The following is a 114,713-nucleotide window of genomic DNA, read 5'->3' on the forward strand; positions in this document are numbered from 1 at the left end:
TCCCAAATGTATTTTTTTAAGAATATGGAACCTCCACAGAGGAACCAAATGTCTTCTTTTTAAGAATGTAGATTATCATCAGGGCTTCCAACTGTATTTTTTTAAAGAATGTGAAACCTTTTCGGAAGTCTCAATTGTCTTTTTAAAGAAGATGAAACCTTCTCGGTGGTCCCAACTGTTCATTTTTTTTTAAGAAATGAGACCCTCTTGGGCGTTTCAACTGTCTTTTTTTTTAAGAATGTGCAAGCTTCTCGGGGACCCCACCTGTTTTTTTTTAAGAATATGCAACTTTTTCGGAGCTCCCAAGTGCCTTTTTTTATAAAAATTATGAAAATGAAACCTTTTCGGGGACCCAAATGTCTTTTTTTTTTTAAGAATATGAAACACTCTTGAACTCCCAACTGTCTTTTTTTTTCTAAGAATATAAAACCTTCCTGAGAACCCAAATGTATTTTTTTAAGAATATGGAACCTCCACAGAGGCCCCAACTGTCTTCTTTTTAAGAATGTGGAACCTCATCAGAGCTTCCAACTGTCTTTTTTTTAAAGAATGTGAAACCTTTGCGGGAGTCTCAATTGTCTTTTTAAAAACGATGAAACCTTCTCGGTGGTTTCAACTGTTCTTTTTTTTTTAAGAAATGAGACCCTCTTGGGCGTTTCAAATGGTTTTTTTAAGAATGTGAAAGCTTCTCGGGGGCCCCACCTGTTTTTTTTTAAGAACATGCAACCTTTTCGGAGTTCCCAAGTGCTTTTTTTTAAGAAAATAAAACCTTCTCGGGGGGCCCAAATGTTTTTTTTAAGAATATGAAACAGTCTTGAACTCCCAACTGTCTTTTTTTTATAAGAATGTGAAACCTTCCTGGGAACTCAAATGTCTTTTTGGAACCTTCTAGGGCGCCCCAACTATTCTTTTTAAGAATGTAAAATATTCTCTGGGGTCCCGAATGTATTTTTTTAAGAATATGGAACCTCCACAGAGGCCCCAACTGTCTTCTTTTTAAGAATTTGGAACCTCATCAGGGTTTACAACTGTCTTTTTTTTAAAGAATGTGAAACCTTTTCGGGAGTAACAATTGTCTTTTTAAAGAATATGAAACCTTCTCGGTGGTCCCAACTGTTCTTTTTTTTTAAGAAATGAGACACTCTTGGGCGTTTCAACTGTCTTTTTTTTTAAGAATGTGCAAGCTTCTCGGGGACCCCACCTGTTTTTTTTTAAGAATATGCAACTTTTTCGGAGCTCCCAAGTGCCTTTTTTTATAAAAATTATGAAAAAGAATATGTAACCTTTTCGGAGTTTCCAAGTGCTTTTTTTTTAAGAAAACGAAACCTCGGGGAACCCAAATGTCTTTTTTTAAGAATATCAAACACCCTTGAACCCCCAACTGTCTTTTTTTTCTAAGAATGTGAAACCTTCCTGGGAACCCAAATGTCTTTTTGAAACCTTCTAGGGTGCCCCAAATATTTTTTTTAAGAATGTAAAATATTCTCTGGGGTCCCAAATGTATTTTTTAAGAATATGGAACCTACACAGAGGCCCCAACTGTCTTCTTTTGAAGAATTTGGAACCTCATCAGGGCTTCCAACAGCCTTTTTTTTTAAAGAATGTGAAACCTTTTCGGGAGTCTCAACTGCCTTTTTAAAGAAAATGAAACCTTCTCGGTAGTCCCAACTGTTCCTTTTTTTAAGAAATGAGTCCCTCTTGAGCGTTTCAACTGTTTTTTTTTAAGAACGTGAAAGCTTCTCGGGGGCCCCACCTGTTTTTTTTTTTTGTAAGAATATGCAACCTTTTCGGAGTTCCCAAGTGCCTTTTTTTTAAGAAAATGAAACCTCGAAAGACCCAAATGTCTTTTTTTTAAGAATATGAAACACTCTTGAACCCCCAACTGTCTTTTTTTTTCTAAGAATGTGAAACCTTCCTGGGAACCCCAATGGCTTTTTGAAACCTTCTAGGGCGCCCCAACTATTTTTTTTTTAAGAATGTAAAATATTCTCTGTGATCCCAAATGTCTTTTTTAAGAATATGAAACCTCCACAGAGGCCACAACTGTTTCCTTTTTAAGAATGTGGAACCTCATCAGGGCTTCCAACTGTCTTTTTTTTTAAAGAATGTAAAACCTTTTCGGGAGTCTCAATTGTCTTTTTAAAGAAAATAAAACCTTCTCAGTGGTCCCAACTGTTCTTTTTTTTTAAGAAATGAGACCCTCTTGGGCGTTTCAACTGTTTTTTTTAAGAATGTGAAAGCTTCTCGGGGGCCCCACCTGTTTTTTTTTTTTTTTTGAAAAATATGCAACCTTTTCGGAGTTCCCAAGTGCCTTTTTTTTAAGAAAATGAAAGCTCGGGGGACCCAAATGTCTTTTTTTAAAAAATATGAAACACTCTTGAACCTCCAACTGTCTTTTTTTTCTAAGAATGTAAAACCTTTCTGGGAACCAAATGGCTGTTTGAAACCTTCTAGGGCGCCCCAACTATTTTTTTTAAGAATGTAAAATATTCTCTGTGGTCCCAAATGTCCTTTTTGAAGAATATGAAACCTCCACAGAGGCATCAACTGTCTTCTTTTTAAGAATGTGGAACCTCATCAGAGCTTCCAACTGTCTTTTTTTTTTAAGAATGTGTAACCTTTTTGGCAGTCTCAATTGTCTTTTTAAAGAAGATGAAACCTTCTCGGTGGTCCCAACTGTTTTTTTTTTAAGAATTGAGACCTTGGGCGATTCAACGGTTTTTTTGTTAAGAATGTGACCGCTGCTCGGGGGCCCCAACTGTCTTTTTTTTAAAGAATGTGAAACCTTCTTTTTTTTTCTTATACTGTAATACTTTCTATATTGTTTTTACTCCAGTGAGGCCATCATAAAAAAGTAAAATTTCCCAAAATCAAATTTTCCAAAGAACCAGGATTTGTTGGACTTGGGAATTTCTGTAGAAGTAGCTTTTCACGAATTTTTTTACTTCGGTCTGTCTGCTGCTTTATTCTTCGTGTAAACTGTCTTTCCATTATTCTCATGGTCTGCCTGTTTTTTCCAAAGATAGCTTTTTTGAGAGGTACATTTTCCTTATTCTTTTATTTCTCATTAGCTCCATGTGTCTTAATCATGGTATTGAACATGAGCTCTTCTTGACAAAAAATCATTCAATAACGTAGGCAATCACCCATGTGTTCTCACTCGTAATGGAATATAAACCCTCGGTCCGGTATTTTTTTGTTGAATTCGCCAACACATGTTATTTTGGTTTTATTTACTCAGACTTCGCTCCACGATATTTGAAATTTCTGGATATTTTTACTTATTATCCAGACTTCAGAGCTTCCCACTTGAGAATGAAAAATAATATTTAATTTACAGCATTTAAACTAATCGTAGACGTTGGAGAAAGAACCTTGAAAATTATCGTCAGTTAAATTAATATCATCCCATGGACTCGAAATGCGAATTTTATTTTATGTTTGTTTTATATTACACTCGTATTAAAGTGTTTTCTTGCATCCGAATTATTTTCTCCCAGTTTGAATCTGAACCTGTGTCCTTGAATTATTATTTTGATGTACTAAATTAAACTTCTACTTCAAGCTAAAAACAAAGTTGTTTACAGAATTTCAGTGCCCCTATTCGTTCTCGTTATATTAAGCCGCGGAATTTTATCTGGGACACCTATATGCACGAATCCTCATCAAGTTAATGACATAATTTGTAAATAATACATATAATAATTATGTGCGTGCAGTAACAGTTGTCTTGAGAAACCACTCAAATTATACATAAAGAAATTTACACATACTGTTAAAGAGTCTCTTTCTGATCTTTTGATTTTTGCAGTGTTCTAAAATTTTCTTAACAGAGTAGATTTTTTTCCGATTACTGTAATCAATACAATTTACCGTAAACTGTTTACTTCTAATAAGAACAAGTTTTAAATTAACTATGTACTGTAAGTGACGCGTATAATTAGTTACTGCGAACAGTTCAAAACACATCACCAAAGGGATAATTTCTGTAAATTTCCAGTGTCAAGTGTTGAAAAGTGCAGACGTTTAATAAGTATCAATATGTCTTTAAAATTCTTTCGATTTTTCTGTTATCTATTTCCACTGCTTTATTTTCTGCTCATAGTAAGTAAGTACGTAAACACTAAAACCCTAAACATAGCTAAAATTTTTAGGTAGGAGGACAAACTGTAGATGACAATTATCTTGACTATGAGTGTCTACAACAAAGCAATTTAACTGTTGAAGAACTAAGAAACCAAACCAAGAAAGACGGTGTTTATGCTAGGGAGATTCTGTGTTTCCTTAAGTGTGTGTTTGAGAAGCAACATTTTATAAGTAAAGACGGATCAGTGGATTTAGAGATGCTAGAAAAAATTAAATGGGAACGAAATGAAGACAGCTTTGAAGAAGATTACTCCTGTATGGAATATATTCCACTTATTACTAACTGCGAAGATGTGATGATTTTATTAAACTGTATGTATAACTTTAATATTACTTTGTAAACACTAAAAATTCTAACAGAAATAAATCTATACTTATATAATAAAGCTGAAGCTTTTGTTTATTTGAACACGCATATCTCAGAAACTACTGGTTCAATTTCAAAAAATCTTTTTGTGTTGGATAGTCCATGTATCATATCTACATATAGGCTATATAACATCACGCTACGATAATTAGGAGCGAAGTAGCAATGAAAAATTCGGAAAAACGGGAAAATTATTCCTCCTTTGACAGCTTCCGTTGCTTACGCTGCTTAAACGGTTAAAGTTACGTGAAAATCATGTATAACGAAATTGTTCCCCTCTAAAAGATCTAAAGAAAAGTCCGCGACAGCATATGTCTATCTTTTAAGGTCGAGTCAGTATAACCTTTTTTATGGTAATGAAATTTGTTCTAAAATAATAATGCATTATGTATAAAATTCTCGCGTCCCAGTGTTTGTAAAGCTCTGGTTTCCTAGGGTAGCGGTACTGTTATGTAGCGGCCGTAATATGACGGTGAACTACGTCACGTAGCGTTGACCAAAAAGACGGTTGTTGTGACGGTGACCACTGATGTAAACTAACAAGACGGTGTCGGTCCGTAATTAATTTAAAAATTATTTCCCTATGTTCTTCGGAGTGTTCTGATTTATAATGATGGATGATCTAGACTTGGCACTATTAATTGTCTTGGAGGATGAAGAGTCATCAGAAGAGGAGTCAAAACGTTCAAAAGAATCTGATATATTCAAAAACCGTGCAACAGAAGGTGCATATGAAATTTTAATCTGTCGTCACCTGCACTGCAACGAAGAAAAATTCAGGCAATATTTTCGCTTAACTCCAGTGTTGTTTGATTACGTTCTAAACTACATCAAAGATGATATTACGTCAAAACCATGCAATAGAAATAAGAAGCCAATATCGCCTGAACAAAAACTAAGTTTATTTATAAGGTAGGTACATTTTTATTTTTTATTAGAGTGGCGTAAATGTATTTGACTCATCAGGGGAAAATGATGCGTTGGAAAAGTAATCACCACAACTACTGGCACTTGCTCTTGATGTCGATGGACTGTGATAAGGACTTATTAGACTCTGCTGCTCCAAATATTTTAACTCTGCATTACCGACCAATGTTCCAATATGCATCCTTAATTGTGCCTGATCATATGGTGGAAGCTTTTTTACAATCTTTGCCATAGAACAAAAAAAAAAGTTCTGTTTCATCTTTCTCTGCAACTGCTGGTGTCGGTTGTCTCTCAGCTATTTTTTTAAGCAACTGCAACCGTTCATCAGAACTTTTTCTCTTCCTACATTTCTGCGGCGTACTAGGCACAGTTTTCCAGCGGTCGCGGTCCTCATCTGCTTCCTGAAGCAGGTCATTTTCGGCACCATCGTTTGCGTAATTTACTTCATTATCCACTGACTCCTGTGTAGCTTGACTTTCTTCGGTGTCCGTATCTTCTGTTGTAACAGAAACAACCTCACGACCAGGGATATTAGTAATTGTGCTAAAATTTATAGTATTAAGTATAATAGTAGTACCTCAAGACTCTACAAACCTTGCTTTTATTACTGAATAGCTGTCTAAAAATGACAGCAAATCAGACCTCTTTTTTGCTGCATCACCACTTGAACCAGTGCCTGGTTTTCCTCTTCGTCTTATGTAGTAGTCCCTTATATAAGCCCACCTTTTGCAGCAGTCGACAGCTATAAGCAGAATTGTTTTTTATTTAACAGCCCAACTTTTTTTTCAGGTATTTAGCAACTGGAGAGTCATTTAGATCATTGGCATTTCAATTTAGAATATGCCATTCATGGATCAGTTTCATTATAAGACAAGTTGCGAACAGCATTATCAATAACTTGTTTAATGTAATTATGCCACCACCAACAATGGAGCATTTGCGAAGAATTTCTAATACTTATATGTCTACTTGGAATTTTCCAAATTGTGTTGGAGCCATAGATGGAAAACACATACGAATAAAGGCACCCAAAAACAGTGGATCCACCTACTTCAATTACAAGGAATATTATTCAACAGTTATGCTAGCGATTGTAGATGCAGAATGCAAATTTGTAGCAGTAGACATAGGTTCTTATGGTAGAGAAGGAGATGCAGGAATTTACTTGAAGAGTACATTTGGAAAAAACATTCTTAATAACACATTTAATATTCCTCCACCACAAACACTGCCGGGAACAGGTGATGTGGTACCACATGTGATTGTTGGCGATGAGGCTTTTGCTTTACATGCAAATTTGATGAAACCTTATCCGAGAAGGCAATCACAAATTGATCCATTGAAAGCTGTATATAACTATCGACTATCTCGAGCAAGGAGAACAACTGAAAATACTTTTGGTATATTATGTGGCTATTTTAGAATTTTTTTCCAGCCGATCGCCACTGCTCCAAAAACTACCGCCAAGTTGATTACTTGTGCCTGCATTTTATATAATATTTTACGAGAATCCAAGGTTCTTGCTCCTAATCAAGTTAATTTTGATGATCCGCTTCCACTACCTGAAGAAAACTTAATTCCTCTGGTAGCAAATAACATTCGGGCACCACATTCACCAATACAAATTCGTGAACTATTCAAAAATTATTTTAATGGAGCAGGCGCTGTCGAGTGGCAGAATAATTATTACAGACAGCATTGAACGTCCGGATTATACTTCATCTAATATTTATGCATTAATATGTAAACAGATATGTTAATAAAAAATATATATCTACGTACCTGTTTTTTGTAATGTCTGACCGATCTCAGCCCAAAGATTCTGTTTCAATTGGGCCTTCCGATAATCTTTGCATTTTACATTGAAAATAATCTCGTGATTTCTGACAAAATCAATCAGAATTTCATCCTGTTCACTGCTCCACGACATCTTGGGAAAAGAAATTTACCACCGCACAAGCACAAAAACGTTGCAACAAGTGTTTGCTGCCGTACTAGCGACCGCCAAAAACATGACGGTGCCGCTTTGTAGTAGAGCGGTGACGTTCACCGTCAGCTAAAAATCCAAGCAGATTTGAATGTATGTGCACGTTTTATGTGACGTCATTCACCGCCACATTACGGCCGCTATATTCCGGCGAACTTCTCCGAAATGGGTTGACCGATTTGTATGAAATTTTTTATGCTTATTCGGTAGGTCTGACAATAAGTTGTAAACTATTTTTTAAACCCCTAAGTGATAAGGGTGGCCCACCCTAAAAAATGTTTGTCTATTTTTTGGACAAAAGTTTTTACTTTTATTTTTTTAAGATTTGGCATCAAAACATACACATAACCCTAAATTTTCACCTTTCTACCACCAACCCCCATTTTTTAATCGTCTATAAAATAAAAATCAATTGCTGTTCCTGTTATTACTCTCGCTAAGACTCAAAAACGGCTTGACCGATTTGAACATTTTTTTATATTACGGGGATGGTTTATAAATAAAAAAATAGGGATAACTTAAAAGAACAGTTAAAAAATAAAAAAATCCTAAAAATTTTGTATGGGAATCGCCACTTCGAATTAAATTCAATAGTTGGCGTTTCTGACGGACCTGTCATCTAACTGACGTGTCATACAAAACTAATTCTTCCCTGCGATTGTGAAAAGTATATTGCATTTCAAATCGTTATTTGTTTTTTCGTAAAAAAAAAACGTCGTTTATTTTAAGAAAAGTCTTGGTTAAAGTGAATTTAATTACACATTGCGAAAGTTTCTTATTTATTTTGATATGCCATTCTTTTTACCTATATTCACTTTGTTGGTTTCGACAAAACCTCAAACTTTACCGTTATTCGAGGATTTAATTTGAAGTTTTCAATATTTTAAAATTCTCAAGACAAAATTTACAGATTTGATTGACTGTGAAAATAATTCTGTGTCGTTTTATGAAGTTCATTAAAATACCGAGAAGACGACAAGCTCACGACTAGGTCCACGAAGTCAGTCAAATGTGCGACGAACTACCTCAGGTGCAAACCGCAATGATTTATTTCATGGGTAATTCGGATATGGAAGTTGATCAGCGTTGTGCTCATAATCAACATAATCAAACATTGAAGCGAGACATTGGGTGGTATGAATAAAACTGAGTAGATACTCATATTCGAAGTACGAAGTACCTACTTCATTATTACCCTTATATACCTGAGCATCTACTCTATGTACTGAGTACCTACTTGGAAACATTGTATCTCCCCGGACACAAACTGAACATCTACGTCTACGCGTTTTGTGAGCATTTAATCTAGAAATGAGCATCGGCGTGGCAAGGAACTGAGCTGTCTGTAAAGCAGCTTAGAAAACCAGTAGGATCGTTGTAAGAGTGAATTTTAACTAAACATGGTGACTTTCATGAACGTGGAACGTCGTCAAAAGGTGCATTCAGTTTGAAAAACACATTAGGAGCAGGAATATCGAAAACTTTTCATGTAATTAACTTTTATTTATGCATAAATTGTGCAGTGCGTTTTTTCTAACACTGGCCATAGAAATTCCCATCTCAAGGTGTGTACCCCATGCTAACTTATATTTTGGTGACTCGATTTTTGCCTTGATGGTTGAACACTGTCACTGTTGTCCTTTTTAGTTGTATCGAGATGCTACTTGAGCATCAACTGTTACTTACTGAAGTATTAGTATCATCTAGAAAAACTAGAAATATTTTGATTTGATATTCGAGTAGATACTTCGTATTTCGAGTATGAGCATCTACTGAGTTTTATTTATATCAACCATTGTCAAAAAATTGATCGAACGTTGTTTCGACAGAATTTCCTTCGCACCAAAAGTATAATGAAACCTATTCAGCATTTTCGAGTTGAGTCTGTTCTTCACACAATTTTGTGATGACCAAATCAACATTTACTATCAACACGTATACCACCTTGGATTGGTGGAGTGTAATACTAAAAATAACTGTATTGTATTCCCAAAATTATCTGCGAAAATCGAGTGAGCCATTCCATCAATTTTTTGGGGGGAATAAATAAATATTCTTAACAATTTACCATGCTTACAATAACTTTAAAACGTCTGCAAGATCTCAAAGTATTCATTTTTGCAACTCTTGAGTTATTTACTAAAATAAATTGACTGATCCATATATTTTTTTGAGTCACTGTAAAAGCAAATCTAAAAAATATGAATGCAATGATAAATTACGAAAATATACTGATGATGTTTTCCACATTTTAGATAGGATTTATTCGGCAAAATCTTGAGATGACGTCTTCAAGTTTTTGGGCTTGATAAACAGATATATTTTGATTGAAAACCTACCATATCAAACAGTAACTTCAAAACGTCTGCAATATTTCAAAATTCAGTTTTGCAATTCTTGATTCAATCAATAAAATAAATTGACTCAGTGATTAATTTTTTTGAGACACCCCCTATAAGCAAAACTAAAAAATAATATGGATGGAATGATAAATCACAAGTATAGTCTCATCCTATTTTGGACATTTTAGATAGGATTCATTTGGCAAAATTTTGGGCTGACGTCATCAATTTTCTGGAGGGGATAAGTAAATATATTTTGAATAAAAATTTATTATCTTATCATATGTTTAAAACATCTGCAAGATTTCAAAGCATTCGATTTTGCAGATTCAAAATTAAATTGTAGGTGAAACGAAGTCCACGGGGTCAGCTAGTGTTTAATAATAATTGAATCATGTTCAGCCAAGTATACATTTAATAAGTGGCCTTACATCATCACATGTTACAATAGGGGGCACAGTTTCCAAACAGTCCAAACTCTTGTCCAAACGTCCACCTGATAATTCAATTATTCGTTTTTTTACTAACTGTGGATATATTGTTCCATCTTTGTCCATATAGTGGTTCTTCAGTAAACGACACTTCAAAAAGCAAAAGACGTCTTTGGAAACTATTCCTTCTGAAAATTGTCGCAGCTTTTCACTGATGTTATTGACATTGATTAACTGCTGGCATGTAATGTCGATTTCGTTGTTTTCGTCAAAAGTAGCTTCAATATCCGAAAACTAAAAAAATGAAGACATACTGGACATAGCTTGTGCCGTAACTCATCATATATTTCGTCATACCATTGCAACATTTTTTGTAGAAAGGAACAACACGGTGTACATTAGAATAAACATTATGATCTGATTCACAAATAATTTGAAAAAGCTAACAGCGTCATGGGTGAGCTCTTTTATTAAATTAACACATATGGGATTCCCAGCACAATTAGAAATAATTATGTTAATAATGTTTTATTAATTATCAGGTTACAACATTGTAAAAGCAAGTTATATCACTGAAAAAAGCACACGAGGGAGAGAGATAGACTCGAATAGAATAAATTATTTATTAAATCTAGAAAAATCTAATCATCTAAGCACTTCACCAACGGTGCCACATCTTTGCACGTGAGAACAGGTGGTATAGATTCCAAGCAATCGAAATTTTTCTCGGATTCTTGACCATTCATTATTTGGTAGATTCGTTTCTTTATTAACTCTGGATAAATCGTCCCGTCCTCCCCCATGTAATTTTTCTTCAACAATCGACATCTCACAAAGCATAAGACTTCCTCTGTAAAAATTCCATTCGCCAGTTCGATTAACTTTTCTTCTATGTTGTCAACGTTAACCTGTTGCTGGCAAGTGACGTCGATGTGGTTTAAGTCATCGAAATTGTCTTCAAGATCGGCGTACTAAAAAAAAACAAGTTTTTTCCAATTACTTCAAGGTTATTTTTGCTTAAACTTAGACCATTTAATTGCGTAAAGTGAAATATATCATATTTTATTAAAACTTACCTTTTCTGACGCCACAGAAGCGTAAGAAACGCAAAGTAGAAGGAACGGTGGATAAAACATTGTCGTTGAATACTTATTGTGGCAAAATTTTTACCATAATGCCGCCACGGTTGGATGAAAATGATTCAAGAAAATAACAGCTGTGGACACTCATCAAATCCACACAAAAAAGGAAGTTGTTCAATGAAATGATATTTAATAACATATAATTGGATAAAAAATAAAAATAAAAAAAAGAAAGTGAACTAATAAATCGTGATGCAGGTGTAGTTTTCTTCAAAAAAAACTTTAGTCATGTAATATCTCTGTAAAAAAAAGGGGTCACTAATTTTAGTACAGTGTGACATATTTAGTAATAATTTTTCACGTCACCTTCTGTTTGTTTACCTTCTACAGTGTTCATGGGTTGTTTACTATTTGTCATGACTTTTTTTTATTGGTTTAGTAACGTAATTTTTGGACTTTTGTCAGTGGCAAACTCGTTCTGTCAATTCTATTATTATTGCTCTCATCTCCTCAGATTATACTTAGACGTTAGCTACGTTCACAGAGTAGGAAAAGTAGTCTAATCCTACTCCGTGGCTATGTACACAGAATTTATTCGTTTAGAAAACTTGTTTTTGTTTCTTTCAAAAATTATAAAATACGTTTTTGCGAAAATTTACTTTTTTGTGATAACCTCTATGGAGTAAAACAACGCAGAAAGCACTCTAGCCACAGTATAAGAGAAAAAATAAGGTTTCACCCTTCTTAAAAAAAAAGACTGTTTCAGACTCTTAAAAAATGACATTTGGGGCCCCGAGAAGGTTTCATCACCCCCTTAAAAAAAAATTGAAAATTATTTCGACAGAAATTCGTTCATCTTAAAATCTAGTCAGACTAATCCCGCTTCTTTAAATTATTATAAAATTTTATTTTGGGATTTTTGTTTTGGTATAACTGATATTCACATTTTCTCAGTACATGTTTAATTTCTACTAGATATGTTAATATGTACTTCGAAAAATTTCGACTATTAACGCTTTCAGATGACAAGCATCAGCGGTTAAAAGGAAATGAAATTTGATTTTGTCTCCTCAACGCACTCATAAATTTGAAGAACATCCATTAGGCAAAATTGTAGGATGACGGACAAATTTTGATTAACGATTTATCTTGCTTCCACTAACCTAAAAGATTAACAGATATTTCAAAGTTAAATTGTAAAATATTGCTACGTTGATCGGTGAATAAAGTCGGCGTGGGTTAAATTCAACAATTTAATTATTAATAACTCGAATTTACACAACTAGCTATTACAGCGATTTTGTACAAAATAATTCCGGCGTAACTTCACTGGACTCTCTTGACTCAACTGGCTGAATAATAATCGTTCCCGAAGGTGGCCTATATTTATTTAAATTGAGAACTATCTTGTGCTTATTATAACAGTCTTTGCATTGCACCCATATAGGATTGTACTGGCAATGGTACGGTGGAAGGCGAATTGGTTAATATCACCTAAACCCTAAATAATGTGACAAATAGTTTTGGCATTTTAAAAATTTTGCGCCACCTCTAAAAGGTCGCCAACCTTTAAGTTTTAGTGATTGCAGGAATGCATCTGTTAGTCATTTTTAGCCATCCGAAATCACTAATATTTACTATTATATTGTTCCCCTTTTTAAAATTAGCTAAAGAGTTCAAATAAACAATTACAGACCAGTATGTATTCACTCATGTATTGCTAAGATCTTGGTTAAGTTGATAAGTTAATTATTTGTCAAAATTTATACATCCTATGATACTAGAGGAACGACATGGGTTTATTGAGAACTAATCAGCAGTGTCAAATGTATTGTTACGAAATAAACCCATACGCTGCCCCGGTACGACGCCTATGGGTTTTCTAGTATGTGGGAAAGCCTGGAAGCGGAAGTCGCGACTGTTCGAGAACGATCGCGTTGCTCTTTAAATGGGAACCACCGACGGGAGCAGTTAGTGTAGTCCGAACAGTGGGAGAAGTAGAGTCTAGTCAAATCCATTCCCGTCGGAATTATTTTGTACATAATACCCGTGCATCGTAACAGTATTTATGTTTGTCAATTTCGTCTTTAAGGCATTTGAGAAGAAGAGTTTAGTGGATGAAATTTAGCAAGGTTTTTAACAGGGTGAACCACAATAGATTAATAATAAAGTTATAAAAAATGGATATTTCAGACCCCCTTCTATATTGGTTTCAATCATCCATCTTAGGGCTTAAAGAAACTGTAAAAAGCAATAGATTCTGTTGTAGCTATTATGGGGTTATATCTAGAGTCCCTCAGGAGTCCCATCTTGGTCCACTATTTTCCTGACTTGTATAATTATATAAATGATATTAAACAGGAAGTTCAGAGATCTAAGTTTTTACTATTTGTTGACAACTATGTTGTCAGATGTTATGGTAAAAAAACGGAGTAAGCCGTTCCCGATTTAATCAATACAATAAATTGACTCATTCATTAATTTTTATGAGTCACCCTGTATAAGAAATTTAAAAACTACTTTTAATGCACCGTTAAATCACAAGTTTAGACTCATCATATTTTGCACAATTTGGATAGGATTTATTCGGCAAAATTTTGAGATGACGTCATCCATTTTTTGGGAGGGGTAAACGAATAATTTTGTTTAACGATTTACCATGATGACCTTAAAATATTTACAAGATTTTAGAGCAATCGGTTTTGCAGTTTCAAAGTTATATGTATTGCAAAATATTGTTGCTCAGTTTTGAATTTTTTCCAAAAATTCTGGATGTCTAGGGCGAAAATTCGACACGGAGTCACACACCACAAGTGCAGGGGTATCTTATTCTACAAAATTATAAAAAAACTTTCTATTATAAATTTTGTAGATGACGTCATCCCATTGGTGGTGGGGATGATTATCCGAATTTTAGTTAGCGTTGAACCATATACATGATTTTCCTAATGTACATACAAAATATGACAACAATCGGTCTAGTAGGTTCGGAGATTATTTGACTAATAAAAATACAGACAGACAGACAGACAGACAGATAGACAGACAGACGGAAACCACAGACTACTTTTTTCGTACTCTAGAGGTCATGGCAAGTTGGGAAAATATGAAAGTGGAAATTCGGCCGATGGACTCGATTACAATACTTCCTTAGCTTACGCTGGGGAAGTAAAAATGTTAACTGAAAACCCAAATAAATAAACAAACAAGAAATACATGATTTTTTTTTCTTTTTTTTTTGTCAGTTGTTTAGCTTGAAGGTGCTTTGAAGTTCCAAAAGACTTTCTAAAGCCTCCTTGTTCTATTGGTTTACATTAGTAAATGTATCTGATTTTTGCAGTAATCTATATTAATAATGCATTATCAAAGACAGCCATGGATTTTTTAAAGTTTATCGTTAACCGTTGCGTTGTCAATTCAAACTTTCCAATTGACAAGACCAAAATTCTGTCAAAGAGAAATCTTCAAAAATCTATTGTTCTCATTGGTCGTGTCATGTCAAGCTTTTTATTTTACTCTCCATCTTTTGACATATGTCAAAAAAAAAATTACGTCAAATTTGGAAAAGTAATGACGTCATCAATGATTTTTTAAATAGGAAGAAATAATTTGGATTGCATTATTTGGTAAAGCTTATTTTTCAGCATAAGAAAATGTAGTTTGATGTAGCGGTTGCATAACAAAAAAATTGATAAAATTAATAATTATTATTAATAAATATTAAATAAACAGAACAATACACATTCACTATCTGATCTGACACGGAATTTTAAATACTCTGGGGAATTATAGGAGTCGTTTCATGACGAATTCGTGCTTTCAAGTCGTCTAAATTATCGGATCTGTTCATGTAAACACGACTTTTTAAATATCTTCATAAAAAAAAATCAAGGGGTATCAGACCCAGAGATCTCAGTGGTCATTCTATTAGTCGACGCCTTCCAATCCAACTTCCATCAAATTGATTATCGAAATTTGCTGATCTGCTGTTAAATTTCTGTGAAAAAAGTAGGCGCCAATGAATCTTCTGTTTATTATTTCCACCCAAACATTAATTTTTTGGGGACGTTGGGTGTGTGACGTTTGAACCCAATGAGGTTGTTGTCGAGCCCAGTAATGACACTATTTAAAACATTCAAGCTTAGTTCAAGCTGAATATAGTCTACTGAAAATCTAATGTTATTGCCCAAATCTGATTTAACCAAACCAAAATAGCTGAACACGTTTTTTAGTCTCAAAATGGTCATCCGAAAATAACAAAGTTAATGAATCCCCGGCTTCAGAGTCGGGCCGAATCGGGCTGGAGACCGGTCTAAATAAAACACACACCTCTTCAGTCAAAGCAATTTTTGGAACATACTTATCACAAATAAGAAATAAACATAAACATACATAAAATAAATCTCCAAGTGCTTAAAACATTTCATTCAAACTTAATTCAGATTGTTGTGGAAACATTCTCGTTCTTTCTGTATGTCTGCACAAGTCTCGATCTTCCCCATGTTTTCAAGACAAGCCATGACATCATCTTTTTTATCGTCAGGTATGTGCGAGAAAACAGGTAAGGCTTTCATATTATCCAAATCTATCGTACCTTCAGCGTCTACATAACCTTGTTTTTCTTGCAAACACTTAGCAAAGCAAAGCAAATTTTCAGGAACTTCATCGCCGGTTGCAGCAAGCTTGAGATCATCAACCTTCATCCCTAACTGTTCCAAACAGTAATCTCTGGCAGCCATAAAATCTTCATCAGCCAAAAGTTCCTCACGAAATGTCTGTAAAAAATAATAAAATAAAATAAATTTGAAAAAGATATTTTTACTTTGAGATCCATAGCGGATGCACAAATTGCACAAAGGAGGAAAACACTTAGTTGCAACATTGTTTGGTTCGAAGTGGTCAGTTCGAGTATGGTTCGAATATGTTGAAGATTTAGCCTTGCTTTGCTTTTATAAGTTTGAAACGCCAACACTTAACGCTAAATTATTACTATTGGTAGAATAACACAGGAATTGGTATAATTATAAAAAACTTGATATGACTATGATTATCTGTAACCATGGAAGCTGAGTACATTCAAGCTGTGACATTATGTGCTAACAAAACGTCGGGATTATCATAACATATTATTTTTTCATCATCAATCAATCAAACTTTTTTTTCATCCTTGGGGAAAGATTTTTTGCAAAATTAGATCATTAGAAGCGAAAATAGAGAAAAGAATTTCAAAATCTTACAAAAAATGTATTACATTTTCACATATTTCAGTTATGCCCAAAAATTGCTTAATAAAACATTGAAAAACAAAATTCTTAAGTTTAAAAAAAATACTTTAGTTAAATAAAATAAAAGTTAAAAAACCGCAACAAATAGATAGGTATTTTTTTTTTAATTGCGCTAAATGAAATCATCCTTTTAGAAACACTAACAATACAAAAATAACTTGAAACTTCTCTCGTCACGGTTTGGGAATGAAAAAATTTAACATAATAACAGGGTACATTTTTGTTGATCATGAGTCAATTATCACAAATTTTTAGATTAAACAACCTTGACTACACTGGTATAAAAATCTTCCATCATTTAGCTTTATACCAAAACATCCACCATGTCACAAAAAGCACATTTATATTTTTGCATCATTGTAGTCCTGTTTAAAGTAAAAACTAGTCCCTCATTAAAAACCATCAACCTTTTTTTGTTAATTTTCAGATATCTGCAAGCAAGAAAGATGCCTTCATGGACGAAAAATTCGCGCCCCTTAGAGAACAGTGTCTGGCGGAAAATTCCATGACGATTGATGATCTTACATCCGGGTGGCACTTAGAAGATATTCCAGAGAAAAATCTGTGTTTCCACAAGTGCTTGATGCAGAAGATGGGATTAATCGATAATGAAGGCGTTATTCAGGAAGATAAAGTTGCCGAAATGGTTGAACTTGCTGATCTTACTGACGAGGAGCGTGAAAAGGCGGTACAGTGTGTCAAAGATATCAAGAAAATTGAAAAATGCGAAGATTCTCATAAAATATTTGCATGTCGTACTAAATCTGGTTGATTTACAATAAAGTTGGTGCAGTATTATTAAGTAATATAATTTCAAGGTACAGTAGGTAACTTCTTTTATCCAGTTCAGTTCTCTTCCATCTTCGCTTAGCACTTCTTCTCTACTTTCCTCCGATTCTCTCAACCCTTCACATCCCTCCAGGTCTATTGTTTCTCCCTCTCTCCAACATATCCTACATTTTCTGTCAGTTTCATCCAACCAAAAATTATTTTCTTTCTCTTCATTTCCACACCTAAATCTCGCCGTCATTCTTTTCTCCTTTTACTCTCTCTCTGTGTGTGTATTTTGGTACTTCATCCTTTACTATTTTTCTATACTCTGCATTGTATCTAGACTCCGATATTATCCTTACCTCTTACACTCAGTTTTTCTTTCATACTCCTTTCCATTTCTCTCATTCTCTCTATTTCTTCACATGCTTATCCCTTTCCTTCATAATACTTGTCTCATTCGTTCCAAACATGTTTTCCCCCTTCCTTTCTTATTTCTTTCCAAAATTGTTGCAATATTTTACAATCTCCTCTCTCACTAAACTTCTCTTCAAATCCAACCGCCCTTTTACCCGCTTTCACTCTCATTTTCTCCCTTTTTGTTTCTTCTCTCACAGTGTACCCCGGCGTATACTTTTTCAATCCCAATCTCCATTTTAAGTATTTTTCTTGCACTCTCTCTATTTCTTCATATTCCCTCCATCCCCAAATCTCAGCTTCGTAATATCCGTTCGCAAAACTCCCGCACTGTCAGAATGACATTCTGTTGGTATGAGAAATAATCCCCTAAAAGATTTTTTAGTTTATATGATTACCGCCTTGAATTTCAAATTTTCAAAATTAATGAATGAAAAATCAAATGTTAATTAACTATTTTATCTTTTTGATTTGCTGAAGTGTTCAATGTGTTTAAAGAACTTGTCAGTAATTCAAACAAATTGTAGCACCAGAAGCGTAGAAATGGACAGTAAGATCAAAAATATATATTATTCAAAAAAAGCTTTCGTTGTCGTTTCTGTGTCATACTCTTTCTTTACTTGAATTGATAAAAATCTTCAGTTAATGTGCTTTTGACATTTTTATTTGACAAGTTATTTTTAGTTACTAATTTGTCACTAGATTGCAATTTTGCAACATATTGTACAGGTTTTTCGTATCTCACGACTGAGTACACTCAGGTCATTTTTTCCAAATCTGACACTGACAGTGCGGGAGTTTTGCGAACGGATATTACATAAATACATTTTTGATCAAACTATCAAACATCATCATTCTTCTCTTATAATCATGTCCAAATTTTCTCTCTCCTATTGCCCATACTATTCCTATCACCTTGTTCGCTTTTCGCACCATTTCTTGAATTTCTCTATTCTTTAATGTATATCCTAAGTACTGGAATTTTTTCACCTGTTCAATCTTCTTTCCTCTCCATGCCCACTCTTCCTTCTCCTTTCTTACTCTCTTCCCAAACACCACCATTTTTGTTTTTTCCACATTCACTTCCAATTCCTTTTTTTGTACGTACTTCTCAAAACCTTTAATCATTGTTTTCATTTCTTCTCTTTTCTTTGCCGACTACCACCCCTCCAGGCTGTGCTTTTCTGAACATTTCATCTATATCTCCTAGATAAGCTGCAAACAATACAGGGCTGAGTGGGCATCCCTGTCTCACTCCTCTATTTCTATAAAAACTCTCACTCTCACCTTACTCACTGTTTCTTCATGTATTTCTTCCATTTTCGTTACCAGGTACGCATCTACTCCCTTTCTCTTCAAATACTCCCACATTTTCTCTCTATTCACGCTATCAAACGCTGTTTTGAAATCTATGAACAATGCGTACATTCGTCCACCTTCTTTCCTTATTTCTTTTCCCACTAAATACCGCAGGATATACACATTGTCCATAGTACCTCTTCCTTTCCTAAACCCTGCCTGACCATGTGGTAACATACCTCTTGCTTCCATCTCATTGCGTATATCTCGTACGCCGTATTGAGCAAGGTGATCTCTCGGTAGTTTTCACATCACTTTTTTGCCCTTTTTTAAATAATGGGATTATTATACCTTCTCTCCACTGCTGAGGAAACCCTTTTCCCTTCCAAACCTCATCTACCACTTCCCATATCCTTTATTTCACCCCTTCTGTCCCGAACATCCACGCTTCGTTCTGGATTCCATCCCCTCCTGGTGCCTTTCCTCTTTTCAGTTTTTCAATCTGTCTTCCCATTTCATTTTCTGTTATTTCCGAACCTCTCCAGATTTCTTGCGTCGTTGTGATTCCTTTATTTATTTTGCAGCATTTTTCCTCACAAGCTTCCAATAATTCCATAAAGTGTCTTTTCCATTCATGTATTTTGATTTTCCTACTGACTTCAGTCTTCCTTCTCCGTTCCTTGTTTATATATCTCCATACTTCTTCTTCTGTTTTCAGGGACTTTATTGTCTTCTCTTCTTCTTCTCGTTTTTCTCTTTTTCTTTCTTCACATTTTCTCTTATAGTTCTCTCTTGCTTTTAAAGACTCCTCTTTCCTTCCCCTGTTATTCTGTCATTTTCTTAATTTTTCCCTTGCTTTTCTTTTCTTCCGTTTCTTCTCTCTTGTTTTTCGTACTCTTGCTCTTTTCCTTTAATTTTTATTTCTAATGCCATGTGGTCTAATTCTACCCTTTCCCCCACTTTAAAACTCTCTATTTCTTCCCACGCCTCTTCGTTGATAATCCCATTTCTTCTATTAACTTCCACAATATTTTCCCTTCTTTGTTATTTGCTTTGTCTTTTGATCCTCTGGATTCTGGATTCTGGATTCTGGATTCTTAATTTATGGGGGCTGACCGTGGCCAGCCGGCACTTAGGCCTCGCCTTTGGGCCCATTGTACCTTCCCCAAGTCCATATCAGGGTGTTTTCCCGCTCCTCTACTCGTCAAGCCACCCAACTGCTTGAATGTACTTGAGTAATGCAGAGGGTGGAAACTCCCTGATATTTGCCATACTAGGCCAGATGTCCCCTAGTATGGATTCCCTGTAGGAGGCTAGGGCTGGACACTCACGAAGAATGTGCTCAGCTGTTTCCTCTTCTTCATTGCATCCACGACAGATTGGGTCTGTTACCACCCCTATCGTATATAGATGTTTGTTAAACTGGTAATGTCCCGTAAGGAATCCTACCAGTTTACGCAGTTTGTCCCTTGAAAGTGAGAGATAAAATTTCGTCAACTTACGGTCTGGTGTCGCCATACAAGCTCTACTATGCCGACAGCTGCTCAACTTCACCCATATCTGCTCATGGCGTCTCTGGGTATATTGCTTTACGAGTTCGTTCGAGAGGGCGACCGAAGGCGTGATTGCCGGTTCGGGTCCCCAGAAGGGCATGCGCGCGGCTCGCTTCGCCATCTCATCTGCCCTCTCGTTTCCTTCGTTGCCACTGTGTCCTTTGATCCAACAAAGTTCCACACTATTCCTCTGCGTTACATACTTTAGCGTTTGTCTGCACTCCCAAACCAGCCCGGATCGAACCATACAGCTGTCCAGGGCTAGTAGTGCAGACTTGCTGTCAGTAAGTATGCGTATTGATTTGTTGCCGATTTCACGTTCAGCAATGATTCTAGCTCCCAGCATTATTCCCATCAGTTCTGTTTGTAAGACAGACGTGTGGGTGCCGAGAGGTACACTAATTTGTGCGTTCAGTTGTTCGGAGTAGATGCCGGCTCCTGAACCACTATCTGTTTTGGCACCATCGACATAGATATCTATGTCGGCTCGTCCTTCTGAATTATCATTCATTGATATTCTATATGTCTTCTCATATATTAATTTTGTGCCCATTCGGTCACAGCCCATCCTTAACAAGGGTATTCTGTTGAACGCCTCCGTTAAGATCCGAGTGTGCTTCGTTGTGCGGCCTTGTTTGTTCCATACTCCCAGAGAGTGAAGTCTTAGAGACGTCGTCATTGCCGCTTCCTCTATGTAAAGGTTAAGAGGTGCTAAGCAAAGAAGAGTCTCCAGAGCCGCTGTGGGAGTGGTCCTCATTGCTCCTGTAACACTGAGACACGCCATTCTCTGAACGTGTTCAAGTTGCAGGGCTGTTGTTTTTTGTCTGGCTCTGGGCCACCAAACTAAAGCTCCATAGCACAGCATCGGTCTGACTATTGCCGTGTAGATCCAGAGGGCGATCTTGGGATTTAAACCCCACGACCTTCCCACCACCCTACGACATTGCCAAAGAGCCGAGCGTGCCTTTTCTACTTTATCATCTACATGCTTCTTCCAATTCAGTCGCCAGTCCAATGCAACTCCCAGGTATTTGACTTCGTCCGAAAGTTGAAGCGTTGTGTTAAATATTTTTGGCATCTGTAGTGTGCCAATTTTCCTTTTCCTGGTGAACAGGATTAGTTTCGTCTTTTCTCCATTAACGGAGAGGGTATGTCTGCTGCACCATTCCTCGACTATTTTTACTGCAGCTTGCATTATCTCACATAATGTATCTGCGTTTTTTCCTGTTAGCAGAATGACTAGATCGTCCGCGTATCCAATTGTGTGGTAGCCAAGATCATTGAGGCGTCGTATCAGGCTGTCAACGACAGTATCCCACAGTACAGGAGAGAGAACTCCTCCCTGAGGACATCCCCTGTCTACAACAGCCTCGATCTCAGTGCCACCTACATTAATCATTACTTCCCTGTTCCTCAGCATACCGGCCACCCACCTACTCAGGGTGGGGTCCACGTCGTGCTCTCGTAGGGCTAGCTCTATGCTTTTGAAAGTCGTTTTATCAAACGCTCCTTCAATATCCAAAAACATTCCTAAGGTGAAGAGTTTGTTCTCCATCGCCCACTCTATACGGTTTACAACTGTGTGTAGGGCCGTATCGGTGGATCTTCCTTGGATGTAGGCATGTTGGTTCGGATGTAGAGGTTGCTTGCTCAAAGCAGTCTCCCGAATCTCTTTTTCGCTTAGTCTTTCTAGCGTTTTCAGCAAGAATGATGTTAAGCTAATTGGTCTGTAGGATTTAGCCAAGGTGTAATCTTGTCGTCCTGGCTTAGGTATAAAGATAACCTTTACTTTTCGCCATGCATTCGGTATGTAGCTGAAAGCCAGACACGCCCGAAGCATTGGCAACAAAATAGGGCGTAGTCTGCTCATTCCCCTCTGCAGGAGGGCGGGATAAATACCGTCAACTCCTGGAGATTTGTATGGGGAAAAGCTGTCCACTGCCCACTCCAGTCTTGCCTCCGTGACTACCTTTGCAGCCAGCGCCCAGTCCTTCGGGGAAGGTTGAGTACCGACTACATCCCTTTTGGAATGGGAGGTAGTCCGTGTGCTGCCTGGAAACATGGTCTGCAGCAAAAGTTCTGCGGACTCTTCTAAGGTGGCTGTAAAGGTGCCATCTTCTTTCTTTAGGAAACCTAGTTGATGTGTGTGGTCCTTCGAGAGAACTCTCTTCAGCCTTGCGGCCGAAGCAGTCGACGTTATGTCGCTGCAGAAGGATCTCCACGTTTCCCGTTTCCTCTTTCTTAATTCTTTCTTAAACTCTTTCCGGTGCTCTTTATAGGCTTCCCAGTCTTCAGTTTTCTTAGTGTTTTTTGCTCTATTGAAAAGTTTTCTTAGCCCCGATTGAAGTAGGCTGAGCCTTCGGTTCCACCATGGTGTACCTTTGCCCAGACCTTCCTTCTTTAGGGGGCAACTTTTCTCATACGCTGACATTAGAGAGTCGTTGATAATGGTCAAGGTTTTCTCTATGTCTTCTGTCGAACTGTATTCTGTTGGTATAGACTGCACGGAGGTCCCCAGTCTGTCGTCCAGTTCTTCGTTGTATGAAGCCCAGTTCGTCAGCCTAGGGTTCCTGTACGTCTTTATCTCCATGTCTATACATTTTGATGTATACATGATCCATCTATGGTCTGACACTGACGCCTCTTTAGAGACGTGCCATCCCATTATATATTGTGAGATATCCCATGTAGCCAGTGTAATATCTATTACTGACTGACTACGTGATGTTACGAAAGTTGGTTCGCAGCCTCGGTTGAGAATCTCTAGATTTGTTGATAAAAGATATTCAGCTAGTGTTCTTCCTCTATCATTAGTGTCTTTGCTCCCCCACAACAGACAGTGGGCATTCGCATCGGCACCGATGATGAGGTTTATATTTCCGGTATCACAGTGTTCCACCAAGTTCGCCATTTCCCATGTTGGACATGGTTCCTGTGCTCCCTGTGGTAAGTACACGGATGCTATTACCAGTTGCTCTTCGCCTCTTCCTATGTTACACTTAACATTTACCGCAGTCACATCCCTGGAGCTGACCGGAGGTAGGAGGACGGCTTTAATTTTCCTCGGAATGTAGACGCATGTCCTTGGAGATTCTATTGTGGTACCTGAAACAACAGCGCCATTTAAATTGCTCAACCCTGCGATCCTGGATTTTACAATCCATGGTTCTTGGATTATTGCTATAGTGTTCTGCATCTTGTCTAGACGACGACACAAAACAGTCGTCGCCATGCGACAATGCTGCAGGTTAATCTGAATGAAATTTATCTGCTGCAGCGCCATCTCTGCAACCAAAAAATCCCATAATTGTCCTAGGAGACACGAGGCATATGTCTCAGGCGGGCCCGCCCCCACTGGTAGAGGCTTCACCCCCTGGGGTTTCTACCTCTTCCATAGGGGTCCGCCCTTCCTGAGCCGACGCCTCGTTCTCCTTGAGTTTCAGGTTGAAAGAGGACAGCATATAGTTAATTCTGCCCTCCCTCTCCCTGATTATCTTGGCCTCTTCCATCCCAAGACCAAACACAAAGAGGTTGCCCGGAGAGGCAGCCTCGGGTTTGGCCTCGCGATGGAAAAGAAGCCATTTTTTGACGTGGGCCCATTGGTTCTGACCCTCCAGGCGGCGAAGTACGACTCCTGCATCCACCGGTGGTCCCGGTATCCACAGGGTCGCCCTCACCAGCCTTGGTAGCTCAGCCAAGGGGACCACGCTAAGTTGTGCGCCCTCCCACAAGGGTGTTAGGGAGCGCACTGTTTGTTGTAGCCATTTCAGGGACAACTCGTCTTCACAGGTTATCCTTAGGATTTCCCCTATGTACTTCATGCCCCTGAAAGTGGCTGCTTGTCTACCCGATGCCAAGCACTGGTCAAGTTGCCTGTCCAGCGCTCCCATCAGGCCCTTTTGTACTATCTCCACCTGGTCAGCAGTCAGCTTACCAAGTGGATGCTGCACATCAATCACAGCTACACGGAGATGACTTGCAGCCGCCTCCCTGTAGCTCTGTTCTCTAGAGGTAGTCTCCTGCCTCCTCATCCTCTTTTGCTTTTCAGCTGCCGGAGGTGTGGAGGTTGAAGACCTCACTCTTTTCTTTGACCCTGAGGTCTTTTTCCCCACGGGTTGTTTAGGGTTGGCTATCGTAGCCTGCCCTTTACCCTTGGGGTTTATCCCGGAGGAGGATGGACCCGGTTTCGGCGGGTCGGTATTCGCCGCCTCCGCCTGCAAACGAGCCTTCCTCCGCCTTTTTACCTCAGCCCCGCAGATTCGCTTCCTCCTAGGAGGCTGCGACCCCACATTGGCTGGGTTTCCTGTTTGAGGTGCACCCGAAGGCACTTCCTCAGTGGTTTTTTTGTTGTTATTCTCCATAGATCTGGATTTTAATTTCGTCCTTCTGCTTCCCCACCCACCACGGAGTCCAACAAGGGGACGTCGAACTTCGACGTCAGGGCTAGCAGAAGGATATAGCCCCCAGGGAAGCTCATCCTGCAGTACGCAGCCTCAACTAGTGAGGTTACTCCTGCTCAGACTACACTTCCCCCAAGGACTCACCCTGTCGGCGGTCTGACCCGACGACACAGCCGATTGATCTGAGATGGGTTAGTCTCGACCTCCCGTTTTGGTGGAAATCCAGGCCAAAGAGGCGTGTTGCCCAGCCTTGGTGACACACTGCACCAAGGGGGGCTCAACCTCCAGGATTCCTTCATCCCACCTTACGGGTCTCCACGCACGGCACAAACACGCGGGAGCTTGTCCGCGGGGCTGTTTTGACGACCCCACGCCAGGGGTTTAATCCCGGGGGGGCACGTTTATTTCCAGCCCTCCTCTACTGAACCGCCTTCACGGCCGTCTAAGCCGACAACCACCAAGGCATGTCCAGGCAAGACGAGCCTCAGCCCTAACCTACATATCTGGAGAAGAGAAAATCCAGGTCGGACTTCCACCACCCCCAGGAGTGTTTAGTTCCGAGGGGCATATCCGCCCTCCCCAGACCCCCCTCCCCAGACAATGCCGGTCTCCCCCTATCCGCAACCCTGGGGACGCGCCTGATAGGTAGCTCAACCCACAGGTCTTTTGATCCTCTTTTCTCTCCCTTTTCTTTATCTATTATTCTCGTCCCCTTCTCGCCCAGTCTTGCGTTAAAATCCCCTCCTACAAGCATTTTTTCATCTCCTTTTTCTCTTGTTTCCTTTTCTATATTTATCTTGGTTTCCTCCATTTTCTTGCTATAAACGATAATAATTATTTCCCATCGATTGCTATCCAGCTGTATTACTTTCTTCATTAGTCCGTTTTTATTATAACTTTCCTTTTCCAATTCTTGCATTTCGTTTCGAATTCCCATTACCATTCCCCCGCTTGCTCTCCTCTTTTTCTTTTCCTTTGTCGCCCCTTGACACTCCCACGCATATTCTTGTGGTAGTGTTTCTTCAAATTTCTCCGTTTTCTCTTTGTACCCATGTCTCTACTAGCCCCACCACATCAAATTTTTCCACATAGTCCCAGAACTCCTTTACGTTTTTTCGAAACCCTTGTACCTTCACCCTTTTTTCTCCAAATTTTGTACCAGCTTCCCTTTTTCCGATTTTTTTATCTGCATCCTTTATTACTTGTCCTTTTCCTTTGCCGTCTTTCCTTCCATTTTTCCTTCTTTTCTTCCTTTTCTTTTGGTTCTTTACTAAAAATTTTCTACTTTCTTGAGTCTGTCCTCTTCTTCAATCCATTCAAAATTTCTGCCATCTACAGTTAACTTTTTATATCCCATTCTAACCATTTTTCCTTTATTTCTCTCTTTTGTTGCCTATTCTTTTATTTTGATTTGAATTTTTTTTTCCGTTTTCGTCAGATCATCGTTTATGTAAATTGACGACCCTTTTAAGTTCTTCTTGCTTTTCATTACATTTATATTTTCTTCTCCATTTTCGAATTCCACTACATAAACTTTCTCTGCAATTTTGTACGCCCTTTTAACTTTACTCTCTACTTTGGCTTTCTCTTCTAACAATTTTGACACCTTTTCAATTATCTGTTCCTATTTCCAATCCCGTCATCACTACTTTGTTTTTTCTCTTTTCTCTCCCTATTCGATCTAGTTGACTTTCTACTTCACCCACTCTCTTTCCCATTTCCTCCTTAGCTCGCTTCCCTTCTTCATACGCACCCGTCCGTTCGGTTTGTCGGCTCAATTGGGAATCCTAATATTAATATGTATTTGTTGACAACTTGAATTTGAACATTTATTCTCGAATGATTATTATTTTGATTTTGACCGTATTTTATATGTTCCTTGTTGTCTTTACTGCATATGTGTTTAGTTTTTCGTGATGTGGAATTCAAGAAACTTGATGATATCGTCTAAAAATTGTAATTTTTTGTAAAAACTGGGTTTAGTTTAAGATTCAAACACATAGTTTTTATTAAAAATTCTGAACTGGGCACAAAAGTAAGGTTAAATAAATTGCAGTCAAATTATGTATTGTCAAACATAATGATGAATTTCGTAATCATAAAACATCATGAGATCATTGAAAAACCGCGGCCATTTCGGATAACACTGACAGACTTTCTTATAATCCTGACAATCTTCAACATATCCAACTTCGTCAATGCAGCTTTCAAGTTCTTGACGTTTATCATCACTATCTGTAAAGAAGCTAGCTAATTCAGCCACTTGAATGGCACCAGCAGCATCGATTAATCCGTGCCCTAACATCATACACTTATGAAAGCAAGCTAGTTTGTCCGGAGTTCCGTCTGAATATCTAAGTACTTCTAGCTCGTCGAACGTCATCGAGTTTTCTTCCAGGCACTTATCTTCCAGGTAGTAATTTTGCCTGTCTGCAGTGCATATCTAAAGAAGAAATATTAAAAAATGCTTGTGAAATTAGCTGCATACCTGCCTCGACGAGAATAGTAACACAGAAAAATAAAATTACGTTTTTCAGTTTCATGACTTGTGCGTTTTTGAAGTCGTGTTTCAGCTGTTGTTAATTTATATCGAGCTGTCATGGTCAATGTTGTAAAATTTAATCAATCAGTTGTTAATATGGAATGTAATGCATTAATTAAAATATGACATGTTGCATGTATAGTGTTTTTTAACGGATCCGTTCCAGTGAAAAATAAAAAGTAACATAACGACGAAAGCTGAGAGCTCGATCACCTTGATCGGAGCCATCGATCCCGAAACCGTGGATAGGAAGCTGAATGTATTTTTGTCCAGAGCAGTTACGAAAGAATCTAAATGTCAGTCAATAAAACAGGGTTAAATAAATTGAACTGAGATTATTTATTGCCAAATTTACGGATACAATTCGTAACACATTTACAACATTAGTGATGCGACCATTTCGGGAAACACTGATAGACTTTGCTAGAATCCTTACAATCTTTAACACTTTCAACTTCGTTAAGGCAGCTTTCAACTTCTTGACGTTTATCATCACTAATGTTAAATTTTTCAACCATTTCAGACACTTTTTCACTCTGAATAGCACCATCAGCATCGATTAAACCCTGTTCTACCATCATACATTTACGAAAGCAACCATGCTTTTCCGAAGTTTCGTCTGAATGCATTTCTGCTTTTAAATCTTCGAACGTCATCGAGTTTTCTTCCAGGCACTTGTTCATCATCGCTTTTCGATTTTCATCTGGGATGAAACCGTGTCTGTTTGCAGCGCATATCTGAAAGAAGTCAGATTAAAAAGGGTTTGTAAAATTAGGTGTACACTTGCCGCGAAAAGAGTGGTAAAAGAGAAAAATAAAATTACGTTTTTCACTTTCATGTTTAGTGCGTTTTTGAAGTTGTATTTTATCTGTTGCTAATTTATAGGGAGCTGTCACGGTCACCGTTGTGAAATTTAATAAATTAGCTTTTAATACGGAATAATATAATGGCATTCATTAAAATATGACATGTTGCATGTGTATTATTCTATGTGCCGGATTTTAGCTTATAATTTGCCAATTAAATGGTTTGCTAATTCGATGTTACAAATCTAAATCATTTTGATTTGTTTTGGTCGTTGCAAAGTTTCCTCAATTTGTGTGTGCTTAGTCCATTTAAAAGTTAACTTACAGATAATCTCGGGAACTAAAGAACCGATTACTTTGAAACACTACAATAATATATATTATTTCAAAATTATGTACAACGAATTAAAATACATAATATTTATTTATTTAAACACAACACTCAATCTGTCGTAGGTTTGTAGCAGTCCATCAACAACTGCATATCTTTGTTTTCAACAATTTTGGAAAGATTCTTCAAACATGTTCCAATTACGTCAAGTTCGTCTTGCCCTACACCCGAGGTCTTCATATCTTTTAGTATAAAGTCAGTTGATACCGTTCCATCTTCTTCCAAATAACCGAGTGTTGTAAAACGACATTTTTGATAACATAGTATGTCATCTGTAGCAGTATCATTTATGGGATCATGATTCTGTATAGCTTCTGTAGTTGTTCCACATGTTTCCACGCATTCAGCGTCAATATCGATCCCTGAACAAGCCTTGAAAGATTCAGTTAAATAAAAAATAATGTTTTTAAGTCAACTGAATACCTTGATTGCCAGAATAGAAAATACAGCGTAATACCACAGAAAACCCAACATTTTTATTTTTTTGAAAATCTACTAGTTATCAACTAGATCTCACAGAGTCGAACCAGGAACTGCAACTTTGAACGAATAAACAGCCTTTTTATTCTGATCCTAACAATACTAATCGTATTTCCGTTCGTCACATTATTACATTTCGGGAGATTATTTATTTCACTGATTGTGTAATATATATTAGGATAACAATTTTAAGTGTGTTTACTGCAAAGATGCCAAACACTGTAAAAAGTAATCCATATCCTGGCAAGCAGCTATCTGCGGAGAGTCTTTTACGCAATCTTTAAACATTGAGTACTTCTCTTCAGGCAGATCTTTGTCAAATTCAGTCAGATTTTCTTCAACAATGTTTCCTTTTTCGTCTAAGATTTCAAGAGTTTCTGAAACACACTTCATTAAACAAAGAAGTTCAAGAGTTGGAGCGTCTTTGAAGCTGAATGGTTCCTCTTGGTCGAGTTGATAACCGGATTCTTCGACACATTTTTGAAACCTGTCGTCTTCTACTTTAATGGGTCCGTTCCACTGAAAAATAAAAAGTAGGGTTAAGGTGGAGAAAAGCAAACAAAATATACGTCGAAGCATGATGCTGCTGCCACTGTGGTTAAGAATACGAGTATTGTGGTCATGGTGGTCCACCTTTGAGGGAATATTGAATTGCTAATAAATACCTATGTCTATATATGTGGAACGTGTCTCAATTTCATAATTATGTATTTCTGTATCATAATCAATTATAAATAACAAGGCATGGTTATTGAAAATTATGTACATATGTATATAAAAAAATATAGTGAATCCCCGTAGTTAGTTACACGGTTTTTTATTGCTTAAAATTAAAATGCATTCAGTTGAGCTTGACTTTATAATTTGTGTCATTTGTAATGCATGCATTTGCAAAAACTTGTGTGGTTGAAGGATAAATTTAATTATGTATTAAATAGTTACTATTCGAGTATGTCTACAAGTAGATCGTCATTTAATTTAATCGAGTTGTCAGACGTATCATTATGCTAACTCAAACGTTGTAGGTAGGTACGACTTGATAAAAATCATTCACAAAAATCACGAATAAAATTGCTCCGAGGGCCAACCCCTGAGGTACTGCTTTGTCAACAGTTTTTATTTTAGATAAGGTGCTTTTAAAGTGAACTTGTCGTTGCACCAAAGGTTTTCAGTCACTTTGTGTGTGCTTTTTTATATGTTACTGATAAATTGCTATTTAACATATCAATGCAAATTGCAGAATTTCAAAATTGGGGAAACCAGCCTATGATGGCATACCTTCAAATTTTTTGGACCATTTGAATTTCGCGGTCAAATCACCTGTTCAAGATGCTGTCCTTACTGCTACATGAATGTCTACAAAGCAGTGTGAGTGTAGGACTGTTTCTTGAAAGGCAGAAAAATAAATGAAATATTGTTGACTCTCGAATAAGTTTTACACATTAATCAAGTTGAAATCATGTTCTTAATATGCTTAACTCAGGGGCACCAATTTAATTCATGTTTTCTATACATGTGACACATGTAATACAGGTGCCAGTTTAGGGTTATGTTGTAAATGAAAAAATACCGAAATTGATTTTAATAAAACCTCGAATTTCCCTATGATGGCATCCCAAAGCTTTTCCTTTGATGGCATAGTATGCCATCATAGGTATAAGGTTTTGACCACGGTTGTAGAATAGATAGGTTGATACACTAGCATACATTTGCATATCCCTGGTCAGCGACGCCAATTGCCGATCGCGTCGCCTGGTTTTTGACGTTTTAGGGACACAGAACTCTATAGGCATCTGTCTATAACCGATGTAATTAATAAAAGAAATCGTACTTATCGACTCCGATCAAATGTCATTTACAAATTTTGCATTGTTCATAAAGCAATGTAAACGAAAATCCCCAAAATAACTAGAATGATTTCCGCTCGACAAGGTAGAGGCGCTAGCTGTATGTGTCCTTTCCATGGATATAGGGATCGAAAAGAAGCGTCGCCATCCCAAGCCATTAGTGTACAAACCTATCTATTCTACAACCGTGGTTTTGACACTCATAAAAACTGAGAAGTCTTTTTTTATGACAGAGGAATGTCACTTGCAGCCTCAAGTACAATATCCAGTAAGGCTAAGAGGCAATTATGGGAGGAAAAAAACATGGCAGAGGCTTTGCGAAATGTTCGGGAAAAAAAGATGGGATGGCAATTAGCGTTCAAAATCTTGTCCCTGCTACCACACTGCGCAGAAGATTTAAAAACAATTGTAACAGTACCAAAGGAGATTTGGGTGGGTAGAAGACCAGTATTTAGTCGAGAGATGGAAGATCAATTTGCTCAACATATAAAGGATATGGAAGCTAAATTCTTCAGTTTAACATTAAAAGATTTAAAGAAGTTAATTTTCGAATTTGCATCTTAAAATAATATAAAAAACCCTTTTAACAAAGAAAAAGAAACAGCTGGTGATAAATGGATTCAGGGATTTTTAAAACGAAATCTACAGATATCTCTCAGAAGGCCTGAAAACAGCTCAGCTGCTCGGGCACAAGTCTTCAATAAAAATAATATCGCTTTATATTTTAAATCCCTGAACGAGGTTATGGAAAAAAATAACTTTCCACCAGAAAATAATTACAACATTGACGAATCTGGTCTCAGTGTAGTACAAAAACGACCACAAAAAATTCTATCTACTAAAGGATGAAAGCAAGTTGGAGCGCTGTCTAGTGCTGAACGAGAACAGCATTTATCTGTCGTATGCTGTATGAATACCATGGGCACGTTTGTGCCACCAGCCTTTATATTTCCAAGAAAAAAAATGAAAAATGAGCTGATGGACAACGCTCCAATGGGCAGCAAAGCCTATTGTCAACTAAACGGTTGGATGTGTTCAGAGATTTTTGTACAGTGGTTGGAACATTTTGTACATTACACTAAAGCTTCGAATGAAAACAAGGTTTTACTCTTATTGGACGGCCACAGCAGCCACAAAAGCCTAGAAGTGCTACAATACGCGAAAGATAATAATATTAATAATAATAATAATAATAATATTTATTGATTCCAACAGGATACACCCACTTATCGGAATCAAGTAAACACAGGAGTTACATTGTACTAAGTACATAAAAGAATTAGAAGAATTAAATACCATAACAGTGATTGTAATAATGATAACAACTACTTAAATTATACCTTAAATTAATTAACTAAATGACTTAAATTAATAACTGATAATATATAATGCATTTACTACGACTACATCTGGATGCTGTATTTGAATGAGCTGAATACACGCAAATCGTTTAAAATTCTACACTACTACAAGTCTTTCATACAAGAACAAACATAATTTATAGGATCAAAAAATATATCACAACTGCTAGCAATACCATTGAAAAGAGAGCACATTAAGGCAACAGGAGATCTAGCTAGTGCGTTGGTACGAGAAGCAGAAATGTAAAATAACACATGTTGGCGAACTGCAGAAGAACGAGGCACTAAAAAAATTATTTTGCCAAGAAGTAAAGGGCAGTCTAATTTATTATTGTGTAGGTTGTACAAAAATCTTATTGTTAAAATATTGCGATGTGTATAAAGAGATAAAATATTAAGCCTATCTAGCAGAGTAGAGTGATTGAAACCCTGAGGAGGATATACAGCATCTTGTTTAAAAGCCAACCATTTAAGAAATTTTCTTTGAACGTCCTCTAGACTACTACGATGAACTGCGTAGACCAGATAACAGCTCCATATTCCAGCCTCGAACGCACTAGGGAACAAAAAAGTAATTTCAAAGTGATTTCGTTATCAAAGTCACTGCAGTTTCGGTAAATAAATCCATAAGTTTTATATGCCTTAGTGATAATCTCAGTAATATGTTTTACAAAAGTTAATCTACTATCAAATACAATACCCAAATCCTTAAAGCTGTCTACGCGTTCTAAAACAGATCCATTTATGTTTTAATCAAAGTAAGTAGTCTGATTTCTTCGTGTGTATGAAACAACTTTGCATTTTGCGATGTTCAGTTTCAAGCGATTCTCCGTACACCATGTACATGCAAGATTTAGACACATTTGTAAAACAACACTATCTTGTATACTATTTATCATAGTGAAAAACTTAAAGTCATCCGCAAACATTAATTTCTGACAAGTAATATTATTAACTAGATCATTAATAAAAAGTAAGAATAGCAGAGGCCCCAAATTTGATCCTTGTGGTACACCGGACGTTGGAACAAAAGGCTTAGAAGTGAAATTTCTATACTTGACACAAAATTGTCTCTGACGCAAATAGGAACAGAAAAGTTTAATTAAGGATTGAGAGAAGCCAAAGTGATTTAATTTTTCAATCAATATAAAATGATCTATTTGATCAAAAGCCTTTGTAAAATCGGTATATATCACATCGCATTGCCCTTTATTATCTATGACTTCTGATACATACTGAGAAAAAATGGCCAAATTCGTAATCGTCGATCTTTTCTGAGTAAAGCCATGTTGATGTATAGAAATTGACTGCTTAGTTTGATTATAAATATCAGAATATAAAGTTGTTTCAAATACTTTGGCGAAATTGCAGAGTAGAGAAATACCTCTGTAATTGGTAACATCACTTGGATTTCCTTTTTTTAGGATCGGACATATATACGCATGTTTCCATAAAGAAGGGAAAACTGAGTGTTTAAGTATAAGATTAAATAATACACTTAACGGATGCGCTAGCGACCATGCAGTCTTTAAGTATGAAAGAAGGAACGCCATCAATTCCCATTGTGAGGGAGTCTTTTGATCGTTTCAGAATTTCCAACACCTCCTGTGATGAGATCGGAGAAGCGATAATTTGTGTAGAAGAACTAAGTTTAGGGGGTGGTTGTGTGTGGTCCCTAGGAATAGAACGAATAAAGACACTGTTGAAATATTCGCCAAAAGCATTAACGATGTCTGAGGGGGTAGAGAGTTCGGTACCGTCATACACCATGAGACCAGGAATTCTGGTAGTCCCTTTTTTGGATTGAATAAAAGCCCAAAACTTTTTCGGGTCTGCAGAAATAGACTTCTCAGTGTTTGATATGTACCTTTTGTACGCTTCCTCTATAAGATATTTAGATCTTGACCGATGAAGCTTAAACAACTCCTCATACTGGATCGTCCTGTATTTTTTGTAATTTTTGTAGGCTAAAGTTTTTTGTTGAACGCAACGTATTATTTCGCTCGTGAACCACGGAGGATAGTATTCTCTATGCTTAGATGAAGAGTATTTTGGTATAGCTAAATTAAACACTTCATAAAGCTTGTTATAAAAATGAAGACAAGCTTTTTCAACGTCGTCTATATTCTGTAGAGGAGTCCAATCGATGGACGAAAGACTTTCATAAAGTAAAGGGTAGTTGGCTCGTTTAAAATTATATCCATTGTTACAATTCATCATGTGAAATGAGGGTGTGCCTTGAGTGAAGATATTAGAACAATTAATGCAGACAGCCGGATGGTGTGGATCATCCTTGACTAAATAATATTTGGCTCTATCGACAACACAATAAAAGTTAGAAAAAATTAGATCTAGACAACGACCATTGGAATTTTCAATATGATTGTATTGTTGCAATGAATGTAATTCTTTAAAAAAATTTAATATTGAACAGAATTTATCGTTTGAATTGGAGGAGAAGCCCGGAGCATTGAAATCGCCTTTAATCAACGTTTGGTGATTTTCCATTAGTATTTCAAGAGACGTAAAAGCATCGAAGAATAATTCATAGTTCTGGGAAGAAGTGTGAGGTGGAATATATAAGACGAAAACTTGTAATTTACGGTTGTTATGACTAGTAATTTTGACACCAACAATATCTATGCAAGGAACAACATCATTGATGCTCGATAGATCCAATTCAGTGGCAGTGATAGAGCTCCTCACAGCAAGAAGCACCCCACCACCTCTTGTTACCCCTAGAGATTCTAAGGCGCGGTCTTTTCGATAAATAGTAAATATATCTGTGGATAATTCACTGTTCAGGATATCACTGGTTAACCATGATTCGCTTATAGCTACAAGATCAAATTCACACTGTGTAATTGTATTGTAAAAGTTAGCAACTTTAGACCGCAAACCCCTTACATTTTGGTAAAAGATGTTTGCAAGTGGGTGTTGGCGTTAGTTTAAAGACTTGACTATTTTTGGAATGCCATTGACATGTCGAATTCTTAAGTTGGTTTCACCATTGTTCAACCTAATACCTAATCATGTCGTTTTTGTCTTGCTTATAATAGTCAATTTGTCGTGGGGGTTTGTCAAAAGAAATCGATACCTTTTTGTGCTCAGGTGAATTCCGTAAAGTCTTGGCATTCTTTATAAAACTTAGAACTTCCAGGTCATTACGTAGAATGATTTTTATAGGTCTGGCCTTAGTATCGGATCGTCGACCCAATCGTTGAATTTTAATATTATCGTCATCAAAACTGGGGTTAATACATTTTAAAATATCCTTTACTGACGATTCATCACGCTCAGACGAATGAACTTGGTCGAGCTCGACTTGTTGTTCGTCAATACCGAACATAATCAAATTTTGCTTCCTATTTTGACGCTCCATTACTTCCGTAACACGGTCTAGGACAATTCGGCGCGGCCGACTTGGCGCGGCCGATTTGGCGCGAGACATTTTGGAGCAGGGACACTTTGGCGCAAGCCATCTTGGCGCGAGCCATCTTGGCGCGAATGAACTTGCACCAAGAAAAATAGATATAAATATACAAAAATTGCACCCGTTGTTAGCATAACCTAATTTTTATAGTCTCCAACGCGGGGAGGGGTAATGTCGACTTTTTAATGGACACACGGGCGCTTCGCGCCCTGCACCCCATTATAAACATACTCCTAAACGTGGAACTTCTTGCTCCGTGGATCATTTAGTTATTGGAATTTGTGCGAATGAAAATGTGTATTTGGTTCCCTACACTTAGCATAAATAACAGGGTGCCAACCAAAGTACGAACAATAAATATTTTTTATATTATATACCGGCGTACTCGCGCCAAGATGGCTCGCGCCAAGATGGCTTGCGCCAAAGTGTCCCTGCGCCAAGTTGGCTTTGCGCCAAAATGGCTCGCGCCAAGTCGGCCGCGCCAAGTTGGGCGCGCCAAGTCGGCCGCGCCAAATAGTCCCATTCCGTCCGTAACAATATCTTCAAAGCGATCTGACTGTTTGTTGTTGATAGATACTTGTAAATCGTTCAATTTAGCTTCAAAATCAGCTCTTAAGTTGGTGATAGAAGTGGCGATCTCATTTTGAAGCGCGGCAATTGTAGATTTTAGATCTTTAAATTGTGATATATTGTTGTTACAATTGCTGCAGACAACTTTGACAGCTTTGGATTTTGATCTTGTCCATTTCACGTCGTTTTCGGATAAACCGATACATTTTAAGCGTAGTGGTTTCTGACATGCATCGCATGGTAAGGATGATGAGTTAGATACATCTAAGCTACAATTAGGACAAATAAGCATAATGATAAGCAAGACAGGGACACAGAGCTTCACACCCAGGGGCCTATCAGGGTGATTAACTATAAACGTACAGGAAGACCACTGTTCAGGTGACAAAGATGTGTGGGTGTGGAAAAAGATTAGCAAAAACAGCAAAAACCCTGTCAGCTGATTTTTACAATTCAATTGCAATTGCAATGTAAATTAATGTTTTATACGACAAGACAATAATACGTTTATGAAACTTTACCATATGTAGAATGATGAGACACGCTCTCAGATGTGCCAAATTCAATAATTAACATCGATTATACTCGCAGTTAAAATCACAAAATACGCACAACGAAACACTCGCTACATTCAGCTCGAATAATATATATAATGGTGTCATACTATTCAGTTTTCCCGCACATTGTACCCAGCGGCTACAGCCCCTGGATGTAGTTTTTTTTTCACCTCTCCAAACTTATTACGGGCAAGAAATTCAAACTTGGCTTAAACAACATCCTGGTAGAATCGTCACACATTTCCAAGTAGCTGGTCTTTTCAATAAAGCGTATTTGAAGGCTGCTACACCCGCAAATGCAGTACACCCGTTTGCCAAAACAGGAATATATCCCTTCGATGACAACATCTTTCCTGACTGGATGTTCCAACCCTCTTCCACAACCGATAGACCGTTAACCGAACATGACCAATGCCAAAATGGTCAAAAACAACCACAACAAGGAGGCGTAGACGTTGAACTGCCTAAATTAGGCTCTGGAACACCAGAAGCTACTGACGTTGAACCTTCAACATCAGGATTTGCCAAAGCTAAGTCCACGACAGAAAGATTTCCGTCAACAAGGAAACGAAGATATTATAGTATTCAGGAACTATCTCCACTGCCGCAAGCTTCACTTGGAGCTTCAAGGAAAAGATTAAGAAAATTGATGAATTAAAAAATGAAGTAGAAGAAAAAACAACAAAGGAGAGGGAAAATTTATCAAGAAAAGCAAAAAGGAAAATTTTGGTTGAAGAAGAAACGGATTATGTCAGTGATAATAAAAAAGTTCAAGACATTGATGACGATGAAGCCGATGTTGTATGTTTATATTGCAATGATATATTCTCTAGGTCGAAAACAAGAGAAATGTGGATTTCATGTCAGAGTTGTGGTTCCTGGTGCCACAGTGAGTGCGCGGGTGTTGAAAAAAGAATCAAGCAATTCATCTGCGAACTTTGTGAATAACTTTTTTTGTTAAGTTTTGCCTTAATGTTTCGGTATTTGATGATTTCTATTTAGTTTATTCGTTTGTTGATTCGTTTTGATACAAATTGTAGTCCTTTATCTTAAATCTATTTTATTACTTTCATAATAACCCGTCAATTCTTAATAAAAATTAACATTACTTAAAAAAAAACTCTAAAAATTCGGGTGTGCCATCATAAGACGAGTACTGCCTATGATGGCACACTTCATGGTTTTTGGTTCTAATTTTTTTTCAAAATAAATATTGAATATGTATATTGAAAATTTGATGAATTAATATCAATTTAAATATAACTCTAAATAATCAACACTACTGTCATCATTTCCACTATCACTATCATCTGAGACGGAATTAATTTTTATCGTACTTTCGTTTACATTCCGACCATCAAGGTCAACTTCAACAGATCCGCCCTCCTAATAACCCAGTCAGAATTGCCGGCAACTTTCGAAGCTCGTCTCCGAATGGCTTGCTTAGACAGCAAAGTCAGGTAAACCGAATTAATCGTCCAAAAAATTCGAAACCCCGGCCAAAAAGGCATCTTTCTTCTCCATTATAATCAAAGATGTCGACCTCGACATCGGAGAATGCGACATCCTCCGAACAAACCCACTCGCTCATTCGGGATGTATCCACCATCGACGGCATCGTCCTCTTCGGCCGTCTCCACAAGTGCGAACCTTCCAATGCACTCCCACCAACCCCTGTCCAATGTTTGAAAGTGAGAAACCCGTTTGCTCCCGTTGCACCGAGATCTATCCCCTCAACAAATGCCCCAAAGAAGAGCCCTTCCCACAATCATCATTGACCCACCGATCGGTTCGCTGACCCCGTCGACATAACCGACCTCTTCCCCCTGAACAGACCCAAAGCCCAACAAGCCATTCAGGACGCTTCCCTTCGACTTATTCACTTCACCTTTTACTCCTAATGGGTAGTACCACCAACGTGCATGTTTTCCCCACCCTGCTGCACGCTGGGCCCCCCGCCCAGCGAACGCGTAACCCACAGTTAAAAACACAATTCAACCGCTTAAACGCCCAAATCAGACGCGACATCAATCAATTCCGGGAAGAACAGTGGTCGAACACTTGCGCAAAATTAGACTACCGAAACGGAAAACAGTTTTGGTACAAATTTAAACTACTCACCGGACAAGAAACACAAACCACCAACCACTTAATACAAAACGAGACCTTTGTATCCACCCCCGAAGACAAGAGCAACGCCTTCGCTCAAACTGTCCAAGAAATTCACGAAATTCCACTAGACCAAAATTTCCACGAACAAGCCCCAGGGCCAGACCAAATCAAGGCGATACTCCTAAAAAACTTCCGTCAACAGCCACCCAAGCTCTGACCAACAACTACAATTCTTGTCTAAATGCTTCATATTTCCCAAGTTCATGAATGCAAACCTCCACAATTATGATTCCCAAACCCGGAAAAGATCCCCACAACCCATTTTCTTATCGCCCGATTTCTCTATTAAATATCACTGGAAAAATTTTCGAAAAAATCCTCACCAACCGCCTAAAAGACTTCCTAGAAACAGCAGCAATTCGGATTTCACTAGCAGCCCTCCACATTAAACCCCATTCTAGAGCTCCATACCGATTCTACCCGATTCGCCAACCTCAAAGAGTGCACGATCGCCGTCTTTCTAGACATTGAGCGTGCATTTGACAAGGTCTGATATGATGGTTTAATCCAGGGTTTCTCAAAATAGGATACGCGAACCTCAAGGGGTTTGCCAGTGATCGTAGGAGGATTCGCAACAAAATTCAAACAATGACGGCTGACTGGTTGGCTCGCACATGTGACTAGGGATGGGCGACACAGTCTTATCGGTAGTGATAATCGATAATCCGTTTATGTGTCAATAAACCATGACATATCGGAAAGTATCAAAACTTGACTTGGTAAAAATATCGTTAAAATCGGAAAGTAGTGATAATACCAATATTTAAAAACATTTTAAAACAATATATTCAAAAATGAAATACGAAATTCCGGTGACGGACAGTGACGGTCCGGAATTTCGCTGATACGCGTGGGGGCGGCGTACCTCGGTGCCAAGCCTTCGGCCGACTAGTGCTGCTGAAAAAGAAACACGTCTGGAGGATACCTTTAGGCTACCAGTAGTGGCGCCTTCAGTCGGGAGCGGCGGTGCTCGGGCGCCAACTCCCTCTCCGGGGAGGGAGCGCCGGGATTGATCTAGAGCCGGAGACACGGAGCTCCAGCTAGTCTGGCTAAGATAATCCCATGGCTAAGATAATCTTGAATATCTACAAAAGAAACTTTAGAAAATAAAAAAAAAGAATAAAACGTCCGGCACGGTCGTTCCCTCCTGGACGGGCTCCTCTTTCCACAATACAAAACAATTAGAGATTTGGGCATAACCTTTTCCGATAACTGCTCGCTGATTCCTGATTTCGAAAATACCCTCAAAAAAATCCGTCACCGCTCCAACCTTCTCACACTCCTAAATAGAGCCATACACAAAATAATAGCAGACTCGGCCCCAGATACCCATCCTTGCATGTTTACCAGCGCATAAACGCAATCCCCATTCCAGATCGTCTAAAAACACTGCAGCAAAATTACGTCAAACGCATATAACACCATTGCTATAAAGAACCTACACACTTCGTACAAATACCCAGCCGCGAACAACCGACTCTTACACCACCTGGCGCGAGTTCCCGAAAACAAGTTCGAACACGCACCCACGCCCCCTTGGACCTATACTGCCCCGCAAAATTTTAAAATTTTACTTTGCACATGGCGTTTCAAAAATTTAAAAACAATTCAAAGAACTATTTATCACAAAAACTAAGAATACTTAAAAGGAAAGACAAAACACATGTGTTGCCCATACGCCAATCTCGTTGCGAGGACGCTGATGTCACCGCCCCTGAGACCACCCCTGGACCTCCACCCCCACGACATCACCGACACGACCCACCTGGACCCGGACGACAATTGTAAAATACATGTTCCCCCAGAAAAAATCACAATTTTGAACATAGCTCAAGTTTGTTGTCGTGAAAAGCAGACTACGTATATTAAGAAAAAATGATCACCCGCCCTCTCTCAATTGTGTTGTTTTTTTTTTATTCGTCGTGAACCTGAGGGCGGAGCTTAATTGCAAATTCCTTATTTTTCTACAAGAAATTATCCTATTAAACATGTTCCTAACTAATTCGTGTTGTTTAAAGAAAACTACAGTCTCATATATAATGAATTTTTCATCCGTTGTCAGACGGAGGGGCGGAGCATAATTGCAAAATACATGTTATCCTACAAAAATTTACAATTTTGAACATGGTTTAAGTTTCTTGCTGTGAAAAAAAGAATACGTACCAGTATATTAAGAAGAAAAGGGCAAAATATTAGCCCCACCCACCCGCCCTATCTTTATTGTGATGATTTTTTTTATTCCTTGTGAGCCTGAGGGCGGAGCTTAACTGCAAAATCGTTATTTTTCTACAAGAAATTATCCTATGAAACATGTTCTTAAGTAGTTCGTGTTGTCTAAAGAAAACTATGTGTATTGAGTAAAAAAGAAAGCCAAAGATTAAGCCACACCTATACTCGCTCCAAACTCATTAATTTGTGGTGAATTTTTCATTGGTTGTAAGACCGGTAGGCGGAGCACAATTGTAAAATACATGTTCCCCTAGAAAAAATCACAACTTTGAACATAGCTCAAGTTTGTTATCGTGAAAAAAAAACTACGTATATTAAGAAAAAATGATCAAAGTATAAGCCCCGCCCACCCGCCCTCTCTCAATTGTGTTGATTTTTTGTATTCGTCGTGAGCCTGAGGGCGGAGCTTAATTGCAAATTCCTTATTTTTCTACAAGAAATTATCCTATTAAACATGTTCCTAAGTAATTCATGTTGTTTAAAGAAAACTACAGTCTCATATATGGTGAATTTTTCATTCGTTGTCAGACGGAGGGGCGGAGCATAATTGTAAAATACATATTTTCCCACAAAAATTTTGAACATGGTTTAAGTTTCTTGTTGTGAAAAAAAGAATACGTGCCAGTATATTAAGAAGAAAAGGGCAAAATATTAGCCGAACCCCCCCCGACAATTTCTCTTTCAGCCTCCTCCAGTCCTACAGGACCAGGACCAACAACCGTCAACCAAGTACAAGGACCAAGATGAAGACCTGAAGTAGCCATAACTAGAATGAAATGTATATTTATTTAAGCTCAAACTGCACAAATTTATTAATGCATTAGTAATAAGGTAGTTAATAAATCTACGTATTATAACTATTATAATTAAGTTCAGAGCTGAAAAGGCGTTAAGCTCAGCAGCATTGTCATCTTGAATGGAAAATCAGAAAAAACATATTATAATAAATGTAAATAATAATATTTTTCAAGAGAATAACCAGTTAATCAATAAAATAGCTAGTTAATAGAGTAAAAGAATCCACGGACATAGTTAGTAAATGTGTAGTTTAAGTCCAAATATGTATTATCTAAGTTATAAGTGTTGCAGGAAATGATATTTAAATATTAAATTTCTCTGCATTGCGTTGAACGGGCATGTAAATCGGCGTGGGTAAAACTCCACAATTTATTTCGCAATAACTCAAATTTACACGACTAACTATTACAGCGATCGCATTTATTAAATGATTGCCAAATACCGCTAATTTACACACACGAAAATGCGCTAATTTATTATTTTTTTAATCGTAAAATTACAAACTATTTCTGAACCCTTAAAACAAACACATGCGTGTAATTTGTTTGTCATTCAATACCCAACACCTCCCGGATTATTATCAAATGACCTCACTCAAACATATCAAACAATTTATTTCCGCCCACAATATTATTTTTTTAAATTTCCTCCAACCTTCACCAGTGACACAACACCTTTGTTTCCCTAAATAAATTCTCTCAAACAACATGTTTTTAAAAGTGCTGCTAATTTACCTCTTGTTTCTGTACACCATGACATTTAGTGCTGTTTTGACGGTATGTGAATTAGATAAAGTTACAATAACACCGAGTTTACATTTTTTTAGCCACAAGAAATTTTAGACATTGTTAAACTATGTGCGAAAAGAAATAACGTAACCGAAGCAGAATACGACAAACCCGAACTGTTTTTGCTCAGAACTCCCACTGAGAATCAAATGTGTATGGTCAAATGTGTTATGGAACTTATGGAAATGATGGATTTTGATGGAAACTTGCAGAAGGGGGTCATCAGGCATTACTTAAGTCCGTTTAATAGAAGAATACAAGAAGAGATTATAGTATGCGCTGAAAAAATTACCCGTGTTAGTGTTTGCAGTGACTTGGAAGTGTATCGAAAATGTCTGGAACCACATTTTTTCAACGATTAGAGATGGTGACAATAAATATCAAAACAAAGTTTTTGCTTTGTAAAAAGTTACTTTTCTTGTGCCTAAAATAGTTTATTATTATTACTATTATTAACTGTGGCGACTACTTGATTGACCAGTTATGACAGAAATTATTTAGGCGACAAATGATTTTTCGAGATAATTTCAAGTATAATTAAAAAAAATTAAACCACTTCCTGTATTCAATTTCATCGCCAATAAAACATAATCACTTTGGCATCAACATTATTGCCAACGTTGTTGTTCTGTGGCTGTTGTTGTCTGCAACCAATTTCAGCACTAGTGAAATTTTGAACGTGACTTTTAAAATTGGGTCTTTGTTGTAGCTTAACTTTGTTGTCATTTCAGTCGATGGAAATAGTTAAAATAATTAAAGACTGTGCAAAAGATACCAACACGTCTGAAGCAGAATATACCAACCCGGGGATATTTTTTTCAGAACCGTCAGAAAATGTTCTCTGTATGGGAAAATGTATAGTCGAAAAATTGGAAGTTATTACGTCAGAAGGGGTTGTGGTGGAAGAGAAATTGATTGATTATGCTAGTAATTTTCCTGAAGATATACGAAACACAATTTTCAAGTGTGAAGAAGAACTTAAGGCAGTTGACAGTTGTGGTGTTGTGGAAAAATACAGAAAATGTGTTCTTCCAGCAGTTGTGAAATTTTACAAATAATAGTAAATAAACACAGTAAAAATTCCTTATTAGTAGGTAGCAATCAGTTTCCCTGTATCCTAAGAATTGTCTTCGAAATTATAACAAGGACACGTATGTCAAATCTGACACGTGTCCTTTTCTTTCCCCCATTCGGGATAAAAAAATAACAAAATAAATTAGCATTTCTTTACTAAATTTAATAAGCGCCCAATTTTCACAAACAAAAACCCAAAAAGAATTAATTCGCTCCTCTAAGTTTCTCCACTGCAGGCTGAATGCACTTCCTATACTCCTCCATAGTTTGGCAAGAGGTTATGGTCTCAAGGTCCTCCCCACACTTTATCGTCGTACTCTGCATTTCCTCGGGCCAATCACTGATAATCTCAGCTAATTTTTCTTTAACTATTTTTCCATCTGAATCCACAATTTCGAATTTTTCCAGAACGCATTTTGCCATACAAAGAACATTTTCAGGTTGTGTCGAAGTTAAAATATCTGGACTATTATATTCTGAGGGAGCAGTGTTGGTTTCTTCTGCACATTTTTGAATTAAGGTTGAAGCTTTTTGCAGCTGTGAAATAAATCTGTATATTTGTGGAATGATAACATAGGTACTAATGAACTTACGTCAACATCAGCAGAAACGATGATGGCCAAAAGGGCACTTAACAGTAGCGAAGTTTTGATGGACATGTTGTGAATGTACACAATTTCTTGACTTCTCGAATTTATACACAGATACTCGTGCATTATACTGAAGGTAAAAGGATGTGTAAAAAAAAACATGGAAGTTTGGTTACGCTTTGTTACTGTTGAAATTAAATGCCAAATTAGTAACAGTGAGAAGTGCGTCAGCATGGGATTCATTATACGTCAAGTCAAAATTATCGTATTATTTAGTTATTTTTTTTCAAATTTTTTATATAAAGTAGGATCTAACGTACAATTTTGCAATATTGATTATCATAATTTGTAGAGCAAGTAGTTATTGTATCAATTATGTTTAATTTTTTAACATAATTTTTTGCATGTTAAACCAAAATTGTCCTAATCAAAATTTCCCCAAGTTATTTTATTATTGCACTCTGGACGTTATTGCGTTGTTCCTTGATTTTTATTTTAATCATTCATTAACATTTACAATGCAAGGATTAGACAAATTTTGGTTCGATCCAAATGGTATTTACTAAAAAATATATAAAATTTGACAACAATCGGCCCAGTAGTTTCGAAGAATATCTGTGTAATAAAAAGCGATGCAGACAACAAACGACAGACAGACAGATAGACGAACAGCAGCCCATTTTATCTATCTACAAAATATTCCTAAAGTCACAGATTTTTCATATTTTAAGGACCATAACGTCGAGAAAACATGAAATAGTCGTTCGCCAATCAAGAGAAAAATTTGATTAATAATGCGGATATTGTTTCCAGTGGCTATACTTTAAACCTAAGATTTAGATGTTACAGTTCCCACCAAAAATTTGATGACGTCATTTCAAATCGTATTTAGATAAGCAAAATATTACGATTTAGTTTTCTTAATGTGTTCGCTTTTAGAGGAGTAAATTAGGCAGTTTATTTTATGTAAACCAATGAAAAGTGCTGGAAGCTATGAAAATAATAATTTAAATGTTTTGCCAATATTTTATTTTTTTAAAACTAGCATATAACAAAATATATTCTATGTACAACTTGGTTGCAACTTGGTCAAACAAAAATTAACTAAATTATGGATGATACATCTTCTTCACTTTTTCCACAGCAGGTTGTATACATTTCCGGTACTCTTCCACGTCACCACAACTGCCAACTTTCTTAATTTTCTCATTACATTCTACCACAGCAGTCTGCAAATCCTCGGGAAAATCTTCTATAATTTCAGACACTTTTTCCTCAATTATTGTCCCATCGGAATCAAGGATTTCCAGTTTTTCAGCTAAACATTTTGCCATGCAAAGAACATTTTCAGGTGGCGGAGAAAACAGTAGTTCGGCATTGTTGTATTCAGATTCAGGAGTATTAGTTTCTTGGGCACATTCTTGGACTAATTTAGTGACATCTAGTGCCTGCAGTAAACAATTTAAACAATAAAAAATGCATATTAATTAATAAACTTACTCTGAAGACTTCGGAGCTAGTGACCACAGCTGAAAAGGCCCCACAGAGTACTAAAGTTGCAGCAAACATGTTTTGAATGAGTGAAGTTTCTCGGTTTTTCGAATTTATATAGAGAGATGAATGATACGGTATGATGTTACTGAAGGTAAAAGGATGTTTATAAAAACCATGGAAAAATGGTTATGCTTTATTGTTGCTCAAATCAAATGGTGAATTAGTAACAATGGGAACCGCGTCCGCAAATATTTTTTTAAAGTAAATGTTTATTATTATTATTATTTCTAACACTTAATAAGTTTAAGATGAATCTATTATGCACTGCGTAACATGATGCTAAAATACTTGGCTGAAAATGGAGAGCCGCTTTTGATTAATTTAAACAACACTTTGAAGTGCGTTTTACCGCGGGCTCTTTCATCAAGCGTACGATAAAATAGGGATTCTTGAACAGATTTTGAGTGGTTCTGTGTAACAGCGAGTTCAAAAGCGTTGTACCCGTCTGAATTTCGAAGACAAACGTTTGCTCCATAAAAGAGCAGCATGACAATGTATTCGTAATCGTTACTAGAACGACCTCTTTCTATTACTTTCTGCAATACTGTGTGTCCGTTTTTGTCGACGATATTGACACTCATTCCTTTATCCAGCAACAGTCTTGTCATATTTATCCAATTTTTTTCTACAGACCAGTGTAGAAAATTTCGTCCTCCGATGTACCTTCCATGTAAGAAGACACCTTTTTTGATAATTTCACAAGCGTAATAATCGTTTTCATTGTCGTTGTTGTGAGTGAGAATGTAGACCAGGACCTTTTCCAAATCCATCATGTCTTGAAAATTTAACAAATAGAGGAACATCTCTTTTCTGAAAGCAGAATAATAACGATGAGCCACTACTTAAAAAAGTTTAATGCACTGACCTATTTCTTTGCAAGATATGTTGTATAATGTCAAAACCATGTTTTTGAGCTCGGAGCCATTTATTTGGCGATTTTTCAATGAGGTTCTTGAATTTGTTAAAATCGTTCAGTCTAATGGCACAAAATATGTCCAAAAACTGAAAATATATTATTATTTTATTGTTATCAGAGAACTTGATTATACATACCGAGATTGGTTTGTTGTTGTCGGTCATAGCGTTAATGTTTACTTCACAAAGGCAGTTCTAAAAATAACTGTTGTTTTCTTACGTTGCACTGAACGATATCTTGTTATCGGGTGGCTCGTAACAGAAATCTGGAAGTTTGTGCAATTTATAATATCTATATTTGTAGTTGTATAGGTTATTGACTTTTTCGGTTTCGAGTTTTTCTGTTACTTTTCTGTTCTACTATTTTTCAGTGTCCAATCAATGAATAGCATAAATTGCGGTCGACTCATCTTTGGAAAAAATTTAGTATGTCAGTGATTAAACAACACTGATAAATGTAACAACCTGTTGTTTACATTCTTCTAAACTTGTGATAAAGGCGAAAACAAATTTTTTGTACCCTCAACAGTTCTGGACGAAGCTTTGGACGCAGTTATCAATAAAGTGGTGCCCGCAAAATCCAAGCATTCATATGAAAAAGAGTATACGAATTTTTGGAAATGGAGGAAGCGAAAGCTTGCAAAAGGAGTAGACGAAAAAATAATTTTGGCTTAAAAAAAAACAAAATTATTAATTTAACTAGTGATCATTATTTTATCAAAGAACCATTCACTATTGACACATGACGTATAAATTAGCAAAAAAAAAGAAAACAAATATTTGCGTTGACTAGAGGTGTCCCCTATGTAGAGGTGTCCGTTAAGGAAATAGTAGTAACTAGTTTTAAACCTGGATGTAGAAGTTTGCTTTTCAGTACACACTGACAAATCGATGACAATATTTTCAAAGCTAACTACAGTTTTAAGTAAATTTGATCCATTGTTTGTAAATTCACAGATCAGGTTAGGTTTTAATCGTTAACTAGTTCTAACACAATTTCACATCAGGAATTTGTTTAGATAAACACTCACAGGAGTTTAAGTTTTAATGAGAATTCACTTAGTCAGGTTTGATTTTGTTTGTCAAATTTTAAATAAGTTTTTGGATGCATACTTTTAAGTGTTACATTATAACACTTCTTAATTCTTCACACAAGATTGCCATTAGTTTATTTACGGCAGTTGAATTAACCCACCGTTGTCCCACTGTGGAAAAAGACGGTAGAAAAGTGCAGCAGAGTTCAAAATATCATATCGGGGGGGATTAAAGATAATTAATTTCGTGTAAATTTGTTAGTTTTGCAATTTTTCACCTCATACAATTTTTCTCTATCTCACAATTTTAACTTCAGTAATTTTCTTTATTGTATAATTTAAATTGAAGGTAAATTTTCATGCTCTGCAGGTTCTAACCTCACGTAATATTTTTGTCTACACAAGTTTTATTTCACACCAGATCTTTTGTTTTTATAACTCTTGGCGAGTTTTTTAATGTAAATATTTTGTTGATGAATGTTTCTTTCCATCATATAAATTATCTGATGCCCAAAGATTGTATGGCGAATTTAAATGTTGTTTATTGCTCTTTTGAAACTTTAACACTTGTTCAGTTGTCGTTAATATTAGAGTTATAAGAATTGAACATGGAATTGAGGTTAAATAACGCAGAAACACGTGGTGGAAGTGGAGTGCGCGGTTCTTAGTCGAACTGGAGGGATTTATCGCGCCATCTGTACAAAAGACGCAGGTCGAAATGACGTAACGCTGTCGGCTTCTACCCCATAGCCGCGACCCAACTGCGAGTTTGCGACCGTAACGGCCTACTCGTACGGTTTGTCCGTACCAGAGAATTGCTTTACGGCGTGGGGGAGAACAGCCACGACCGGGAGTCCCAAACTCCGCTCCTATGAGTATTTTGTTGTGCTCTAGAATGAAATTGACACAGTTCGATCGGCACACTCTTATAGCGCTCTGGAACCGCTGCGGCTGCATAATTTGTTTATTAAAATTTTGTGCTCTTGTTGACTACCATAATATAAATTTGCTGCCACACGCCTGTAACAACTTGTGTATTTGCATCCAGTTACTTTATTTCAGATTTTGCTTTGTTTTCGACTCTAAGCATTCGGAAACAATTTGATTTATAAGCCATGATCCGTGATCTGATACACATCCTAACCGGTTTCGACCATAATTTCTGCTGTTTCAACTTTCTAATTCTCAGTTTTTCGAAATTTTAGTTTGGGGACTTTTCAGTTCACTCCTATTTATTTTTCAATTTTTGGATTATACAATTTCTCAATTTTTCAATTTCTCGGTTTTCAGTTTTTCTCTTCAATTTTTCGATTTTTAAATATTTCGATTTTTCAATTTTTTACTTTTATAAAATCTTTATTTGTCGATTTTTCAATTAATTGATTTTTCAGGTTTTTTGATTTTTCAATATTTCTATTTTTTCAGATTTCGATTTTTGAACTTCACTTTTTTAATTTTTCGATTTCTCAATTTTTCAATTTTTTAATTTCTCAGTTTTTGGACATTTCAGTTTTGGGATTTTTCAGTTTACTTATTATTCAATTTTTGGATCTTACGATTTTGCAGGTTTTTGATTTTTCAATTTTTCGATTTCTATAAGGTTTCGAATTTTCGATTTCTCAATTTTTCGATTCTTTAGATTCTTTTTGGATATTTCAGTTTTGGGATTTTTTAGTTTTTCGATTCGTCACTTTTTCTTTCATTTTTCAGTTTTTCAATATTTCGGTTTTGGTATTTTTCAATATTTCTGTTCTTCGACTTTTCCATTTTTGACTTCTGGATTTTTAGATGTGTCGACATTTTACTTTTTCAATTTTTAAATTTTAGATTTCTCAATTTTTTGGTATTTTAATTTTTCAATATTTAAAATTTTAGATTTTTCGATTTCTGGATTTTTCGTTTCAGCTCTTCCATATTTCAATTTTTCAAATGTTTCGATTTCTAAATCTTTCGATTTTTCGACTTCGCGGTTTTAGATTTTCTGCTTTTCAATTGTCGTTTTTTCAATTTTTCGATTTTTAAGTTTTGGATTTTTCAATTTTTCGATATTTTAATTTTTCAAATTTTCGAATTTTTCAAATGTTTTGATTCCTTAATCAATCGATTTTTCGACTTCCCAGCTTTAGAATTTCTGTTTTTCAATTGTCGTTTTTTCAAATTTTCGATTTTTCAATTTTTCAAATTTGACATTTATAAACTGTCAATTTTTCGATTTTCCAATTAATCGATGTTTTGATTTTCCCATTTCTTGACTTTCCAGGGTTTCGATATTCCTGTTCTTCAATTCTTTAATTTTTCGATTTTTTAGGTTTCTGATATTTTATTTTTAAATTTTTTTAAGGTTTCAATTTTTCGACTCCACTTTTTGGATTTTTCTATTGCTCAATTTTCTGACTTTTTAGGTCCTCAGTTTTTGGATATTTCAGTTTTCGGATTTTTCAGGTTTTCCATTTTTCAGTGTTTTTTTCATTTTTCAGTTTTTCGATATTCCAGCTTTGGGATTTTTCAATATTTTGATTCTTGGACTTTTCGATTTTTGGCTTCTCGAGTTTTCGATGTGTCGATTTTTTACTTTTTCGATTTTTCAATTTTTCGATTGCTTAATCTTTCGATTTTCCGGTTTTATATTTTCTATTCTCAATTGTTGTTTTAAATTTTTCGATTTTTCAATGTTTTGATTTCTCGATTTAGTTTTCCATTTTTAGTTTTTCTTTCATTTTTCAGTTTTTCGATAGTTCAGTTTTGGGATTTTTCAATATTTCGATTCTTGGACTTCGATTTTTGACTCCTGGATTTTTCGATGTGTCGATTTTTTACTTTTTCGATTTTTCAATTTTTCAAATTTTAAATTTTAGATTTTTTAATTTTTAAAATTTTAGATTTTTCGATTTCTCGACTTTTCGTTCCAGTTCTTCGATATTTCAATTTTTCAAGTTTTCGTTTTTTTCAAATGTTTCGATTTCTTAATCTTTTGATTTTTCGACTTCCCGGTTTTAAATTTTCTGTTTTTCGATTGTCATTTTGTCAAATTTTCGATTTTTTAATCTTTCAAGTTTGACTTTTATAAACTCCCAATTTTCCCATTTCTTGACCTTCGAGTGTTTCGATTTTCCTGTTCTTCAATTCTTTAATTTTTTTTATTTTTCAGGTTTTTGATTTTTCAATTTTTCGATTTTTTAAGGTTTCTATTTTTCGATTTCACTTTTTGATTTTCCGATTTTTCAGTTTTAGGATTTTTCAATATTTCAATTCTTCGGCTTTTCTATTTTTGACTTCTGGGTTTTTCGATGTGTCAACCTTTTTACTTTTTCGATTTTTCAATTTTTGGATTTTTAAATTTTAGATTTTTCAATGTTTTAAAATTTTAATTTTTCAATATATCTTAATCTTTCTGTTTTTCGACTTCCTGGTTTTAGATGTTCTGTTTTCCAATTTTTCGATTTGTTAATTTTTGATTCCCGATTTATCGAGATTTGATTGTTCAGGTTTTCGATTTATCATTTTTCAATTTTTTATTTTGGCCTATTTTGGTTTCTCAGTTTTTCCAGTTTTCCATTTTTTCGTTTTTTGATTTTTCTGCTTTTCCAATTTTTCAACTTTTGTTTGTCGATTTCTCTATTTTTCGACTTCATCACTTTTCGATTTCTCGTTCTCTGGATCTTTCAATTTCTCAATTTTTCAATTTTTCGAATTTTAAGTTTTTTGATTTCTCAATTTATTGAGATTTAGATATTTCGACATTTTGATTGTCAATTTCCCAATTTATAAATTGTTCAATTTTTAACTTTTCGATTTTTCGATTTTGACCTATTTCGGTTTCTCAATTGTTCCGACTTTTCGACTCCACGATTTTTTGATCTTTTGATTTTTCGATTTCTCAGTGTTTCGATGTTTCGATTTTTTAGTTCTTGGATATTTCGATTTTTTAGTTCTTCGATATTTCGATAACGCCGGTTTATAGAACGCGAGTTAAATATTTAATTGCGTGTTAAATTTTAACATCCAGTTAATTTGAAATGCTGACATCTCATTGGTCAAAACCAGGTACTTCAGCCAATGGGAATGCGAGTTAACTTAACTCACTGTTAAAATTTAACACGACGTCCTATAAACCCTAAACCGGGCCTAAGACGTCTTGCTAGAATAAAACACAAATAAAGAATTCATTCTTAGTTAAACTAAATGTGTACCAAAAATATTCACTTAGTCGTTATAAAAACCGACCAAACAACTATTCCCCGCAGAAATTATACTCTAAACCAACCAAATCGCTTCTGAACGCTTAGAGTCGACATTGGCCTGAGCGCGCTCTGGTCTGTAAATCAAACAAGTTCTCAGGCGACGAGTTGTAGTGAGTCAATTTTTTTTATTGGCATCGACTATTTAAATTTGGCGCTTGCCTTTGGCGGTTGAGGACTACAATGTCAGTAAGGGTGGTTTTGCAAAATCAGCCTGTATGTCGCATTTATATTAATCTATGCTACTACCATATGCAGACCTTACTTATAAAGACTTTGATGGTCAAGTCAAAACAAAATTTTACGCAAGCACCAAGAATGAAAATCAAAATTGAAGCAAACCTCGCAAACAAATTTATTAAACAAAAAATTAAAAGATGCGTTAATAAACTGTAAGGTATTGAAGAGTCTGGCACCACATTTAACTAAATGGCAATTTAAAAGAAAAACATTCCAAAATTTTTGTGTGTAAAATTAAAAGTTTAACATTTTATACACAATCATTTTAGATATCTAACACTACTGTATGTTGTATATTACATACATTTAATACTGGGCACAAATTGATTTCAACTAAAAGTCGTGGCAGTCGCAAGAAATCTGAATTCTATAATACTCTGAAAAAATTATCCAAAATGGCCGCCACAAATATATTCCATCAATAATTATAAATTCGGTTGAAATTCAGACTCCACTAGTCGTAACGATGTCTTAGACGCTATCACGAGCTGGAAGATTAGGAGTTAGAAAATACGTCAGCACATATGGCTATTCTCACAAATAACTTCGTGATCTGTATTTTTCAATGCACTTTCTCGTGTTCTCGCTTCTTACATTTTACGCTTATTTTCGATATTTTAATTCAGGAACTGACAGATGTCACAAAACAAGTAAATTCACCTTCACCTAACCTTGTTTTCCTTTTCCCTTAAAATTCGTAGCCACGTTGCCGCTTATATTAAAGGGAGAAATTGCGACGTTGATGGATTCAAGTCCTCAAAAATCGAGAAACCAGATAAAAAAACACACCCCTCAGGTTGTGAACATTTATTAAATTAACAAAAACGGAACGAAATCTTCTTGACACTTATTTACATTTCAATTTTTCTCGTGAACAATACTTACTATCTGAATTAATTTAGATGATAAATAAATTTAGACACGCAACCAGTACATGGAGCTGCGAATCCTATTGTAATCGGGCAATTGTTCCACAGGTCCTACTGCTGCAACCGCTGGACATCTATCATAAATGTACTTGTAGCACACATCTCTGACGTTCTGGGCAGTTATTGAGTTAATTCTATGACTCAACTCATGAGGAGGCAACCTCCTTCCATAACACAACAACTGCCGTCCGATATCTTCGCAAACCGCGGTAGAAGTGTCCAATTGCAGAAGAGTATTTGCTGTCAAGAGAGCCTTGGCCCGCTCTACTTCGCCTTCCGTCACGCTGGTTGCCAACCTCATCAGTTCTTCCTGGATGTTGTAGACCATATCTTCGATCTTCAGGGGGTCAGAGACGAAGTAAATGCCCCAGAGACCAGTGTCCTACGTAGAATAATAGATACAAGCAATAAACAACTGTTTTAAGAGTTAAGAGTTATGGTATACCTTGTAGCAGGTGTTGAAGCTTTGGTACGAGTGGCAGAGTTCACCCTCCGCACTAGCTCTAGCCAAAGTAGTGGCATTCTGCTTCGCCGAAGCCTGGGACCTATCCCACGCACCCAACAAAGTCGACGCTACCATCAAAGTCAAGGTATCTGGGTCCGTCCATCCCGCACCTTCCACAGCTATCGCGATATGAGCCAACGGAAGCGAGTCATCCCGGACACGAATTTCGGAACCCGTGAACCTGCACGGAGCCAAAATCGGGATCTCATCCGGGTAGGTGTTGTCTTCACAAAAAAAAAAAAAAATAGAATCCCCAACACCCGTAATCACCCTCACTTACTCAGTTTCCCCAAGTGCTGCTGGCACAACTTGACCAACTCGTCGTGGTTGACCCCTCCGGCTCCCGCGACGACGATTCGACAGGCTTTGTAGTGGTTATCGAGGTAGCACCTCAAGTCGTTGGCGTTAATGGAACGAATGTTGGCTGTAGGTCCAAGGATGGTGTTGGCCAACGGTGTGCCTTGGTAGGCGATGGCGTGCAAATGGTCGAAGACGACTTCCTGGAGGTTGGATTCCACTTCTTGCATCTCGCGGAGGATGACGCTGCGTTCGCGTTCGATCTCGGCCTCGCCGAGTTTGGCGTTTTGGACGATGTCGCCCAGGATTTCGATGGCTTTGGGTACGTCTTTGGAGAGGCATTTGGAATAGTAGACTGTTTGCTCCCGGCTGGTGTAGGCGTTGAGTTGGGCGCCCATGTCTTCGATTTCGATCTCGAGTTGGGTTTGGTTTCTTTTGCCTGTCCCCTAAAAACGAAAAATGTTTCTCGTCAACTAATAAATTTCAGGTCAACTAGTAAACTGTTGAACGTATTTATGTTTCTATATAATAAAGACATTCTTTATTACTGACGAGTGTCATATTGCATTAGCCCGAGTCCTATTCAAAATAAATCAATCGTTTAAACGCTAGAAATTCAGGCGGATTCATAAACCACGCGTATAGGAGTGTCATTTCAAAAAATTTAGGTCACCTTATCTACGCAAAATGTTCCTGCACAATTTTTCATCGAATTATTGGCGGAGATGATTAGATAAATTTTGGTTAGCGTTTTATCATTTACACGATGTTCCTAACATACATATAAAATGTAATATATCTAATAAAAATTGGTCGAAAGTTGTTTCGACAGAACTTCCCTCGTACAATCGCACGCAAATGTTTTGAGCCTATGGGCGGATCATTTTTGCCGGTCGTCACCGAAGGAGGCGGTACAAATCGTCCAAGGGCAGAATTTGTAGGTAGGCTCAAACTACAACGAAATTTGTGTTGACCAAATTCTTACTCTGAATTAGTTTTAATTTTATAAATACCCTATCTAAAATGTTCAGAATATGATGAGTCTATACTTGTGATTTACCATTCCATTTATATTTTTTGGATTTGTTTATACAGACAGGGTGACTCAAAAAAAATGACTGAGTAAATTTATTTTATTGAAGTGTACTACATTTCAAAAAACAAAAAAAATGTTCAGTTTATAAACTTCACAAATTTAATCTTCGCTTACTTCAGCGTAGTTAGTGAACTCGTTGTAACCACTGAAATATATAAAGAGTAAATTTTGAAATGGAACGAAAGTCGAAGAATACTTTCAAAGCCACGATCAAAATGTATTTGCTTATCTTCGCCAAAAAATGCATGACGTCATGGCAAAATTTGATATGATGAGTCAGTACCTGTGATTTATCATTGCAGTAATATTTTTTAGATTTACTTCTACAGGCTGTCTCAAAAAAAGATCACTTCTATTTTCGATTTTTCGTTTTTTCGACCAACCGTTTCATCTAATTAGATTTTTCAGTTTCCATTTTTCTATCAACTTTTCGATTTTTTACTTTCCCATTTTGCGATTTTTCAAATTTGCGGTATTTTGAATTTTCGAGTTTTCGGTTTTCCGTTTTTCGATTTGTTGATTTTTCTGCTGGTCAGTTTTTAGAGTTTGCTGCAATTTTTTTGCATTTTTCGATTATATTTTACTTTCCGATTTTTTTGATTTTTGAATTTTCGATTTTACGTTTTTAATTCTTCGATTTCCGATTTTTCAGTTTTCCGGTTTTTTAATTCTTCTATTCTCGATTTTTCGATTTTCCATTAATCATTAAATTTTTCGATTTTTCGGTTTTTTTATTTTTCGACCTTCGATTTTTCAATTTTCGAGTATTCGATTTTCCATGTTCTGATTTTACGATTTTTCGATTTGCGATTTTTCGATTTGCGATTTTTCGATTTTCGTTTTTCCGATTTTGTGGTTTTTCGATTTTCCTGTTTGTTTCAGTTTTTATGGTTCTGCGATTTGTTTTATTTTTCCATTTTTCGATTATTTTGACCTTCGATTTTTCAATTTTCGAGTATTCGATTTTCCATGTTCTGATTTTACGATTTTTCGATTTGCGATTTTTCGATTTGCGATTTTTCGATTTGCGATTTTTCGATTTGCGATTTTTCGATTTTCGTTTTTCCGATTTTGTGGTTTTTCGATTTTCCTGTTTGTTTCAGTTTTTATGGTTCTGCGATTTGTTTTATTTTTCCATTTTTCGATTATTTTACTTTCCGATAGTTTGATTTTTGAATTTTTGGTTTTTTCATTTTTCGATTTGGGATTTTTCAATTTTTCGGTTTTTTAATTTTTCGAGTCTTGATATTTCGATTTTCGATTTTTCAGATTTGTGGATTTGTGTCCGTTTTTTCGATTTTTAGAATATTGATTAATCGAATTTTCGATTTTTGAGCATTTCGATTTTTCCATTTTTAGATAGTTTTCGTTTTTTTTTTAATTTTTCGATTTTTGAATTTTCGTTTTTTTTTTCATTTTTCGATTTCCGATTTTTTAATTTTTCGATTTTTCGGTTTTCCACTTTATGATTTTACGAGTTTTCGATTTTTCTGTTCGTCACTTTTTAGGCTTTGAAATTTGTTTACTTTTCAATTTTTGAATTGTCGACTATTAGAGTTTTCAATATTATGAATTTTCGAATTTTCGGTTTTCCTATTTTTCGATTTTTGAATTTTCCATTTTTCGGTTTTTTGATTTTTCAATTTTCGGTTTTTCAATCTTGCAAATTTCCGATTTTTCAGATTTGTGAATTTCCGGTTTTTCGATCGACCTACGTATTATATTCATTGAATTTTCGATTTTCGGTTTTTCCATTTTTAGATTTTCGGTTTTTCAGTTTTGTATTTTCAGATTTTCTGTTTTTCGCATATCTGATTCATCAAATTTTCGATTTTTCGATATTTGATTTTCGAATTTTCGATTGTTCAGTTTTCCATTCTTCAGCTTTTAGACTTCAATTTTTTTACTTTTCGATTTTCCGAATTTGAGTTTCAATTTTCAGATTCTTGATTTTTCGATTTTCCTTTTTAAATCTTTGAACTTTTCGGTTTTGATTTTTCGAATTTTTGATTTTTAATTTTTCCATTCTTCGGTTTTTAGACTTCAATTTTCTTTCTTTTAAATTTTTCGATATTCTATTTTCCGCTTTTCAGAATTTTCGATTTTCAGTTTTCAGACTTTCGATGATTAGAATTTTGGATTTTTCAGTTTTATGATTTTTCGATTTTTAGAAAATTTGAGTAGTCGAATTTTCGATTTTTCAATTCATCAATTTTTCTATGTTCAATTTTTCAATTTAAATTTTGCGATTTTCAATTTGTCCATTGTCGATTTTTAGAATTTTCGGTTTTCCAATTTTTCCATTCTCAACTAGACTTCAATTTTGTTACTTTCCGATTTTTTGGTTTTCGATTTTCCAATTTTCAGAATTTTCAAGTTTCTTTATTCAGATTTTCCATTTTCCACTTTTTCGATTTTAGATTTTTCGAATTTTTGTTTTTCCAATTTTTTGTTTTTTCGATTTTTCTGTTCGTTTCAGTTTTTAGGCTTTGCAATTTTTTTTACTTAATATATTTTGATTATTTTAATTTCCGATTTTTTTATTTTTGTTTTTGATTTTTTTAATTTTCAATATTACAAATTTTTGACTTTTCGATTTTTTGGTTTTCCCGTTTTTCAATTTTCGATTTTTCGATTTTTGAGGTTTGTGAATTTCCACTTTTCGATCGACCTAGGTTTGATTCATTGAATTTTCGATTTTTTGATTAGCCATTTTCAGTTTTTCCGATTTTTGATTTTGCGCATATTTGATTTATAATTTTGATTTTTTTTTCCAAAAATTTGGACGTTTTGGATAAAAACTCAACACGGAGTCATAAACTACATGTGTAGGACTATGTTACTGTATACAATTTAAAACCCATTTACTATGCATAAATTTGAAGTGACGTCATCACATTATTGGTGGGGATGATTAGACAAATTTAATAATTTTGCGACATTTATGAAAAAAATATCAGTTAACAAAAATGGCACGTTTTTATTATTATGCCAGTTACATGTCACTCAACGACAATATCGTTTTTTTTAAGAGTATTTTATTTGAAAAAGTGATGAAATTTTTTATACGGAACAATTGGTCGAAAGATGTTAGAAAGCAAAATAATTCATGTCCGGACTATGGTTACTCACGAACGAAAGTAACCATTATTTTGCTAAATCTTCTCCGACAAATTCGTGAGAACTGGTGTGAGCCATAAATATTTCTTATCAAATAACTACTGTCCGTCCCGTTATTGTCAATAAAATTTTATAGGGTAAAATGTGAATTTCGTTGTAGTTTGAGCCTACCTACAAATTCTGCCCTTGAAGGATTTGGACCGCCTTCTTCGGTGAGGGCAGGCAAAAACGATCCGCCCATAGGCTCAAAACATTTGCGTGCGATTGTACAATGAGACATATCAAGCATTTTCGAAAAATTATTAATTTATTCTTCAATTTCTGGTTTCTTCAATTTTTCGTTTCCCAATCTTTCGATTTTTCAAAGAAACAACGGGAACAGTTGAAGAAATAACATCGGTTTTTCATTCTGATATTTTTCGATTTTATAACTTTGGATGTACAATTTTTAGGGTTTTCCTTTACAAATATTTCACTTGATTAGGTATCAATTTTTGAATTTTCCAATTATTATTCGATTTTTCAATTTTTCGTTTCTTCAATTTTTTCTTTCTCAGTTTCTCGTCTTTCGATTTTTAATCTTTTCGATTACTCAATTTCATATTTCTCAATTTTTCCATTTTCTAGACTTAATTTTTCGATTTTTCAACTTATCGTTTCGTTAATTATTACTCGATATGCAATTTTTCAATGTATCGACTTCCAAAATTTTCAAATGTTTCTTTTGGAATTTTTCAATTTTACAATTCTTCGATATTACAATTTTTCATTTTTCGATTTTTTAGTTTGTCAATTTAGTGCCACATTTATGTTTTCTCGATGTTTCATGACCCCTACAGTACGAAAAAAGTAGTCTTCGTTTCCGTCCGTCTGTCTGGTGTCTGTATCCATTTTTATTAATAGACAAGTAATCTCGGAAACTGCTGACTGATTGTTGTGAAATTCTCTATGTATATTAGTACATGCTAAGATAAAACTAATTTTGGCAAATCACGTACCCTCTAAGAAGATAGAGGGTGGGCGGACGGGGCTAGTACATGTTAAGACAAAACTAATTTTGGCAAATCATATACCCTCTAAGAAAATAGAGGGTGGGTGGGTGGGGCTAGTACTTATCAAGATATGATATTAAGAGTAGCCACTGGAATGAAGAGGGGGTCGGTGGGCGGAGCTACTGTTTGCTTATAAAGCCCTTTATAAAAACCTAAACTCAGCTCCGCCCACTTCTTGTCTTCATTTCACTGACTTGGTTTTCAATTTTTATATTTTGCAATTTTCGGTTTTTTATTTTCGTTATTTTTTCAGTTATTCGATTTTTCAATATTTCGATTTTATTTTTGTTTTTTCAATTTTAATTTTTTCAGTTTCTCGTTTCTTCAATTTTTCGATTTTCAATTTTTCATTTTTTGTTTTTTCATTTTTAAGATAAGCGATTCTTCGAATTTTCATTTTAAAATTTTTCAGTTTTTCGATTTTCCAATTTCTGAATGTTTCAGTTTTCAGATTTTGCAATTTTTCTATTTGCAATTTTTCAATTTTTAATTTTTTGTTAGTACTTGCTAAGATAAGACTGACTTTAACAAATCACATACCCTGTAAGAAGATGAGGGTGGGTGGGCGGGCTTCGTATACATTCTAAGATAAAACTAATTTGGCAAATCATATACTCTCTAGAAGAATAGAGGGTGGGTGGGCGGGGCTAGTACTTGGCAAGATAAAATTGAATAATATTAAGAGTAGTCACTGGAATGAAGAGGGGGTCCGTGGGCGGAGCTACTGTTTGTTTATAAAACTTTTCAGAAAAACCTAAACTCAGCTCCGCCCACTTCATGTCTTCATTTCACTGAGTTTTATTTTTTTCAATGTTTATATTTTGCAATTTTTCGGTTTTTTATTTTCGTCATTTTTTCACTTATTCGATTTTTATGTGTTTTGATTTTATTTTTTTGGTTTTCCAATTTTAAAATATTCAGTTTCGCGTTTCTTAAATTTTTCGATTTGCAATTTTTCAATGTTTTATTTTTTTTGTTTTTTCATTTGCAGATGGTTAAATACTACCCCAAAATTTAGATAATCACCCCCACCAACAATTTGATGACGTCATTTCATTGAATTGTATTTTAAAATAATTTTAAGGTTATATAAAAATATACTCCTATATTTGTAGTGCACGAATCCGCTTTTAATTTTTTCACTAAACGTTCAAATTTTCGCAAAAATAATTCCAAGTTCAGCGAATTCGTACGACATTGCAGTAGTGGTTCGATGCCGAAGTTGGCCGTTTTTTTTTCTTGCATTGGTAATACGCTGTGACTACTTTTCTTTTGTACTGTGACTAGTATCATGTTGATCACTTCATTACCAATTTCATATTGGTCAAATTAAGAACGAGTCACTCCATTTCCTCGAAAATGTGAAAAACTCGTCTTTATAATAATAATAAGAGTTATACTATTCAGATCATTTTGTTCGACTGTGGTTCCATTCAAATCATACTAATTTCTACGTGACATTCTTTCGATGTATAAACATAAATAAATAAATATTCGACAATGCTGGATATGTATCACTGTACTTTAGGAGCGAGGGAAGTTCTGTCGAAACAACTTTCGACAAATTTTTATTTTTATTTTCCCGATTTTTTAATTTTTATTTTCTCGATCACAATTTTTCATTTTTTCTTTTCCTTTATTTTTTCAATGTTTCTTTCGGTTTTAAATTTTTTGTTTACTCAATTTTTAAAGTTTTCAATCTTCGATTTTTCAACTAACCGATTTTTCCACTTTTTTGCGATGTTTGGATTTCTCAATTGTCCGATTTTCTGATATCTTTAATTTTTAAATTCTTGATTTTCATTTTTAGATTTTTCAAAATTTTCAGTTTATGCCTTTCGTTTTCTCATTTTTGATTTTTCAATTTTAGAAGAAAATTGGTTTGAAAATTGAAACATGGAAAAACTAAAAATCGGGAAACTTAAAAATAAAAAAAAAATAATGAATCGAAAATGTGGAAAGAAGCAAACACCAATCGAATAAAAAAATTGGAAAACCCAAAAATTGTAACATGGAAAAGTTATAGAATCGCTAACATTGTAAAATCGAAAAACTGTAACACTGAAATATCGAAAAAGTGAAAAATTAAAAATCGAAATATTCTAAGATCGGAGATTATCTGTCTAATAAAAATCGGAACGGCAGACGGACAGACGGACGGACGGACGGACAGACAGACAGACAGACCAACAGACAGACGTAAACGGGAGACTTATTTTTTCGTACTCTAGGGATCATGAAAGGTCGAGAAAACGTAATCTATTGAATTTACGAAAATTGCAGCTTCTAAACTTGATACCAGTCCATAATTTTATTCGCCAATATGAAAGAAAATACACTTATTAAATCCTAGAAAACGAAATCCAATAAATTTACTTCTCCAATAATTTAATTGCAGCATAAATGAGAAAAATAAAATTGTTACACTTTTCAAAAATTTTATGTACTTACATTTTGTATATTTTTTGAGAAAAATATTTCTTTATCGACGATTCTTTTTTTAATGAAATATCCTATACATTTTCACATATTCTGATTGGCGTCTTCTTGGAACTTATAACCATTTATTTTCAAAATTCGGATACGACGTTGCCACGTAATCCCATTTTTTTTTGCAATATATGTATAGATACACAAAATTTTTAACGTCTGTATTACAATATTTTGGAGAGATATAAACAAAGGTACGCATTTTGTTGTGGTATCAAAAAAATTTAGTCTTAATATACATATTGTGGTTTATGAATTCGCCTCAACTTTTTTAAATTATCATAAAAAATAAAATAAAAATCACGAAATGATGTTTTTATTTTTCGAAGAAAATGTAATTGTTGGACTGGACTTCAGGGGCGAGGAAAATTTTATGTACTGCCCTAGACCAAATTTTTATTTTAAGAACAGGTATAACTTAACATTAATTAAAAAATATTCAAATAAATTTTGTAGATATTTATTTATTTATTTTATTTTTTTATTTTATTAATTACGTCCCCCAACAGGCACTGAGGCCCAATTACAGGGGAACGGGACATACACGTTACACCCAGAGCCATGGCGGGAATCGAACCCACGACCCAAGGTGTAGCGGGCAAGCATGATGCTAACTAGCCCACCCCGGGTCCTCAATAAGATATATAAGATATAAATAACACTACTAATGCTTAGCAACGTAAATGAAAATATTTTTTCTTGCTACAACTTTAATTCCAAATGAATGAAAAACTAAAAAGAAAACAACAAAATTTCGTTTTTTCTTTCAATCACTGATTTTTTTTTCCGAAAATATCACGCTCAATAATTACGACATACAATATGCACACAACGAAATATAAACGATATACACCTACAAACGAGAAACTTACACAATCGTATTCTACAAGTTATATAACCCCATTGGAATATTTCGCAAGAGAAGCAATAGGAAACTGTCATAAAATCAATTTATACATAGATAATGCTGAAAATATCTTTTTCACTAGCAGCCTGGACGCATGCAAATGTCGACTCATTTAGTGGTAGCAAATTCAACTTTTGCTACCACCGGTTCAAAAAGAAAAATTGAGGTTATGTACGCAATGTTTGATGTGATTATTTCTTAAAAAATGAACAAATGTGTGCTACAAACATTACTTGAGTATACGCATGGTAGTTGGTAGATGGTACAAGATAAAATGATTAACTCAGCGACAAATATAAACGGTTTTCTTTGTGTTGAAGATTTAGATTAAGTTTGATTAGAAATCAAAACAAAATCATGTTGTGTCAAAAAATTGAACGTTTATTTTTCAGTTTATTGTCTTATGGTTTCTACTAGTGAAAAAAATAGTACATTAACCACGGTTGCAAAGCCACTTCTAGACCTCGCCCTTAGAGCCCTCGACGCTGCGCGTCTCGGGTTCTAATTTGCGCTCGGTCTAGAATGCTTGGCTCTGCAACCTTGGCTAATAATATACTATTCTTTTCCTTCAACATCATATACAGGGAGACCAATAATAAACAAAATCAAAGGCATTTTTGAAGATTTGTCTTTGATAGAATTTTTGTCTTGTCACATTCCTGTCCAACTGAATTTGGAATTAAAAATGCAACAATCAAAGACACACTTTCAAATATCCATGGCTATCTTTAATCATGTTTTTTGTGAACTATGGAATAACAGACAAATTTGTGTTTAAACCACTTCTATGAAAAATATCATTATATATTTCATGAAACTATATTTTGCCATATTTTTACTGAATCACTAAGTAATCAACACATTTTAAAGTTTTTTTTTTTTGTTATAAACTCTCGCCACTAACCTTAAAAGCCATATGTTCCATGAAGTGGGCAACTCCATTATTCTTCGCGTTCTCATACCGACTGCCTGCGTCAATCCAAATCCCGACCGTGGCAGTATGTGAGCCCCAATCTTCGGTAGCTACCCTAATACCTAAAACACGCTTGTTAACCTCAACTCTTGACCTCTAGCAGAACAAAATATACCTGAATCTAATGTGGTAACATTTGTAGGAGGTACATTCAGCACAACATGCTTCTGTTCGGCAGCAGTTGATGCGTTTCGTAAAGTTTTAGTAGCCTGAAATGCATTTGTTGGTTATCTTACGTAACGAATGTCTTAATTACATAATTTGAACCAACTAAATTACGTGTGCATTTTAACAACGATAAGAGTTTTTCGTTCACCAAATTATAACGAATTACCTGTATTATGTTTCCATTTTTTGATAATTTTGCCACGGATTTGGACAATTTGAGGATGGACGCCATGTTTAATCCGGTGAACTGTCAATTTTGCATTGGGAAGAAATTGATATTACCGACAAAGGCAAGGTGGTGGAAATTGTTTGAATTTATTATTGTAACAAAAAATCGATGAATTTTAACAAATTGGTATTACAAAAGCTGTAAGAATACAGTTCAAACAAGGCGGTTTTCATTTTGTGTTTAAAACATTCATTTTCACACAGTTGTTTAATAATTACGTAATTTTTATCAATGAGCAGGGTTTCAAAGTAATCCAACACTTGATCACCTTCCAACTGGATTATTTTTGTACACATTTCTATCAGACTTTTTTCATATACAAACATAAAGTTTGTTATCACAAATTCGCGTAAATGTTCACCTCCACTACCCACGTTTTCATTTAAATAGTTTAAAAAATTAATTTCATAATTTGTTAATGTTTTGTAGTTTACAAATCTGTCTAAAACTGTCTTCAAAGGAGTCCATTGTTTTAGATACAGTAAACTATACGCAAATTTCACTTGTTTTGTCCTATATGTTAAGTCAGTTGAGTCCACTTCACTTATTTTTATATTTGGCAGTTCTTCACTGTGAAGGAGTTTTTTAATAACATTTTCACTGGTTTCATAATATGAGATATTTCTCGTAATTCTTCCAGAAAAGTGTGCCTTGTCAAGCGCTTCCTGGTCAAATTTTTTAACTAACTCTATAAAAAAAATTAGAAAAATAATGAAAAATAAACAAAACATGTATTCTTATCTTACCCATTCGCTTTATATTTTTCTGGTGCTTTTCGTTTTTTCTTTTGTAAAATTCTAACACTTCACTACATAAGTCTCCTGGTAGCTGCTCTTGTAGTTCCTTGCTAACATCATTTAAAAAATGTTGATCATTTTCGTTTTCAGAATGTGTACATGCCTCAATGAATGTTTGATAATTATGCTCGTTTACGCTCAAGTGGGTATCAGAACTTGATGCCAAAGTTTTAAGAAATTTCTGAAAATGGGTATAAAGCTTCTATCGAGTGATACATAAATCACTACTTACAAGAACGCTGAATCTTTTGGCTGTAGGCAAACTTGATTTTAATTTTAAAGTGTCGTAAATTACGTCCGCAAAACTATTTGCCACTGTGAAGGCTGCTTCCGAGTGAAGTTTAGGAAAATCATACTGTTTTTGAAGAAGAATTTCAAATATCTTTGATTCTGTCATTTTAGAGGTTATGTTGACAATTAACGTGTGGTCATAGATTAATATAGATACGACATACAGGCTGATTTTGCAAAAGCACCCTTATTGACATTGGAGTCCTCAACCGCCAAAGGGAAGCGCCAAATTTAAATAGTCGATGCCAACAAAAAAACTTGATTCACTGCAACTCGTCGCTTGAGAACTTGTTTGATTTACAGACCAGAGGGCACTCAGGCCAATGTCGACTCTAAGCGTTCAGAAGCGATTTGGTTGGTTAGACTATAATTTCTGCCGGACATAGTTGTTTGGTCGGTTTTTATAACGACTAAATTAAGTGAATATTTTTGGTACATATTTAGTTTAACTAAGAATTAATTCTTTATGTGTGTTTTATACTTGCAAAACGTCTCAAACCAAGAATATTGTTGAAATCGTAATAACCCAATGGATTTTTTTCGGGAAAACGTTTTGGAAACACTGTGTTCTATTTTGTATGAATTTTTTTTTTAATGTTTTTAGTGACAATTTTTGTGGTTGTTTTCGATATACTGTATGATATTAACAGTGAGGAAAAAAAATATGAAAAATTAAAATAATCGAAAAATCGAGAAATCTAGTAATCGAAATACGAAACATTGAAAAATCGAAATATCGAATAACTGGAAATTCGAAAAACTGAGAAATCGAAAAATCAAAAGATCAAGAAATCGTAGAGTCGAAAATTGAGAAAACGAAATAGATCAAAAACCGAAAAATCGAAAAGTTAAAAATTGAACAATTTTAAAAATTGAGAAATTGATAATCAAAATATCGAAAATCACAAAACTTAAAAATTCGAAAAATTGAAAAATTGAGAGACTGAAAGATCCAAAGAACGAGAAATCGAAAAGTAATGAAATCGAAAAATAGAGAAATCGACAAACAAAAAGTTAAAAGTTGAAAAATTGGAAAAGAGGAAAAATCAATAAACGAAAAAATGGAAAACTGGAAAAACTGAGAAACCGAAATAGGCCAAAATAAAAAAATGAAAAAATGATAAATCGAAAACCTGAACAATCAAATCTCCATAAATCGGGAATGAAAAATTAACAAATCGAAAAATTGAAAAACAGAACATCTAAAACCAGGAAGTCGAAAAATAGAAAGATTAAGAAATATTGGAAAATTAAAATTTCAAGAGATTGAAAAATCTAAAATTTAAAAATCCAAAAATTGAAAAATCGAAAAAGTGAAAAGGTAGACACCACGAAAAACCCAGAAGTTAAAAATAGAAAAGCCAAAAAATTGAAATATTGAAAATTTCTAAACGAAAATATCTAAAAATTGAAAAATCGAAAACTTGAAAAATCAAAAAATTAAAGAATTGAAGAACAAGAAAATCGAAACACTCGAAGGTCAAGAAATGGGAAAATCAAAATATCGATTAACTGAAAAATCGAAAAATTGAGAGTTTATGAAAGTCAAATTTGAAAAATTAAAAAATCGAAAATTTAACAAAATGACAATTGAAAAACAGAAAAACTAAAACCGGGAAGTCGAAAAACCAAAAGACTAAGAAATCGAAACATTTGAAAAATTCGAAAACTTGAAAAATTAAAATATCGAAACTGAAATGAAAAATCGAGAAATCGAAAAATTTTAAATTTTAAAAATTAAAAAATGTAAAATTTAAAAATCGAAAAATTGAAAAATCGAAAAAGTAAAAAAATCGACACATCGAAAAATCCAGGAGTCAAAAATCGAAAAGTCGAAGAATCAAAATATTGAAAAATCCCAAAACTGAAGTATCGAAAAACTGAAAAATGAAAGAAAAACTGAAAAATGGAAAACCTGAAAAATCCAAAAACTGAAATATCCAAAAACTGAGAACCTAAAAAGTCGAAAAATTGAGCAATAGAAAAATCCAAAAAGTGAAGTCGAAAAATTGAAGCCTTAAAAAAATTAAAAAATAAAAAATCAAAAACCTGAAAAATCGAAAAATTAAAGAATTGAAGACAAGGAATATCGAAACCCTCGAAAGTCAAGAAATGGGAAAATCAAAACATCGATTAACTGAAAAATCGAAAAATTGACAGTTTATAAATGTCAAATTTGAAAAATTGAAAAATGGAAAATTTGAAAAAACGACAATTGAAAAACCGAAAATCTAAAACCGGGAAGTCGAAAATTCGAAGGATTAAGAAATCGAAACGGTTAAAAAATTTAAATATGGAAGAGCTGAAATGAAAAATCGGGAAATCGAAAAATCTAAAATTTTAAATATTGAAAAATTAAAATACTAAAAAATTAAAAAATCTAAAATTTAAAAATCGAAAAATTGAAACATCGAAAAAGTTAAAAAAATCGACACATCGAAAAATCCAGGAGTCAAAAATCAAAAAGTCGAAGAATCGAAATATTAAAAAATCCCAAAACTGAAATATCAAAAACTGAAAAATGAAAGAAAAACTAAAAATGGGAAACTAAATCGGGAAATCAAAACATTGAAATATCGAAAAATTAAAAACGACAATTGAAAACAGAAAATATAAAACCGGGAAGTCGAAAAATCGAAGGATTAAGCAATCGAAAAATTGAAAAATCGAAAAAGTAAAAAAATCGACACATCGAAAACTCTAGAAGCCAAAAATCGAAAAGTCGAAGAAAAATATTGAAAAATCCCAAAACTGAAATATTGAAAAACTGAAAAATGAAAGACAAACTGACGAATCGAAAAACTGCAAAATCCCAACTGAAATATCCAAAAACTGAAATCTAAAGAATTGAAAAATTGAGAAATCGGAAAATCAAAAAAGTGAACTCGAAATATCGAAACTTTAAAAAAATCAAAAAATTGAAAAATCAAAAACCTGCAAAATCGTAAGACCGAAAAATCGAATATTAAATAAACTGAAAAATCCCAAAACTGAGAAATTAAAAAATTGAAAAATTGAGAAATCGAAAAACTAAAAAGTGAAGTTGAAAAATCGAAACCTGAAAAAATAGAAAAATTGAAAAACCAAAAAACCTGAAAAGTCAATTAACTGAAAAATCTACAAATACAAGTTTCCAAAGTCAAAATTTGAAAAATCGAAATATTTAAAAGTCGTAAAATTGAAGAGAAAAACTGAAAACCGAGAAATTGAAAAATTGAGAAATTGTAAAATCCAAAAATTGAAAAATAAATAGGAGTAAACTGAAAGGTCCCTAAACTAAAATTTCGAAAAACTGAGAATTCGAAAGTTGAAACAGCAGAAATTATGCTCGAAACCGGTTAGAATGTGTATCAGATCACGGATCATAGCTTATAAATCAAATCGTTTCTGAACGCTTAGAGTCGACATTGGCCTGAGTGCGCTCTGGTCTGTAGATCAAACAAGTTCTCAACAAACAGTATGCAGCTTGTAATATTCTGGTAAATCTAGTATCAATTTGTCGAAAGTAAAACGCGTCATTAAAAATATTATGACATTTTTTCTAGTTAATTTTATTCCTAGTTAGAAACAAACACTGTTGCCAACATAAGTCGAGGACTCCTCAACCGTCATTTAATTTAAACTATGACGCTTCTCTATGTTCTCTGGTGTGGTTGAGGAATATTTAGGCGTTTTAACTTTTTAGTAGGGATGGGGAACTGTTACTTTTTTGAGGAACAGGAACAATTTGTTACTGTTCCATTTTAGGAACAGTTCCAAATAACAGTGATTCTGGAACAATTTGTTATTGCGTTTCCTAGGAAGAACACTTTCATCCCGTATACTTACTATGCGGCTCTGCTACAGATAAAACTGTTATTTGTTCTTTACGTACTTGTTTCGTTATGTTACGATTTTGGTCTTCGGATTTTGCCTTCGGAATCTGAAATTGTTACTTAAGATTTTTTTTGATTTAATATAAAGATTTAATAATTTTTATTTATAACCAACGTAGCCTATAAGAGAAAATTGACGTTCCTATATGTTCTTTCTCGTTGCTGTTATCTAATTTCTTAGTTTACTATTTTATTGGAAAAAAAACTAAATTAAAAAATATATTAAATCTTGAATATTTTGTATCACTGCTTCCAAATACAACAGTGCCTTTATTAAATAAAATTCTTTATTCCAAATAATTCTCAATGTAACCTTTCTGCTTATATGTATTATTATTTATTGTATTATTATATTATATATTTAAATTTATCATCGCAAATCGCTAGTTTCACTTATAAAACCAGTTTTGCGGACTTATATTTTAAAGGAACAGATTTATCCCGAATAACTGTTATTTCGAATCTTCGGTAACAACTTGTTCCTGTTCCACGTTGGTAACAGTTCCGAAATACCTGTTCCGTCAAATACTCCCCACCCCTACTTTTTAGCCATGGTCGCTGCGCATCTCCTAGTGACGTCAGGCTAGATACATTAAAAATATATTTTGAGAATGCCTTGGAATTATTATTTACTGTTTAGTTATCACAGAGTAATTATTTTCGGACTAAATAGGCACCCGAATATGCTTTACTCTAAATAAATATACTAGGATCCGGTTCATGGAAAACCAATTATTAAATATTTAATTCGCTTTCCATAAACCGGCCCTCGATTTGTCAAGGATTCACAAAAAAATACAAAAAAAAACACAATTTACTTACCAAATTATGAATCATGTTTTGTAATCCAATGGATTTTTCCAAGAATTTTAAACTTTGAACTGTTAAAACTGCTAAAACAAATTTTATGATTTTTCGAAAAAGACGACGAGGAAAGTTATGTACTCAATAATCTTAGAGCAATTTTTAAATTAAGTTTGTATCAGCCAATTCACACAAGAATGTTAATAAATATTTTTAATAATAAAGAAATTTTTAGAAGTTGTTTGTGCATGTTTTTAGATTATATTTCTTGTCTGCCAACATATAATAGTCAGCTACATTTATTCATTAATTGATTGATTTGTTTTTTGTCATTAATAATACATTTTTTAGGTGTGCAATGTAAAAATAATTGAGTAAAATTAACATAAAAGTGTAACAACCTTACAGCCGTCACTTACACTTCTATAATTAGTGTTTCACTTCATATAAAAAAATGGCTCGATGTTTAAAAACAATTAATTTCTAGATGCAACAAAAAATAGCACTAAAAAACTGTCCGTATAAAAAAACTGGTGTTAAAAACTTATTTAACACAGTGCTGAAAATTTTGAGAACACTTTGTCATCCGTATTGGTTAGTGACTGAAATAATCGATGTGTTTTTGATACACTTTAAACGTGTTGTCAGACATGCATCAGTTGTCTATTACATCCACCCTTTTGTATGTCATAGTAGCTTTGATCCTATATTTTATTTGGAAACGGAAACATCTATATTATTGTTCCTTCAAGCATCCAGGCCCTTTTGGATTTCCCTTGATTGGGTCTGTCCATTTACTAAAACCAGGACGTGCAGGTAAAAACAATTATTTGCCACCAGTTTACTATTTTCTTATTTTAGAAACCTATAATATTTTAATGCGCATAGCACAATATGCTCCTGTTACTCGAATGTGGCTTGGGCCATTTTTCCATCTTTTTATCTCGAAAGCGGAGGACACGGAAATTTTGCTAAACAAGTGTTTAGACAAAAGCATATATTACTCTAAATATTTGGGAGTTGCTTTAAAAAATGCTTTACCAGTTTCTTCACGTAAGTATTTTCGTTTATTTTGGTTGAAATTAATTTTTTTTTTCAGTTGAACTTTGGAAGGAACGAAGAAAGCTGATTAATCATAGTTTTAATTTGAATGTTATCCATTCATTTATTCCTGTGTTTGATAAATATGCAAACTGTTTAGCAGACGAATTAGATAAAATATGTAAGGGAACAATGAACTCACCGGATCTGTTTGAAATAATTTGGAAATGGAACATCGATATTGCTTGTGGTATGATTTTTTTTTTATTATTTATTTTTATTATTATTATTATTATTATTATCGGAGTAGTGAACTTTTAAAAACTAATGTTTGATTTAGAGATACGTTTATATTCCATATTCATATCACCTTTAATTACTACAACTTTTAGCATGAAGGTGTAATTCTTGCCAGATATCAGTTATATTGAAAAATTCGAAAAAAGTTCAGTAGAAAATTTTTGTTTAATATTACCTATGTACTTGATGATTTTGTTGGATAATTATATATTTCGTAGAAACATTAGGAGATGTATGTCCAAACTCACTACACAACAGAGACCAATTTTTATCTTGTGGATTTAGGTATCATTAGTAGCTCTAAAATTACATTCTTCTATCATCAAATATTCTAGATTCGAAGAAAGTGTGAAATCTCGCTTTTTCAAGCCGCATCTAAACATAAATTATTTTTGGGAGAGATCGCCTCTGAGAAAAGAACAACTAGAAATTTCTCAAGTTCTTCAAAATTTTATGAAACAGGTATTTTTTTTAAAAGAAGCAACAAAACGAATTGAAATTTGTATTTAGATTATTGATATAAAACAAAATCAACCCGAAAGTGAAGATAGAAAAAAGCGATTTCTAAATTATCTGCTGGAAATGAAGAAACGAAACAAAATAACTATGGATGGTGTATTAGAAGAAGGTGCCTTAATGTTCCACGCAGCCAGTGAAACAACAGCGCTTGCACTATGCTCAGCCTTAGTCATGTTAGGGATGCATCACGAAATTCAGGTTACACATCAGTTTTAAGTAAAAGCAAGAACTCTATTGTTGTTATTTAGGAAAAACTCTTTGAAGAAATATCGTCAGTACTTACTGACAATACTCACAACGTTACACTGCAACACATCAATCAAATGAAATACTTAGAACGCGTGATTAAAGAAACACTCCGATTTTTTCCAACAATTCCTTTTATTCTGAGACAAGTAAACACAGAAGTCAAATTAGGTACAACTATAGTCTGGGTTGAGTGGATATTAATTGATCACTTTTATAGGTTCTTATTTTGTACCAGCTGGTTGTGACATTCTAATTCCCCTTGCCCAACTTCATCGCTGGCCTGATCTATGGCCGAATCCTTCAAAGTTTGATCCTGATAGATTCTTGCCTGAAGAAATCAAAAATCGTCCTCGGGGTGCTTACCTTCCTTTTAGTACTGGTCCCAGGAATTGCATAGGTAAAAGTTTTTTTTTTGTTGAAAATAGATTATCATTTTTTTACAGGTTGGAAATATGCTATGCTGTCTATGAAGGTTTTCTTGGCTGTCATTTTGAAGCGTTTTAAAATAGCAGAGTCCATTGATTACAAAAGAATAGAGGACATAGATATGGACATGTATTTAATGGGGGTGGCTAAAAAAGGATACAGGATTAGACTTGAAGACAGAAATTAAAACTTGGAAATTTAATATATCAGTAAAGGGTGGATTTATGTACACAAATATTTGTAAAATATGGAAAATTTTTGCTAAGTATACACAGTTTTATACACGAGGAATGTCTATAATTATATTTATTACCTGTAACATATTTTTACACAAAGCAATTTTTGTCCACTGACATTTCTCAGCCTTATTTGAAGCCCAGAAAACTGATCTTATACAAGTTGTAACAGAAAGTCTGAAGGGGGTTAAACACACTACAGCCATTATTAAATCTGTTATCAAACAGACAAAAATATTACTTGAAGTTAGAAACTACAGAGCACGAAAATTTACGTTCCATTTTAAATTATACAGCAAAGAAAATTGTGAGATAGCGAAAAAAATTACATGAGATTCATATTTGCTACACTTTATCAACGATTCAAACATAGAATTTACATGATGTTAAATTGTGCCACACTTTATCAACGATTCAGGCAAAGAATTTACATGATGTTAAATTATGCCATGATCCAAGTGATTGGTTACTTAAAACAATTAGCTTTGAGAGTTTATATCGTGGACTGTCCCCAGCTTATCCCAAACAACATATATGATAAATAAACACAAAATGTTTTCCACGTTGCGAGAAAAATGTCTCTATGTTGTGATGCTGATATGATGATAACTACCTAAAGGGAAAAATTTAATCCCCCAGTCCCTTAATCCACGATATTATAAATTCTACCGCATTTTGCACGGTCCTTTTTCCCAAAGTGGGACAACGTTAGGTTAATTTTAACTGTCATAAATGAATTATTAACAATCTTGGGGGAGGAATTAAGAAGTGTTATAATCGGTGCGCGGAATTAAATCTTACGGCTTGATCTGGTCCACCAGTGCGTCTCTAGGAGTGTTTGCGTGTTAATAATACTACTTCTGTATTAGTATATTACTGCAAATAATAATAAGCTGTGCCCCTTTTTAATTTTTCAACCACAAGACCACAATTTTGTTATCGTGAAATGTTATATTATGTTGATATAGTCCAAAAGGAAAATACATTTGTAATCAAAGTTTCGACGCGGCAGCAGTGGATCGAGCGCGTGAAATTTTATTCCGCGCTTTGGTTTTAATGCAATGCTTTGTAAGTATCCAGAAACCTTATTTATAACTTGATAAACAAAGGATGAGTTCTGAATAAGTGAATTTAATTAAATCTCCTAGCAAGTGCTTTATTTAAACAATCTCATGACTGTTAAATTGTGTTAGAACCAGTTAACGATTAAAATTCCAACATGAACTATGAATTTACAAAGAATAAATCAAATTTACCCCACGTGTTGGCGTCGCTCGAAAAGTCGTATATTTCCGCTTGGACAACAAAAGCAAGCCATCCTCTACGAATCCTCTAACTAGATACTACCCAGAAATTCCCTAGGAGAGCTACCAACTACCAGAAAAGAACTAAACTTGCACATGGTTGCCTATGTTTAAAACGATTTTCTTGATCTGAATCGCTAACGCACTCGTGGATTCATTTGCAAGGGCACTTAGGAATTGATTTGTCTAATTTATTTTTCTAGCTAATTATGAATTAATTATCATTTCTGTAACATACGAGTCATGAGCTTAATTGGAATTTTAATGAATCAGCTCTAAATTACACATAATAATAATATTAATAAACAAATTATTAAAGCGGATACTATAGGATATTAATTGTTGGTAATCTACATGAAAATCTTACTCATTCCTAGGTGCATCAAAATTTCCACTTAAATTAAGATTGTGTTAGCTAGAAGCAGTTAAAAAACTATTAAATAGCGTTTTGTAAAACCAATTCAACAAAAAATTGTTTTTAAAAATTTATTTAATGCAGGGAAAAACAATTCGTGAACACTTTGTTATCTATATTTGTTAGTGACTTAGCGACATAATCAATGTGTTTTTTAAACCAATTCATAGTGTTGTCAGACATGCGTCAGTTGTCTGTTACATCCACCCTTTTGTTTGTCATAGTAGCCTTAATACTGTATTTCATTTGGAAACGGAGACGACTCTACTATTGTTCCTTCAAACATCCAGGCCCTTTTGGATTTCCCTTAATCGGGTCCGCCCATTTACTAACAGCAGGACCTTCAGGTAAAAACAGCATATTATTTGTCACGAGTTTATTTTTTCTTGTTTTAGAAAGCTATAATACTTTAATGCGCATAGCACAATATTCTCCTGTCACTCGGGTATGGTTTGGGCCATTTTTTTACCTTTTTATCTCTAAACCGGGGGACGTGGAAATTTTGCTAAACAAGTCTGTTGATAAAAGCATATATTACGCTAAATACTTAGGAGATGCTTTAAAAACTGGCTTACTGATCTCCCCACGTAAATATTTGCGCTTGTTACCGCCGAAAATCACTTTTTCTTTCAGCTGAAATTTGGAAAGGACGAAGAAAACTGATAAATCAAACTTTTAATTCAAATGTTGTCAATTCATTTGTTCCTGCTTTTACTAAATGTGCAAACCGTTTAGCAAACGAACTAGATAAAGTATGTAAGGGAACAAATGACCCACCGGACCTGTTTGACATAATAATGAAAACTTACCTTAATGCTGGATGTGGTACGGTACATTTGTTTGTTATTTCTTGTTGTATAATTAATTCTATATTTTGTAGAAACACTAGCAGACGTACGTCCTGACTCATTATACAACAAAGAAAAATTTTTGGCCACTGGATACAGGTAATATTTGCAGCTGTAATAATATCACATTCTTCTATCATCAAATGTTATAGATATCAAAAAAGTGTAAAATATCGCTTTTTCAAGCCACATCTAAACATAGATTATTTTTGGAAGAGATCGTCTCTGAGGAAAGAACAACTAGAGATTGGTAAAGTTTTTGAGGATTTTATCAAGCAGGTACATTTTTAAAAACAGTCAAAGAAATGAGTTGAAATTAGTATTTTAGGTAATCGCTGTGAAACAAAGCCAACCAGAAAATAAAAATAGCAAAAAGCAATTTTTAAACTATCTACTGGAAATGAACAAACAAAATTATTTAACCACAGATGGTTTATTAGAAGAAGGTGCCTTAATGTTACTGGCAGCCAATGATTCAACAACACCTGCAGTAGGCTCAGCTTTAGTCTTATTAGGGATGCATCCCGAAATTCAGGTTACACATCAATATTGATAAAACCAAAAACTGTAGTCTACTTATTTAGGAAAAAGTATATCAAGAAATATCATTACTCACTGATGATACCCAGGACCTTACACTGGAATGTGTCAATAAAATGAACTACTTAGAACGCGTGATTAAAGAAACAATCAGAATTTTTCCATCGGTACCTTTCATACTAAGAAAAATAGACGAAGAAATCGAATTAGACTCTTATTTTGTACCGGCTAACTGTGAAATCTTGATTTCGATTTCACAGCTTCATAGATGGCCTGACATATGGCCTAATCCTTTAAAGTTTGATCCTGACAGATTTTTGCCTGAAGAAGTGGAAAAACGACCACGTGGTGCATATCTTCCTTTTGGTGCTGGTGCAAGAAACTGCATAGGTAAACGGCTTTTTTTTTGTTTTTGAAAATAGATTGTCATTTTTTTCAGGTATAAAATATGCTATGCTGTCTATGAAGGTTTTCTTGGCTGTCATTTTGAAGCGCTTTAGAATATTAGAGGCCATTGATTACAAAAGAGTAGAGGACATAGAAATGGACATATTTTTATTCGGGATAGCTAAAAAAGGGTACAGGATCAGAGTTGAAGACAGAAATTAAAGCTTGGAAATTCAATTACATATAATGTTTTAAATTTACTTATTACAATAATATTTAATAAAACAGATCATTAAATTTCATTGAATTCGTACCCAACTCATACACATTTATTTTATGAAAAACTGTTTAAAATGAGAACACAAGCAAATAAACAGTCGTACAGTCTTTTTTTAGTCCCTGAAACAGAAAGACAAATTCCACTTGATACTTCATAAAAGAAAGACAAGAGGCGCAATGTAAGAACTGAAACAATTCCTGTGAAGAAAAAAAAATTCCATAAAATTGTTGGAGACTTTACCGAAATTTCAGGTAGGTGTGTCATGGACAACATTTAAAATAAACCTCAGGCTACATATTTTTGCTTACTTACGAATGCAAAATTTTAGATTTTTTGGGTTCAGGATTCCAAATTATCAAATTAGAATAAGTAGGAAATTAATTATGAATCGAAACATTACAAAAATTGATCAATTACGTCACAGTGACCAAAGATTTCACGTGATACTGACGTACCAATGACGGTCAAATGTCTCGTCCAGATGACGTCATTATCTAACGAATTATTGACGTGATGTACTGACGTCTTAGAGTCGTCATTTTGTAACAAACTATTGACGTGATAAACTGACGTCTTAGAGACGGCATTTATTGTCCATTTTAAGACGTTTTTTATATTTTGATTTTTAGAAAAAAATATGCAATAAATAAAACGCTGATATAATTTTATATTTTTATATTGTTTACCTTAAATAAAATATTATAATTCGTTATAATCACCAAGTAAACCCCAAAAAAAAATACATATTAATTAAAGTTAAAACAAATTAGTGTATAAAAATAAATTTACTTCAATTCTGTACAACCAACAATGAACTTCAATAAACAAGTGAAAAAATATGTGTCAATTAAACAAACCACTCCTAAGAACATAAACAAATCTACATACAGGTAATTACGAGTATAATTAGTATAAACAAAAAAAGGATAATAAACAATATACAATCAAAAATAGACGTTGCATGCGATTTAAAAAAAAATCAGTTTTAAAAACACAAAGATATCTATTTAGTTACAAAGAATATTAAAAGAAAACTATAATAAATTATAAATCAGTCTTAAAAACACAAACAAATCTGTTTACAAAAAATATTTAAAAAAAATAGAATAAATGGAAAAGACAATTGAATCGCATTGTTGAAGTTACTTGATTTGAAATTGTACTGTAAAACTTTCTAATTCACGACGACTTGACTGTCCCCAACACAGAAAAAAGTACCGCTAAGAATTAATTCTGTTTTAACAATCATATTAATAACCTAAGTTTTTTAAGTTTGCCTCAATTTATTGCACTGAAAAAAAAAACCGTTCGAGTGCATGGATTAATGGAAATGCAATAATTTTTTCGTCTATTAGCAACAGCAAGCATTTGGCTTTTATTAAATTTAAGGGATTTCAGCTTCAAGCAGAAGACAAATTCTGCATTTTAAAAATGCTAAATTTACTTGAATTTAACGGATAATCGTAAAATGGTTGCATTGACAAAAACGCATACCCTATCAGGAAAATCTCGTTGTCAATAATTTTTTACAATGAAGCGAAATGTGCCATTAAGTTACCAAAAAGTATCGTGGTGTTACAGGCATCTACCTGTATATAATATCCAATGTTGTATGCATATATGAATTCATTGTATTTTTTTAACTTACAAAGAAATCTGCTTGTTCTAATAGGCAAAGATAATCTCGTAATTCGTCAAAATTTGTTTAGGTGTGGTCTTGGCGGCATAACTTCTATTTTTCTTTTCTTTTCCAGTTGTCAGATTTGATGACGTTTCTATGCTGGAGATTTTTTCACTCATTTCCTTTAGCATTTCTTTCGTTTCGCACATGTGTTTTGTATTTGTTTCAAATCTTGAATAAAATTATGTTCATTAGCATTAGTTCATAAAAAATTGCAGTAACATACCTTTGCAATATTTTATGGCGCCTCATTTTCAAAAACAATCACCGTAAGTTTTTCATAATTAGTGGGAGTATCTTCAGTGATTAATGGTGGTCTTTCCAGCTTATCTGAAAAAAAACTGCTTTTGTTATCTACGTACAGTTATCAAAAATAACAGAAACACGTAAAAATTAAAATGATTACTTTATTAGATATTAACTTACCTAGTCTAAATAAGTACAACCCACACTGAATGGCAGAAATTTTCACAAACCTGCGTTAAAAATGAAGTGAGTAACGGATACACAAGAAAGCTTCGGTGGTTGAGACCCAACTGGAAATATTGGAATGCTTCGCCGTGAAGTGCAGTAAACATAAATACCGAAAAAAGGCAAAGTCCGAATGCACGCCTCAAACATCTGACGTATTGTAAGTAAATACGGAAGTTGAGCATTATTTTTTCATTAGATGAAATAAATTTGATAAAACTAAATATTAAATCACTCTCTAACTTTTTTGGTAACCATCATCACTTTATAAACGTTTGAAAAAAATTACTGATTGATTATTTAAAAACATGTATTTCTTAGTGAATATATACGTATTGTCACTTAACTAATTAGGATTGCATTATGTTGATTAGATAATATTAGATAATTTTTTATAATTGCAGAATACAGCCTTGATAAAACTGGTTTGGTTTTTAAGAAAATCGCTATTTGTTGAATAATTGACGTATATTAGAAAACACTGTTCATTTTGTGTTGTACATTTGTTGGTGGCAAAATCCATAACACACAGTTAAAAGGTGCTCCCAGACATGCATCAGTTTTCTCTTACATCCACCTTCTTGTATTTCATAATAGCTTTAACCTTGTATTTCATTTGGAAAAGGAGACGTCTATATTATTGTTCCTTCAAACATCCAGGCCCTTTTGGATTTCCCTTAATCGGGTCCGCCCATTTACTAACAGCAGGACCTGCAGGTAAAAACAGAATATTATTTGTCACGAGTTTATTTTTTCTTGTTTTAGAAAGCTATAATACTTTAATGCGCATAGCACAATATTCTCCTGTCACTCGGGTATGGTTTGGGCCATTTTTTTACCTTTTTATCTCTAAACCAGGGGACGTGGAAATTTTGCTAAACAAGTCTGTTGATAAAAGCATATATTACGCTAAATACTTAGGAGATGCTTTAAAAACTGGCTTACTGATCTCTCCACGTAAATATTTGAGCTTGTTACCACCGAAAATCACTTTTTATTTCAGCTGAAATTTGGAAAGGACGAAGAAAACTGATAAATCAAACTTTTAATTCAAATGTTGTCAATTCATTTGTTCCTGCGTTTACTAAATGTGCAAACTGTTTAGCAGACGAACTAGATAAAGTATGTAAGGGAACAAATGACCCACCAGATCTGTTTGACATAATAATGAAAACTTACCTTAATGCTGGGTGTGGTACGGTACATTTGTTTGTTATTTCTTGTTGTATAATTAATTCTATATTTTGTAGAAACACTAGCAGACGTACGTCCTGACTCATTATACAACAAAGAAAAATTTTTGGCCACTGGATACAGGTAATATCTGCAGCTGTAATATCACATTCTTCTATCATCAAATGTTATAGATACCAAAAAAGTGTAAAATATCGCTTTTTCAAGCCACATCTAAACATAGATTATTTTTGGAAGAGATCGTCTCTGAGGAAAGAACAACTAGAGATTGGTAAAGTTTTTGAGGATTTTATCAAGCAGGTACATTTTTAAAAACAGCCAAAGAAATGAGTTGAAATTAGTATTTTAGGTAATCGCTGTGAAACAAAGCCAACCAGAAAATAAAAATAGCAAAAAGCAATTTTTAAACTATCTACTGGAAATGAACAAACAAAATAATTTAACCACAGATGGTTTATTAGAAGAAGGTGCCTTAATGTTACTGGCAGCCAATGATTCAACAACACCTGCAGTAGGCTCAGCTTTAGTCTTATTAGGGATGCATCCCGAAATTCAGGTTACACATCAATATTGATAAAACCAAAAACTGTAGTCTACTTATTTAGGAAAAAGTATACCAAGAAATATCATTACTCACTGATGATACCCAGGACCTTACGCTGGAATGTGTCAATAAAATGAACTACTTAGAACGCGTGATTAAAGAAACAATCAGAATTTTTCCATCGGTACCTTTTATACTAAGAAAAATAGACGAAGAAATTGAATTAGAATCTTATTTTGTACCGGCTAACTGTGAAATCTTGATTTCGATTTCACAGCTTCATAGATGGCCTGACATATGGCCTAATCCTTTAAAGTTTGATCCTGACAGATTTTTGCCTGAAGAAGTTGAAAAACGACCACGTGGTGCATATCTTCCTTTCGGTGCTGGTGCAAGAAACTGCATAGGTAAACGGTTTTTTTTTTGTTTTTGAAAATAGATTGTCATTTTTTTCAGGTATAAAATATGCTATGCTGTCTATGAAGGTTTTCTTGGCTGTCATTTTGAAGCGCTTTAGAATATTAGAGGCCATTGATTACAAAAGAGTAGAGGACATAGAAATGGACATATTTTTATTCGGGATAGCTAAAAAAGGGTACAGGATCAGAGTTGAAGACAGAAATTAAAGCTTGGAAATTCAATTACATATAATGTTTTAAACTTACTTATTACAATAATATTTAATAAAACAGATCATTAAATTTCATTGAATTCGTACCCAACTCACACACATTTATTTTATAAAAAACTGTTTAAAATGGAAACACAAGCAAATAAACAGTCGTACAGTATTTTTTTAGTCACTGAAATAGAAAGATAAATTCCACTTGATACTTCATAAAGGAAAGACAAAAGGCGCAATGTAAGAACTGAAACAATTCCCGTAAAGAAAAAAAAATTCCATTAAATTGTTGGTGACTTTACCGAAATTTCAGCTAGGTGTGTGTGTCATGGACAACATTTAAAATAAACCTCAGGCTACATATTTTTGCTTACTTACGAATGCAAAATTTTAGATTTTTTGGGTTCAGGATTCCAAATTATCAAATTAGAATAAGTAGGAAATTAATTATGAATCGAAACACTACAAAAATTGACCCACGAACATTAACAAAATTCTAGGAAAACTAATAAAAATTTTTAAAAAATCGACAAAAATGTATCCCAGGCAACATGATGTCATCTTTTTCACGTGATATTGACATACCAATGACAGTCAAATGTCTCGTCCAGATGACGTCATTTTCTAACGAACTATTGACGTGGTGTACTGACGTCTTAGAGTCGTCATTTTGTGACGAACTATTGACGTGTTGTACTGACGTCTTAGAGACGGCATGTATTGTCCATTTTAAGACGTTTTTTATATTTTGATTTTTAGAAAAAAATATGCAATAAATAAAACGCTGATATAATTTTATATTTTTATATTGTTTACCTTAAATAAAATATTATAATTCGTTATAATCACCAAGTACACCCCAAAACAAAATATATATTAATTAAAGTTAAAACAAATGGGTGTAAAAAAATAAATTTACTTCAATTCTGTACAACCAACAATGAACTTCAAATAAACAAATAAAAAAATATATGTCAATTAAACAAACCACTCTTAAGAACATAAATAAATGTACATACAGGTAATTACAAGTATAATTAGTATAGACAAAAAAAAGGATCATAAACAATATACAATCAAAAATAAACGTTGCAATAAAATATATTTAAAAAAAAAACAGTTTTAAAAACACAAAGATATCTATTTAGTTACAAAGAATATTAAAAGAAAACTATAATAAATTATAAATCAGTTTTAAAATCACAAGCAAATCTGTTTACAAAAAATTGGTCTAAAGAGTTTAGACAGTACTTCCCTCGCTGTCGGAAACTTGACGGCTGCATGCCTATTGTGTTTTTTTTCTCATTACATTTTTGTAGTGGGAATTTAAAAAAAAATTGCGATGACGTCATCAACATTTTTGCAAGGACACGTATATCAGTTGGGATAGATGTAGTGTAATACTAAGAATAAAATTATTATATTCTCAAATTTTTGGGAAAATGAATTGGGTCGTTTTGAATATTGATTTGTAATAATCAATAAAATAACGAAACAATTTACTCACGTATACGTATCAGAGGCAACTGAAAATCGTGTATGTATAAACATTCTTAATTTAAGATGACAGGCGTAACAGCATACGTGAGAGTCAAACAGAGAAACTGTAAACAAAACGACCATCGGTTTTATTGCTTCGACTTCCGCTTATTATATAAAACATTGGGTTTTATTTTAATTCTTGACGGCGAAATTCACAATTGGTTGATTATAAACATGTCTATTTCACATTCGCGGAACCAAGTGAGCGCATAAAACAAATGCAGGTCTGTAATGTTAAAGTCGATGTAAATAAGCGTGCTACCCTTATGTTTCAACCGAGTTTTTCCTTTAACAAATTTTGTGTCTACCAAATTGGGTTGGTTGGGGTGTAATACTAATAATAAGTGTTGCCTTTAATTTAATCAATAAAATAAATTGACTTCATTAATTTTTTTGAACCACCTCTTAAGAAAATCTAAAAAATATGAATGGAATGATAAATCACAAGTACAAACTCATCATATTTTGTACATTTTAGATACGATTTATTCGGCAAACTTTTGAGCTGACGTCATCAGTTTTTTGTAGAAGATAACCAAATCTATTTTGACAAAAAATTTATTATGCTCTTTATAACCTTAAAACATCTGCAAGATTTCAAAGCATTCGGTTTTGTAGTTCCTGATTAAATCAATAAAATAAATTTACGCATTCATAATTTTTTTTGAGTCACCCTGTATATGCAAATTGAAAAAATTTGAATGGAATGATAAATCACAAGAAGAGACTCACCATATTTTGTACATTTTAGATAGGATTTATTCAGCAAAATTTTGTGGTGACGTCATAAATTTTTTAGGGGGGACGACCAAATACGTTTTGATCAAAAATTTACCATGCTTATGATAATTGTAAAATATCTTCAAGATTTCGAAGCATTCGGTTTTGTAGTTCCTGAGTAAATCAGTAAAATAAATTTACGCTTTCATTTATTTTCTTGAATCACCCTGTATATGCAAATCCAAAAAATATGAATGAAGTGATAGATCACAAGTACAGACTGATCATATTTTGTACATTTTAGATATGATTTATTCGGCAAATTTTCGAGCTGACGTCATCAAGTTTTTGGAGGGGATAAGCAAATATATTTTGACTAAACATTTATTATGCTCTTTATAACCTTAAAACATCTGCAAGATGTCAGAGCATTCCGTTTTGTAGTTCCTGATTAAATCAATAAAATATATTTACGCATTCATTAATTTTTTTGAGTGACTCTGTATATGCAAATCCAAAAAATATGAATGGAGTGATAAATGACAAGTACAGGCTCATCATATTTTCTACATTTTAGATATGATTTATTCGGCAAACTTTCGAGCTGACGTCATCAATTTCTTGGAGGGGATAAGCAAATATATTTTGACTAAACATTTATTATGCTCTTTATGACCTTAAAACATCTGCAAGATTTCAGAGCATTCGGTTTTGTAGTTCCTGATTAAATCAATAAAATATATTTACGCATTCATTAATTTTTTTGAGTCACCCTGTATATGCAAATCCAAAAAATATGAATGGAGTGATAGATCACAAGTACAGACTCATCATATTTTGTACATTTTAGATATGATTTATTCCATAAACTTTTGAGCTGACGTCATCAAATTTTTGGAGGGGATAAGCAAATATTTTTTGACTAAAGATTTATAATGCTCTTTATAGCCTTAAAACATCTGCAACATTTCAAAGCATTCTGGTTAGCAGATTAAAAATTAAATTTCAAAATGTTGTTTTATAATTTTGATTTTTTTTCCAAAAATCTAGACGTTTCGGGTGAAAAGTGGATTCAGAGTTGTAAACTACATGGACTATGTTATTTTATACAATTGAAAACCCATTTACTATGTACAATTTTGAAGTGACGTCATCGCATTAGTGGTGGGGATGATTAGACAAATTTTGGTTAGCGTTTTACCATCTACATGATATTCTTAATATAAGTACAAAATTGCACAACAATCGGTCGAGTACTTTCGGAGATTATCTGTCTAATAAAAATCCGGGACGGCAGACGGACAGACGGACGGACAGACGGACGGACAGACGGACAGACGGACAGACGGACAGACGGACAGACAGACGGAAATGGGAGACCTATTTCCTCGTCTTCTAGGGGTCATGAAAGATCGAGAAAACGTAAAAGTAGAGACTCGGCCGACGGACTCGATTACAATACTTCCTTTGCTTACGCTCGGGAAGTAAAAATATTTAAAAAAATTGGTCTAAAGAGTTTAGACAGTACTTCCCTCGCTGTCGGAAACTTGACGACTGCATGCCTATTGTGTTTTTTTTCTCATTACATTTTTGTAGTGGGAATTTAAAAAAAAATTGCGATGACGTCATCAACATTTTTGCAAGGACACGTATATCAGTTGGGATAGATGTAGTGTAATACTAAGAATAAAATTATTATATTCTCAAATTTTCGGGAAAATGAATTGGGTCGTTTGAATATTGATTTGTAATAATCAATAAAATAACGAAACAATTTACTCACGTATACCTACGTATCAGAGGCAACTGAAAATCGTGTATGTATAAACATTGTTAATTTAAGATGACAGGCGTAACAGCATACGTGAGAGCCAAACACAGAAACTGTAAACAAAACGACCGTCGGTTTTATTGCTTCGACTTCCGCTTATTATATAAAACATTGGGTTTTATTTTAATTCTTGACGGTGAAATTCACAATTGGTTGATTATAAACATGTCTATTTCACATTCGCGGAATCAAGTGAACGCATAAAACAAATGCAGGTCTGTAATGTTAAAGTCGATGTAAATAAGCGTGCTACCCTTATGTTTCAACCGAGTTTTTCCTTTAACAAATTTTGTGTCTACCAAATTGGGTTGGTTGGGGTGTAATACTAATAATAAGTGTTGCCTTTAATTTAATCAATAAAATAAATTGACTTCATTAATTTTTTTGAACCACCTCTTAAGAAAATCTAAAAAATATGAATGGAATGATAAATCACAAGTACAAACTCATCATATTTTTTGCATTTTAGATAGGATTTATTCAGCAAAATTTAAGGGTGACGTCATCAATTTTTTTAGGAGGGATGAACAAATACATTTTGAACAAAAGTTTACCATGCTTATAATAACTTTAAAATATTCCCAAGATTTCAAAGCATTCGGTTTTGTAATTCCTGATTAAATCGATAAAATAAATTCACGCCTTCATTAATTTTTTTGAGTCACCCTGCATATGCAAATCCAAAAATATGAATGGAATGATAAATCACAAGTACAGACTCATCATATTTTGTACATTTTAGATACGATTTATTCGGAAAACTTTTGAGCTGACGTCATCAGTTTTTTGTAGAAGATAACCAAATATATTTTGACTAAAAATTTATTATGCTCTTTATAACCTTAAAACATCTGCAAGATTTCAAAGCATTCGGTTTTGTAGTTCCTGATTAAATCAATAAAATAAATTTACGCATTCATTAATTTTTTTGAGTCACTCTGTATATGCAAATCCAAAAAATATGAATGGAGTGAAAAATGACAAGTACAGGCTCATCATATTTTGTACATTTTAGATATGATTTATTCGGCAAACTTTCGAGCTGACGTCATCAAGTTTTTGGAGGGGATAAGCAAATATATTTTGACTAAACATTTATTATGCTCTTTATGACCTTAAAACATCTGCAAGATTTCAGAGCATTCGGTTTTGTAGTTCCTGATTAAATCAATAAAATATATTTACGCATTCATTAATTTTTTTGAGTCACCCTGTATATGCAAATCCAAAAAATATTAATGGAGTGATAGTTCACAAGTACAGACTCATCATATTTTGTACATTTTAGATATGATTTATTCCACAAACTTTTGAGCTGACGTCATCAAGTTTTTGGAGGGGATAAGCAAATATTTTTTGACTAAAGATTTATGATGCTCTTTATAGCCTTAAAACATCTGCAACATTTCAAAGCATTCTGGTTAGCAGATTAAAAATTAAATTTCAAAATGTTGTTTTATAATTTTGATTTTTTTTCCAAAAATCTGGACGTTTCGGGTGAAAAGTCGATTCAGAGTTGTAAACTACATGTGTAGGACTATGTTATTTTATACAATTGAAAACCCATTTACTATGTACAATTTTGAAGTGACGTCATCGCTTTAGTGGTGGGGATGATTCGACAAATTTTGGTTAGCGTTTTACCATCTACATGATATTCTTAATATAAGTACAAAATTTCACAACAATCGGTCGAGTACTTTCGGAGATTATCTGTCTAATAAAAATCCGTGACAACAGACGGACAGACGGACAGACGGACAGACGGACAGACGGACAGACGGACAGACGGACAGACGGACAGACGGACAGACGGACAGACAGACGGAAATGGGAGACCTATTTCTTCGTCTTCTAGGGGTCATGAAAGATCGAGAAAACGTAAAAGTAGAGAGTCGGCCGACGGACTCGATTACAATACTTCCTTTGCTTACGCTCGGGAAGTAAAAAACCGTTAGAGTGCATGGATTAATGAAAATGCAATAATTTTTACTTCCCGAGCGTAAGCAAAGGAAGTATTGTAATCGAGTCCGTCGGCCGACTCTCTACTTTTACGTTTTCTCGATCTTTCATGACCCCTAGAAGACGAAGAAATAGGTCTCCCATTTCCGTCTGTCTGTCCGTCCGTCTGTCCGTCCGTCTGTCCGTCCGTCTGTCCGTCCGTCTGTCCGTCCGTCTGTCCGTCCGTCTGTCCGTCCGTCTGTCCGTCCGTCTGTCCGTCCGTCTGTCCGTCTGTTGTCCCGGATTTTTATTAGACAGATAATCTCCGAAAGTACTCGACCGATTGTTGTGAAATTTTGTACTTATATTAAGAATATCATGTAGATGGTAAAACGCTAACCAAAATTTGTCTAATCATCCCCACCACTAATGCGATGACGTCACTTCAAAATTGTACATAGTAAATGGGTTTTCAATTGTATAAAATAACATAGTCCTACACATATAGTTTACAACTCTGAATCGACTTTTCACCCGAAACGTCCAGATTTTTGGAAAAAAAATCAAAATTATAAAACAACATTTTGAAATTTAATTTTTAATCTGCTAACCAGAATGCTTTGAAATGTTGCAGATGTTTTAAGGCTATAAAGAGCATCATAAATCTTTAGCCAAAAAATATTTGCTTATCCCCTCCAAAAACTTGATGACGTCAGCTCAAAAGTTTGTGGAATAAATCATATCTAAAATGTACAAAATATGATGAGTCTGTACTTGTGATCTATCACTCCATTCATATTTTTTGGATTTGCATATACAGGGTGACTCAAAAAAATTAATGAATGCGTAAATATATTTTATTGATTTAATCAGGAACTACAAAACCGAATGCTCTGAAATCTTGCAGATGTTTTAAGGTCATAAAGAGCATAATAAATGTTTAGTCAAAATATATTTGCTTATCCCCTCCAAAAACTTGATGACGTCAGCTCCAAAGTTTGCCGAATAAATCATATCTAAAATGTACAAAATATGGTCAGTCTCTTCTTGTGATTTATCATTCCATTAAAATTTTTTCGATTTGCATATACAGGGCGACTCAAAAAAATTAATGAATGCGTAAATTTATTTTATTGATTTACTCAGGAACTACAAAACCGAATGCTTTGAAATCTTGAAGATGTTTTAAAGTTATCATAAGCATGGTAAGTTTTTGATCAAAATGTATTTACTCATCCTTCCTAAAAAATTTATGACGTCACCACAAAATTTTGCTGAATAAATCCTATCTAAAATGTACAAAATATGATGAATCTCTTCTTGTGATTTATCATTCCATTCATATTTTTTGGATTTGCATATACAGGGTGACCCAAAAAAATTAATGAATGCGTAAATGTATTTTATTGATTTAATCAGGAACTACAGAACCGAATGTTTTGAAATGTTGCAGATGTTTTAAGGTTATAAAGAGCATAATAAATTTTTAGTCAAAATATATTTGGTTATCTTCTCCAAAAAACTGATGACGTCGGCTCAAAAGTTTGCCGAATAAATCCTATCTAGAATATACAAAATGCGATGAGTCTCTTCTTGTAATTTATCATTTCATTCATATTTTTTGAATTTGCATATACTGGGTGACTCAAAAAAATAATGAATGCGTAAATTTATTTTACTGGTTTACTCAGGAACTACAAAATCGAATGCTTTGAAATCTACTGCGAAAAAAAAAACATAATAGGCATGCAGTCGTCACGTTTCCGACAGCGAGGGAAGTACTGTCTAAACTCTTTAGACCAATTTTTTTGTCTATGGGCAACAGCAAGCATTTGGCTATTATTAAATTTAAGGGGTTACAGCTTAAAGCAGAAGACAAATTCTGCATTTTAAAAATGCTAAATTTACTTGAATTTAACGGATAATGGTAAAATGGTTGCATTGACAAAAACGCATACCCTATCAGGAAAATCTCGTTGTAAATAATTTTTTACAATGAAGCGAAATGTGCCATGTAAAAAATGTGTAAGTTACCAGAAAGTATCGTGGTGTTACAGGCATCTACCTGTATATAATATCCAATGTTGTATGCATATATGAATTCATTGTATTTTTTTAACTTACAAAGAAATCTGCTTGTTCTAATAGGCAAAGATAATCTCGTAATTCGTCAAAATTTGTTTAGGTGTGGTCTTGGCGGCATAACTTCTATTTTTCTTTTCTTTTCCAGTTGTCAGATTTAATGACGTTTCTATGCTGGAGATTTTTTCACTCATTTCCTTTAGCATTTCTTTCGTTTCGCACATGTGTTTTGTATTTGTTTCAAATCTAGAATAAAATTATGTTCATTAACATTAGTTCATAAAAAATTGCAGTAACATACCTTTGCAATATTTTATGGTGCCTCATTTTCAAAAACAATCACCGTAAGTTCTTTATAATAGTGGGAGTATCTTCAGTGATTAATGGTGGTCTTTCCAGCTTATCTGAAAAAACTGCTTTTGTTATCTACGTACAGTTATCAAAAATAACGGAAACACGTAAAAATTAAAATGATTACTTTATTAGATATTAACTTACCTAGTGTAAATAAGTACAACCCACACTGAATGGCAGAAATTTTCACAAACCTGCGTTAAAAATGAAGTGAGTAACGGATACACAAGAAAGCTTCGTTGGTTGAGACCCAACTGGAAATATTGGAATGCTTCACTGTGAAGTGCAATAAACATAAATACCGAAAAAAGATAAAGTCCGAATGCACGCCTCAAACATCTGACGTATTGTAAGTAAATACGGAAGTTGAGCATTATTTTTTCATTAGATGAAATAAATTTGATAAAACTAAATATTAAATCACTCTCTAACTTTTTTGGTAACCATCATCACTTTATAAACGTTTGAAAAAAATTACTGATTGATTATTTAAAAACATGTATTTCTTAGTGAATATATACGTAACTAGCTGACCCCGTGAACTTCGTTTCACCTACAATTTAATTTTGAATCTGCAAAATCGAATGCTTTGAAATCTTGCAGATGTTTTAAACATATGATAAGCATAATAAATTTTTATTCAAAATATATTTACTTATCCCCTCCAAAAAATTGATGACGTCAGCCCAAAATTTTGCCAAATGAATCCTATCTAAAATGTCCAACATAGGATGAGACTATACTTGTGATTTATCATTCCATTCATATTTTTTAGTTTTGCTTATTGGGGGTGTCTCAAAAAAATTAATCACTGAGTCAATTTATTTTAGTGATTAAATCAAGAATTGCAAAACTGAATTTTGAAATATTGTAGAGGTTTTGAAGTTACTGTTTGACGTGGTAGGTTTTCAATCAAAATATATCTGTTTATCAAGCCCAAAAACCTGAAGACGTCATCGCAAGATTTTGCCGAATAGATCCTATCTAAAATGTGGAAAATATCATCAGTATATTTTCGTAATTTATCATTGCATTCATATTTTTTAGATTTGCTTTTACAGTGACTCAAAAAAATATATGGATCAGTCAATTTATTTTAGTGAATAACTCAAGAGTTGCAAAAATGAATACTTTGAGATCTTGCAGACGTTTTAAAGTTATTGTAAGCATGGTAAATTGTTAAGAATATTTATTTATTGCCCCCAAAAAATTGATGGAACGGCTCACTCGATTTTCGCAGATAATTTTGGGAATACAATACAGTTATTTTTAGTATTACACTGCACCAATCCAAGGTGGTATACGTGTTGATCGTAAATGTTGATTACGTCATCACAAAATTGTGTGAAGAAAATACTCAACTCGAAAATGCTGAATATGTTTCACTATACTTTTGGTGCGAAGGAAGTTCTGTCAAAACAACGTTCGATCAATTTTTTGACAATGGTTGATATAAATAAAACTCAATAGATGCTCATACTCGAAATACGAAGTATCTACTCGAATATCAAATCAAAATATTTCTAGTTTTTCTAGATGATATTAATACTTCAGTAGGTAACAGTTGATGCTCAAATAGCATCTCGATACAACAAAAAAGGACAACAGTGACAGTATTCAACCATTAAAGCAAAAATCGAGTCACCAAAATATAAGTTAGTATGGGGTAGACACTTTTGAGACGGGAATCTCTATGGCCAGTGTTATAAAAAACGCACTGCAGAATTTATGCATAAATAAGAGTTAATTACCTGAAAAGTTTTCGATATTCATGCTCCTAATGTGTTTTTCAAACTGAATGCACTTTTTGACGACGTTCCACGTTCATGAAAGTCGCCATGTTTAGTTAAAATTCACTCTTACAACGATCCTACTCGTTTTCTAAGCTGCTTTACAGACAGCTCAGTTAGTTGCCACGCCGATCCTCATTTTTAGATTAAATGCTCACAAAACGCGTAGATGTTCAATTTGTGTCCGGGGAGATACAATATTTCCAAGTAGGTACTCAGTACATAGAGTAGATGCTCAGGTATATAAGAGTAATAATGAAGTAGGTACTTCGTACTTCGAATATTAGTTTCTACTCAGTTTTATTCATTTTATTCATGTTGATTATGAGCACAACGCTGATCAACTTCCATATCCGAATTACCCATGAAATAAATCATTGCGGTTTGCACCTGAGGTAGTTCGCCGCACATTTGATTGACTTCGTGGACCTATGTGAGGCTGTCGTCTTCTCGGCATTTTAATGAACTTCATAAAACGACACAGAATTATTTCCACAGTCAATCAAATCTGTAAATTTTGTCTTGAGGATTTTAAAATATTGAAAACTTCAAATTAAATCCTCGAATAGCGGTAAAGTTTGAGGTTTTGTCGAAACCAACAAAGTGAATATAGGTAAATAGAATGGCAGATCAAAATTAATAAGAAACTTTCGCAATGTGTAATTAAATTCACTTTAACCAAAACTTTTCTTAAAATAAACGACGTTTTTTTTACGAAAAACAAAGAACGATTTGAAATGCAGTATACTTTTCACAATTGCACGGAAGAATTAGTTTTGTATGACACGTCAGTTAGACGACAGGTCCCTCAGAAGAGCCAACTATTGAAATTACTTCGAAGTGGCGATTCCTATACAAAATTTTTAGAATTTTTTTATTTTTTAACTGTTCTTTTAAGTTTTCCTTATTTTTTTTTATTTATAAACCATCCCCGTAATATAAAAAATTCTTCAAATCGGTCAAGCCGTTTTTGAGTCTTAGCGAGACTAACAGGAACAGCAATTGATTTTTATTATATAGACGATTAAAAAATGGGGGTTGGTAGTAGAAAGGTGAAAATTTAGGGTTATGTGTATTTTTTGATGCCAATTCTTAAAAAAATAAAAATAAAAAATTTTTTCCAAAAAATAGACCAAAATTTTTTAGGGTGGGCCACCGTTATCACTTAGGGGTTTAAAAAATAGTTTACAACCTATTCTCAGACCTACCGAATATACATAAAAAAATTCATACAAATCGGTCAACCCATTTCGGAGAAGTTCGGTTACAATCACTGTGACGCGAGAATTTTATACATAATGCATTATTATTTTAGAACAAATTTCATTACCATAAAAAAGGTTATGCTGACTCGACCTTAAAAGATAGACATATGCTGTCGCGGACTTTTCTTTAGAACTTTTAGAGGGGAACAATTTCGTCATACATGATTTTTACGTAACTTTAACCGTTTAAGCAGCGTAAGCAAGGGAAGCTGTAAAAGGAGGAATAATTTTCCCGTTTTTCCGAATTTTTCATTGCTACTTCGCTCCTAATGATCGTAGCGTGATGTTATATAGCCTACATGTAGATATGATACATGGACTATCCAACACCAAAAGATTTTTTGAATTTGAACCAGTAGTTTCTGAGATAAACGTGTTCAAATAAACAAAAGCTTCAGCTTTATTATATAAGTATAGATTAGGTTTGCATTATGTTGATTAGATAATATTAAATAATTTTTTATAATTGCAGAATACAGCCTTGATAAAACTGGTTTGGTTTTTAAGAAAATCGCTATTTGTTGAATAATTGACGTATATTAGAAAACACTGTTCATTTTGTGTTGTACATTTGTTGGTGGCAAAATCCATAACACACAGTTAAAAGGTGCTCCCAGACATGCATCAATTTTCTCTTACATCCTCCTTCTTGTATTTCATAATAGCTTTAACCTTGTATTTCATTTGGAAAAGGAGACGTCTATATTATTGTTCCTTCAAACATCCAGGCCCTTTTGGATTTCCCTTAATCGGGTCCGCCCATTTACTAACAGCAGGACCTTCAGGTAAAAACAGCATATTATTTGTCACGAGTTTATTTTTTCTTGTTTTAGAAAGCTATAATACTTTAATGCGCATAGCACAATATTCTCCTGTCACTCGGGTATGGTTTGGGCCATTTTTTTACCTTTTTATCTCTAAACCGGGGGACGTGGAAATTTTGCTAAACAAGTCTGTTGATAAAAGCATATATTACGCTAAATACTTAGGAGATGCTTTAAAAACTGGCTTACTGATCTCTCCACGTAAATATTTGCGCTTGTTACCGCCGAAAATCACTTTTTCTTTCAGCTGAAATTTGGAAAGGACGAAGAAAACTGATAAATCAAACTTTTAATTCAAATGTTGTCAATTCATTTGTTCCTGCGTTTACTAAATGTGCAAACCGTTTAGCAGACGAACTAGATAAAGTATGTAAGGGAACAAATGATCCACCAGATCTGTTTGACATAATAATGAAAACTTACCTTGATGCTGGGTGTGGTACGGTACATTTGTTTGTTATTTCTTGTTGTATAATTAATTCTATATTTTGTAGAAACACTAGCTGACGTACGTCCTGACTCATTATACAACAAAGAAAAATTTTTGGCCACTGGATACAGGTAATATCTATAGCTGTAATATCACATTCTTCTATCATCAAATGTTATAGATACCAAAAAAGTGTAAAATATCGCTTTTTCAAGCCACATCTAAACATAGATTATTTTTGGAAGAGATCGTCTCTGAGGAAAGAACAACTAGAAATTGGTAAAGTTTTTGAGGATTTTATAAAGCAGGTATATTTTTAAAAACAGTCAAAGAAATGAGTTGAAATTAGTGTTTTAGGTAATCGCTGTGAAACAAAGCCAACCAGAAAATGAAAATAGAAAAAAGCAATTTTTAAACTATCTACTGGAAATGAACAAACAAAATAATTTAACCACAGATGGTTTATTAGAAGAAGGTGCCTTAATGTTACTGGCAGCCAATGATTCAACAACACCTGCAGTAGGCTCAGCTTTAGTCTTATTAGGGATGCATCCCGAAATTCAGGTTACACATCAATATTGATATAACCAAAAACTGTAGTGTACTTATTTAGGAAAAAGTATATCAAGAAATATCATTACTCACTGATGATACCCAGGACCTTACACTGGAATGTGTCAATAAAATGAACTACTTAGAACGCGTGATTAAAGAAACAATTAGAATTTTTCCATCGGTACCTTTCATACTAAGAAAAATAGACAAAGAAATCGAATTAGATTCTTATTTTGTACCGGCTAACTGTGAAATATTGATTTCGATTTCACAGCTTCATCGATGGCCTGACATATGGCCTAATCCTTTAAAGTTTGATCCTGACAGATTTTTGCCTGAAGAAGTGGAAAAACGACCACGTGGTGCATATCTTCCTTTTGGTGCTGGTGCAAGAAACTGCATAGGTAAACGTTGTTTTTTTTTTTTTGAAAATAGATTGTCATTGTTTTCAGGTATAAAATATGCTATGCTGTCTATGAAGGTCTTCTTGGCTGTCATTTTAAAGCGCTTTAGAATATTAGAGGCCGTTGATTACAAAAGAGTAGAGGACATAGAAATGGATATATTTTTATTCGGGATAGCTAAAAAAGGGTACAGGATCAGAGTTGAAGACAGAAATTAAAGCTTGGAAATTCAAGGATACATAATGTTTTAAATTTACTTATTGCAATAACATTTAATAAAACAGATCATTAAATTTCATTGAATTCGTACCCAAACTAAAACCCAGACACACAAATTTGGAGAAAAAAAATCACGACGGAGCTATAAAAATACTTTTTTATTATAGGCTATATCGCGGGAGACGTAATAAATGGACAAAAAGTCTTATAAAAGTCTTAAAAAAAAACAGAAAGCAAAATTCAGTTCGGAAATTGAGACAAATAGCAAGAGAAAATAGGGCGATGAAGAAAACTGTCAAAGTCATGTACCAGAAAATAATAATTGATGGGGAATGCTGGAAATGGGACCCGGTGGATGAGGCATTAGTAAGGGAGAAAGCGGACGAACGAACAAAAAACAAAGACATGGACAAAGGAAAAGGTTAAAGAGAAAAGAAGAGAAACAGAAAAACGAGGGGTGCAAGTAAAAATTAAGGCCAGAGGATTGTTTATGGGGACATGGAATGTGAGAGGTATATGTGAGGAAAGGGCAGTAGAGAATCTAGTCAATCAGGTCAATATGTGTAAATTAGATATCTTGGCGCTACAGGAAACTAAACTAATGAATAGTGAACTAAAACAAATAGGGAATTATATTTTGTTGTCTGCAATAGTGGAAGTCAAATTAGTTTCGGACAGAATGTGTATGCTCAGGGTGAGGGGTAAATATCAAAAAATTTGTTTTACAAATAATTATCAAGAATGAAATGGCTAGGACGTGTGGTTTCCATGACAACGGTATAAACAAAACGTTTAAATCAGCCATGATTCGGTCTCTGTGCCCAGCTTTTATCAACAATAACATATCATATATCTTTAGATGTAAGTGGATGTAAGTTTTGATACATTTTATGAGATAAAAAATTAGTTTTGGTAATTATGACACAAATTTCCGGATAATTTTTTAAATATTGAAAATTACTATTTTGCTATGTCCAGTGTGTAGACATTGTAATTTTGGAGAGGCACGTGCCCTTGTGCCCCCCGGCACCAGCCGCCCCTGCAAACAACATAATTTCTGGTTGATTAAAACTGTTTAAAATGAAAATACAAGCAAATAAATAGTCGTACAGTTTTTTTTAATCACTGAAACAGGGAGACAAATTCCACTTGACGCTTCATAAAGGAAAGACAAAAGGCGCAATGTAAGAAGTGCAACAATTTCCGTAAAACAGAAAATAGAGGAAAAAAAAAATTATTTTTATTATTTTATTGACGGATAACTCCAATTACGATAATAGTACATAAAATAAATATACAAGTATACAAACTTAAACTACTTAATTAATTCATCTTAACAATAAGAAAAATTAGCAATAGAAATGAGAACACATAAAAAATATATATTCATAATACACTGTTTATAATGCTTAAACTCAGAAGACATAAATAAGAAAAAATAATAGAATTCTAAACCAAAAATCGTGTCGGAAATAAACCCTTTAATTTTCTTTTAAACTCGTGTTTACCACTGTAGAATAATACGAAAGCGTTATATTTATTGAGATGATTTGCTGTCTCCATCATTCTTAAGATAGGATGATTCTTATTTTTGTTGGTACTATAGTGTATTCACTAAAACGAGTCACCCAGTCAAAACAACATCACGTGAATCCACCGGTGCTCCGTTCAACAGACAAGTGTGCTTTCCGTAAAAACACAACATCACTAACAACTTATACGCGCTCCTTTTCCTCATTTTTCGGAGGAAAAAAACGCATTCGCAACAGCTTCCTCTGCAGAATGCATTAAGGACATGATAAGTAACAAATATTGAATAATTTAACTGCAAAATGCTTTTCCGTAAAGTGCACTTGCGTGAACTATGTCTCGATCGAGACAAGATCTGACCAATGAAAACGCATAATTCGCCTGTCCACGTGATGATCATGCTAATTTGTTTGTTTTGACGGGGTGACTCGTTTCAATGAATATAGTATAGATACAGAAATTCTGAACGTCACTGAACTACGCGTAATACGACTATTGGCTGCGGGAATTAAGAACGTTAACTTAACAGTAAAGAATTGTCAATGTTACGATTTATGAGATTATGGAGAAAGCAAATATCCGACATACAACGCCTATCCTCTAAAGAGTTTATATTGAGATAGAGAGTTTATATTGAGATAACTACAAATCCAAGTTTAATCACCCTGATGATGACTACGATTAAGTTTAAATTCAATCAAACGAAGAAACCTCTTTTGAACTTTTTCTATTAGATCACAGTCAACTCTATAATATGGATTCCATACTGGGAAACAATATTCAAGATGAGAACGCACAAATGAAGTATACAACAATTTAATGGACCACTGAGATAAATCACAACAATGACGCCATATGAAGTCTAACATTCTAATAGATTTATTATAAATATGATAATAATGTTGCTTGAATGTAAGGAATGAATCAAAAATAACTCGTAAATCCTTGATTTTTTTCACACGAGATATCGCAGATGTTTCTAACTGATAATTAAAAGTTACCAATGATTTAGTGTTGAGCAAAGAGATCACATAACACTTTTTGAGATTTAGAGGTAGTAAATTGCTCAAAGACCATGCATGTAATCTATTAAGGTCAACTTGCAATTCCATTGCGTCAGTCATAGACTGAACAGATTTAAATAGCTTCAAATCGTCAGCATATAATAAAAAAATAGAATTGTGAAAGCAGGATGTCATGTCATTAATAAATAACAAGAACAAGAAAGGACCACAGTGTGAGCCTTGTGGGACCCCGATGTTACAGAAAAGGGAGTAGATAAGTGATTCCCAATTCTCACCTGTTGCTGTCTATCACTTAAGAATGACGCTAACCACTTTATAGTGTTGTTATTAAAACCGTATTTGGATAACTTAAAAAGTAGCAACTTATGATTTATTTTAACGAACGCTTTAGAGAAATCGGTATATGCAGCATCAACTTGAAGATTATTGGCAAAAGCATCATTAAGAAAGGAATAGTATTCTATTAAGTTCGACAGAGTTGATCTGTTTTTAACGAAACCATGTTGTTTTTCAGAAATTATCCAGGACGACATACACTGCAATTGTTTAGACACTATGAAGTCAAAAATCTTTGCAATAACAGATTGGTTACACACTCCTCTATAATTATCAGTTCTATTCCGTTCATCAGTTTTAAAGATAGGGATAATATAACTGTTTTCCAAACTTTAGGAAATTTATATTCATTTAGAGACGATTGAAATAACAAAATCAATGGAATAGAAATTGTGAAGACACAGTTTTTTAAGAATGCTTGGACTCCCATCTGGACCATAATTGGAGGAGGATTTTATTTGGGAAATATGCTCAAGCACCTCAACAATAGACACCTTTAAACCATAATCATTTACTTCCATATCCGGAACAAAATTAAGGTTGAAATTCCTATTGTTCTTTTCATATACAGAAGAAAAAAACTGAGCAAATAAGTTGGAAATTGCATTTCCACCTTTTGCACGTTCTTCATTAAAAACCATTTCCTTTGGAACACTCGCATTTATTTTTATCCTTAATGAATTTCCAAAAGTATTGAGGGTTACTCAACAAACTATTGTTAACTCTGGTCAAATATGACTTACAGAGATCTGTATTAAGTTCTTTGCAGTGATCCCTCAACTATCTAAAATAAAGGTAATCCTAAATCGTGCCCGATTTACGAAAAACTGAATGAGCTGCTTTTTTCTTACGAATCAAATTTTTTAATTCTGTATTGAACCATCTAGGATATGATGAACCATTCAATTTAACAGTTTTTATTGGAATAAACCTATTGATGCCATCGAAGAGAATACCATAAAAAACTGAAACTTTATCGTCTACAGAAGCCAGATAATCAATCATTAAGTAGATGATAATTCCCATTAGTGAAGTCAAATATTTCAATTTCAGAAGACAGAACGGAAACACAAAAATTAGGAAGAGACCACGAATACGAAATGTGATAGAGACTGTTATCAAAGATTGAATCAACGGCGGCGTTTACTTGTAAGTTTGTAATATTTGAAAATATAAGATCAAGGAAAACATTACGATTATTAGGGATAGTGTTAACCTGATCCAGATTTAAAAAAGAATAAGTATAAATTAAGACGTCATGGCAATCCTTAAAAGAACCAACCAAATGATATTTTATTCCTGTCCCAAATAAAAAAGGGAAGATTGAAATCACCCGCAATTATATAGTCGCAATTTGGAAATCTTTGATAAACAGATTCTAATTCAGAACAGTGATCACTGCAAACATGAATATCAGATGCAGGAGGTATGTACACACCCCCAACAATTAGGCTTAATTTATTAGTATTTATACGAACATATACACTTTCTACATTTTGACCATACATAACAATAGAAGAATCAAAAGCTTTGTTAACAGCTCCTAATACACCACCGCTCCGTAATTTTGTACTAGTGTTAATATTTCGATCAGCACGAAAGATGTTATAGTTTCGCAACAATAATTGAGGATTAGATATTTTATTGTAGAGCCAGGTTTCAGTGATAATAATTACATCGTACACTCTAGCATTAACCTCCAAACAAAATTCATTAATTAGTCTTGTTCTTATACCCCCAGCATTCTGATAATAGAAATGGATTACTTTTTTGACAAATTGTTAGCTGTAGATTTTTTCTTTATAATGGAAGGACAATTATTTTTATACTTTAAAACAATATCTTTTTCACCGTTAACTCTCCGAATCATATAGTATTTTCAGAGGCCTGTTTATGTTAGGTTTGCTTTGACCCATCCTAATGATTTTACTAGGTTGTGGATAGGTTCCCAATGGTGCCAGAATTTTCATCACATGGTTAAGATCTTCAGTGACTTTTTCAGCTGCAGCAGATGCAGAAGATTCAGGTATATTAAAAAGCATAATTCCATAAAATTGTTGGAGAAATTACCGAAATTTCAGGTAAGTGTGTCATGGACAACATTTAATATAAACCTCAGGCTATATATTTGCTTACTTACGAATGCAAAAATTTAGAATTTTTTGGTTCAGTATTCCAAATTATCAAATTATAATAAATATGAAATTAATTATGAATCGAAACACTACAAAAATTGACGCACGAATATTAACAAAATTCTTGGAAAACTAATAAAAATTTAAAAAAAATGACAAAAATGTAATAACCTATTCTATGTGGCTATTACCATCTTGCAATCCGTTTAAAAAAAATTACTGTTTGATTGTTTAAAAACATGTATTTCTAAGTGAATATATACGTATTTTCACGTAACTAATTAGGTTTGCATTATGTTGATTAGATAATATTAGATAATTTTTTATAATTGCAGAATACAGCCTTGATAAAACTGGTTTGGTTTTTAAGAAAATCGCTATTTAATGAGTAATTGACGTATATTAGGAAACACTGTTCATTTTGTGTGGTAAATTTGTTGATGGCAAAAATCCATAACACACAGTTAAAAAGTGCTCCCAGACATGCATCAGTTTTCTCTTACATCCACCTTCTTGTATTTCATAATAGCTTTAACTTTGTATTTCATTTGGAAAAGGAGACGTCTATATTATTGTTCCTTCAAGCATCCAGGCCCTTTTGCACTCCCCTTAATTGGATGTGCCCATTTACTAAAATCAGGAGCTACAGGTAAAAACAGTAAGTTATTTGCCATAAATTAGTATATATTTTTTTATTTTAGAAACCTATAATACTTTAATGCAAGTAGCACAGTATGCCCCTGTTACTCGAGCATGGTTCGGACCACTTTTCTACCTTCTTATCTCGAAACCAGAAGACACGGAAATTTTGTTGAACAAATATTTAGACAAAAGCGTTTTCTATGCTAAATATTTAGGAGATACTTTAAAAAATGCTCTGCCGGTCGCTCCTTGTAAGTATTTTCTTTTGTCACCGTCGAAAATCACTTTCGCTTTCAGTCGAAATTTGGAAAGAACGAAGAAAATTGATAAATCACAGTTTTAATTTAAACGTTATTTATTCATTCATTCCTGTGTTTACTAAACATGCAAATTGTTTAGCAGACGAATTAGGTCAAATATGCAAGGGAACAATGAACCCACCGGACCTGTTTAAAATAATTTGGAAATACAACACCGACGTTGCTTGTGGTACGTAATTTTCTCGAATTAAGTTTTATACTCTTATAAAGCATTGTTTCGTGGGTTGGTATTCCTGGTGTCTTGATAGAGACATTTGTTTGCCATCGTGCCAGAATTTTCATGTCATTATTGTAATCAAGTTGGTCAGCCGACTAGTATTTGATAATATAAGACTAATTTTGGCACTTTTGACATTTTCGACTATTTTTCAACTACTATGGGTAGTCGAAAATTAGTGGAAAACACTTTCTTGTAGATTTCAATATCCAGAAGTCATTTTCAGCTTCGTTTTTCCGAATTTTTTTTTTCTTTTTTCACATCCTACATTCTATTATTAGTTTCCACTCCCACTCGACAGAAGAACATATTTAGCCCCACCCACCCGGTCTCTTTTTCAGTGATTGATTTATCCGATCTGAATGAAATGAATGATCAAAAATTAAATTAGTGGTTCGAATGAGAAGAGAGGAGGTGGGCGGAGCTAGTATTTGCTAAGATAAGACTGATTTTGGGAAATTAAATACCTTCCAAGGAAATAGAGAGTGGGTGGGCGGGGCTAGTCCTTGATAATGTCAGAGTGACTTTGGCAAATAACCTACCTTCCAAGAAAATAGAGGGCGGGTGGGCGGGGCTAGTATTTGATAAGATAAGAGTGATTTTGGCATTTTTGACATTGTCGACTATTATACAACTATATCCGAAAATTTATTGAAAACATTTTCTGGTAGATTTCGATATCCAGAACATAGCAAATAGGATAACAAAAAAAGTTACGCTTAGCGCTCTCTTTTCAGGTCCTAGATTTTATTATTAGTTTCCATTCCCACTCGACAGAAGAATATATTTAGCCCCGCCCACCCACCCGGCCTCCTTTTCAGTGATTGATTTATCCGATCTGAATGAAATGAATGATCTTATACTGACCAGAAATTAAATTAGTCGTTAGAATGAGAAGAGAGGAGGTGGGCGGAGCTAATATTTGCTAAGATAAGACTGATTTTGGCAATTAACATACCTTCCAAGAAAATAGAGGGCGGGTGGGCGGGGCTAGTATTTGATGAGATAAGAGTGATTTTGGCATTTTTACATTTTCGACTATTTTACAACTACATATATCCGAAAATTAATTGAAAATATTTTCTTCTAAATTTCGATATCCAGAACATAGCAAATAGGATAACAAAAAAAGTTACGCTTAGCGCTTTTTTCTCACATCCTAGATTTTATTATTAGTTATAGTTTCCACTCCCACTCGACAGAAGAACATATTTAGCACCGCCCCCGGTCTCCTTTTCAGTGATTGATTTATCCGATCTGAATGAAATGAATGATCTTATACTGACCAGAAATTAAATTAGTCGTTAGAATGAGAAGAGAGGAGGTGGGCGGGGCTAGTATTTGATAAGATAAGAGTGATTTTGGCATTTTTGACATTTTCGACTATTTTACAACTATATCTGAAAATTAATTGAAAATATTTTCTTGTAAATTTCGATATCCAGAACATAGCAAATAGGATAACAAAAAAAGTTACGCTTAGCGCTTTTTTTTACATCCTAGATTTTATTATTAGTTTCCATTCCCACTCGACAGAAGAACATATTTAGCCCCGCCCACCCACCCGGTCTCCTTTTCAGTGATTTATTTATCCGATCTGAATGAAATGAATGACCTTATACTGACCAGAAATTAAATTCGTAGTTAGAATGAGAAGAGAGAAGATGGGCGGAGCTAATATTTGCTAAGATAAGACTGATTTTGGCAAATTTAATACCTTCCAAGAAAATAGAGGGTGGGTGGGCGGGGCTAGTACTTGCCAATATTAGACTGACTTTGACAAATAACATACCTTCCAAGAAAATAGAGGGCGGGTGGGCGGGGCTAGTATTTGATAAAATAAGAGTGATTTTGGCATTTTTGACATTTTTGACTATTTTACAACTATATCCGAAAATTAATTGAAATATTTTCTTGTAAATTTCGATATCCAGAACATCGCAAATAGGATAACAAAAAAAGTTAAGCTTAGCGCTTTTTTTCACATTCTAGATTTTATTATTAGTTTCCATTCCCACTCGACAGAAGAAGATATTTAGCGCCGCCCACCCACCCTGTTTCCTTTTCAGTGATTGATTTTATCCGATCTGAATTAAATGAATGATCGTATACTAAACAGTCGTTAGAATGAAAAGAGGAGGGGGTGGGCGGAGCTAGTACTTGCTGATTTTGGCAAGCAACATAGCTTCCAAGAAAATAGAGGGTGGGTGGGCGGGGCTAGTATTTAATAAGATAAGAGTGATTTTGGCATTTTTTAACTACATAATATATAATTAGTTGAAAACATTTTCTTGTAGATTTCAATATCCAGAAGTCGTTTTCGGCTTCGTTTCTTCACAAATTCCTACGGTTTTTGCAAAATCCTCTTTACAGATTCGTTAAAATTGAGATTGTTGTCACAATGTTTCATGAAGTTTTCACAAAATTCCAACCATTTGTCGGGATCATCTCCTGACTGTTCATGTATGAGTTGGACTTTGTATGGATGTAGTTTCTCTTTTAAAAACTTTACCACAAACGACTGGCTAACATTTTCTTGTAAAGCCAATGATAACAAGAGATTCAAATTGGTGTTATCGTTTATTTATTTTTTCAAAATGTACTTCGTTGAACAAAGCACACACTTTTTCGTGGCTTCGGCCGGAGTTAAGTTTAGATGCACAAGGCGAAATATCGTCGTATGTTGAAGAACAAATTCAATGGGATTAAGAACCAACATAACTTTGTTAAGTCATCTTTTACTTTTAAATTTTCTCGACCTTTCATGGCCCCTAGAGTACGAAGAAATAGATGTCCGTTTTCCATCTGTCTATCTGTCTGTCCGATTGTTATCAAATTTTGCATGGTAAATTTTTAATCAGAATGTATTTGCTCACCCCCCCCCCCCTAAAAAATTGATGATGAATATGTCCTATGTAAAATGTACAAAATATGGTGAGTCTGTACTTGTGATTTATTATTCCATTCATATTTTTCAGATTTACTTAACAGATAGCTCAAAAAAATTAATGAATGAGTCAATTTATTTTATTGATTAAATTAGGAATAGCTCGGTCCATTTTCCCGAAAATTTGGAGATACAACAGTGTTATTACTAGTATTTCATTGCACCAACCCAATTTGATAGACACAAAATTTTGTAAAGTAAAAACTCGTTTGAAACATAGGCGTAGCACCCTTATCTACATTTACTTTAATATTACAGACGTGCATTTGTTTTGTTGCACTGACTAGGTTCCCTGAATGTGGTATAGACAAGTTATAATCAGCCAACTGTGAATTACACCATCAAATAAAATAAAATCCAAGTCGAAGCAAAAAAAAAAGTCTGGACGACCATCGGTATTGTTTGCAGTTTCTCTGTTTGACTCTCACGTATACAAGTGTTACCGCTTGTTGACTTAAATTAAGAATGATTTTCAGTCGGCTCTGCTACTTACATTACGTATACTTACTTATCATATTACATGTTTTTAGAAGCACTAGGAGATGTATGTCCCGGCTCACTACAAAACATAACTAAATTTGTGTCCAGTGGAATGAGGTATTATCAGTGGCAAATATCACGAACCTACTTTAATTATTAAAACTTACAGATACGAAGAAACTGTGAAATTACGCTTTTTTAAGCCTCATCTAAACCTAAATTATTTTTGGAATAGATCGTCTCTGCGGAAAGAACAACTGGAAATTTGTCAAGTTTTAGAAGATTTTATAAAAGAGGTAAATTTTTCAAGACAACCAACAAGACGAAATTTTTGTTTTAGATTATAGATAAAAAACAAAGTAATGCAGTTAGTACCAGTAGCAACAGACAATACTTAAATTATTTGCTAGAAATGAACGAACAAAATAAAATAAGCATGAGTGGTGTAATTGAAGAAAGTGTCTTTATGTTCCACGCGGGCAGTGAAACAATAGCAGTTACAATTGGTTCGGCTTTAATCTTGTTAGGGATACATCCCGAAATTCAGGTTATAAATCTAACTAATTGTTAAATAAAAGCAAGGACTATGTTGTTATTGTTTAGGAAAAAGTATATGAAGAAATATCCTCGTTACTCAGTGATGATACTCAAAGTGTGACACTGGAAGATGTCAATAAAATGTACTACTTAGAACGCGTGGTTAAAGAAACTCTCAGACTTCTCCCACCAGTGCCTTTTATAGTGAGAAAAGTAGACACAGAAATGCAGTTCGGTAAAACTAGTATCACAATATAGTGTGTTGGGATGATATGATATTATCAATTTTAGACTCTTATTTTGTACCAGCCGGGTGCGACATCGTAATTCCCGTTTCCCAACTTCATCGACTACCTGACATCTGGCCCAATCCTTTAATGTTCAATCCTGATAGATTTTTGCCTGAAGAAGTGGAGAAACGTCCACGTGGTGCTTTCATTCCCTTCAGTAGTGGTCCCAGGAACTGCATAGGTAACCAATTTTTTTTTATGTACTTAAATTATCATTTTTTTGTAGGTTGGAAATACGCCATGCTGTCTATGAAGGTGTTCTTAGCTATCATTTTGAAGCGTTTTAGAGTAGCAGAATCTCTTGATTATAAAAAAGTAGAAGATATAGATTTGGACATGTGTATAGTGGCAACGGCTAAAAAGGGATACCGGGTCAGACTTGAAGAAAGAAACTAAATCTTGTAAATTTGAATATGTTTACATTTTTAAAGTGAATGGGATATAAACACAAAGAAGTTAACAATTATTTAATTTCAATGCTGCTGCTGCGAAACTGTATCATGACAATACAGAAAGTTGTAATTGTCCCTACCATGCCAAGAATAGTAGATCTGTCAATATTAAAAAATCTAGCTGCAGAAAACCTTGGAAAGTTGTGTAAAATCACTTCACTGAATTCCCTGAACACGTTTTTTTCAGTTGTTGGTGCAATGTAAGAGTTTCGACGCAAGACATATGATCTGCTAAGAATTTCTTCAACTTCACTTAAGATGGCGTCACATTTTATAATGATTGTTGATGTTTTAGTCTGAAAGTAAACCACATTAGTAACAAACGAAACAAGTAGTATTCAAAATTCTTACAAATACTAAAGATATGAGCAACACATCAGCCAAAATTTTTAGTCCAAAATCTTCGTCGAGTCTTATGGACATTCTATAAATATAATCTAAGCTGATAAGAATTGTTAAATTAGTACTCGAAATGATTAAAGCAATAGGCCATCCAAATACTGTATTAAAATTGTCAACGACGTCTTTAAGGAAGTAAATATTGCGTTCAATATTTGTCAAAGTGAAGAATGTTTTATTGGTCGATATATTAGAAACGGTTACTTGTTTTTGGAACAACTTATTTAGTTGATCATACTTCAATTTTATTATATTTAAAATGAAAACTATGACTGTAATGTATGCATAAACCAGATAAATTTGAATATACTGACTTGCATACATCTTAGTATAGCGAACAAAACCAAAATGGTTACACCAAAAAACGTAAACATAAATAATAACGATTAAATCAACAAGCAGCTTGACAATAGAAATCAAGACACTGTGTTGAATTCTTTTCGTATTTTCTGAAGATACCATTATTCGAATGTGTGTTATTAATTTTTCCCATTGATTTTTTTTCCAAGTGACTACAGATATAGTGGTCGTGCAAGTGCAAAGTAAAAGATTTATGTCGTTCAGTACATTTAGTGCAGTTTTTGCATACACGTAACCCTTGTGGTATTCTCTTTCTAAAATGGATAATATTGTTGTGATGGCGATGTAAATAAATAGAACAAAATTATAAATTTGTTGACACCGGGTCACTTTGTTGTTGTAGGGTGGTGTAATTGCCAAAATATTGCCAATTTTGAAGAAGGAAATCAAAGACTTTTCCATTTTCGGGAATGGGCAATAAAAGCTCACTATAGAACACAAAAACCAAGTTGTTATAATGGAACCTATAATCGACCAAAGTCATTATTTTAAGATATGATAAATGTTTACTTTGAATAATTATTGTTAGTTAGTACTTTAGATTATTAGAAACAATTAAGACAATATCAGGAATTCGTAACACGATACAGATAGGAGAAATAAATTACATGTATAGATTATCAGAACGCTTAGCCAAAGGTACAACTCCCAATATTTAGAACTGTGGGTTTTACTACGCAGCCTCGGCTCCATCTGATTTTAGTATTATCGAAAAGAAACACACTGTTCATCTGAGAAGCTGTTTTATTAACAGCCCGTGTTGTAAAATTGTATCATAATAATAAAGAAAGTTATAATGGTTCCTAGCATACTAAGAATAGTCGATTTATCAATTCTAAAAAATCGAGCTGCTGAGAACTTTGGGAAATTTTGTCGAATCGCTCTACTAAATTGTTCGAGTCGATTCTTTTCACTTTGTGGTAAAGTATGCGAACTCCTACACAAAATATGTGATTTATTGAGAATTTCTTCAGCTTCTTTTAAGACGGCATCAAATTCCATAATCATATTACACGTCCTAGTCTGCAAAAAATTACAAACAACTTCTAATCAAAGTATAAGAAAGTGTTCAGAACCCTTACAAACATTAAGAACGCTACAACTGCATCAGCCAAAACTCGTAGTCCCATATTCTCTTCCGCTTTTACTGAAGCCAGATAAATGTAGTCTAAATTAGTCAGAATGTATAAACTGGTATAAGAAATTATGAAAAAAACTGGCCATTCAACGACAGTGTTCAAATTGTCGACAGCATCTTTAAGAAAATAAAAGTCGTGTTCAATTTTTGTCACAACAAAGAACATCCTTTTAATCGAAATGTTAGGTATTTCGAGTTGTTGTTTGTGTACTATGTTTAGATGTTTATACTGTAACTTTATCATACTAAGTATAAAACTTACAACAGTGACGTAAGCATAAATGTTATATAACTGTATACAATGGATAGTATACCTTCTGATATATACAATAAGACCATTCATTCTCGCCCAAAAAATGTAAATACAAATGTTGATTGTTAAATCCAAAAAGAGTTTAAATATTGAAGCTTTAACAATATTGCGGAGAAGATTTCGTGTATTCTCTAAAACCACCATTACTTTTATGTTTGCCATTAATTTCTCCCATTCACTTTTCTTCCAGATAACTACACTTAACATCGATGTTACTGTGCAAAGTAATATATTTACGTCAGCTATTAAATTTAACGCAATTTTTGCATAAATATAGTACTCTAAATAATTTCGTTCAATGATTGATAATATTGCTGTAGTTGTGAGAAAAGCAACTACACAAAAATTATAAATTGTCTGATATCGAGTGACGGAGGTATTGTAGGATGGTGTAATCGCCAGAATTTTACCAATTTTGAAGAAAAATATCAAATAATTGTGCATTTTGTATAACTAGTCGACAGCAAGTCTGCTGAAGTAAGTATAATAAAAGGTTTCATTATTGATCATTTGGTTTTAACTAATTAAAAAAATAATTGTCTCTACGCGTATAAATAAATATTTATTTAGTGTGTTTGTAACAGCGTTGTACTTCGTGAAGATTAAACAGAAAGCCCTTGACGAGCTATTAGTGGGAAAGTAAAAAAAAATTATTTTTCTAAAATGTTTAGGAAGAACTTTTTTTAACAAAAACATAATAATAAAAATAACAAACTCGCATCAAAAACCGCTTAGTATAAGAATAATAGAAATCTAGTATCCTGGTTGATAATCAACATTAGTAAGCTAAAGTTTCCTGAGAAAGACTGTCACTCATTATATCGATTTGATTTATGTCAGTGTTAAGCTCTTTTCCCGTTAGACAGCCGTCGCATTTTTTTGAATTTTTGCAGAAAACGGAGATGTCATTTCTGTTGAATAATGGTTTATTATGCCGTCCCATCTTATTACCCAGAATTCCTAAATTACCCCGCAATATACATCCGCACCATAAAAAGTTCCCTAAAACTCCCATGAGAGTAGGTAAGAGCAATCTAGAGTTTTGTTTAAACACATATCAATATTTCAATTATCGACTGCAAGAAAATCAAATTAAAATGGTTTCATTTCGAAACCTTCCCAAAAACTCGTCTAAAATATCAGTGTCGCGTACGAAGGGGTTGAATCTGCAAATTAAGGAAACGTTGGATTAATTATTATCAAAAAAAACCGATCGGTAAATTATCAAAAAATCCTCCCCAACGACCAAAAGCCGACGCAAGGCCAAAAGTGCCACCCGCAAACGAGAACATCTGTTAACGCTAAAAATTCCTGTTCACACCAAACGTATCGAAGACCCCCCGACTAAAACGCATAAATTAAACGCTTCATATGTACGACCGAAATCGAAAACACATTATGGAAAAATGAAAGCAAGATAAATTAAGAATGACTGGAAGGCAGACATACACAGAGGTAGTATCGAAAGTTTTCTATCTTCTTCTCGATCTCAGCATATTTTTCTATTGTAAGTTGGGATTTCTTCAAAATATCACTTCCGGCGCTACTGCTTTTATAGGGATTTTTACCCATTAATCTTGTCTCCCGCGACGTTAGTAAGCCATATTTCATCGTAAATTATGTGTTACTCGGAACGCGACTTTAGGTCTTATTTCGCTGTTTTATGGGGTTTGTTTAGTAAGGTTTAGTTTCTGACGTTTTTATGGAGCTACTGTGATAAATCATCGGGTTTTTTCGAACTTGCGTCATAGTTCCCATGTTGTCATCGCCACATCTTCGTGAAGGCGGCGTTTTTTGATGTTTTTTATGCATCTGAGTTTCGTTTGCAGCTGTTTTAGTTTGAATACAATTTCGGATGAAAGTAATTGCGATAGGCGATTTTTATGGTGTACGATTCTGCACATGTTGTTTGCAATGTCTGACAAGCGCAATGATATTTGCAATTTGCGAATATGCGAATTTTGTTCTCAAGTTCGGGGACTGGTGGTTGAGTTTGATTTTCTGTTTGAATTGTACTATATGCAGATTAGGATATGCGTGTTATGTAATTAAGGTTTGCAAATTTTCGGATTTTGTTGTTCTTTTCTGGGGATTTGTTATTTGTCTTTTTGTTACGATTTTCTCGTGAACGAATTTAGTGCCTCGTAATTATATTTGGACGCATAGGTTTTACCTCTGTCCTTATTTCTTTATTAATAATAATAATTATTAACATTTCCTTCGGGTATACTGGACAAAGACCAGTTGATATCAGGTAAGTTGGTTAAGTGGTGGAGAGGTTAAGTTAGGAACAGTTGAAGATTAGTGTACTCATACATAGATATCGACGAACTGAAAAATAATTGTTATTTTTTAAGAAAGTTATCTTTCTTGAACTGCTCAGTAGCCACAAGATAGACGGATGTTTATCCCAAGCGGTATGGTTTGAAGTAGCGGGAGTATTGGTCTTTTTTAACAGCTTATTACAGTTAATTCAGTTAAAGAACTCTGGTCTGCTTTCCGAAATTATGTGATTTGTGTCATCCGTGACACCGCATTTAGGGCAAGATTAAATCCATTACAGTTAAAACGGCGAATGATAAAACATTGCATCGAGCTCACTAGTAATCATCCAATTGCTGCACCTCCGTATAGAATGTCACCACAACGACGATCGGTGCTGAAGGAGCAGACTCACCAAATGGTGTGCGACGCCATTATTGAAGAATTTCAATCTCCCTTTCTCATTTAGAATGATCTGGGATAAAAAAAAACTGCATATACTCGTACATTCGAAGCTATTTAATTTCAGTGCTGCTGTTGCGGAATTGTATCATAATAATAAAAAAAGTAGTAATTGTCCCTATCATACCAAGAATGGTAGACCTGTCAATGTTAAAAAATCTAGCAGCAGAAAACCTTGGAAAATTGTGTGAAACCACTTTACTGAATTCCGTGAAAACGTTATTCTTTTCGGTTTTTGGTGCTAAGTAAGAGTTTCGACGCAAAATGTATGCTCTGCTAAGAATTTCTTCAACTTCGCTTAAAATAGTGTCACATTTGATAATGACTGTCGATGTTTTAGTCTGCAAGTGAGAAACGTTAGTAACCAACAAAACAAATATTGAAAATGCATCATACAAACACTAAAAATATGAGCAACACGTCAGCCACAATTCGTAGTCCCAAATGTTCATCCGGTCTTACAGACACTCTATAAATATAATCCAAGTTGTTGAGAATGTATAAATTAGTGTTGGAAATGATTAAAGCAATAGGCCACCCAAATACTGCATTGAAATTGTCGACGACGTCTTTAAGAAAGTAAATGTTGCGTTCAATATTTGTCAAAGTGAAGAATGTTTTATTGGTCGATATATTAGAAACGGTTACTTGTTTTTGGAACAACTTATTTAGGTGCTCATACTTCAGTTTTATTACGTTTAAAATGAAACCTATGACTGTAATGTAAGCATAAACCAGATAAAACTGAATATACTGACTGCCGTACGTTTTAGTATAGGAAACAAAACCAAAATGGTTACACCAAAAAACGTAAACACAAATAATAACGATTAAATCAACAAGCAGCTTGACAATAGAAATCAGGACATCGTGTTGAATTCTTTTCGTATTTTCCGAAGATACCATTATTTGAATATGGGTTATTAATTTTTCCCATTGATTTTTTCTCCAAGTGACTACAGACATCGTGGTGGTGCAAGTGCAAAGTAAAAGATTTATGTCGTTCAGTACATTTAGTGCTGTTTTTGCATACATATAATTTTTGTGGTATTCTCTTTCTAGGACGGATAATATTGCTGTAATGGCGATGGAAATAAATAGAACAAAATTATAAATTTGTTGACACTGGGTCACTCTGTGGTTGTAGAGTGGTGTAATTGCCAAAATTTTGCCAACTTTGAAGAAGAAAATCAAAGGCTTTTCCATTTTTAGGAAAGGATAATAAAAGCTCACTGTAGAACACAAAAACGAAGTTGTTGCAACCTATAATTGACCAAAGTTATTACTTTAAGATATGGTAAATGTTTACTTTGAGTATTTGTTAGTTAGTACTTTACGTTATTAGAAATAATTAGTTTGTATTGTGGATAAACCCCCAATATTCAGAATTTTTAGTATTACTAAAAAAAAAGGGGGGGCATTGACACACTGTTCAGTTGAGAAGCTCTTTTATTAATACACCGTGTTGTAAAATTGTATCATAATAATAAAGAACGTTATAATGGTTCCTAGCATACTTAGAATAGTCGATTTATCAATACCAAAAAATCGAGCTGCTGAGAACTTTGGGAAATTTTGTCGAATCACTCTACTAAATTGTTTAAGTCGACTCTTTTCACCTTGTGGTAAAGTATGAGAATTCCTGCACAAAATATGTGATTTATTGAGAATTTCTTCAGCTTGATTTAAGACGGCATCAAATTCCAAAATCATGTTACACGTCCTAGTCTGCAAAAAATTACAAACAACTTCTAGTTAAAGTGTAAGAAAGTGTTCAGAACCCTTACAAACATTAAGAATGATACAATTACATCAGCCAAAATTCGTAGTCCCACATTCTCTTCCGCTTTTATTGAAGCCACATAAATGTAGTCTAAACTAGTCAGCATGTATAAACTAGTATAAGAAATTATGAAAAAAACCGGCCATTCAACGACGGTATTTAAATTATCCACAGCATCTTTAAGAAAATAAATGTTTTGTTCAATTTTTGTCAAAACAATGAGTGTCTTCTTTATGGAAATATTAGTTGTTTCGAGTTGTTGTTTGAGTACTGTATTTAGATGTTTATACTGTAACTTTACCACCCCAAGCATAAAACTAACAACAGTGACGTAAGCGTAAATGATGTATAACTCGATGTAGTGGATGCCATACGTTGTGCTACATGGAATGAAACCATGCGTTCTCACCCAAAAAATGTAAACACAAACATTGATTATTAAATCGAAAAACAGTTTAAATACTGAAACTTTAACAATATTGCGCAAAAATGTTCGTGTGTTTTCTAAAACCACCATTATTTTTATGTTTGCCATCAATTTCTCCCATTCAGTTTTCTTCCAGATTACTACACCTAAAGTCGATGTGTAAGTGCAAAGTAACAGATTTACGTCAGCTATTAAATTTACTGCAATCTTTGCATAAATATATTTCGCAAAATAATCTCGTTCAATGATTGATAATATTGCTGTAGTTGTGATAAAAGCAACTATGCAAATTGTATAAATCGTCTGAAATCGGGTCACGGAGTTATCGTAGGGTGGTATAATCGCCAGAATTTTACCCGTTTTGAAGAAAAATTTCATATAGTTGTCCATTTTGTATGACTAGTCAATAACAACTCTACTGAAGATTAATATACCACGTTTCATTATTGATCATTTGCTTTTAACTAATTAAAAACAATAATTCTACGCCTATAAATAAATATTTATTTGGTATGTTTGTAACAGCGCTGCACTTTATGAAAATTAGAAAAAAGTAAAAAAATATGAAATATAAAAATTTACATTTTCAAATTATAGTACTATGATGTTTTCCAGTGAAAATCAAAGTCACGGCACTTTCTGTTGCCTACAATATTTAAACGTAATTAATAATCAATGTCAGAGTTAAACCAACAGGCGTTTTCCTTGAAAAACGAAGTTATTAAAAACAAATCAATTTGTGCAAACACTGTTAAATTAGACATGAAAATATGCATTTTGTTGACCAAAGTCTGTAAAATTTTCTTGCCAAGCACGGGCTTCGCTCCAGTAACAGCGGCTTGTCGTTTTGGCATAAAAATAGTGCCAACAAAATGAAAAAAAAGCATGATCACTAAAAACACTAAATGAAATATCCCATACAACGGAACGAAAAGCCAAACTGATTTTAACCTATATCATTAACAGGCTTCGGATCTTAGGTTTTTTGCCTTTTTATATCTATATCTACCTCAGGCATTGCAGCGAAATTTATATATTTAACCGAATTTAAAAAATTCTGTTTATTTAACCCCCATTTATTACTACCTAAAATACCTAATTTACCGTTAGAGACCTAAAGTGTTAATTAAACGACCTAATTGTAAATTTTAAAAGACTTAAAATAGGATTCTACGACCAACGAACCGGACAGATTGTTTAAAAATGGGTTGTAAACAACCCCCTTGAGTTTAATGGTACGGGTTGGTGTCGCTAACTGACAACGCTGGCCTGCATTTCATTTAGATTATAGCCGGAAGGAGGTGAATCTCTGAAAAAGCATTTTATTTTAGAAGTTTATTGTTAGTGATACTGAGTGTCTTTGCGTGTTAGTGAGTGTGCTGGGCCCGGTTTTGATTTTTGTGCATACAGTAAAGAATCCTCAAAATGCCAAAGATAAAATCATCCATGAAAGATAAAATCAAATTATGGTTAGGGAATAATTTG

The 114,713-nt window shown here is 34.1% G+C and overlaps 12 protein-coding genes and 3 long non-coding RNA genes across 18 annotated transcripts; 9 read left to right on the forward strand and 6 right to left on the reverse strand.

Moving 5' to 3' along the window:
• The first annotated feature begins 4,973 nt into the window (after window positions 1–4,973).
• Window positions 4,974–7,217, forward strand: LOC135138199 (uncharacterized). The gene is made up of 2 exons (XM_064068119.1): window positions 4,974–5,425; window positions 6,230–7,217. Exons 1-2 carry the CDS (start codon window positions 5,124–5,126, stop codon window positions 7,140–7,142), a joined length of 1,215 nt encoding a protein of 404 aa, XP_063924189.1. The 5' UTR covers window positions 4,974–5,123; the 3' UTR covers window positions 7,143–7,217.
• Window positions 7,218–15,691: 8,474 nt separating this feature from the next.
• Window positions 15,692–16,186, reverse strand: LOC135139042 (uncharacterized). Its single transcript, XM_064069121.1, has 2 exons — window positions 16,105–16,186; window positions 15,692–16,057 (listed from the first exon to the last, which is right to left on the reverse strand). The coding sequence occupies exons 1-2, from the start codon at window positions 16,162–16,164 to the stop codon at window positions 15,716–15,718; spliced, it is 402 nt and encodes a 133-aa protein (XP_063925191.1). The 5' UTR covers window positions 16,165–16,186; the 3' UTR covers window positions 15,692–15,715.
• A 704-nt stretch (window positions 16,187–16,890) lies between these two features.
• Window positions 16,891–17,339, forward strand: LOC135138542 (uncharacterized). Its single transcript, XM_064068522.1, has 2 exons — window positions 16,891–16,941; window positions 16,995–17,339. Exons 1-2 carry the CDS (start codon window positions 16,891–16,893, stop codon window positions 17,337–17,339), a joined length of 396 nt encoding a protein of 131 aa, XP_063924592.1.
• A 12,085-nt stretch (window positions 17,340–29,424) lies between these two features.
• LOC135138544 (uncharacterized) lies at window positions 29,425–29,849 on the reverse strand. The gene is made up of 2 exons (XM_064068523.1): window positions 29,796–29,849; window positions 29,425–29,745 (listed from the first exon to the last, which is right to left on the reverse strand). The coding sequence occupies exons 1-2, from the start codon at window positions 29,847–29,849 to the stop codon at window positions 29,425–29,427; spliced, it is 375 nt and encodes a 124-aa protein (XP_063924593.1).
• Window positions 29,850–44,259: 14,410 nt separating this feature from the next.
• LOC135138545 (uncharacterized) lies at window positions 44,260–44,771 on the reverse strand. The gene is made up of 2 exons (XM_064068524.1): window positions 44,649–44,771; window positions 44,260–44,592 (listed from the first exon to the last, which is right to left on the reverse strand). Exons 1-2 carry the CDS (start codon window positions 44,769–44,771, stop codon window positions 44,260–44,262), a joined length of 456 nt encoding a protein of 151 aa, XP_063924594.1.
• Window positions 44,772–45,669: 898 nt separating this feature from the next.
• On the reverse strand, window positions 45,670–53,259 carry LOC135138105 (uncharacterized). Of its 4 annotated transcripts, XM_064067969.1 has the most exons (6): window positions 53,165–53,259; window positions 52,931–53,114; window positions 47,253–47,380; window positions 47,065–47,201; window positions 46,146–47,009; window positions 45,670–46,093 (listed from the first exon to the last, which is right to left on the reverse strand). In XM_064067969.1, the coding sequence occupies exons 5-6, from the start codon at window positions 46,212–46,214 to the stop codon at window positions 45,755–45,757; spliced, it is 408 nt and encodes a 135-aa protein (XP_063924039.1). In that variant the 5' UTR covers window positions 46,215–47,009; window positions 47,065–47,201; window positions 47,253–47,380; window positions 52,931–53,114; window positions 53,165–53,259; the 3' UTR covers window positions 45,670–45,754. The 4 variants fall into 4 exon arrangements, with proteins under 4 accessions (XP_063924039.1, XP_063924036.1, XP_063924037.1 ...); XM_064067966.1 differs by lacking the exon at window positions 45,670–46,093 and having other exon boundaries at window positions 46,320–47,009; XM_064067967.1 differs by lacking the exon at window positions 45,670–46,093 and having other exon boundaries at window positions 46,320–47,009; window positions 53,172–53,216.
• Window positions 53,260–53,418: 159 nt separating this feature from the next.
• On the reverse strand, window positions 53,419–64,438 carry LOC135138220 (mitochondrial-processing peptidase subunit beta). Its single transcript, XM_064068144.1, has 6 exons — window positions 64,330–64,438; window positions 64,111–64,204; window positions 63,927–64,057; window positions 54,341–54,803; window positions 54,001–54,284; window positions 53,419–53,937 (listed from the first exon to the last, which is right to left on the reverse strand). Exons 1-6 carry the CDS (start codon window positions 64,393–64,395, stop codon window positions 53,542–53,544), a joined length of 1,434 nt encoding a protein of 477 aa, XP_063924214.1. The 5' UTR covers window positions 64,396–64,438; the 3' UTR covers window positions 53,419–53,541.
• Window positions 64,439–64,459: 21 nt separating this feature from the next.
• Window positions 64,460–65,606, reverse strand: LOC135138221 (uncharacterized). The gene is made up of 3 exons (XM_064068145.1): window positions 65,422–65,606; window positions 65,139–65,370; window positions 64,460–65,080 (listed from the first exon to the last, which is right to left on the reverse strand). Exons 1-3 carry the CDS (start codon window positions 65,584–65,586, stop codon window positions 64,482–64,484), a joined length of 996 nt encoding a protein of 331 aa, XP_063924215.1. The 5' UTR covers window positions 65,587–65,606; the 3' UTR covers window positions 64,460–64,481.
• A 6,500-nt stretch (window positions 65,607–72,106) lies between these two features.
• LOC135138546 (cytochrome P450 4C1-like) lies at window positions 72,107–72,881 on the forward strand. The gene is made up of 4 exons (XM_064068525.1): window positions 72,107–72,217; window positions 72,268–72,436; window positions 72,486–72,665; window positions 72,712–72,881. Exons 1-4 carry the CDS (start codon window positions 72,107–72,109, stop codon window positions 72,879–72,881), a joined length of 630 nt encoding a protein of 209 aa, XP_063924595.1.
• A 1,965-nt stretch (window positions 72,882–74,846) lies between these two features.
• On the forward strand, window positions 74,847–75,593 carry LOC135139146 (uncharacterized). The gene is made up of 4 exons (XR_010282127.1): window positions 74,847–74,996; window positions 75,045–75,236; window positions 75,283–75,474; window positions 75,530–75,593. It is a non-coding gene; the product is annotated as an uncharacterized LOC135139146 (long non-coding RNA).
• A 164-nt stretch (window positions 75,594–75,757) lies between these two features.
• Window positions 75,758–76,646, forward strand: LOC135138547 (cytochrome P450 4C1-like). The gene is made up of 4 exons (XM_064068527.1): window positions 75,758–75,776; window positions 75,826–76,032; window positions 76,082–76,427; window positions 76,477–76,646. The coding sequence occupies exons 2-4, from the start codon at window positions 75,898–75,900 to the stop codon at window positions 76,644–76,646; spliced, it is 651 nt and encodes a 216-aa protein (XP_063924597.1). The 5' UTR covers window positions 75,758–75,776; window positions 75,826–75,897.
• A 2,732-nt stretch (window positions 76,647–79,378) lies between these two features.
• Window positions 79,379–81,220, forward strand: LOC135138548 (cytochrome P450 4g15-like). Its single transcript, XM_064068528.1, has 8 exons — window positions 79,379–79,573; window positions 79,622–79,813; window positions 79,860–80,051; window positions 80,107–80,173; window positions 80,224–80,350; window positions 80,400–80,606; window positions 80,656–81,001; window positions 81,051–81,220. Exons 1-8 carry the CDS (start codon window positions 79,408–79,410, stop codon window positions 81,218–81,220), a joined length of 1,467 nt encoding a protein of 488 aa, XP_063924598.1. The 5' UTR covers window positions 79,379–79,407.
• A 12,233-nt stretch (window positions 81,221–93,453) lies between these two features.
• Window positions 93,454–93,952, forward strand: LOC135138815 (uncharacterized). Its single transcript, XR_010282061.1, has 3 exons — window positions 93,454–93,526; window positions 93,575–93,766; window positions 93,813–93,952. It is a non-coding gene; the product is annotated as an uncharacterized LOC135138815 (long non-coding RNA).
• A 106-nt stretch (window positions 93,953–94,058) lies between these two features.
• Window positions 94,059–94,703, forward strand: LOC135138816 (uncharacterized). Its single transcript, XR_010282062.1, has 4 exons — window positions 94,059–94,126; window positions 94,177–94,303; window positions 94,353–94,559; window positions 94,609–94,703. It is a non-coding gene; the product is annotated as an uncharacterized LOC135138816 (long non-coding RNA).
• A 752-nt stretch (window positions 94,704–95,455) lies between these two features.
• LOC135138549 (cytochrome P450 4C1-like) lies at window positions 95,456–106,066 on the forward strand. The gene is made up of 8 exons (XM_064068529.1): window positions 95,456–95,594; window positions 100,901–101,092; window positions 104,802–104,922; window positions 104,975–105,101; window positions 105,146–105,352; window positions 105,409–105,577; window positions 105,634–105,813; window positions 105,859–106,066. Exons 1-8 carry the CDS (start codon window positions 95,456–95,458, stop codon window positions 106,026–106,028), a joined length of 1,305 nt encoding a protein of 434 aa, XP_063924599.1. The 3' UTR covers window positions 106,029–106,066.
• Window positions 106,067–114,713: the final 8,647 nt, after the last annotated feature.

The sequence above is a fragment of the Zophobas morio genome, unplaced genomic scaffold (assembly GCF_036711695.1).
Source record: "Zophobas morio isolate AGI-343-1 ecotype UQ-CSIRO unplaced genomic scaffold, CSIRO_AGI_Zmor_V1 ptg000030l, whole genome shotgun sequence".
Lineage (NCBI taxonomy): Eukaryota > Metazoa > Arthropoda > Insecta > Coleoptera > Tenebrionidae > Zophobas > Zophobas morio.

Coding starts and splice junctions, on each gene's coding strand:
- LOC135138199 (XM_064068119.1), top strand. CDS start 5,124: ATGATGGATGATCTAGACTTGGCACTATTAATTGTCTTGGAGGATGAA. Junction 5,426..6,229: donor AAACTAAGTTTATTTATAAG/GTAGGTACATTT, acceptor CTTTTTTTTCAG/GTATTTAGCAACTGGAGAGT.
- LOC135139042 (XM_064069121.1), bottom strand. CDS start 16,164: ATGTTGCAACTAAGTGTTTTCCTCCTTTGTGCAATTTGTGCATCCGCT. Junction 16,058..16,104: donor CATCCGCTATGGATCTCAAA/GTAAAAATATCT, acceptor TATTTTTTACAG/ACATTTCGTGAGGAACTTTT.
- LOC135138542 (XM_064068522.1), top strand. CDS start 16,891: ATGTCACAAAAAGCACATTTATATTTTTGCATCATTGTAGTCCTGTTT. Junction 16,942..16,994: donor TCATTGTAGTCCTGTTTAAA/GTAAAAACTAGT, acceptor GTTAATTTTCAG/ATATCTGCAAGCAAGAAAGA.
- LOC135138544 (XM_064068523.1), bottom strand. CDS start 29,849: ATGACCACAATACTCGTATTCTTAACCACAGTGGCAGCAGCATCATGC. Junction 29,746..29,795: donor CAGCAGCATCATGCTTCGAC/GTATATTTTGTT, acceptor TTTATTTTTCAG/TGGAACGGACCCATTAAAGT.
- LOC135138545 (XM_064068524.1), bottom strand. CDS start 44,771: ATGCACGAGTATCTGTGTATAAATTCGAGAAGTCAAGAAATTGTGTAC. Junction 44,593..44,648: donor TCGTTTCTGCTGATGTTGAC/GTAAGTTCATTA, acceptor TTTATTTCACAG/CTGCAAAAAGCTTCAACCTT.
- LOC135138105 (XM_064067966.1), bottom strand. CDS start 47,279: ATGACCGACAACAACAAACCAATCTCG. Junction 47,202..47,252: donor ACAACAACAAACCAATCTCG/GTATGTATAATC, acceptor ATATATTTTCAG/TTTTTGGACATATTTTGTGC. Junction 47,010..47,064: donor CATATCTTGCAAAGAAATAG/GTCAGTGCATTA, acceptor TTCTGCTTTCAG/AAAAGAGATGTTCCTCTATT.
- LOC135138220 (XM_064068144.1), bottom strand. CDS start 64,395: ATGGCGTCCATCCTCAAATTGTCCAAATCCGTGGCAAAATTATCAAAA. Junction 54,804..63,926: donor TGGAACATATGGCTTTTAAG/GTTAGTGGCGAG, acceptor TTTCGTTTTTAG/GGGACAGGCAAAAGAAACCA. Junction 53,938..54,000: donor GCTTCAACACCTGCTACAAG/GTATACCATAAC, acceptor TATTCTACGTAG/GACACTGGTCTCTGGGGCAT.
- LOC135138221 (XM_064068145.1), bottom strand. CDS start 65,586: ATGACAGAATCAAAGATATTTGAAATTCTTCTTCAAAAACAGTATGAT. Junction 65,371..65,421: donor CCAAAAGATTCAGCGTTCTT/GTAAGTAGTGAT, acceptor ACCCATTTTCAG/AAATTTCTTAAAACTTTGGC. Junction 65,081..65,138: donor GAAAAATATAAAGCGAATGG/GTAAGATAAGAA, acceptor TTTTTTTTATAG/AGTTAGTTAAAAAATTTGAC.
- LOC135138546 (XM_064068525.1), top strand. CDS start 72,107: ATGGATGGTGTATTAGAAGAAGGTGCCTTAATGTTCCACGCAGCCAGT. Junction 72,218..72,267: donor GGATGCATCACGAAATTCAG/GTTACACATCAG, acceptor GTTGTTATTTAG/GAAAAACTCTTTGAAGAAAT. Junction 72,666..72,711: donor TGGTCCCAGGAATTGCATAG/GTAAAAGTTTTT, acceptor ATTTTTTTACAG/GTTGGAAATATGCTATGCTG.
- LOC135138547 (XM_064068527.1), top strand. CDS start 75,898: ATGAACAAACAAAATTATTTAACCACAGATGGTTTATTAGAAGAAGGT. Junction 76,033..76,081: donor GGATGCATCCCGAAATTCAG/GTTACACATCAA, acceptor CTACTTATTTAG/GAAAAAGTATATCAAGAAAT. Junction 76,428..76,476: donor TGGTGCAAGAAACTGCATAG/GTAAACGGCTTT, acceptor CATTTTTTTCAG/GTATAAAATATGCTATGCTG.
- LOC135138548 (XM_064068528.1), top strand. CDS start 79,408: ATGCATCAGTTTTCTCTTACATCCACCTTCTTGTATTTCATAATAGCT. Junction 79,574..79,621: donor ACTAACAGCAGGACCTGCAG/GTAAAAACAGAA, acceptor TTCTTGTTTTAG/AAAGCTATAATACTTTAATG. Junction 80,174..80,223: donor TTTTTGGCCACTGGATACAG/GTAATATCTGCA, acceptor CAAATGTTATAG/ATACCAAAAAAGTGTAAAAT.
- LOC135138549 (XM_064068529.1), top strand. CDS start 95,456: ATGAAGAAAACTGTCAAAGTCATGTACCAGAAAATAATAATTGATGGG. Junction 101,093..104,801: donor TGCTCTGCCGGTCGCTCCTT/GTAAGTATTTTC, acceptor AATGATTTTCAG/TCGGCTCTGCTACTTACATT. Junction 105,102..105,145: donor TAGAAGATTTTATAAAAGAG/GTAAATTTTTCA, acceptor TTTTTGTTTTAG/ATTATAGATAAAAAACAAAG.